A 121,376-nucleotide genomic window follows, 5' to 3' on the forward strand; every position below is an offset into this window, starting at 1 on the left:
AGGCAGGAAAAAGGGAATCAAAATGTCCATTATTCTGATATCACATAGTTCCATGTAATGTATACATGCTTACTACTGACCTCTGTATTTGACTGGTTTGCATAAAGGTGCTGTTCTTAGAATTGATTTTCACAATTTTGTAACTCCCACAGCAAATGATACTTGTACGCATCTTGTATTAAAACGATCCGTTGTGATACTTGCATTTCTACAATGGAAATACTGTCTTTATTTCAATTCTCATGGTACACACAATAACAAAAACACCCAAGGCTGGTCAAATATCTTAGATCTTTGTCGACCAAAATGAGCGATTTCAGGGTGCAATCTGCTAGGTAAATGCCACAGGGGCTGCCATGCTATGTGCCATGGCATGGTATCCGCAGTTTAGGCTAGGGCCACCAGTGTTCTCATTTAAGTGAAATTCTGATTATATGGTTTTTATTGGTCTTTGTAAAAGGCCCTTAGAGGGGTTGTCTAGGATATACAATTTTACACAAGGAGGCCAATGAAGGTTTAAGGAAAAAAACTAACAAACCCATACTCCTCTGTCCCCAGTGCTCTGAAGTCCTCTGCTCCTGTCCAGTCCCACAGTACCCTGGTGCTTCTTCGGGTGGTAGTCTCTGCTTCACGTCACCACTGAGGCTAATCAGTGGCCTAAGGAAAGGAGCATCACTCACATCTCCTGTAATGTCCCAAGTCCTTTCCTTCGGCTGCTGCGGTGAGGATTTCCGCTGGAACAAAGTACCAGGTGCAGCAGAGCCAGACCATGGTGGGAGACATCAGAGCATTGGGGACAGGGGGATAAGGTGTTTTTTTTTTTTTAAAAAAAACCTTCTCTGGTCTGTTTGCAAAAAACATACATCCTGTACAACCCCTTTTAAGTTTATACTACCTAGTAGTGCTAAGCTGCAAGCAGTTGGGGCATACATGTCACATCTTAAGCCATGCCTCCTTGTCAAGCTAGTCTTAACCACTAGACGTTGCAATCTGGCTATTTACGTTGTTGTAGCTGATACCCGGTCAAACAGCTGTGATCTACATCTGCTCCTGTAGGAGTTATAAGAGCCGCATCTTCATACTCCAGTTAATGTCCCAGAGCTGCACTTTGATAAGGGTAGCTCTTAGGTCCTTTTATCATCGCTGTGATCAGTCTTGTACTTTACTAAACTACTGGTTAATTAACACATGGACTAGGAGTCCATAAAATACGGTAAGCCATGCTGAATATGAAGCCATATGATAGCTAATTTTTTGGTTAAAAAAATATATACATTTTTAACAACTTTAATCAGAAGAACTAGAAAATAAGATTTAAGTATGTTTATGTGCAATAGTATATTTAATTAAAAAAAATTTTTTGTAAAAGAAGCAAAATGACATTTTTTCACATTTTATATTTTTCTATTTCCAGCAATAAAACTTCAATTCAACTTACCTACCTACTTATGTATCCTGGAAAAATAACAGTTGAGATTTACAAAGCCATTAAAAGGTATTACTGTGTAAAGCGTGGAATACAAAAGCATTAGATTTGGCCCAAGCATTGGGACATCCAATGACTCTAGGTCCTGAAAAAGTTAAATGGTCTAAAACTACATGTGTCTAAATATGCCTAGTGTGGGCACAACCAGCATAGTAAATACCCCCAGCATTTCCACTTATATTAACAAAATGTAAACCCTTTGTAAACTAAATGCATAGGTTTCATCAAGCAGAAAGAAGTCATGATATTCACACCCCTGCGGCCTTCCTAATAGTAGTGCATAGTAAATCAGCTATCAACCATATTGCACTAAATCCTTTACTGACTGCTAGCTGCGAAGATTAAGATGTAAGGGTGCATTCACACTGAGTAAACGCTAGCTTATTTTGTAGAGTAAAATTACACTTGTAAATTTTGCTATCCCATTGACTTCAATGATATTTTTTTACAAGTGTAAAAATACGCCTGTAAAAAATACGCCTGTAAAAAATACGCCTGTAAAATGTCATTGAAGTCAATGGGATAGCAAAATTTACAAGTGTAATTTTACTCTACAAAATAAGCTAGCGTTTACTCAGTGTGAATGCACCCTTAGGGTGCATTCACACTGAGTAAACGCTAGCTTATTCTGAACGTAAAACACGTTCAGAATAAGCGGCGTCTAAAGCAGCTCCATTCATTTCTATGGGAGCGGGGATACGAGCGCTCCCCATAGAAATGAATGGGCTGCTTCTTTCACTCCGTGCAGTCCCATTGAAGTGAATGGGGAATGCCGGCGTGTACGCTCCGGCATGAGCAGAGCTTGCCGTATACGCCGGCACTCCCCATTCACTTCAATGGGACTGCACGGAGTGAAAGAAGCAGCCCATTCATTTCTATGGGGAGCGCTCGTATCCCCGCTCCCATAGAAATGAATGGAGCTGCTTTAGACGCCGCTTATTCTGAACGTGTAGCTGCGAAGATTAAGATGTAAGGGTGCATTCACACTGAGTAAACGCTAGCTTATTTTGTAGAGTAAAATTACACTTGTAAATTTTGCTATCCCATTGACTTCAATGATATTTTTGTACAAGTGTAAAAATACGCCTGTAAAAAATACGCCTGTAAAAAATACACCTGTAAAAATACGCCTGTAAAATGTCATTGAAGTCAATGGGATAGCAAAATTTACAAGTGTAATTTTACTCTACAGAATAAGCTAGCGTTTACTCAGTGTGAATGCACCCTAAGTCCTCAAAAACAACTGCATAGTAACACTTAAGTCATAGACTGATGTTATGAGAGAATGTCATCATTTTATGCGGTCTGCAGAGTAGGTAACATGACTTTGGTGGATGACAGGTTAAATGCTGCATGTTTTTACATAATACGTAAACTAAAAGTGCTTTAGGTACAAAGGTTAACTAGATCTCTGACCATGTACCTACAAAAAAAAAAAAAAAATACAGGATGAGATTTTGTCTTGGTTGTAGCTATCAGTGCAACTTGTTTACATAGCCGTATTTTTTAGTTGTCAAAAACAGATTTAGATGTGGTGTGAATGCTGCAGAAAAAATGTAGCTTTTTACCGTTCCTATAAAGTGGAGGGGCTTCTAGCAAACCCCATCCACACATTGTGGGAAAATACTGGTGTGACATCTAATGAATGTGTCCCAGCCTGCCATCACCCCTACTGTTCCCATCACCAACTCTTGCCCTTTGAATACTTCAACCACTTCCTGCTGGAGGAATTTTTTTCGATTTTCATTTTTATTCCCTGCCTACCAAACTCCTCACCTTTTTTTTATTTTTTCAGTTCTTTGAGTTATACGGGAGCTTAATATTTGGGGGACAAGTTGTTTGTCATAATGGAACCATTTGTTGTTATGTACAATGTACTGGAAGCTGGAAAAAAAACATCAGAAGTAGAGAAAAAGTGCAATTGTGCAATCTTCTTATGGGCTTTGTTTTTATGCGTTCATTGTGCAGCCAAAATGACATGTCACCTGTATTCTATGTTTTGGTACGATTCCATGGATACCAAATTGTGTATGAGAGTGCAAAAGGCATCGTATTTCGTAGGGCTAGGTGTACTTTTTACTTATACCATTTTGGGGAATGGCTATTGTTTTGATCACTTTTTAGTAAAATTTTTATCAGAGGTGAAACAACAAAAACAGCGATTTGGCACTTTAGATTTTTTTCCCCCATTGCGAGTCATTGTACGGGAAAAAAATATTTTTATAAATTTGTAGACTGGGTGGATACATAGATAGCTAATGTGTATGTGTTTCACAGTAAAATACAGTACCATAACACAAGAAAGCAAGGAAAAGAGTAAAAAAAAAAAAAAAAATTGCCCTGGGTGGGGTTTCAGGAGTCCTCCGACTTTTCCGCCTCTTTTTTCCCTTTCGCCAGTCTCTCCTCCCCCTCCTCCCTTCCCTTCTCCAAGTCTGTCTGTCTCCCCCTTTTCTAGTCTGGTCTTTCCTATGTCTGTCTTGCTATCTCCTACCCCCTTTTCATTGTATGTCTTTAATGTAACGGTTTTAGCTACTTGCTTTGATATTCATATGCTATGTTTTCTTGACGTGTTTTACTGGTCGGGGGTATGCCTTGACCTACCACTACCTTTAGAGGCCTGTGTTCTTCTTTTTCTGTGTGTTAACCATCCCATTTCCCTTTGTTTTTGAAAAAACCCTTAATAAAATTTGATTATACATAAAAAAAAATAAAAAATAAAAAAAAAATTGTGTGACGTACACACCACAGGAAAAAAAAAATGCAGCAATTTACAGTCCCTGTATCGCTGATAGGATTCTAGAGAATTCTAACTATTATGGAAATACGCACAGTAGACATGCTGTTAGTTCCAAAACTGGAACTGCTGGCAGTTTCCCTATAAGTATAATTGAAGTAGAAAGGGCCGCGGGAAAACCAGTGTGATGTGTTGCCACCACAGTTTACACTGCAGTGTTTTGTTTTGTTTTTGTTTTTTTGCTGAGGCCATTTTTTTTGGTGGCCGGCCGCATATGCGCTCATGCGCAGTACGCACCTGTAGGTCTGTTCTAGAGACCTACAGGAGCGTACTTCGCATGCGCGCATATGCTGCCCGCATCTGAAGTCGACTCTGCTAGCGCCCCGAGGGCAGAGCCGACTTGCGCATGCGTTTCACTTTGAACCAGCCGGAAGAAGACGACGTTCCTGATGAAGATGGAGGCGGCGCTGGAGTGAGTTCTCTCGCAGCATTGGGGCCGTCTCCAATGTTGTCTGAGCACGGAGGACCGCCCCCAATGCTGCGAGAGAACTCATTTGCATACCGACAAGAACCGGGATTGTAGGCGAATGGGGGCGCGGAGAAGACTATGAAAGGTAAAAGACGAATAACCTTTCTTAAGGCTATTCCTAAGTGGTACCCAGAAAAAAAATGACTTTTAATGATAGGATCCCTTTAAGTTTATGGTCTCAGGAAGGAGCAGACAACGGGCCTTATTCAGAGTTCTCTGAAGCTGTCCAATGAGAAGCCTACAGTGTCAGAGCTCAAAATCATGTCCCTTATGGCCTGGTTCACATCTGCATTCAGCAAATCCATTCAAAATCAGTATTTGAAATCTTCAAAAACTGATTTAGAACGGTCCGGATTAAAACCCATTGATTTCAATAGGTTTTAAAAGTAATCTGCATGTATCAGTTTGTGCCATTTCCGTCTGATTTTTACTTTTTTGTGCGGAGAAAAAAGTAGAAGTTGTAGGACTTTGTCTCCGTACTAAAAATAAGGATTCCAGATAGACAGCAACCAATCCCTGTTTTGTTTTTTTTAACATTGAGGTCTATGGAAAACGGATAGCTATCAGATTCTGCCCGTTTTGAAATCCATTTTTCCCTCTGCATATGCTCAGAATGAAGAAAAAAAAAACGGAATGGTCAAAAATAGAGACACAAACAGATTACAGACATAAAGAGTCAGGGTTTGTTTTTTTTTTGTAATGGGCACCCATTGACTAATCAGTCTAAAAAAAACCTGATTCCGCTATACGGTTAAGGACTCATTCACATCTGCGCCTGGTCTCCGTTTATACAGGTTTCAGTTTCCTGCCCGAAGCTGGGCAGGAAACGGAAACCTGCAGGCATTTTTCAAACCCATTCATTTGAATGGGTTTGAAAAGTGTCCAGCCGTGAGCGCCGGTGAGCGTTTTATGCTCTCTGTGGCAAGACTGTTTTTTTTCTTTAACCGGACACAAAGTCGGATATGCAGTACTTTGTATCCAGTTTGAAAAAAAAACGGTTTTGCCGGAGAGAATAAAACGCTCACTGTCGCTCACAGCCGGACCCAGTCTCACAGATTTCCGTCTTCTGCCGGCAGAAGAAGGAAACCTGAGTACGGAGACCAAACGCTGGTGTGAACATAATCTTATATGCAACTGCCCCAGAATTGTGAGTGGCACCTATTAACCCCTTAAGCACACAACCAAAAACCGCCTAAGGGTGCGTTCACACGATGTAAAGTGGAGCCTGATCTAGCACGTCTACGCGTGTCAGCAGTTTGCGCGCTCAAAAAGATCCCATTGATTTCAATGGGAGTTACGAGCGTATACGCCGCGTTATTTTGCGCCCATAATTTTGCGGGCGCAGAATAACGCGGCGTATACGCTCGTAAATCCCATTGAAATCAATGGGATCTTTTTGAGCGCGCAAACTGCTGACATGCGTAGACGTGCTAGATCACGCTCCACTTTACATCGTGTGAACGCACCCTTAGGTGGTTTTTGGTTGTGTGCTTAAACTGGCTCACATGAGGACCGCCCCAGGAAAGGAATTCCAAGAGTCACCTCTGCTGCGGAGGATAAGTTCATCCGAGTCACCAGCCTCAGAAATCACAGGTTAACAGCAGCTCAGATTAGAGACCAGGTCAATGCCACACAGAGTTCTAGCAGCAGACACATCTCTACAACAACTGTTAAGAGGAGACTTTGTACAGCAGGCCTTCATGGTAAAATAGCTGCTAGAAAACCACTGCTAATGACAGGTAACAAGCAGAAGAGACTTGTTTGGGCTAAAGAACACAAGGAATGGACATGAGACCAGTGGAGTCCAAATTTGAGATCTTTGGTTCCAACCACCATGTCTTTGGGCGACACCGAAAAGGTGAACATGCCTGGTTCCTACCGTGAAGCATGGAGGAGGAGGTGTGATGGTGTGGTGGTGCTTTGCTGGTGACACTGTTGGGGATTTATTCAAAAAAGAAGGCATACTGAACCAGCATGGCTAGCACAGCATCTTGCAGCGGCATGCTATTCCATCCGGTTTGCGTTTAGTTGGACCATCATTTATTTTTCAACAGGACGACCCCAAACACACCTCCAGGCCGTGTAATGGCTATTTGACCAAAAAGGAGAGGGATGGGGTGTTACACCAGATGACCTGGCCTTCACAGTCACCAGACCTGAACCCAATCAAGATGGTTTGGGGCGAGCTGGACTGCAGAGTGAAGGCAAAAGGGCCAACAAGTGGTAAGCATTTCTGGGAACTCCTTGAAAACTGTTGGAGGACCATTTCCGGTGACTACCTCTTGAATCTCATCAAGAGTATGCAAGGCAGTAATCAAAGCAAAAGGTGGCTACTTTGAAGAACCTAGAATATAAGGCATATTTTCAGTTGTTTCACACTTTTTTGTTAAGTATATAATTCCACGTGTGATAATTCATAGTTTTGATGCCTTCAGTGTGAATCTACAATTTTCATAGTCCTGAAAATACAGAAAACTCTTTGAATGAGAAGGTGTGTCCAAACTTTTGGTCTGTACTGTAACTATGTAAGAAATGGAAAAAATGGAAGCACTCCAACATTTAGAAAAAGTGGGGGTTTATTCCTAGCAGCGACATTTCAGTTCTTATCTGAACCTTATAAGAACCGAAATGTCGCTGCTTGGAATAAACCCACACTTTTTCTAAATGTTGGAGTGCTGCCATTTTTTCCATTTCTTATATAAAGTTGAAGATTAGCCATCTTCTAGTTTGGCTTTGCACCCAGTTTGTATGCTGTGCTGCTTCTGCATTTTTTTCTACTACACATACACTGAATTATTAGGCAAATGAGTATTTTGATCACATCATCCTTGTTATACATGTTATCCTACTCCAAGCTGTATAGGCTTGAAAGTCAACTACCAATTATGTAAATCAGGTGATTTGCATCTCTGTAATGAGGGAGGTGTGGTCTAATGACATCAACACCCTATATAAGGTGTGCTTAATTATTAGGCAACTTCCTTTCCTTTGGCAGAATTAGTCAGAAGAGAGATTTGACGGACTCTGAAAAGTCAAAAATTGTGAGATGTCTTGCAGAGGGATGCAGCAGTCTTGAAATTGCAAAACTTTTGAAGCATGATCACCGAACAATCAAGCGTTTCATGGCAAATAGCCAACAGGGTCGCAAGAAGTGTGTTAAAAAAAGGGCACAATATAACTGCCCATGAATTGAGGAAAATCAAGTGTGAAGCTGCCAAGATGCCACCAGTTTTGCCATATTTCAGAGCTGCAACGTGACTGGAGTATCAAAAAGCACAAGGTGTGCGATACTCAGGGACATGGCCACGGTATGGAAGGCTGAAAAATGACCACCTTTGAACAAGAAACATAAGATAAATCGTCAAGACTGGGCCAAGAAATATCTTAAGACTGATTTTTCTAAGGTTTTATGGACTGATGAAATGAGTGTGATTCTTGATGGGCCAGAGGCTGGATCAGTAAAGGGCAGAGAGCTCCACTCCGACTCAGACACCAGTAAGGTGGAGGTGGGGTACTGGTATGGGCTGGTATCATCAAAGATGAACTTGTGAGACCTTTTCGGGTTGAGGATGGAGTGAAGCTCAACTCTCAGACCTACTGCCAGTTTCTGGAAGACACCTTCTTCAAGCAGTGGTACAGGAAGAAGTCGGTATCGTTCACGTAAAACATGATTTTTTTGCAGGACAATGCTTCCTCACATGAATCCAAATACTCCACAGCGTGGCTGGCCAATACAGGTCTAAAAGAAGAAAAAATAATGACATGGCCGCCTTGTTCACTTGATCTGAACCCCACAGAGAACCTGTGGTCCCTCATAAAAAGTGAGATCTACAGGGAGGGAAAACAGTCCACCTCTCGGAACAGTGTCTGGGAGGCTGTGGTGGCTGCTGCACGCAATGTGGATCGGAAACAGATCAAGCAACTGATAATCTATGGCTGGAAGGCTTTTGAGTGTCATCGTAAAGAAAGGTGGCAATATTGGTCACTGATTTTTTTTGTTTGTTTGTTTTTGAATGTCAGAAATGTTTATTTCTAAATTTTGTGTTATATTGGTTTACTTGGTGAAAATAAACAAGTGAGATGGGGAGAGATTTGGTTTTTATTAAGTAGCCTAATAATTCTGCACAATAATAGTTACCTGCACAAACAGATATCCTCCTAAGATAGCCAAATCTAAAAAACCCACTCCAACTTCCAAAAATATTAAGCTTTGAACAGCCGACCTGTTCCGATGACAGCCGGGAGCCTAATGAAGGCTCCCAGGCCTGTCATAGATATATATTACTATCGCGGCTGGTCTATGACCCTCCGCGATAGTAATGTATAGAATCTCCCATAGATGGCAATACACTTGTATTGCCGTCTATGGGACTTGCAATCAAATGATTGCAGGTTCAAGCCCCCTAGGCGGGGGAAAATAAAATAGTAAAAAAAACAAAAAAACAAAACAAAACACACTTAAAAAAATATAATAAAAAATAAAATAAATAAAAGTTCACCTTCTTTCCCTAGAACACATATAAAAGTATAACAATACTGTGAAACATATACATTAGGTATCCCTGTGTCTGAAAATGCCCGGTCTACTAATATTTTTATGTACAGTGAACGTCAAAATCAAAAGTGCTAAACCGCCGGGTTTTTCTCACTGTTTTGCCTCTGATTTAAATAAAAGGTGATCTAAGCAATAAACATTTCCCAAAATGGTATAACTAAAAAGTACACCTGGCCCCACAAAAAAAATGCCCTATACATCCCCGTACAGCTGCAGGGTCACCTGTCAATGTGGCCTTGCAGCTGTTTCAAAACTACAACTCCCATACATTAAATATTTTATTTTTTGCCTGAAATTTTTTTTCCCCTATTTTTCTCCTCTAAAACCGTCTTATAGGGTGCGTCTTATAGTCCAGTGCGTCTTATAGTCCGAAAAATACAGTATATTTAGCTCTGAGAAGGCAGGGAATAGATCGAGTTGGAATATTGTACGTTTCCTGCTTAATTCCAATGTGTCTCTCTCCTTCACATGAGCAGGTTTTAACTATGCTATACAGTAACATAGAACATGCATGAAGTATCTCACGTTTGAGGACAATTGAAGTCTTGTCCTTCAGATCCACATAGAAGGATTTTAATCTTCAGGATTAAACTTTCAATACCAAGATCAGTGAAGAAATCTTAAAAATAGGACGGCATCATCTGTGACCTCTTATTAAAGTACTGTTGCTTTATTAAAAGGAAGAGAAGTTCCAGAACATGTGCATTAACCATTAAAACAATAACTATGTTACAGATCTCATAACATATAAAAGGCTTACAGAAAGTAAATGTTAGTGCTTATAACCATGCGACCATTTGGCATCCTTCATTTCTATCACATTAAGGCAAAGTATTTTCTATATCAGTAGGCCTTTCATCTGAAGGCAGTTTATCCTCAAAGGCATTATAGAGATGCCATGATAAGAAAACCATAGTAGTCTTCTTCTAAATACAGTGCCAAATTTTGTTACGTAGTATTCATCTTCTATAACACAAGCTGTTATACCACATACAACCTGTAGACAAGTGTGAAAGTATTTCAAATATTGGGCAACCCCTTTAAGTTGGCTATACACAAGATAATGCCAGGTTTGATCACCAGACATCTTTACCAATTTACTAACACAGAACAAGATAGCTAAATTGCTACAGCCCGAGACTGAGATGGCATGGCTCCATTGCTTACAAGAAACTTTTCCACTGCTTTGCTGTCATATCGGTAGCTGAGGAACTGGTGTGAACACACTGTCTAGTAACCCTGCCATACACAAATACTGCATTAAAAAACCTAGATACCTGTATGTGTCCATCCTCTGGAGCAGTTTTAAGGCTTTCCAGCTTTAAAAAAAAAAAAAAAAAAAAAAAACGAAAAGAAAAGAAAAACAACCCACCACACCTGAAAATTCTCTCATTGACTTCATGCAGGTGAGCTAGCCTTTGGGGCTGAAAAAAAGAAGCATCCTGGTTTACTTTAAGCTCAAAAGCATAAAGTATTTGCACATGCAGTCATAACACAAGAATGTATACCATATAGAATGTACATATTCTTCTTTCACGCCCTGCCTTTGTTTTTAGGGCACAATCCTGGCGTTGCAAAATTTTAGCAATTGTACCAAGAACTGGCGGTGTTCATCTGTTCTAAGGTTTATGACCAGCTTTGTCTAAAACTGTGGGGCTGCTGGGTCAATCTACTAAGGGTCTTCGGCATAATATGGGTACATGAAGAGATCGGAACTGTAAACTGTTTTTAGTATGTCAGTACCTGACAACTTCACTTCGACATAAGTGGTCTTCTTACTAGATAATGCCCCCAGTGTAGTTCTCTGAAAGATTTCCTTCTCATTTAGTACAGTCTCCTGGCACATTGTTTTACATTGTACAACTTACATTGTTTTAAACATCCAGTAGTCATTTATTACAGTTATCTGGCTTCTACATGTTACATATGTTCAGTCTTGGCAAATTATTGCTGAGAAAAATTAGAGTCATGAGTTCCTGCTGCCATTGTGGTTTCTTCAGAACGTTCCATCACTGGCCCTGAAGCTGGTTTGTCTTGTTCATTTCCTTGTGGAAGCCAAGTATGTATACCAGAAGAGGGCTACCATGTTTGCAAACAGTACTCGGAACTGAAGAGACAAAACAAAAATAATCATTTTCAACTTTATTTTCCTTTTTTGTAATACAAATATAATAACATGGAGCATTATGTCCAGAGGACATAACGTAGAGCATAGGGATAAAAACCATGGTGGAAGGGCTGAAGTATAAATAGAATGACTTTTTAAAAAAAATTACAGTGAATTCACTTCAATGTGTAAACACGCTATTGTATACAAGAGGGCAACCTTCCTCAACCTTTACTGCAACTCTTGGTCAAATTAGTCACTCTTGGAACAAGCACTGTTTGCTTTGGTGCCCAATATGCTATCTCAGCTCTGTAATGTCAGAGGGGCAGTGTCAGGCAAGGGGTGTGACTCAGAGCTCCAATCATAAGCAGCCAGTGTCAGAGCTCATTCACTCCCCTTGTCTGCTCCTGCCTGACACTGTCCTCCTGATAGTACAAAGCCTAAATAGCATATCAGGCACCAAAACGAACAGCAACAATTGTTCAGGAATGGTGGGGGCTAAAGAAAAAATTCTAACTGTGCTGGAATCCGTGGAGCAGCACCTATTAATTAATGGAAAGATCCAGACTTGTTGGAGGTGGTGAAAGGTCCTCTTTAAAGAACTCAGTCCAGTCATAGTTGTGCCTCGGTTCTTAATTTTTTAGGAATTCTCTAGTGACTTATACAGTGCCAAAAAAGGGCTCTTGGTCTTCCCCAGGAAATTACAGATCAGTAAGCTTAACATCCATTGTGGGGAAGCTATATGGCTCTTAAGGACTATATACAGGACTATTTGACTGTAATATCATAAAGGACAGACAACATAATTTTACTAAGGACAGAAAACTGACTAAAGCATCACATCCAGAGAGTTGTGGTCAATGATTGCAGCTCAGACTGGTCCTCTGTTATAAGTGGTGCACCTCAGGGTTCAGTACAGGGTCTGCTGTTATTTAAAGGGATCCTATTAGAGATGAGCGAACACTGTTCGGATCAGTCGATCCAAACAGCACGCTCCCATAGAAATGAACAGAAGCACCTGGCACGTACGCTTTGCCAGCGGCCAGTCGCTTAACCCCCCCCGCGTGCCGGCAGCTTCCATTCATTTCTATGGGAGCGTGCTGTTCGGAACGGCTGTTCCAAACAGTGTTCGCTCATCTCTAGATCCTATCTTTGAAACACATTATTTTCTCCCTAACATGTCGGCATAGCCTAAAGAAAGGCTATTCATCCCCTACCTTGGCCGGAGGCACGGTATCAGGAACACCCTGCGCAGTCAGCTCTGCCAGTAAGACACTAGTAGAGCCGACTGCGCAGGCGTCGGAGCTGACCCAGACGGAAGACAACGAGAGAAGGGGAGGATACAGCTGAAGATGGAGGCATCGCTGGAGAGAGTTCTCTGGCAGCAGTGGGGATTCCCCCCATCGCCGTTTGAGCGCTGGGGACCACCTCCATTGCTGCAAGAGCACTCATTTGCATACCGGTAAAAACCGGTCTAAGGAACGGCGGCGCGGAGACCACGTCTAAAGGTAAGAGACGAATAGCCTTTCTAAAGGCTATTCCGACGTTTAAAGCACAAAAAAAATACATATTTAGTGGTAGAATCCCTTTAAAAATAAAAAGGCTTAGATGCCTTTTAACAGAAAATAGCATTGATGGTTATGTGTATAAAATGCTCATTCCCTTCACTTGCCCATTCAGTCATGCCCTTTCCAATCCCTTGGTTGAACTTCATGGACATGTGTCTTTTTACAACTGTACTGGCTATGTAACAAAACCTCTTAAGGCCACGGCCCTATGTGGTGTAACCACTGCAGTTTGGCCAAGGTGGAAACGTTGCAGCAGAAAAAGTGGCCTTTTACAGTCTTTGCAAGGTGGATGGGATTCTAGTCAATCCAATCCCCACCTTTTGTAAAAATACATGCATGTATTTTTACCTATGGAAACACTGCAAAGTAAAACTGCAAACTTTCAGTGAAAAGCACTGCGGGAAAAACTGTGAAGCATTGCTGCAGGAGTTTTTTCCCACAGCCCTTTTTTGCTGTGAGATGCTACATGACATGACTGAATTTTATAAGTTTAAGTAAGGTCCAGCAAGGAAGTGTTTTCAATAAGAGAATACACACAAGAACAATGTTAGCATATGATATTCTAATCTTAGTAAATCCCTCCCAACTGCTCTTACCTGTACTGGAACATAGTTTACATTGATAAACTGAAATGGCGTCCAAACCTTCCAGTTCATCTTCAGTGATGACCAGTATCTTTCCTTCAGTGTCCGTTTCAGTGAGGTTAGGTTTTTACCCTAATAGGCAAAGTACATAGAGAGTGAATATAAAACATAAAAGCACACTATACAACAGAATGCAAATATCAGAACAGCAGCATATTTTCTTACATAGTTTGATCCTTTCTGCTTCTATGCCAGTATGTATCCACGATGGCATCCATTTTTCATGAATATTATAGAGAAGGCTTTGGTTCTTTCATTTACTGAATCTATTGCACTACAGACTACAGCTCCTAAAGAAGAGATATTTCCATCTCAGTGCTTCAAGGCTTAGATAAGAATCCAGCTCGTTGACGTGGACATTGCGGTAATAGCCTAATGCAGCTGTTCTACATGGTTTCCATAGCTCTCAGTATTAAGTAAGGCAGCAGAGAAACAGTTCAGCGGAATGAGCTGCATGGTTTCCAGAAACCTGAGGTTAAGGAACAGCATAACTCACAGTGCTATTCCATTTACATAACTCCCATGTACTTCTAGGGAGGAGTGTACAACAGCATTGTTCAGCTGTTGCCATAGTCCACAACCCTGGAGTCAGGAGAAAGTTGTGTGTTCCCATCTTGACTATTTTTGGCTGAAAAAAGAATGGGACTCCCCTTTAGGGCTATGCAATATTTATTTTACCACCTCTCAAGAGAAAACAAAAGAAGAGTTTTCTGTTCTAACTCCACTGCTTTGCCAATGTGTTTATTAGATATTATGGTGCCCATCATCCTGTCGTCTCAACCTGTAAAGTGTTGACGTTGAACTTTAGTGTGCAACAAGCAGTCTTGCAAGGTGAGAGTCCAAACTACATTAGCAGTCAGCTGAATATTCACTAAGCTGAGAGCTATTCCTCCAGGCTTCACCCATATACAGATGTAAGGGGGCATTCACACTTGCACCTGTGTCCGCCCGCCCCCTGTATATTAGACTTGTGTCCATGCAAAAAGAAATCTGGTTTTCAAGCGGAGAGGCTGCATATGGACACCGGCAATTTGCTTTAAAAGCCCATTCATATGAATGGGTTTTAAAGTTGACCACCGGAAGCTGTCCCCTATGCAGTTTCCCTGGGCTATAGGACAGTGACCCCAGCGGACGGACACGGGCGCAAGTGTGAACGCCCCCTAACAGAGTTAACCTGAAGTTCTAAAACAGGTTACTGCTACAGTGTAATATCTTATCACAAAAGACAACAAAAACCAATATATAGTCATTAAAAACATCTCAAAATGATTAGATATCGCACTGCAGCAGTTTAACCCATTGCAGAAGTTAAGGTTAACTCTTAAATATCAGTATATATATGTACACGTATGTGTTTTTAAATAGGAGACAGTACTAAGCTGTTGCTAGACACAATGGAGGCCGAGTTCCTTTAACATAACTAAACTTTCAAACAACTTTTGATTTTCTGGCACTATGTATACCATTGATGTATATCATTGATAAATTTTGTAATATACTTTATTAACACATATTGGCTCTTTTCTGTGAAATCATGCAATTCTTTACCATTTCCCTTGTCTATTAAGATCTATACTCTGCTTCTTACCTGGTACAGTATACGGGCTTGTGTGTAACGCAGGGACAATAAGGGAGGTGGTGGGTTGTCTCCTATTTCAAGGTACTCTAAGTTTACAATTCTAACTATTATTTCCAGAGATATCTCTGGTTGAAAAAACAGTCAGGATTGGGAGCAGCTGCATATAACTATATATAAAATGTATTATGACACAAAAGCTGCCAGAATATAAAAAGTTGTTTGGAAATTTAGTTACGCCAAAATCTGCAGGTTTGGCACACTTTACATATAAAAAACAAAAAAACACCCCAAAAAATAGCAGTAGAAAATCTCACTTCAAGAAAATTTATCACAACGAAGAAGAGAAGCAAGAAAGCAGGAGCAATAATTAATCGGTCAAGGAGGAGGCGACGTAGTCCTGCCAGTGGAGTAGAGGAAGGGATCCATTGTTCCAGAAACAAATAGAAGTAATGAGACAGCGGCCCAGTGAAGAAAAGCCTGTGAAAGAGAATAACCGAAGTGATTTTCCCAGCATACAACTCACAGCCTGCCAACTCTTCCAAGATCTAAACCCCTATAGTCCCAATACATTTTCATCCTACAATGGCCAGATTGGACAATCCTTATTAGTAAGCATGAAGACTACATATGCCAGGTGTATTCTGCCCTGTAAACTTCCTAAAATAAACCCTTTTTGTATCAATTTTTTACCCCCCATCGCCACTCTCCATGACCCATAACTTGAAGAGGTGTCCAGGATAAATATTTATTTAAAAAAAAAAAAAAAGGCCTTCAAAAAAATAAATAAATTAAAAAAATACACCACACACACCATACTCACCTGTCCTTGGTTCTCCTGTGTTTCTCAGCGTGGTCCAGTCCTGACGCGCTGATGTCTTCTTGTGGCAGAAGTCCTTACAAGCCTTTAACTTTACAGGAAATTATCACAAAAACAGTTTGGCATTATAAGTAACCAGTGAATTTACAGTTTCCAAAACAAATGGGACTGAACAGCAACTGTGCCAATGCAATGGTAAGCCTTCGTTCACTTCTGTGTCGGCGGAATCTGTGACAGTCGGCAGAGAGTCCTGCAACTGATAAATTTTTTTTCCCCACCAGTTTTAGTATAAAACTGGCAGAAACCCACTGGACACTTGGCAGACCTCATTATAGACTATGCGTCTGTGGGAAACCGCTGTTTTAGAGGGCGAATAAGAACAATGGACAGCACGGTGCAAGGGTGAAATTTTTAATAACTTGCATCAATAAATACTGAAAAAAATGTAAGCCATTTTGTTACAGGTCTTGAAATAACTTAATCAAATTAATCAAGTTCCTGACGAGAAAGAAAGAAAGAAAGAAAGAAAGAAAGAAAGAAAGAAAGAAAGAAAGAAAGAAAGAAAGAAAGAAAGAAAGAAAGAAAGAAAAAGATTCACTTATTTTTTTTCTTTTTTGCATTGAGTATTCCTTATCATGTGTTCAGCAACCTTTATTTCCAATTTATAATCTCTTCTATATTCAGACTTTTGGCACTGGTCACATCATCTCTTCTGTGTTTTCATTTCACCTGAAAAATTTTAGCCCTGCTCTCCTCCTCCCTTCTCACTGTCTAGTTTGCACAGCCATGTGCACATTGCCCTATGCGACAGCGTAAAGCTCTGTTCACAACCTCAATGGCATTCTTGATTCTACATGTGGATTTCCCATCAGGGACCTGAATGTTCTGTTTCTGCACAGTGATAGCATGGCAAGCTGCTGCACAAAGCACAGTATACCAAGCAGAGGCTTCTTTACATAAGGGAAGGTCCTGTCTGTCTCAGGTCTTTTCTGCTGGATTCTGCTGATAACAGGACACAGCAGCTTGCAGTAAATAATATCACATGAAAACTGCAAAAAACAATCTGAAAATTGATATTTATGAAAAGATATATGCAAAGGGAAAATAGAAAAAAAAGCTGTACATAGCCCTTAAATAGCATTAAAGTCATGCAACAAAAATTTCAATGTATCTCTATGATGACTGCAACATAAAAAGAGAAGACTCACTAATTTACCCAGCAGTTCACATTGCACTTGGCTTAAATTTAACTAGAGGCATCGTGAAACCTCCGACCTAGAAATACAAGCAAACTAATCGACCTGTAAAAGGTCAACTAAAGAGTGTATAAATAACTGAACAGCACACTCAGACAGAAGATTTAACTTTGTATATTACGTTTTAAAAATGAGGACAGGGTAACAAAAAAAAAAAAAAAAAAAAAAGTACCGGTAGTTCATGAATACTGTAGGTATACACAAATCACATGTTATAGCCCTCCCCCCAAAAACTGCACCGAAGTCTCTGCTACAGAAACTGGCAGAAATCGGTGGAGAAAAAAGTCCTGCACAGATCCTGAAAGCAGCAGACACCCAGAGGTAACCTCTGTTTTAGTGGTTCAGCTTTCCATCACTCAGGTTCCCTGGCAAACCTGAGTGACGGAAGGCCCATTGCAGGTGTGAAAGTAGCCTAAAGGCTAAAGGCCCCACTGGGCGGAAATGCAGAAAAAAAACGCAACGTAATAATCCGCAGAGAAAATGCTGCGTTTTCTGTTGCGGAAAAAAACCCGCATGTACATGCGTTTTTCAGTTTTGTGCTGTAGAAATTCATATGAGTTTTCTGTTGAGTTTTTAATCGCGTATTTGCTCAAGTTTCTCATGTGCAATAAAGGTAATTGAAAGGCTATTTTGAAAATCCTAAGGAATTATGGTCCTCTGCTATTTAGGCTGGGGTCCCACGGGCTGAAAACGTTGCGATTTTGCTGCGGCAGAAACGCCACGGGAAAAAAAATCGCAGCATTTTACAGTACTTGCAAAGTGGATGGAATTCATGAGAATCCCATGCCCACCTTGTGGGGGGGGGGGGGAATAAATCACAGCACGGACACGCTGCGATTTCCAAAACCGTTGCAGTTTTGAAAATCGCAGCATGTCAATTATATCTACGGAAACGCCGGCAGCTTTCCCATAGATATAATTGTAACAAAAAAATCAAAAACAAGCGTTTCCGCAACTATAATTGACATGCTGCGTTATTCAAAAACACGGCTTTTCCGCACCGTTTTTTAACCGCAGTGTGGGGCTAGGATTAGACAAAATTGCATTCACTATGCCACAATGCCCAAAAAAGCTACATTTCCGCCCAGTGGGGCCTTAGCCTAAAAAAATATATATATACACACACACTGGAAAAATATGCTCTGGATTGTCTCTAAATTGTGTTTACATTAGTGGCAAATAGATTTTAAAAAATCTCTTCTACACAATACAAAGAAAAAAATAAAAAATCTCAAACTGCAACACAGATTTCAATTTAAAAAAAAAAAAAAAAAAAAAAAAAAAAAAAAAAAAAGAGATATGTTGCAGTTTTTACCCTTGCTGATTATGGGACACATACTACATGACCCAGCAGAATAATTAAAGAGGTGGTTAGTAATCATAAACCAAGTTTCTGATGAAAAGAGTTGTCTGATATTAGAAAAACATGGCTACTTTTTTTTTTTTTCCAGAAACCGCACCACTCTTGTCGACACACTATGTCTGGGATAGCAGCTCAGTTCTACATCCTATTAGTAACATAACCAAATTGGTTACCATATTAAAGAACTGTAAAGAACTTTCCTTAACTCAGTTTATTGTAAGTTAAAGTGGCATTTCCACAGCAATCCTATTTCATATAAAAGTACTCTGAATATTATCACTGTTGCCCTTTGAAAGCAGTAATATGGAATTAGAAAACAGCCCAATGAAACCCCCCTATTCCCTACCACTGAGCACTTTTGGTAATGGCTACGTCCTATAGTCCATCTTCATTCAGGACGAGCGTGCCCAGTTTGTGTTTCACGTCCCTATAACTGCTTATTAGATCAGGGCTACGTAACCATGCATGTGCCGTACTAACAGATGGAGCATGTGCACTGCATGAATAATTTCTGTTAGGAAGAATGGACAGTTAGAAAGCTCACAGAGCACGGTGCACCTGGGAAATGTAATTTTCACTAATAAGCTGGTAGTCGCATGCTGCATAGTAAGGACCCCAGAAGAAAAACATATCATAACTTACCCATACGCAGCAAATCGAAGTGGTGAAACCAAGTCTACATGTTTCAATGCCGATTTACTTTGGCGCTTCCTTTCTATGCACTGTGATAATAAATTCCCCAATGCAGACAGGATCGCACTATGAAAAAAAACAAAAACAGTTTTATCATTTAAGTGTACTCAAGAAAGTGGCTGTGTCCACACTTTATTCTGTCTAAAGGCTATGTAAGACAAAGGTCAAGAACTTTAAAGATGAGGCCACATGGTGCGGATATTATTGTTTTTTTTCAGGCAAAACCAAGATTCAGGGGTGTGATGCAGCCAATTCTCCATGGTTCTAATGATCCGGTTGTTAAAATTGGAGCTGAGAAGAGGAGTTCTCACCTGGTTTTGAAACTGATATACAAGTCAGTTTACATGATCACATTAGGTTGCCTTTAAAAACTTAAAAAATTTGTTACCCTTTAGGCCGGGGCCAAACGTTGTAAAAAGGCTACGATTTGGCCGGAGCAGAAACACTGCAGCCTTTTACACACTGCAGAAAACTATCCATAGTGAAAATGCTGGTTTGTGTAGCCTTTCAATTATACCCACAGAAATGCTGGCGATGCGTTTCCAACACTGTCTTTAAACGCAGAGCTTTTAGGCATTAAAAAGTGATGGGCAATGAAATCACAAGGACCCCATAGACTACAGTGGGGTCTGTGTGCTTTCCACATTAATCATGCGGAGAGAAAAGTAGCGCTTGAAGTACTTTTCTCTCTGTGTGACTCGTGCAGACACCACACAGAAAACAAAAGGACCCCATTATAGTCTATGGGTCAGTGTGCCTTCATTGCTCACCACTTTTTGATGTGTTCGGTATTCTATTTGGGTCCCCAAGCGGACTCCCCGAACTCAGATGTGAACCAGGCCTGATGCTGTTCGTTCGGCCCCCAACGTCAAATCATTGGAGAAGTCCTGCACATGCGCAATATACTCTTGTAGTTCTATAGGACTATAATCATACTGTGCATACGTGTGACTCTCTGGCTAATTCACGTACGTACAGTACGAACAGTAAGCTTTTCTACAATGATGAAAATGACTAACACAGATAAGAAATGCATGTGTTAAAGGGGTTGTTCAGTTTGTCTCTATCCGGCAGATAGATCATTAATAAAACATCAGTGAAGGTCTGACATCCCAGACCCACGCTGATCAGCTGTTTAAAGTGGCTGCAGCACACATGTAAGTGCCATGACCCCGTCACACTGCATTGTATCTGCAACTGTGTGATGTAATTACAGCATCCTCTCATTCACTTATATAGGATGAGGATGTAAAAAATTGATACTGGACACTTTACTAGTGATTGATCACAGTAGTCATGTAAGGGTGCATGCACACTACGTAACGCCGGGCGTGTATGAGAGCCGTACACGCCGGCGTTACAGCAGGGCTGCCGAACACTTCCCATTCACTTCAATGGGAGCGCTCGTAAACGCCGCTGTTACGAGCGCTCCCATTGAAGTGAATGGGAAGTGTTCGGCAGTCTGCTGTAATGCCGGCGTGTACGGCTCTCATACACGCCCGGCGTTACGTAGTGTGCATGCACCCTAAGCCTCATCACTTCAAGCTGGGCCAGACCTGCCACTGCAGTGAATGGGAACACTCCACCAGAACTGGGGCTATGAGAGGTATAACATTCTAAGGCCCATTTCACATCTGTGTTCGGGGAGTCCACTTGGGGACCCCCGCATGGAAACCTATCCACATAAAAAAGTGGTTACCTGGGAAAAGCCACAACCCCATAGACAATAATGGGGACTGTATGGTTTTTGCACGAAAAATGCGAAGAAAAAAGTGCTGCTTGCAGGTGTTTTCTCTCTGCATATTTCATGCGGATATGGGAACGGAATGGTCCGAACAGATGTTAACCGGACCTCATGCTTACTGCCACCCCTGGGGTTTCAGTTTATCCCAGAAAACCCCTTGAAGCTTTGCAATACCAATAGGGAATTTCAGGCAAATCCGCAGTGAAATCTGAGACAATCTGCACATTATCAGATTTTGTTGGGGATTTGCATCAAAATCCGGCACAGAAATCTGATTGTGTGTTTAGGCTCAGAAGTGACCAGGAATGGGGGAATCCCTCGCTTCCCTACTCATTGGAACGATCATAGATTTGTTTTTTGGGGGTCTCATCTAGTAATATTTGGTGACAAACATCCATAAAACTGGGGGGGGGGGGGGTTAGCAAGGATGGAGCCGACCACTTACTAAGGGGATGGAGCCGACCACTTACTAAGGGGATGGAGCCGACCACTTACTAAGGGGATGGAGCCGACCACTTACTAAGGGGATGGAGCCGACCACTTACTAAGGGGATGGAGCCGACCACTTACTAAGGGGATGGAACCGACCACTATTAAGGGGATGGAGTCGACCACAACTACATTAACCCACATGTGCTGACACATCTACGATGTAGGCAGGATCCAAGTTACCTGGTCAGTGCTTTGGTAAGTATAGGGCGGCTGTGAAGGAGCTGCAGGTAGGTCCGCAGTAGGGCAGTGTGCAGGGGCGCACGGTCCGGGATTGGTTTGGAGGCTAGCGGCATAGTTGCACCTGCTGTCAGGTAGGTTTACACGAGCAAGCCTCTAACTCCACCTATATAGCTATGGCAGCTGCCGGCACTGCTTATATGAACGAGCGCGGCATTAGATGGAAGGTGAAGCGCCTTGTACCGAGCACTGACCGTACAGCTAGAGCTAACACACACCTCACCTACTGTATCTCTACGGATCTATCAGACTGTGACAGTTTAGTGTCGGCCCCTAACATAATACTGCCATGATTGGCTCCATGTAGAGTAACTAAGCTCTGATTGGTAGACTGCTATGCGACGGTCATTGGTGTGCGGCAGAGTGAGATCGCCTCTGATTGGTTGGTTCTGATTAAGGGTTCGAGAGGTGACGTCCCGATTGGGGGCGGAGTTATACTCTGCTGCTGGCGGGAGTTGCTTGGCGCGGGAAGTCCGGACTTGGTGCTGGAATGGTGCTGCAGAACAGCGGAAAGCGGAGAGAGGAACCTCGGGGAGACGGGGAAGGCCAGCAGTGAGTAATACGGATAGGGTGCTGTTCACATGACCGCTACATTCAATGCCAGTATCTTACATATATATATTTAGGTAGACTGGGTAAGAAGACACTTACCAATGATTCCCCCCTGTTGGCCGGCTCTGGGTTTATATTTGGCCATATTTTCATGTTCCACTTGTGATATGTCTGTGTTCACATTCACAGTTTAGGGTAGGTTGACACTATGCCCTCATCCCCCTGTTACTGTCCATTGCCGTCATTCTACGACGGATGACCACAGCAGACATTAATAACAGTAGTGTGAACACAGTCATACTTGTGTTTTCACAATGCCACCTTTTGATTTTGGTGTCCAGGGATAGTGCTGGCAATCATGTCCTGTGAAATAGTGGCATATAATCATTTAGACATCATTTGTACTGAAAATCCGGTGTAAATGATGGTTGAGGACAGCCACCCCATCCACAGGCTTATACCATTAATGGCATGTCCAGTACTGCACCTACTGAGGGCTGCTACATTAGCCTCTGCAGATCTCTTGTGAATGTTATAGAAGAGCTTGATGTCCAATAAAAACCGCAGAATGAAAAGTTCTCTGCACATTGCTGGCGCCAGATATGCCATATCATAAGTCACATCCATGCAGGCCAAGGCCAATATGATCACATTAGATCCCTAATATTGAACAAACACTGAATATCAACTGCTTCTTCCACTCTCTAAGAATGTGGGTTTGATCTTCATGATGAGATTGCCTTTTGTAAGAATTATAGCTGGCATTTTTCTGCATGTAAAAGTAGGGTGACGTTACACTCCTCAGTCCGCTTGGCATATTTAAAGAGGACCTTTTATATCCTCACAGATGTGCAGTATTACATTCTGCTAGGTAGCCAACAGTACACTGAAGTCAGCTTTTCCTCTATGCACCCCAGTGCTGGAAATATTGGCGCCACTGTCAGAAAGGCGGGCCGTATAGCCTAGGGTCATCACCAGGCTGTGAGGTACACCTCCACACAGTATTCTTCCATAGCGTTATAATGTTAGGGGGTGTTCCTCACAGCCCATCAATGACGCTAGGTTGTAAGGCCTGTCTTTCTCACAGTGGAGAGATATCGGTGCCAAAACTCACAGCACCAATATCTCCAGCTCCCAGGCTCCTACCAGGAAAGCGAACGGAACAAAAAAGGGGAAAAATGGGAAAGTAGCACTCAGTATAATTAAACATATGAACTGAACACCGGTATGTAAATATAAAATTTTTTTGAGATATTATTTAAAAAAAAACATATAGGCCTAGACAACAATAGAAAATGAAACAAACAATATACCGGTAAACAAGCTGGCATATTAAACCACAAAAGAAAAGGTTATTGCTATAGAATTGTCTACGTGACATCCCAAAACAGAGTATAGAAAAAGTATAGCATAGGATTGTGTGGTCTTTACATACGTATAAATACTAAGTAGTGCATAGGACAAGACTCCTCCTGTTAAGTTAGTATAGAAACACCAAAGAAGGTGGGGATGCACATACCCATGTAAGAAGGATCCAGACCTCCACCTGCTGACGCCATCTGACATGTTTTGTTGCTATGCCTTCGTCAATTTGCTTCTTGATATACATATGTGTGTGTGTGTGTGTATATGTGTATATATATATATATATATATATATAATTTTTTTTTACTTTGGCATTTAGGGATGACTTTTCATCAGGTTCAGCTGCTAAGAGACTGGAACGCAGCCAGTGGACTGATAAAATTGATGCTCAGTATGGCTTTGAGAGGATTAAGGAACCTGGGGAGAAAACAGGATGGCTGCTTAACATGCATCCGGTAAGTTTGGCCATTTATCATGCTTCAAACCACATAGCTGCTGCATCTGCTATATAGCCTTTCTGACCCACGTCTATGACCTCTCACTTTAGCCAGCCTATACCCTGCCTTATCCAAAAAAGAAATTATCTACTGCACACTCTTGATTCAGTGATGAATAAACAAATACATTTATTGTGAAGTTAACAGAGGTTGATGCGCCATGGAAAAAACAGTATTCAGGTATAAATCAAATATTGAACCAATGTTAAGCAGGGATATTTCAGTCTAATGACCTTCATCATGCCAGATCCGAGTTGTCGAAAAACTTTTCATCTCGTCAATGTGTGAAGTACAACGCCATAGAGGCTCTTTGTACGTCACACGTTGACGAGATCTGGCATGATGAAGGTCATTAGACCGAAACGTCCCTGCTTAACATTGGATCCATTTTTCATTTATACCTAAATGCCATTTTTTCATGGCGCATCAACCTATGTTACCTTCACAATAAATGTATTTGTTTATTCATCACTGAATCAAGAGTGTGCAGCAGATAATGTCTTTTTTGGATACTGACATTGTCAGAGGACCCATTTTTTGCTTGCACCTCTAACCAACATATGAGTGTGCGGTTCCACTGCTTCTTACATTAGGTATACCCTGCTTTACACTGTTGAGAGCAATAGTCAATAAATAAATCTGTGAATTGGTCTATTCCTTTTGGAGGAGGTGTTCTGTCTGAAAATCTGCCTTATGTTCATCAAAAACCATGAGAAGCCCCCAAACGGACACTTAAGGACAGGCACGGAGTGCAAAAGAACGCACCCCATCGCCATTTAATTGAATGAAAAGTGTCACGGACACAGCTAGTGTCCGCTTCTAATGTCCGTGCAAGATTTTGAACGGACACTAGCAGCGGACACTACCTGTCGGACAATGATGGTATTGTGAACGCTCCCTAACCTGGCAGAGTTAGAGATGGAGGAACAGCAACAGCAGTCTTATTTGTTTACTTATTTATATATTTATTTATTTTCCTTACGCAATGTGCCATTCATAAGATCATAATTGGGGCATTTTATCTTTACTTGACTGCTGGGTCAGGTTTTATATACATAGTTACATTTATGGGCGACTTTAGATATTAATCTTTAATTTCGTGTTTTTGTTTAAGAAGTGGGGGGAAAAATTAAGTTCAGTAAGCCGACACTGAAGGAGTCAGATCTGTTTGACACAGGCTTCCTTTTGCTATCATCCATCTATTGACCTCAATGAAGAACTGTTGATCATAGCCAGTGGCTGAAGGAGAATGTCTGGCTGGAATAGATCGCAGGCTGAACCACTCTGATAGAGGGTGTGCCGCTGCACATAAAGTGGTCGTATTGTGTATAGGGCATAAATGTCCTTTACAAGACGTGGATAAGTGTCTGGCCAATAGGGGCCCATACACTAGGTCCAACAGAGATCAGAGAATGAAAGTCCCTCTAAAACATACTTATATATGTAGCACCAGTGTGCCAGTATCCCACACTGGCACCACATTCACAAGAAGGCTTCAGAAGGCCTTTTGGTCCCACGTTCAACTGATTTCTGGGACAATTAGCAGTCTTGCCCTCTGTGATCAGATACATCAGTTTATATCCTTCTAGCTGTGCATTTTGTGATTCAGACATAGCTAATTCATTTTTTAATTTTTTTTACTTTTATATGTATTATAGTAAGAGGTAGAGGAGAATTGGCTCTTCACGTTTTATTTTTTTAATATATTTTTAGAAACTTAAATTTTTTATTTATATATTTGTAATCACTTCTACTGTAGACTCCAATACTAGAGTATTGCAGCCTATGGTGAAATTGTTGCATAACTACCAAAGTTTGCGACAGGTAGGGCTCAATAGTTATACATTATGTCAAGTACAAGAGTTATCAAAGAGGTTTGGGGGGAGGGAGCAATGTAAACTCTCACGTTCCGCAATCACGTTAGACCACTGAGGTGTTATGTACCTTCGATCAGACATCAGGCACTACTGCCTGGATTCTCCTGGGTTTAACAGCAGAGACCCCACAACAATGGCACCCGTTCAGCTCGCAGCTCCTGATACAGGTGCCATGTTCAAAGGCCGGCATCCACCATGCAATTACGGTGGATGTCAGATAATTCAAATTAGGATTCTGATGATTAGATAATTTGATTAATCACCCAGTTCTAATGACTTCTGTAGCTGTATACACTATGCCCATTTAGTGCTTTGTACACACTAATTTGGAAGGTAGGGCCCTGTCCTCTCTTGGAAGTCCAGCTGTCACCGATGGCCAACTCCCGCTTCTTCAGCCACACAATCCCATTCAACTGCTAACACCACAAGGACTTCCAGGTATGTCTTTGCAGAGTTACTGAACTGTCACCCAGACTTAAAAAGTCATTGGGGAAATAGTTTAAGGCATTTGGGATTGAATGGGACTGAGCTGCAAATGGGCCACTTGACTGATGAACACATTGACACGTGGCCTGTGAAGCAAAAATCAATATTGATTCCAACAGCTAATTTGTGAGTGTCCCACATGTCCAAATGATGTTATCATTCTTATAAGCACAAAACCCAACTTTAATTTTTCAATTTGATTCATTTATTATTATTTTTTTATTAATTAGACTGAAATTCTTGATGAAGACAAGCGTCTTGTGAGTTCCGTAGACTATTACTTCATACAGGAAGATGGGAGTAGGTTCAAGGTAAGCAATAAAGCCTCTTTGCATAAATTGAAGAACACTGACTATTTCAGGAATAATATTCTGAGCAGCATACAACCCAATTCAGATGAATTGTTACCATGTAGAGATGGTAAGATCACAAGAAGGAGTGGCTAAAACATAACTTTTAATAAATATAATTACCGTATTTTTCGGACTATAAGACGCACCTAGGTTTTAGAGGAGGAAAATAGGGAAAAAAAATTTTGAAGCAAAAACTGGTAAAATATTTAATATATGGGAGTTGTAGTTTTGCAACAGCTGCAAGGCCACATTGACAGGTGACCCTGCAGCTGTACGGGGATGCATAGAGCGTTTTTTTTGCGGGGCCAGAAGTACTTTTTAGTTATACCATTTTGGGGGATATCTATTGCTTAGATCACCTTGTATTGAAAAAAAAAAACAGGAGGTGATTTAGAACTTTTATTTATTTCATATTTTTAAAGCTTTTTTTTTTTTTTTTTACTATTTTATTCCCCCCCGGGGGCTTGAACCTGCGGTCACTTGATCGCAAGTCCCATAGACGGCAATACAACTGTATTGCCGTCTATGGGACATTCTGTGTATTAGTATTACGGCTGGTCATAGACCCAGCCGCAATACTAATATATAGCAGTGACAGGCCCGGGAGCCTCATTAGGCTCCCAGCTGTCACCCGAATAGGTCAGCTCCTGCGATATCGCCGCGCAGGAGCCGGCCTGCAACTTTACAGGTACGGGGCCGGTGGGGACCGGCCCCGGGGGAGAAGGGGCTACGGATACTGACCCGGCATCCGCTGTACTAGAGAGGCGGATGCCGGGGAGGGATAGACGCCGGGGCCTGAGACATCGCTACGATCCTCTGCCCTGCATGAAGCCAGCGGCGGGGGGACAGAGGAGCGGAATAGCATCACTCCTCCCGCTGCTGGCTTCATGCAGGGCAGAGGAACGCAGCGATGTCTCAGGCCCCGGCACCTGTAATGGCGTCTATTACTTGCCGGCTTCCGCCTCTCTATTACAGCGGATGCCAGGCGCCACCTTCAGACTATAAGACGCACCCTTCTTTTCCCCAAAAATTTTTGGGAAAAAAAAGTGCGTCTTATAGTCCGAAAAATACGGTAAAACTGGGTCAAGAATTTATGAATATGTCACTAGGCTCTTATAAATTTCTGGAGCAATGAATAAAACAGAAACTTATCAGAGCCTTGTGACATATTCACCATTATATTTATTAAAAGTTATGTTTAATCATTCCTTTCTGTAATCAGATTTTCTCCTGAGTGACTATCCCACTTGTAGAGATGTCAGTTTTCTCTTGGAGCCATACTTTATTTACTCAACTGACTTCTTTGTAAAAGGGAGGGATTCAAGTCAAAGACCTGTATTATTGTGAAGCGCTTCATTATATGTCATTATGTTATATCTATTTTATTTTTTTACTATATTGAAAAATTTTGCTTTTCAATACAAGGGCATCCTTCCAATGAAAGTGCTCAGTATGAATATTTAATGTCCCAGAGTCTATTTTTTTTTATAATTCTGGCACATGGCTGAGGTTCTTCTTTTGGTTTGTATGCCTGCCTGCTACCTTTTCAGCCGTGCCTTGGTTTACAACTGTAAAGGCAGAATACAAACCTAAGCCTCGGTATAAGTCTATGCCCACACTGATCTTATTAATATCTGTTGCGGTTATCAGTCATAGGATGACCTAAACAGACATTAAAGGGGTTATTCAGCTTCTGAAAATTAACTGCGAATACTTCCACAGCAGCAAAATCTGCAAAAAAAAAAAGCAGTAAAATATGCAATGAAAAAAGCTGCATTTCTGTAACGTGCCTTAGGTTAAGGCCCCAAGGGATGTCCCGCAGCAAAAAAGCGCTGCAGGAAAATCCGTAGTGGCAGAAAGTTCACAGAGGTTTCCTCTGCGGTCTGTCTGTTTCAGTTATACCTATTGGGAAAACACCAATGTTTCTGTAGGTATAATTGACATGCTGCGATTTCTAAAAATGCGCCGGTTTTGGAAATCGCGTCGTGTCCGCACCGCGATTTTTACCGCAAAATGGGCATGGGATTTGCTAGAGTCTAGAGATGAGCGATCAGCCGATCCGAACAGCACGCTCCATAGAAATGAATGGATGCACCTGGTACTTCCGCTTTGACGGCGGCCGGCCGCTTAACCCCCCGTGTGCCGGCTACATCCATTCATTTCTATGCGAGCGTGCTGTTCGGATCTGCTGATCCGAACAGTACTCGCTCATCTCTACTAGAGTCCAATCCACTTTGCCCTGACTGTAAAACGCCGCAATTTTTCCTGCAACGTTTACGTCCCGTGGGGCCCCAACCTTAAAATGTGTTTTGAGGCTTGTTTCAACATAAACCTCTAAATAAACTACAATGTGTAAACCCCTCCCAGTTGATTAATCTATGACACCACCTTCAACCATTTTACTTTCTTGTAGGTTGCTCTACCGTATAAGCCGTATTTCTATGTGGCCACAAAAAAGGTAACTTAATTTATTTCTACCATTATATGCTGTTTATGTAAGTTTCTATTTCCCTGTCATGTTGTATGATTTTTCATCTTCTGTCATTCTTTTGTTGTCATTACCTTATTTTTATGTTTTACCAGGGATGTGAGAGGGAAGTCTCTTCTTTTCTTTCTAAGAAGTTTCAAGGAAAGATAGCAAAATTGGAAACTATACCCAAGGAAGATCTTGATCTGGTCAGTAAACTGGAACTGTTTTGTTTGGGTTTTTTTGTAATTGTAATCTGTTTTATTGTCTGCCATTTTAAAGCAAAATGGGGTCTCTAAGCCACTTTGCTAAGGCTGATTTTTACCTGATATTTCATTCCTGTGGAGGAGGCTGCTTTCCTATGACACAGCAGTGATCCTAAGGCCGCGGAATCCACGTGAAAATAGGAGCATGTTGCTTTTTTTTCCCACTAGCTGAAAAAAATCACTAGCAAAAACTGCAAGTGACTCCCTTCGAAATAAATGGGAGGCATTTTTTCAGGCAAATTTTGAGGCGTATTCCACTTCAAAATCCGCCTGCAAAAAAACTCTGTGTAAACATACCCTAAGAATACATCCACATCCAATCTTGCCAATGTTGTTGTTTTTTCTCTATTTGTTTATTCTCATTGGACTTTCTGTTCTGAATTGCTATATTTGTTTTGCAGCCAAACCATCTGGTGGGACTGAAAAGACAGTATATCAAATTATCTTTTCATTCTGTGGATGATCTAGTAAAGGTTAGGAAAGAGATCTCTCCAGCTGTGCGAAAGAACAAGGAGCGGGATAATGCCAGTGATACATACACTGCTATGCTTTCCAGGTATTGACATGTGAGCTAGTTTGAGGTTTTACACACCTATACTGAAGATCTCAAAACGGTTTCCTTTTCTTTTTCATAGAACACATGAAATATCAAGCATAACCTCTTTACATCCTCAAGTATTCCCAGGTTATTTAGCCTATGTTACATGTACCCTGGGAGTATACACTTTGTCTCTAAAAGGCGGTGAAGCTGTATTCTCATCTTAGGGGGCGTTCACACTACCGTCTGTGTCCGATAGATAGTGTCCGCTCCTAGTGTCCGTTCAAAATCTCGCATGGACATTAGGAGCGGACACTAGCTGTGTCCGTGACACTTGTCATTCATTTAAATGGCGATCGGGTGCGTTCTTTTGCACTCCATACCCTCCCTTCACTGTCCGCATGTAAAGATGTAGGTAGGTTTTTTCTGTCCGCTTGAAAAGTCGGACATCTTTACAAGCAGACAGTGAAGGAAGGGCACGGAGTGCAAAAGAACGCACCCGATCGCCATTTAAATGAATGACAAGTGTCACGGACACAGCTAGTGTCCGCTCCTAATGTCCGTGCGAGATTTTGAATGGAAACTAGGAGCGGACACTACCTGTCGGACACTGACGGTAGTGTGAATGCCCCCTTAGTTATGCAGCAGAGCTGTTTGTGCTATTCTGTTTGCATAACTTCTGATTACTTCTAGACTTGTGGAAACTCTGTAGTACTGCAGCATTTGGCTGTTTCTGTAACTTCTGGTCAACTCAGTTGGATTGAGACGTGGGTATTCTCATCTACCCTTGAAAGGCTGAGATAAGAATATGTCTTAAGGCTGAGGCCCCACATTGCGGAAACACAGCTTTTTTTTGTTGCAGGTTTTTGAGCCAAAGCCTGGTATGGCTACAAACGATGCTGGAAATATGCAGGCAGCACTTATACTTCAACTTTTTGCCTAATCTACTCCTAGCTTTGGCTCGAAAAACCGCACCAAAATCTGCAAACAAAAATCTGTGTTTCCGCAATGTTAGGACTTAGCCTTAAGGCTCAGTCTGCGCTTTTTAAAGTGAGTCTATCATTGCTCCCAACTCCCATAGTGCTATATATGTTGTTAGCAGAATAAAAACCATAACTTTCTTAAGTTTCAGAGCTCCAGGGATGCATTGAAAAAAATCACTTTTATTGTTTAGTCTAGTGAGGTTCTTGGAGTACTGGGGGATTTTTCTTCTATTACTGAGCACTGCAGTATCATCGCTAAACACGCCCATCCTGCATTCACCTCCTCCCCCTGGGCAGTGTGAGGACCAACTGACACTGGAAAGATCAACATACCCTTCCCAGGGGGAGGATCTAAATGTAGGATGGGCGTGTTTAGTGATGATACAGCAGTGCTTAGTAATAGGAGAAAACTCCCCCTGTGCGCCAAGATCCTCATTTGAATAAAAGTGATTTTTCTCCGCATCCTTGAGGCTCTGAAATTTAAGAAAGTTATGGTTTTTATTCTGCTAATAGTACTATGGACAGTACTATGGGAGTGTTTTAAAGTATCTGGGGGCAAGGATCTATTCCCTTTAACAGGTGCAGCAAAGTGTATGTTCATAACCTTTTGGGTAACTGGAGGTAGTTTATTTCAGTAAAGGGTTATTGACTTAGAAATATAGAGAAGCTCTTATTTAGATGATGCAAGCAATGAAAAATCTGGGTGTTTATAGTGGGTTTAGTCTCATTATTGTGTTTTGTTGCAGTGCTTTGACTGGAAACCATTTGGCTCCTGAGGAAGAAGGGCCTTCTAAGAAGATATCTGATCAGATGGAGAACTTAATTGATATGAGAGAATATGATGTTCCCTACCATGTGCGGCTTTCCATTGATCTTAAAATCCATGTGGTAAGTACAATGTTATTGTCAGTCCATTTAATTTCTGATTAAAAGTTCCCCAGTGTATAGCTTTGTCATGGACAGATATTGACCTACATAGAAGCAGTGGCTCGTCTGCAAGTATTTAGCAAAGTCTGTACTTTTCAGTCTTTATTCTTTTGCGTCTTGTAATGACCTGTTGTCTGAATACAATGAAATGGAGTGATTTGCAGTTAATATGTATTATTCACATTGCCATACCAGTTTTTAGACAAGAAATTTAAGGGTTTATCCGGTTTCTAATATGGATGGGACGAGCCTTCAATGGGATAACACTGCGATACCTACACACATTGAAACAGTTTGTATGGCAAGTGAACAGCACGGCTCCTGGGATGTATCATTACCGAGAACTGCACTGTCTTTGTGCAGGCCAAACTACACATCAGTTAGCAAAGGCAACTTTGTGGGCATTAAGTGGTGGTGGTTAGCCTAGGAAAGTGAGCCTCATCTTTATTGCTGCATGCTGGCGGACTTTATTTTTTTTTGTTTGTTGGTTTCATATACTCAAGTAGGGAATTGAGTGGCCACAGTGCAATGTAGGTTGTGCCGTCTTCACCTGTATTGTAATTTCAGTTTTGAAATACTTAGCTATGAACACCTTTAAAATATTTTTTTTTTGTGCCATCAGGCTCACTGGTATAACATTCGATATCGTGGAAGCACTTTACCTCCAGAAATCATTAGACGTGATGACCTTGTGGAAAGGCCAGTAAGTTGTTTTTATTTTATTTTTTATTTATTTTTTATGGTTCCTAGCATAAATATGGTTCTACAGCACAAGTTCTGAGCAGAATATTTTATTTATTTATATATTTTCTTAAATGTATACTTTAATAACCTATTTAAGCTCTCTCACGTATGATTAGGATCCGGTGGTTTTAGCTTTTGACATTGAAACCACAAAGCTGCCACTCAAGTTTCCAGATGCTGAAACTGACCAGATTATGATGATCTCCTACATGATTGATGGCCAGGTCAGTTTTATACTGTTCTGAATTCCTTTTCTTTCTGTACATTTTACTCTTCTAAGATATTCAATGATGTAGATCTATTATGAGAACTTGAATTCACTGTCCCTCTCTGAGTGAAAAGCTGACCGTGCTTATGTAGATCTTTGCATTCATTTCTATGAGTCCTGAAAATAGCCGGGCCACATTTACGCTGGGTTCACACCAGCACCTGATCTCCGTTTTTTTTTTTTTTTTTTGTTTTTTTTTAACCAAACACAAAGTTCTGCATGTCCGACTTTGTGTCCGGTTAAAAAAACCTGTTTCTCCGCGGAGAGCACAAAACGTTCATGGCCGGACACTTTCCAAACCCATTCAAATGAATGGGTTTGAAAAATGAGTGCAGGTTTCTGTCTTTGGTCCAGTTTCGGGCAGGAAATGGAAACCTCTAAAACAGGGACCCAGGGCGCAGGTGTGAACCCGCCCTTAGCTGTTTTCAAAACGTCTATAGAGGTGAATGGAGAAAGTTGCACATTCACAGCCTCCTCTCCTCTTATAGTGCCCACAACATCATGTGGGATTTGCACGTATTGGATATTTGACCACATTGTTCCGTGTTTCTTAATAAGTATACTATAAATCATTTCATGTTTTAGGGTTATCTAATCACAAACCGGGAGATTGTGTCTGAAGACATTGAAGATTTTGAATTCACCCCTAAACCAGAATATGAGGGTCCTTTTTGTATTTTCAATGAGCCAGATGAGGTAAATATAATTTACTTCTTGAAACGTATGACATGTTGACATAGGTTTGTGCTGAACCACCAGTGGTTGCTACAATAGAAACGGCGAGACCTTGTTTTGTTTTGTTTAGAAGTCCTTTTTATTTTATTTTTTTTTTTGTTGTTAAATTCTCTGGGTATAGTGTTGTACTTCCCATACACTTGAATGGCTCTGTGTTACACATTGATGAACACATAAATAGAAAAACTATTTAGACACACATTTATTTGGATGCATTACATTTTTTATTGCAATAGTTATCCAATCGTCTATCATGGGAAAAATAAGGTTACATTACCACATTTTCAACATTAGAAGTTTATTGAAAGTTTTACAAATTTTTACAAAACCGGGGAAAAATAAAAAGGTGGGGGGAAGGGGGGGGATAATAAACAAAGGAATCAAATAAAGGCGGAACGTAGGGGTGAAGGGAGGGGGCGGGGGGAAAAAAAAAAAAAAAGGGGGGTTACAAGGTGAAAAACCAATAAAGAAAAACAACAAACCAAAACAGGCAAATGCTCTGGCGCAGCAGAGCTGAAGAACAAAGCACATTCCAAAATTCTCAGAGTAAATGGAAATCAAGTATCATAGGGAGTAGGAACACGTTGAGCAGACAAAACGCACAGGGGGACACTACACAGGGGACACAGAAGGGAAGAGGGAACGGAAGTCGGCAGAATAGTAAAAATGGTTCCAAAGGGCCCAAGTCTGACGATGCTTAGTATCATCCTGTCGGAGCTCAGCAACCAGGGTCTCCATCGTTCGAAGAGCTAGCACTTCATTCAGCCAGCAAATGAGCGAGGGAGGGGTCGTGGACTTCCACAACCTGGGAATGACAGAGCGCGCTGCCACCAACAAAAATCCGAGAAGTCTACGGGTAGGTTTAGAAAACGTCCGGGAGAACAGGGAAAGAAGAAGCGGGGCCGGGTCGTCCTCCAAGTCAATCCCCGTCACCTGCCGAATAACCTGCCTGACCCCAGTCCAAAAAGGGCGTAATAGAGGACACCCCCACCAAACGTGTGCCATCGTGCCGCGGTCGGATAGACATCTCCAGCACCTACCAGAGGTGGAGGGGTAGATATCATGCAAGAGGGCTGGAACTCGATACCATCTGGAAAGTATCTTAAAATTGGTCTCCTGCGCCCTGCATGATATAGAGAAAGTATGACATGCACGGAATGCCGAAGACCACACATCAGGAGGGAATGAGGTCCCCAGTTCTCTCTCCCACCCACCAGTAAATGACGGAAGCGAATCCACATTTTCATGTGCAGTTTTACTGTTTCAGTTTTTCTTAAAGGCTGTTGTTGGAAAGTATGACATTATGAAATAGGCCTTGCTGCTGCTTGAAATAATGAGATAAAATAAATAGCAAAGAATGAAAGGGCACTCCTAAGTGAACAAAAATAATAAACCTTTAAATCGCTAAACATCATGTGCCTTATAACTATGACTGAGAATTTTACTAAGCCACTCAGAAATATCAACATATATGAAAACAAAAACCAAACAAGGTGAGATTAGAGGAAAATATTATGAAAATCACAACTTTATTAGACTATAAAATACTCAGGTTAAAAAAAGATGGTGTTAAAGGGGCTCTATCATTGGGAAAAGTCATTTTTAACTAATCACACCCTTGCATAGGCTTTAGAAAGTCTATTCCACACCTACGTTTAGTATGTAGCTTGCCTCAGTGGTTTCTGAATAATCAGTTTTTATTCATATGCTAATGAGCTTCCAGCCAGCACAGGAAGTTCCCAGCAGCACTCGTCTCTGCTATTATCTACTATGTGTGTGTGCAAACAGGAAGCTGAGTCAGCAGCAGCAGCAGCCTGTGCTGTATACACCCATAGGAAACAATAGCATAGAGGGTGCACGATACATCGTGCACCCAGTCTAATTAGCATATGAATAAAAAACGGACTTATTCAGAAACCGCTGAGGCAATTTACATCACCTCAAAAAAATATACACCCGTCATGCTTCACATGGACTGTAAAGACAATGCAGTATACACAAATATAAAAATATAAACGGGAACATTACCCATGTTGAGCATGCACTCCTCCTGAGATGATGCCCACCCCAAGCCAATTGGTGGAAAATGTAGCATAATGAAACGGGCCTTGCTGCTTGAAATAAACACTTGATGCCTCAAAAACCACACATGTGCATGTGTGGTTTAATTACATTTATAAAGCAATGTATGCTCTTGTAATTGTGTGCTTCTAAGGTTTTAGAATAAAATGCAATTTAAAACACATGAGGAACATGGTGGCCAAGTAACTAAAAAAGTTTCAATTTCCTTTACCTATTTCCAGGCGCATCTGATTCAGCGTTGGTTTGAGCACCTTCAAGAAACCAAGCCAAGTATAATTGTGACATACAATGGAGACTTCTTTGATTGGTAAAATTTCTCTTCCATAGTCTTGTGTTCAAAAGTGGGTCATGTAGATGGACTCTGGTGGTTTATATTTTTGTCATCTGTTCTAGGCCTTTTGTGGAAGCTCGTGCTACAGTTCATGGTATGAACATGTTGCAAGAGATTGGCTTTCAAAAAGATAATCAAGGGGAGTACAAGTCTCCTTCTTGTATTCACATGGATTGTCTCAGGTACGTACCCGAATATCTCTTCATCAGTCAGTGATTTCACTGTGTAAATACTCCCATGATGCCATGTGGTGGTAGATTTGTTTTCTTTTAGTAAATGTTATTGGCTATATAGACTATTTATTTTATTTATTTATTTATTTATTTATTTAGGTGGGTAAAAAGAGATAGTTACCTTCCTGTTGGAAGCCATAACCTAAAGGCAGCTGCCAAGGCTAAACTAGGGTATGACCCAGTAGAACTGGACCCTGAGGAGATGTGTCGTATGGCTACTGAAGAGCCACAGGTAAAACACTAAACTATTAAATAAATCTAATGTTGGTTTTAATTAATAACTAATAATAGATAAGACACCCAGGACCCTTAACAGGCAGCCAATAAAGTATGAAATCTCTTTGACAACCAGTGGGAATGAGGCATAAAAACCCCTCCATAGCTTTAGGCATCATGCATACAACAGCGTGTGCAGGCCGAGGCTAGTCCAATGGGGAGTCTGATGCCCTGTTCTGATGATTATAGGATAGGTCCTATCCTGCTCTAAGACAGCAGAACAGAACCTCCATTGAAGTCAATGGAGGGGGGGGGGGGGGGGGGTTGAAGGTACTTAATGTCATCTAAGTGCATTTCGCTATAAAAATTTTGGCCTGCACACTCATTCTTGTGCATGTGGCCTGAATCTAATTTTATTTCACATGACGTAAGCATGAGGAAATAACTGGCCTGGTATAAAATGGGTCAGTAAAACCTAATGTCATAGTCAGCCAAATAATCTTTTTGGTTGGAAAGGTTAAAGAATCTAAAAGGGATCAATGGTAAAGTTTTAGAATATTTGTGCCACAGTCTAGTTTATTTAGAAATTATCTGTAGTTGTAATGGGGTTTTCTGGGCCTAGAAGATTGATCCATTCTTTGGATCATAGGTGTAGATCTCCGCGACTCAGTAGTTTGAAGTGACAGCAGCAGTCTGTGAGCACCACTTCACAGGCAATGCAATGCACTTTCATTAGTCATATGGCCTGTTGCGGCTGTGTTGCAAAACCAAGCACAGCCACTCTATAGTGTACTGTGCTGGGATTGGAGACGGCAACACTTATCTGAACACTGTGATCTCTATCGATTTGTGGGGGTCCCAGATGTTGACTCCTCACTTAATTTTCAATTGATGACCTATCCAAAGGATAGGTCCTCAGTCATATAAGCTTGAAAACCCCTTTACTTCAGCAGTCTTAAAGTGATTTCTTAATATTTGGTTTAAGAGATTTAACCCCTTAGTGACCAGCCTATTTTAGACCTTAATGACCAAGCCAAATTTTGGAAATTTGCCCTGTGTGACTTTATCAGTGAATAATTCTGTAACAGTATAGCGCATCCAAGCGATTCTGATATTGTTTTTTCGTGACATGTTGTACTTTACTGAGAAGGTAAAATTAGACTGATATAACTTGTGTAAATTTATTAAAAAACTCGCAAATGCTGAAAATTTTGAAATTTTTACAATGTTTTCCATTTTCAGCTGCGATATCTGACATATGCACAATAATACAGGGCAAAAAAGTTACTAGTTATATATTTCCAAATGTTCCTTTTGTGTTTCAAGCATATTTGAAATAATTTTAGCATATTTGAGTAATTTAGACAATTTAGAAGTTTATCAAGTTTATAAGCAAATTTTGGAAATTTTGAGTTTGTGATTTTTTCCTGTACCAAGCTATGTTTGCAGACAAGAATAGGTGACATAATGACAGAACCTTCCATTAAATGACCCAATTTGTAAAACTAGACCCCTTCAGGTATCTTTGAGCGGTTTAGTGAGCATTTTGATCAAACAAATATTGTTTTGCAAGAATTATTACAAATGATGAAAAAAATTACATTTTCATTTTCTTCAAATATGTGTAATTTTAAAACCAGTTTTTTTTGCACACAACACATCAAAAAGAAGAAACACACCCCAAAATATATCACCCCACTTCTCCCATGTTAAAAAATGTACACTTTGTGGCCTTAGTCCTATGTACGCACGTACAGTAGGGCCCAAGAGGTAGGGAGGGCCAAATGGATTTCAAAGCACAAATTTTGCTTGCAGATATTTTAGGCCCATTGCACATTTGAACAAGATTTGAGTTACCAAAGCAATTGAAAACCCCCATAAATGACCCAATTTTATAAACTAGACCCCTTAAGGTATTCATTGAGGGGTATAGTGAGTACTTTGACCCCATATGTTTTTAGAAAATTTGCGTCAAACAAAAAAATGTCATTTTGTTACACAAAAGTGTCATTTTATAGGCAGTTTTTTTGCACCTAACACATGAAAATGAAGAAAAAACACTCCAAAATAGATGACTCCATTTCTCCTGTGTTCAAAAACGTACACTTTGTGGCCTTAATTCTATGTACGGACGCACAGTAGGGCCCAAAAAGAAGGGAGCACCAACTGGATTTCAAGACACAATTTTTGCTTCCAAATGTTTCAGGCCCATTGCGCATTCAAACAAGATTTGAGTTACCAAAACAATTGAAACCCCCCATAAATGACACCATTTTATAAACTAGACCCCTTGAGGTATTCATTGAGGGGTATAGTGAGTATTTTGACCCCATAGGTTTTAAAAGAATTTGTGTCAAACAAAAAATTGTCATATTCTTTACACAAAAGAGTCATTTTAAAGGCAGTTTTTTTTACACACAAGGCATGAAAATAAAGAAAAACACCCCAAAATAGATGGCCCCATTTCTCCCGTGTTCAAAAATGTACACTTTGTGGCTTTAATCCTATGTACGGACGCACAGTAGGGCCCAAAAAGAAGGGAGCACCAACTGGATTTCAAGACACAATTTTTGCTTCCAAATGTTTCAGGCCCATTGCGCATTCAAACAAGATTTGAGTTACCTAAACAATTGAAACCCCCCATAAATGACACCATTTTATAAACTAGACCCCTTGAGGTATTCATTGAGGGGTATAGTGAGTATTTTGACCCTATAGCCGTTTCACAGATTTTACTAACCTTGGGATGTGTAGGTTAAAAATTACTAAATTGTCCCTTTATCCCCAAAGTTTTCATTTTCACAAGGGGTTAAATGAGAAAAAGCCCCCCACATTTTGTTACACAATTTCTCCTGAACACGGCAATACCCCATATGTGGCCATAATCTGCTGTATGGGGACATGGTGGGGCTCAGAATGGAAAGAGTGCTATTTGGGTTTTGGAGGGCAGATTTTCCTGGAATAGTTTTCAGGTTCCATGTCGCATTTGCTGAACCCCTAAAGTACCAATACAATGGAAACCCCTCAAATGTGACCCCATTTTAAAAACTACACCTGTCAAAGAATGTATCAAGGTGTATTATCACTCTGAGCCTAAAAATGCTTCCCAAAAATTAATGTACAAAATGAAAATTGAAATTTTGAAAGAAATCTGCCATTTCGGTGCCCAATACGTTGCACCCACTTTGTGTTATCAGAGACCTGCACTCCTAAAACTATTAAGGGGCCATCCCGGGGGTTGAAAAATTATATATGTGGGTGTAAACTGCTGCTTGGGCACACAGCAGGGCTCAGAAGGGAAGGAGCAGTACGCTTTTTAGCTTTTGGGGTACAGATTTAGAGGGACCCTCTGGGCGCCATGACATTTTTGCAGAGCCCTGGAGGTGACAGTAAACTGGAATTCCCCAAGAAGTGACCCCATTTTGTAGGGGCAATTTTAGGGTCTCGGCAAATGTGACATGGTGTCCAAACACCAACAATCTAAATCTGCACTCCAAAAGCACATAGCGCTCCTTCACATCTGCGCCCTGCTGTGTACCCAAATGGCGGTGTATGCCCACATGTATGACACTGGTGTACCCCGGATAACGGACTTAATGCCATATGTGGGTAGAAATGGCTGTATGGGCACAGCCACGCACAGAAGGGAAGGAGCGCTATTTTTGGTTTTTGGAGCACAGTTTGGTTTTTGGACATCACTTTTGCAAAGACCCTGAATTGCCAATAAAGTGGAATCTGCAGACATGTCACCCTATTTTGGACACTAGCCCACTGATGGGATTTATCAAGTGGCGTAGCAAGCATTTTTAACCCTTGAGTGTTGCATTTATTTGGTTTCCAGAAATGAAATTGCGGCTGATAATGAGAAGTTAAAAATGAAGTTTACCAGAGATTCGCCATTTCAGTATCTGATATGTTGTGCCCAACTTATGTCAGCAGAGATACACACTCCAAAAACTGTTAAGTGGGTATCCCGGGCACAACAGCTTTCAGAGCGTTCATCTCTGATACAAGTCGGACACAACATATTACGCACTGAAATGACGTATTCCTGGAAAAATTGGTATTTTCACTTCTCACAATCAGCTTCGTATTCATTTATGGATAATAAGTTATAGCAACACTTAGGGGTTAAAAATGCTCTCTGTACCCCTGGATAAATCCTTCAGGGGTGTAATTTCCAAAATAAGGTCTCATATCAGGGGATTCCACATTACTGGCGTTTCAGCTCTACAAAAGTGTCGTGGCATCCAAAAACCAAACCGTCTGTGCTCCAAAAACCCAATAACCCTTCTTCCCTTCTGTGTCCAGCTGTGCCCTAATATCAGTTTATACCCACATATGACATTACGTCCGATATAACGGGTACACCAGTGTCATACATGTGTCATACATGTGGCATAAACTGCAGTTTGGGCGCACAGCAGGGCGCAGAAGGGAAGGAGCGCGATGCGGCTTTTGGAGTACAGATTCAGATGTTTGGTATCTGGACGCCATGTCATGTTTGTAGAGCCTGTAAGGTACCAGAAAAGTGGATTCCCCAAAGGAGTGACCCCATTTTGAAAACTGCACCCCTCAAAGAATTTATTAGGGAGTGTAGTGAGTATTAGTATCCCAGACGTGACTGCACAGCGGATGGCGAAGAGGGAATATATAAGCGGTGCGGAGGACATTGCAAACACCAAATTCTCTACTATGTCCCAGTAGCTCCTATGATTGGTCGAGTCACTCTGGGGGTCACTTTGGGGGTCATTTCTGGTGTCTGTTCCTTCATAAGGTGTAAATATGGGGTGTCCCCTGATATACGCTGGCACAGCTTATATATTCCCTACCTGCCGCAGCCAGTTGTAGTCTAATGATTTGGCGATTTTTGCGGGTTTTTGTCTTCACATTGCTAGATGCTATATTTTCTTATTTTTTCTGGTGACGTGGCCATATAAGGGCTTGTTGTTTGCGGTATGAGGTGTATTTTGTAATGACACCATTTTTGGGTGCTTACAATCTATTGAGTACATTTTATTAACTCTTTTTTTGCTGGATTTAAAAAAATAAAATCAATTCTGGCATTGAGTTTTCCCTTTTAAATTTTGCGCCATGCAGCGTACAGTATAAGTAACATGTAGCCTTTATTCTGCGGGTCGGTACGGTTACGGCGATGCCTCATTTATAGTATTTTTTTATGCGATACTAATTCTGCAGAACAAAAACACATTTGGGGACATAAATCAGTGATTTTTGCATCGCCACCTTCTGAGAGGCGTAACATTTTTATTTTTCCGTGGACAGTGTTGGTTGGGGGCTTATTTTTTGCGGGACAACCTGCGCTTTTTATCGGTACTATTGTGGGGTGTATATGACTTTTTGATCACTTTTTATAGCATATTTTCTAAGGTGAGATGGTGAAAAATCACTACTTCCGGCGGGTTTTTTCCGTTTTTTTCCCCCGACGTTTACCGTATACATTAAATAATATTTCAGTTTTATTGTACAGATTGTTACGGACGCGGCGATACCAAATATGTATTGTTTTTATTAATTTTTAGGTTTTTTTTTTACATAACTCATTTTCTATAGAAAAAAGGAGACTTTTGGGGCTTTATAACTTTATTCATTTTTTTCAAAAGCTTTATTTATTTATTTTTCACTTTTTTTCACTTTTTATTTCACTTTTTTATGTGTCCCTCTTAGGACACTTGATTCAGCAATGATTTCATTGCTGAATCAGTATTACAGGCTGGAGACACAGGCTGCACGTGTCTCCAGTCTGTATCAGGAAGCCAAGCGATGTAGACGCATCGCTTGGCTTCCTGAGTACTGGGGGCAGGATCAACCAGGTAATGGAGGCTCAGGCAGTCTGGGGTCACTGGCCAGACCCCAGACTCCATGTTTTGTATATCGGCACCCTCCGATCTCGCCGCGGGGGGTGCCGATACCGCCGGCACCATCACGGAACCGCTTCAGTTCCGTGATCATGTTTGATCACGGAACTGAAGGGGTTAAAACCCCCCCATCGGAGACCCCTCCGATGGGGGGTTATGGAGCAAGGTCTTAGCTGTAAGATACAGCTAAGATCCGCTCCACTTACGTCGGCACTGACAGGGAATCCTTCCCTGACTGCCCGACGTAGTTTTCCTATAGGGCAGTCAGGAAGGACCTGTCAGTGCCGACGTAGATTCCCTATGGGCCGGTCGTTAAGGGGTTAAAGGTTTTTTTGCTAAATTGACAAATTATCACCTCCATTTTTGTGGAAATAGGATAAGTTGTCACACTGTTATAATCTCTTTAAGGATATAATTCTATGTTTCTTCATGAGTGTGCAGTAAGAGCAGTCATAGATATAGGTGAGACTGTTTGAGGCAGTGGTTTAGTTATATATGTGTAGTTTAAGTATTTAAAACTATTCTTCTTCTCCCCTGTGATTACTTTCTAGGTCCTGGCCACATACTCAGTATCTGATGCTGTGGCAACTTATTATATGTACATGAAGTATGTCCATCCATTTATCTTTGCTCTCTGCACGATTATTCCTATGGAGCCAGATGAGGTAAAATAGTTACTTTGCATATTGTAATATTTAAAGGGGTATTCCCATAACCCTTGTTCACCAACCTGCAGGCTCTGTGCTCTCTTTACTTCCTGGTTTTCTCGGCACATTGTTGGGCGGGGTTTCACTTGCTCTGCTATCTGTTATGTTTGTAGTCCGTAATGAGGGATTGGTTGTAAATGCATTACCACAGTATGAAGCTGATGTAGTAGAGCTGGATTTGAGTCAGTTTGTAATACATACAGAGATATCGGACTCCCTATCTCAGCCCTTATCAGCCAAATTCAATTAAACTGGCTGATAAGTGGAGGAGCAGGAGATAAAAAGTTCAAAAATCTCAGAGCTCTCACCTCCCCCTCCCCTATCTGAGGAGCTCGTTGAGACATACGCAGCTCAGAGCTGCTTCCAGCACTCAGAACACCCCCCCACCCCACCCCCCACCCCCCGAGAGCAGGCAGCTACGTCACTGAGGGACTGAGCAGATAAGCCCATGGTGCGGGGGCCCGTGGTCATAGAAACGCATGTAAACCATGAAGTGAATAAATTAAGATAGCGGCCAAACAAAGCAGTTTTGATAAAGCAATGTATTTAGAAAAAGTCTTAAATCCACATAAACTAGCAGTATAGATAGGATCCTTGCTATGGGACAACCCCTTTAATTATTGCTAAAACTTTATGATGATGTACAGTACTGCATTTCACCTTACTGTTTGTTTCATTTACTATTATGTTTGTACTTAGGTTTTAAGGAAAGGATCTGGAACTCTGTGTGAGGCTTTGCTAATGGTGCAGGCATATCATGCAAATATAATCTTCCCTAACAAACAAGAAACCGTGTTCAATAAATTGACGAATGATGGTCATGTGTTGGATTCTGAGACTTATGTGGGTGGACACGTGGAAGCTTTGGAGTCTGGTGTCTTCCGTAGTGATATTCCTTGCCGTTTTAAAATGGTGAGTTCGTTGTGACGGTCAAGGTAATATTTTGTAGTCTTATACAGGGAAATTTGTCTGTACACACAGTTTGTGAATTGCTCAAGCTGTATGCGTGTTAAGCTGATCACTGTGCAGTGTTGATCTAAACTGCTCATTATTCAATGATGATGGGTAGTACATGTGTCGCATACGAACAGCCCTAGGACGTTATATTAGTGCAGCTGTCGGGGTTAATTCACCATATCGCTCGATCTTGTTCTCTCCCCTCTCTCAGGCTGGAAATTGAGCATAAATTACACCCCAACACAGTCCATGCACCTCAGATACACCCTGCCACCACCTATCGCATTTAGATCTTGGAAGAATGATGGCCATCATCCATGTGTTCACAGTCTCCAAAGATGTGACTTTCTTTTGGCTTCAACAGTTTTTGTAGTAAGATAAACCCTGGCTCATACTCAAGCGGCACCCCCTTTTATTCACGATTTGCATCTAGTCTAGTTTGTATTATAGCCCCTTCTATTATGTCTGGGCTGACTTCTTTCGTAATAGCTGTTAGAGCCATAAACCTTATTTGTGTTATAAGTTTGCAATCCTCAAAAGAGAGTGCCGTTAAAAGACCCAAGGTCAGAAGGGACACAACCACAGGGGTTCTCCAGTAAATACAGAAGATTCTCTCTCACTCCTTACTCTTGTGTTAACCCTCTTACTCTTGTACTGTAATAGTACTTTAAGCTAGCTGCTCATCAGCTGAGTGGCTGCCATAGCCGACGGGTATCTGTGGTATAATACAGCGGAGACCTGAAGGCAATGCCTGCGCTGATGACGGGCATTAACCCCCCTCCCCCCCCTTTGCCTTGGTCAAAGCTGACTGAGGTGCAATTTTTCCTATTCTTTAGGGTGCATTCACACGATGTAACGTGCACCGTGATCTGGCATGTATACGGCATGTCAGAGTTTGCGCGCCATAAAAGCTCCCATTCATTTCAATGGGAGTTAGGATCATATACGCCGCGTTATTTTGCGGCCGTGATTTTGCCCTTAGGGTGGATCGCTGGTTCCAAACCATTGCCATGACAGCCAGGAGCTTACCGAAGGCTCCCAGGCTTGTCTACCATACACTTCTATCAGCTACTCTGTGTAGAATGTAATAGAAGTGCCGTGACTTTAAAATGCATTGCAGTGCATTAATGATCAGATCCTCTGGGCTCTAAAATTTACAATTAAAAATTTGATTAAAGCAAAATATTTTCTACAAATTTTTATCGATAACTATTCTCTGTAAAACCCTTTTTTTTGTTGTATTCATTGAGGGACACAGATCCTACCCTTGTTTCCTGTTGTTCCTGACTTGGGCTGTTATTGGTTCGTTATTTTCTTGTTTTTTTTTTTTAAATTCTTTTATTCGTTTCTCTCTCCAACTGCGGTGGTACAAACTGGCTAGCTTACTGTCTTTGGAGATGGTATAGCACAGAGGCAGCGCCAACTTCTTTTGTTATTCCTAGTGTTACCCTCCTAGTCGCAAGGTCTTAGGAAAGGTAATAAAATAAAAAATTCCAACTTTTGGAAGGTCGCAAATGAAAATCAGAAGCCTGCAGCGGGTAGGGAATAAATATCACATTATATACATACATGTACATAAACAATATAACTCACTGATACTGTATATATATAATTAAGGGCTTCGTTATAACATAGTTGAAGACTTTTGTGTCCTACGGTATCTTTCAGAACCCTGCTGCCTTTGACTTTCTTCTGCAGCGTGTAGAAATGACGCTCCGTCATGCTATAGAAGAGGAGGAGAAGGTTCCAATGGATGAAGTCACAAACTTCCAGGAGGTAAGCATGGGCTCTAAAAAATGTGCAATGCATTCGTGCCTATTTCTAAATTTAAAATGATAGATTAACTGAATTTCTACCTAGGTTTGTGATGAGATTAAAAGGAAGTTGAATTCTCTAAAAGAAGTGCCAAATAGAATTGAGTGTCCACTCATTTACCATTTGGATGTGGGTGCCATGTATCCCAATATCATTCTCACAAATCGTTTGCAGGTTAGTAAGAGGTCACGAAAAAGTATGCATTGCAACCTTTTTATTTATTTGTAAACATTTTTGTTTAATTTGCGAAACGTTACATTTCTCCCTTGTCTCTTCAGCCTTCTGCCATGGTTGATGAAGTGACTTGTGCAGCTTGTGACTTCAACAAGCCCGGAGCCACCTGTCAACGCAGAATGACTTGGCAGTGGAGGGGGGAATTCAGTAAGTGGTTATATTCTTCAACAGTATATCTAGATAAATCAATAGCCATATTTGTAAACTGCACATTTTATCAATAGTCAGACCAGATGGGTAGATATCTTTTTATGTATTATATTCGGACATTAAGTGAAAGATGTTACCCTACATTCACACAACCGGTCCGTGTGTTACCCGGACTGTCTCCAGTGTCTTACTGTCCTGTACTGATTATAGTACAGGACAGTATGTCACGAGGAGGCAGGGTCTTCTTGCAGCATATATAACTATTGGTAGGTGTCCCTCTCTTGGCACACTCTTCAGACCATTGAACGTGACTGTGGGGTTAGATTTAACAAATGAGCTCCTGAGCCTTAAGGCCCAAACTAAGCTGGGTCATTTAATGGGTATTCACACGACATGTGCCAACTTACTAGAACATGTGCACTGTATAAATATTTGCTAGGAGGATTGGCCACTGTGACAGTTAGGGTTTTACATCATACAGAGCAAGGTACCTCTGGGGAACATAGTTTTTACTAGTGAAGCACACAGTAACATGCTCCATAGTAAGGCTGAAAATGTGGTGGAATTATGGTGGTACAGATCTTAGAAGAGAATGCACATTGGAGGTGGGTGAAGTACTGTGCAATTGTGTTATCCATAAATCTGCTCAAGTTTCTAAAAAGTATGTTGAAAATACCCTTGTAAGGGGTTACATTTATTTATTTTTTTAAATCTCTAATAAAATGCTTTATTGTGCCCAAAAAGTATAAATCGGTTCTGAAGCAGCTGTAATGACTTGACTTGTATCATTACATTATTTGGAAGGTAAAAATAGATAGATATGTAGATAGATTGATACCCTAAAGAGAGAATAGTTAATCTGTAAGTTATGTGTCCCAATTATTAAGAATTAAGGCTATTAAGAATTACAATTTGTCCTACAAAAACAAGCTTTGTAGACACAAAACTAATTGCTTGGACCTAATATAGTCTGGTTGCTCAGGGGTTAATCTGTGAACTTTACTATGTAAAATCTTTGTATTACACATAATTGTATAATTACAACAGTTGGAAAAACAAAGTATGTTCTATGCAATTACGATCCTAACTTTGTATTATACTTGCACTTTTTCCAGATGTAAACCTCTTAGTAATTTTATTAGTTCCAATTACATTTTTATGTAACTGCCAAGAACATTTTTCTGCTAATGAAGATCAAGTTTTAGTTCTTATTGTCTTCTTTCCTTCAGTGGTGTCTACAGGCAGGAGATGTAAGCGACTAAAATAAACTGGCCATTAGAGACTTGGATTTCTGCGGACTATCGCATTAGATGTCAGAGCTTTCTTGTAAATTTAATTTACGTGGTTCAACTTCCAAGCATAACTGAATTGAAAATTGTCTTAATATTATTATCTTAGAAAACTAGGCTATCCTACAAAATGAGATTTTTTTAACTCTGCCATCACAATAAAATTACTACACCCCTGGTGTAGCCACTTTGTTAGACACTTTTATATTTGATGCTTTAGACAAATTAATTTTTTTTATGGTATGATTTCATTCTCATCCCAACTCCTCATCTATGAGCATTCAATTCTTGACTACTTCCCACTGAAGCCACTTTCCAAATTCCATAACTTTATTTTTCCTTTCACAGAGCTATATGAGGGCTTAATTTTTGCTGGACAAATTGTACTTTGTAATGGTACCATTTATTATTCTGTACAATGTACTGGGAAGCTGGAAAAAAAAATTAGAATGGTGTGGAATTGGAGAAAAACTGTGTTTTTGTGACCTACGGGCTTTGTTTTTACGACATTCACATGCAGCCCAAATGATATGTCGCCTGTACTCTGTGGTTAGTATGATTACAGGGATGCCAATTATTATTTATTTTTTTTAACCTTTTTTTTTTGTTTTTTTTAATGCAAAACTTTGAAATAAAAAAAAAGTTACAGATATCAACATATGGCGACTTCAAGTAATTTTTTTCAGTGTTTTTTTTTCACATTATAATACAAACTAAGTGGACTCTTTGTGTTTTTGCATGGATAACAAACTGGGCTTTGCAAACTATAATGACCTGATTGTTGTCCTTCCCCCAGAGAGCGGTGACTGGCATCATCCATCCTGTCTTATCACATAGATTGTGCTCCATGGAAACCTTGTGTAAATAATGGGAGGGATAATTTCATATAGCAGGAAAGCAAAGCAGCATAGTTAAAGCAATATATTTAGGGAAAGCTTTCCATTTTCACTACCGATACTAAATAAATGTTTCTAATCAATGTGCAAGGTTAAATATACTACTTTTTGTAAGAGACTGACCAGTCCTACCTGAAATTTACTTCAAGAGGGAACCTTTTTTCTGCTGCTGCCCACCAAAGTGAGGGTATATGTTGTTTCTAAGAAGTGCATCCTTGTTGGACCTGTAAGCAAACTAATTACCAGTAATAATACACTTGTCCTTTCATATGTAGTGCCTGCCAGCCGCAGTGAGTATCATCGTATACAGCAACAGCTGGAATCTGAGAAGTTTCCTCCGCTGTTTCCTGGACAGCCCCCAAGAGCATTTCATGAACTGACGAGAGAGGAGCAGGCCAAGTATGAAAAGAAGCGACTGGCAGGTAAGCAAAGCCTTATACTTGTATCCTTTTTTTTTTTTTTTTTTTTTTTTTTTTTTGTATACGTAACATCAGGAGTCAGATAATAGTTGCCAACTCTGTCTTCAAAATAAAATGATCAATTATTTTTAATTATGTTTTGCAATTTCTAATATTGTATAATTGGATGCAAAGTTTGTTACGTATTTACTTTCTTAGGAATTCAGTCACTAGTTTGCTTCTGACTGACTTTGGCTTTTGGCCATTTATGAAGGAGTGTAAAAATAGGAGTCTCAAGTTTGGTGGTTTGGCCTACCGATTCCACAACTCTGCTTAACACTTGACACATTGGAAAAAAGAACTAAAGGACAGTTCATAATTGTTTTTCCTCAGATTATTGCAGAAAAGCTTACAAGAAGATACATGTCACAAGACTGGAAGACCGCGTAACTACCATATGCCAGCGTGAGAATTCTTTCTATGTAGATACAGTGCGAGCGTTCAGAGATCGTAGATATGAGTTCAAAGGACTGCACAAGGTAAGACTTGCTTGTAACCGCTTTTGAGGGGGGCTGGGTTTCCGTTTTTCGAGTCTGCTTGGGGAAACCCAAACGCATGTGTGATCCTAGCGTAAACTTGTTCTGATTTAAAGAAAGTGATGGATTAGTTGCTACCCAATATCTTATTGGTTAATAAATGCTGCTAGATCCTCTTTAGACTCCTCCGTGCTGCACCAAATATTCAATGGTTTTAGGTCTTTTCCCAAAATAGCTTTCTTGTTGTAGTTGTATGATGGCGTACTATTAAAAGGATGTGCGCACTGAGATTGCCAGAGGGTATTGCTGATGTCAGACTCAACAGAATACTTGAATTTACAGATTTGCAAAAGGTGAAATCCCCAAAATGATATGCATGTTGCAGAGTTTTTGTTTTTTTACAGAAACACATAACTTTCAACTGCCCAAAACCCAGGGAGGCCTTGCCAGAGCGAATGCTTTATTTTATTGTGGGTCTGGTGAGATACTTGACATCATGGTTATCTGTAACTCCCCACACTCAAGAAGAGTATCTTTCAGCTGAAGTACTGGGACCTGTGGTCGTTACTAGAGATGAGCGAGTACTGTTCGGATCAGCCAATCCGAACAGCACGCTCGCATACAAATGAATGGACGTAGCCGGCACGCAGGGGGTTAAGCGGCCGGCCGCCATCAAAGCGGAAGTACCAGGTGCATCCATTCATTTCTATGGAGCGTGCTGTTCGGATCGGCTGATCCGAACAGTATTCGCTCATCTCTAGTCGTTACTGGAAGATCCTTTGTTTAGGGACAAGCTGTTAACATTGCATAAGTTGGCTCACCAGGTGTGATGGGCGGCAAAGGTTATACAAGGATTTGGGGACCTGGATGTATTTATTTGATATGGTGCTGTTTTTTTACTCTTGCTACTTATTTTATATCTATCCAGGTTTGGAAAAAAAAATTGTCTGCAGCATGTGAAAGTGGAGATGCTGCTGAGATTAAGAGATGCAAGAATATGGAGATTTTGTATGAATCCCTGCAGCTTGCTCACAAATGCATCCTGAACTCCTTCTATGGATATGTAATGCGCAAGGGGTATGTGGATTGTGTAACCTCAAAAATGTTTGCACTCCGAAAAATATATGTAGAATAAATAAGATGTTCTGTAGCATTTGTCAGACAACACATGAACAAAGAAAAATGTGTATGCATAATTTGTCTGTTATATGGATCTGAGGAAGAAGCCCAGAGTAAGCTTCGAAACGTCATATTCTGTCATCATTATAAGTTAGCCATTAAAAAAGGTATCACCTACTGAAGACTTGCAAGTTTGTTTTTTTGGTTTTTTTTTACATGTTATATGGCTGTAAGGCTTCCATTTCATGCTCCATAGTATAATCGCTCATCAAAACCCTACGTGTTTTTTTTTGTTTGTTTTATAGTCATAGACTTAGTATTTTATGGTGCGATTACTTTAGTAAAACTACATATTTTTTTAACCCTTTATCAACATCCGACATAATAGTATGATGCTGCCGGGAAGAACGGAAACTGTGTGCGCACCATGATTATTGAGTGTCAGCTGTTATATACAGTTGAAACTTCCTGCTGTCAAAGATGAGCTCTGATTACAAGTCTTACCCACTGAGATTCCGTGGTCAAAAGAGGCATCTTATGGGTTATACTATATGAGACCCTGATCCGTCACCTGTTCAGTGACACCTCCCCCTCAGTCTACCCTACAAAATTTGGACAGTTACTACTATCTCTTCTACATGGATAAATGCTGTAGTGCATGTTTTTGTTTGTTCTGTTGCTTGTTTGTCTTGAGAATTAGTTGAATTGTTCTTATTTTGTTTCCAGAGCTCGCTGGTATTCAATGGAGATGGCTGGAATTGTATGTTATACAGGAGCCAACATTATTACTCAGGCACGGGAGCTGATAGAACAGATAGGGTGAGTAATGAAAATGGTTGGTATTCTGTGCCACTTAGGCCATGCTCTTCTTAAGATTGTTGTTATTATTATTTTATTTATTTATTTTATTTGGAGTTGCTAGTGATTCTTTCCAAGCATTAAAGAACCAATGGTGTTCTATGTATTTGGCATATTACACATTTATTTACATCCAGACTGCTGTTCACTTTTTATGTCAGTGTAGTCAACTTTTAATCCTGCAAGGTCATGTGTATACCGTATTTTTCGGACTATAAGACGCACTTTTTTCCCCCCAAATTTCGGAGGAAAATGAGGGTGCGTCTTATAGTCTGAATGTGGGGGAAGGAGCGGATTTGCAGCATGGCCGCGCTACTGCCACCGCTGGTTTTCTTCAGCGGCAGGAGCGTGACAATCTGCAGGCCCCGGCAGCTAAGACACTCCCCGGCATCCGCCGGTCTATTACAGCAGATGCCGGGGACTGTCTTAGCTGCCGGGGCCTGCAGATTGCCACGCTCCTGCCGCTGAAGAAAACCAGCGGTGGCAGTAGCGCGGCCATGCTGCAAATCCGCTCCTCCTCCACAGGTCCCGGCAGTCAGTTAGCCCTGGGGCCGGTCCCCACCGGCCCCATACCTTTAGTGATGCAGGCCGGCTCCTGCACGGCGAGGCCGCAGGAGCCGACCTGTTCCGATGACAGCTGGGAGCCTAATGAAGGCTCCCAGGCTTGTCATAGATATATATTACTATCGCGGCTGGTCTATGACACTCCGCGATAGTAATGTATAGAATCTCCCATAGAAGGCAATACACTTGTATTGCCGTCTATGGGACTTGCAATCAAATGATTGCAGGTTCAAGCCCCCTAGGCGGGGGATAATAAAATAGTTAAAAAAAAAAAAAAAACCCACTTAAAAAAAAAATATAATAAAAAAATAAAATAAATAAAAGTTCACCTCCTTTCTCTAGAATACATATAAAAGTATAACATTACTGTGAAACATACACATTAGGTATCCCTGTGTCTGAAAATGCCCAGTCTACTAATAGTTTTATGTACAGTGAACGTCAAAATCAAAAGTGCTAAACCGCCGGGTTTTTCTCTCTGTTTTGCCTCTGAATTAAATAAAAGGTGATCTAAGCAATAAACATTTCCCAAAATGGTATAACTAAAAAGTACACCTGGCCCCACAAAAAAAAACGCCCTATACATCCCCGTACAGCTGCAGGGTCACCTGTCAATGTGGCCTTGCAGCTGTTCCAAAACTACATCTCCCATACATTAAATATTTTACCATTTTTTGCCTGAAAATTTTTTTTCCCCTATTTTTCTCCTCTAAAACCTGGGTGCGTCTTATAGTCCAGTGTGTCTTATAGTCCGAAAAATACGGTATGTGTGAAGGTCTTGGCTGTTTCAAAGGGAAGCCACAGTTTATTACTGTCCCTTCCTTCCTGATCGCTATGTACACTCAATGAGCTATGGCAGCCGCAATGATGCAATTCCACTTCCTAAAGGACCCAGATCAGGGCTGCAGTAAGACCAAGAAGGGTGCGTTCCTCTTGTAAGAAAAATCAGGGGAAAAAAAGTTGTAATTTACATCCAGGGGTCTATTATGACACCAGGATCACATCACATTACAGGTTCTAGCCCTGTCCTCGAGATAATGATTGTCACCTACATAAAAACTACTGTAATGAAAAAGAAAAACTATTTAAATTTGGTTTTAGTAGCATTTTGTGCTATTAACCCTTGCACTGCCAAAGTTCTCTGGAAATTTTGCACCTCCAGTAGCCAGAGCAATTTTCACAGTTTTGAGATAAACAAATCAAACCTAAATTTGCAACATTAAAAAAATCATCCAAACCCCCCCCCCCCCCCCCCATACCTATATATTTTCTTAAAGTAGACACCTGCAGCATTGTCAGAATGCCATTTAGTACTGTATACGAACAGGCACCTTTATGCAATTTTGATTTAAAGTGAATGTTTTATGAAAAAATGCAAATAAATGTATATTAGTTGTTAAAAGTGGAAACCAAACAATAAATTCTATGCACAAAACCTCCTAAAAATAAGAATTCAACATGTGCAGAGGTCATTCATATCACTATGGCCTACACCCACATGCACGAGTCTTCAGAAAATCGCTAGAACTGGAAGGAACAAAAATCTGCTTTGAAGCTGGAAATGTTAAAATAATATCATCCTATAGAATGTAGGGATTACACACCATGAAAAGCAAGTGAACCCCTAAAACCTATATATTTTTTGAAGGTAGACAACCTGAAGATTACATATGTCTCAATGGGTCATCAATAGCCACATCCACCTTCATGCAACTTTGTGACAAACACAAAACGTTTTTGAAAAAATGCTCTAAAACATATTTGCACCTAAAACTCATGTTCAATCTCACATTCATATACAAAATACATTTAAAATAATAGCTTATAGTGTATACAATATGTGTATATACTATATGTATGGCAAACATCAACTACAACAAGAGCTCAAACTCCCAAAAACCCTAATACAGAAGACAAGCAGGATTTTGCTGTTATTCACTAATATGTTAAAATGCTATACTGCACCTACCAAACTGTGACTGTGATACCAAAATCTAACTCTTTGGAGATTGCACTGCAGTAGGATCTCAATGCCAAATAGCGTTTCCAACAGTGAATCGCTCCAAAAGTATAAATTCTATCATCAAGTGCTTGGTATCATTTTAAAGAGGAGATTCATTTTAAAGCATCAAGATATCTTCATGCAGTCCAAAGATATTGGCATTAGTAGGGAGGACGTAGTAGCTACGTCCTCCGCTACTGTGGTGCCACCCTGGTAGGATGTAGCACTGATGTCCTCAGTGACAAAAGGGTTAAAGAAAAAATTAAAAAATGTAAAAACAGACTTCTCATTTTGGTTTAAATTTTCTCAGATATTAAAATATAGCAGAAGCATGCAAATTTGAGTGTATGTATTTATTTATTTGATTAACCCAAAAGAAATATATTGTTAGCCCTCAAAACCACATGTATGAAAAACCAAAAAATGTGTCCACTACTGAACTAGGGAAAATGGGCTGATCATAGTGATAAAATGTTCGAGGTGATGTCCCACCATAACAGCTTGTCTCCTAGTAATGTAAAACTCTGTACCTTAGTCACAAAGAAAATAAATGTAGCTTCATCACACATGCAAATGACCGATATTGGACCCAGTCAGTGGCGTAACTAGGAATGGCGGGACCCCGTGGCGAACTTTTGACATGGTATCAGGTTCCATTTGTAATTACGTGGTGGTTATACGTGAAGAAATTGCCATCTTTGCTCACACATGACAGGATTGTTAGAGAAATTTTAGTGGCTGAAAATCCGTTATATACATCTGAACTGGATTTCTGCAAACCTTTTTTTTTGTATAAATGGCAAATGTGTATTTGTTATTTTTACAGAAGAAAATTGTTTTTTTTGTTTTTTTTATGAATGCCATAATGTGTGTCTGTTTTTTGTTTTTAGGAGGCCTCTGGAATTGGACACAGATGGAATATGGTGTGTTCTCCCAAACAGTTTCCCTGAGAACTTTGTAATCAAATCCAATAATGCAAAAAAGCCAAAAGTAACCATATCCTATCCAGGTGCTATGCTTAATATCTTGGTCAAGGTAAGAGATTATATTGCTGTGACACATTAAAAGGGCTCTATCACTGGGAAAAGTCATTTTTATCTAAACACATCCTTGCATAGGCTTTAGAAAGTCTTTTCCACACTTACCTTTAGTATGTAAATTGCCTCAGTGGTTTCTGAATAAGTCCGTTTTTATTCATATGCTAATGAGCTTCCAGCCAGCTCAGGAAGTTCCCAGCAGCCTCCTCTCTCCCATTATCTTCTATGTGTGTGAAGCAAACAGGAAGCGAGTCATCAGGCAGCAGCAGTCTCCCATAGAAAACAGCAGAGAGAAGTGTGCACCATCTATCGTGCACTAGTCTAATTAGCATATGAATAAAAACGGACTTATTCAGAAACCACTGAGGCAATCTACATACAAAAGGTAGGTGTGAAATAGACTTTCTAAGGGCTATGCAAGGATGTGATTAGTTAAACATGACTTTTCCTAGTGATAGAGCCCCTTTAATGCAATAAGCGCCTATTAGATGACCCAATGTTGATGGACAACTCAAATCCAATAATTGTCCTGTCTTTGTGCTGCCAACGAGAAAATGTGTTTGTTGGCTTATTGTACCTATTATACAGTATAAACGATGCAACATATCTCTGGAATTGGTGATGTGCTGGCAATAGTGCATGCAGCTGACGGGAGGGTAATGAAAAAGGTTCTTGTAAGAACCGAAATGTCGCTCTGCTTGGAATTAACCCACACTTTGTCTAATTGTTAGACTGCTGCCATTTTTTCCATTTTCCTATCTATCTATCTATCTATCTATCTATCTATCTATATATTAGAGTGGTTTATTTATATAGATATGTCTATTTGTAGGGATGGGTGTGTTTATTGTTTATTAATTAATATATTAATATATTTATAATTTTATGAAGACACCACAAACCATAGAGCCACTATATCTTTCTGGTATCCCCTCACCCCTTCCCAGATCCTAACCAACCTTAAGCCCACCCTTACTACCTTCTAATTGTTCTAGAATACCATTCTGTCAACGTGAATGGATGCGTCGGTATTTGTGAGTAAGTGTAAAATAAATCTCCTCCACTTCCTACTTCTTGGTACACTTCTGGAGAACCCCTTTTAGGCTGAAGTCCTATGTTGGGGAAGAGCAGCTTTTTTTTTTTTTTTTTTGCCAAAGCCATGAGCGGATTCAGCAAAAGGTAGAAATATAAGTATTTCCTATACCTTTTGTAGCAATTCATTAAAAAATTTTGCTACAAATAAAGTGCATTTCTGCAATGATGGGCCTCAGTTTTAAAGTTCATGGCAAAACACGCAGGCCATCCAAAATGATTAATGTTATGACTGTATGACAGCTGTGACTGACCATTTAAATGCATACAAGAAATATGCAAAGTCATCATACATAGTAATTACATGAAAGTGTTATCCTTTATACTTGTGCACCAATTAGAGTACTGAATATCCATCTGATAATTATTTATTTATTTAGTTATTTTTGTTTTTTTAATTCTGAAGGAAGGCTTTACAAACCACCAGTACCAGGAGCTCATTGACCCATCAACACTAACTTACATAACACGCTCTGAAAACAGCATTTTCTTTGAAGTAGATGGGCCATATCTTGCCATGATCCTTCCAGCATCTAAAGAAGAGGGGAAGAAGTTGAAAAAAAGGTTGGTGACCTAATTCGCACATAGTGATCAGTATAACAATGAGCTAAGTAAAACGGGTCTCATAAGTCCAAACATACTTTACATGTGATTGTCTCGTAATGGTGGCAACTTGTGGATGGCTGAAAAAGCTGCATAGGTTAAAAAAAAAAAATCTGTCTAATATCCCAATTGAAAAATATTACCTTTTTATGGATCTGTGGTGAAGTATTTAAATACTATGACAGCACATTTCTCTGGTATAAATTCTGGTATATCTTGTCAAGGACCAGTGGGAAAAAAAAACTCTCACCAAAATGTGTGTTTTAATATCATTTGTGCACCGAGTCACCCTTGAAATGTGCTTCCACTTGTCTTGTGAATGACTACTTGTAATCCTCCATATCCCTAGGTATGCTGTCTTTAATGAAGATGGCTCACTAGCTGAGCTTAAAGGATTTGAAGTGAAGAGAAGAGGGGAACTTCAGCTGATCAAGATATTCCAGTCTTCTGTGTTTGAGGCTTTTCTGAAGGGAAGTACATTAGAGGAGGTCTATGCATCTGTAGCCAAAGTGGCAGATTACTGGCTGGATGTGCTTTACAGCAAGGTGACTATATTACAGATTTGGATAATGTTAAGCGTTTGATTTACCTTAGTAGAAGGTGATACTATTACTTATTAATAATAATAATATTTATATAGCACCATTAATTCCATGGTGCTTTACATTTGAGGGTTTATATACAGTACCCAAAATATACAAACAGATATGATACTAACAATGACCGACTGGCACAGTGGGTTAGAGGGCCCTGCCCGCAAGTGCTTACAATCTATGAGATTGTAATGCTATGATACTAGCACCATTGTGCTTCATTGGCTCAAGTAGGTTTGAATACTGATGGATGAAGCGCCATAAATGGTGTACATTAATACATATTTCATATTTCACAAGTTAAGATTATTTTCAAATTTTTTGTGATGTGTTACGATACCTTACATTTTCAATTTATTTATTTTTTTGCTTTTCAGGCAGCCAATATGCCAGATTCTGAGCTGTTTGAATTGATCTCTGAAAATCGTTCCATGTCTAGAAGACTTGAGGATTATGGAGAGCAAAAATCTACATCTATTAGTACAGCTAAACGCCTAGCTGAGTTTCTTGGAGATCAGATGGTTAAGGATGCTGGACTTAGTTGCCGATATGTTATATCTCGCAAGCCGGAGGGATCCCCAGTTACTGAGCGGTAAGAGTTAGCGAAAAGACAACAAAATAAATGTAACGTACCAAGAGCAGGCAATGGATGGCAAGTTATAGTCCACTTGGCGTTTATTGCATTTTAGGGCAGGTCCTGATTCGATGCTTTAATTTAATTCCAGAGCTATTCCTCTAGCAATTTTTCAAGCAGAGTTGGGAGTAAAGCGACATTACCTGCGAAAGTGGCTGAAAAACCCATCGCTACAGGATTTAGACATCCGCTCGGTTGGTTATCCTGTTGTTATTTTCTATTTGATTGTTTTGTTAGGTTTTTTTTCACATTGTTACTGTTTTGCCTGCTATAATTTTGTGTGTGTTGTAACTTTTTCTGCAGATTCTGGACTGGGATTATTACATAGAGCGTCTGGGTAGTGCCATTCAAAAAATCATTACAATTCCAGCAGCATTACAGCAGGTATGCAAATAGCATTATACCTTGTATGAAGGATAGTTAGCATATTGTTTTCCAAAACTGAGATGGCATCAAAGGTAACGAAGTTGTCGATCCCATGTAAACTAAATCCACCAGAAGCGTTAACCATTCCTGTGATACTTTGTAACTTATGTAGCTCAGTTTAGACAAACTTGTACTCACCTTTCAGTTGCATGCAATAAAAAATCAGAAAGGATTTTCAGCTGTTGCTGTCTGTCTGGGCTCTAGCCCACTCTCATTATCTCCATAGACTTCTGTTGTGAGCTGAAAGACAACACATCTGTGACCTTTTGTCTGTATTGCTATAGCAAAATGGAATAAAGTAATATTTTTGAGTGACTGTCAGCTTAGGGGGGCAAGGAGTGGAATATTTCTCTTATTAGGATAAATAGGATATACTACAGGATTTCTTATATTCATTTGTATTATTGATTGGTGCCAAGTTTGTTGAATAGTTAAATGATCAATTAAGTTTTTTTACTGAAAATATTTTATTTTACAGAAAAACATCCAGAACTTTAAAATTTATTATCTGGTTACCATCACATCTCTTATCTTATGTGTGTTTAGGTGAAGAATCCAGTGCCACGTGTAAGGCACCCAGATTGGCTACATAAGAAGTTGTTAGAAAAGAATGATGTCTACAAACAAAAAAGAATTAACGAACTCTTCACTAGTGAAGGAAAAAAACAAGTGAGTCTTGGGTCGCCATCTAAATTTGGGACTGGGCATATTAGGAAGTTATAGAACTGCTGTTCATATATGGATTAAGACACTATTGAAGTTTGACTGATTCATCCCTCTTGTCTTTGTTATTCCTCATACATCCAGAGGGTGGCACTCTTTGTTTTGTTTGTCTGACTGTTTTACCATGCCTTTGCAGAAGAATCAATAACGTGGCTACATCTCACGTTAATAAAAAGAAAATAGCAGAGGAAAACTGTTTTCTATGTTGAAAGGAGCTCGTATTTTACTGGAAAGTGTAACTAATCCATACTTGGAAGTGGTAAAAGCCTGACTAGCCATCAGCAGTGTGGCCGGATATAGGTCATTAATAATTACTAATTTGCTAGCTGTTTTAGTGTTGCTGATAATTACCTATGTGTGGTATTTAAGCAGACATTTCTAAAGGTTTCATCAAGCTTTTATTATTAATGTGGTCTTGTTTTGGGGAAAACAAGGCGTAGTTTCAATTGATTTTGTATTAACCCTTTCTTCCTTTGCAAAAACAAGTCTAGATTAGTTGGTTGGTTGTTTGTGGAACCACAAGATAAATGCTTATTTCCATTGGTGAGCCCCTGCCAGGAGAATTATAAAGGGGGCTGTATGATAAAAGGGAAAAAAGGGGGTTTGTAATCCTCTATTTCTTATCATTGTTAGAGCTCTCCAGAGCAGTCCACCTTTTAAAGAAAATAAACCTGGTACCAGCTTTGAGGCCTAACCTACCAGCATTTCCATATGGAGCTGGGATTTAGGCTCCCCAACTTGGCAGCCGCCTTCACTTTTTTTTGAGTTCCACAGCTTTTAATTTGCTGGAGAGGAAATCTGGACTCCCTTTCAGTAGTTTGGCGCACATGTGCAGGTGAAGCCAACTTTAGTACACATGTTGGAGTTCCCAGTGCCCACACAGTCATTGTTTACATTTTAAGTTTTGTATCCATGAACATTTCTATTTCATTTTCTATGAACTACTGCTGTTTATAAATGCGCCACATTGCCATAACAACTTTCATCCTGGCACATAGAGGATGCGTACATCCTTAACAATAGTGGTGACCACTTGGAGTAACCATAGAAGGAAAAAAAATATTCTAGTAGGTTCAGTATTAATAGATAGACCATTTTAATAAATAAATGTTACCATCATGTTTTAGGTCACTGCTCAATTGCAGCAGCCAGATTCCTCGCAATCTGCAGATATTGAGGACTTTGGCGTAGCGAAGCGTTTGCAGCCTGCTATTCCTATAAGCACAAAAAGAAAACGTGTACCAGCAGCAGGAGAGAGTCAAGGTGACTCACAAGATGTAGCACTTACACAGTCTTGGAGAGAGGTTTTGGGTGCGCCACCTCCTTTAGGCACCACAAAGGTGAGTTTGACTTTTTAACCTCCAATTTCCATGGTTTAATAATTATTGGCTGTAGTCAGATTCCAAATTTTTTCCCCCCATTAATATTGTATTTATCCTCCATAGGAAGAGAGACTACTCTGGTTGCGTTATCACAAGAAAAAGTGGGAGATACAGGCACGTCAGCGCAAAGAACGACAAAAGAAACGAAGATTAGAAGATGGAGATGCAGTTCCTGGAGCAGGAGGTGTAGTCCGTGAAACCCAAGCAGCTGGGTTAGGCAGTTTCCTGCGTCGAACGGCTCGCAGCATCCTTGACATGCCCTGGCAGATTGTGCAGGTTAGGTTTTATCACTTTTAAATGGAGTCCTACTGGGTCCAAAATGCCTCCAATATCAATAGTGCGATGTGCCGCAAACCTATGAAGTAATTCAGAGATAATAGTCTTTTTATGGATCTGCAGATCTCCCTGTAAACATAAGCTGGGCCTGGTTTACCTACACACACTGTGATAAGTATGTCAATCAGTGCTAAAGGGGTGGTGATTCCAGGTTTCCTCACCTATGAAAGGCCCCTAGACCATTAAACCACTATTACTGGTTTGGGGACCATTTTGAACTCGATAGCATCCCTTTAAAAAGAAAGTGTTCCTATGAGCTGTTTCATTATTAATATTTTCAGATTGGAGAAAGCAGTCAACCAGGGATCTTCCGCCTGTGGGCAGTAATCGGCAGCGACTTGCACTGCATCAAGCTCAGCATTCCTCGTGTTTTCTATGTCAACCAGAGAGTGTCAAAAACAGAGGATGGAGTTGTGTACAGAAAGGTTAGAGCAATCTTATCAGTTTCTTGTTCGATCATGTGTTTTGAGAGGGGTTTGTTTGTTTTTTCAGATTAGTGGGCTCATTTGGAGATTTGTAGTATTAAAACAAACTTTTTGTTTTCTTTTTAATAAATGGATTTTTCCCTTTGCTACAAAGCCTTCGTGTATTGAAAAACAATGTTGTAATTTAAGCCACATACTCTCATTTCTGCAGGTTAATAGGATCTTGCCTCGCTCTAATCCAGTCTATAATTTGTATGAATATTCTGTACCAGAGGACATGTACCAAGAGCACATCAATGAGATTAATGCTGATCTGTCTGCCCCTGACATCGAGGGAGTGTACGAAACACAGGTAATTGGCTAGACATAGCCCTTCTAAGATCACCTCTTGCAGTATCCTATTTAGATACACACACACATACACACACACCTACCTTCATTATACCCAATAAATGTGGATTCCATCTCCAGGATACTCTCATATCAGCAATATTTAGTATCTCTTATTAATATACTTAGGATAATAATATCCATAAAAATGTGAATAAATGAAGCATTGTGTGTGTTTTGTGTTTTGTTTTTTTTTAAAAAAAAAATTCTCTTCTTAGGTCCCTCTTCTGCTGCGGGCAGTAATTCAGCTTGGTTGTGTTTGCATGGTGAACAAACAACTGGTTTGCCACTTGTCAGGTAGAGAAGCTGATATGTTTGAATTGGACCATTTGGACATGAAATCTTTAGCCCAGTACAGCTACTTGGAGCCAGGTATCATGGAGAGAAACGCACACTTTTTTTTTACCATGACAAATTTTTGTACCTAAAGAATAATCTTATTTCTATTAGACTGGCAAAATTGATTTTTCTTTTTATGGCTTCACAGGTAGTATCAGGCACATTTACTTGTATCACAATTGTCAAGGAAACAAAGCTCTCTTTGGGCTGTTTATACCATCACAGAGAAAGGCTGCAGTATTTGTGGTTGACACAGTAAGTTTTTCTTATGCTTTTATTTTAATTTATTGCTAAAGGGGATTTCCAGGCTAAAATTATTGATGACTGATCCTAAGGATAAGTTATCAGTATCAGATTACTACGGAGCCAATACCCATTTACCACCCATCGTTGTTCTCAGCAGCTGATTTTCAGTAAATGGAACAGGAAGCAGATCAGTTCAGCCACTCCATTCCCTGCTCCATTCTCTGCATATCAGCTGCTGAGGACAACTGCTCATTGGGGACGCCATGTGTCAGATCAATACTAGTGACCCCTCTTTAGGGTACAGTAGATCATCAATGTTTTTAGCCTGATAGTTTAAAAATGGTATGTTTACTGTATTTTTAACATGTAATCTTGAAGAATTAATGCATTGCATCATGCCATGTAGGTTCGCAGTAACCAGATGCCAAATCTAAGCAGTATGTATACAAATGAACACACTGCAATGCAGGACAAGGTTGATTCTGAGCTTTTGCCCCCTGAGAAACATGTCTTTGAAGTTCGAGCAGAGACCGACTTAAAAACCGTGTATCGTGCAATTCAAAGGCTACTTCTGAGCTACAAGGTAAATTAGATACATGCCAAACAGCTGACAGAACACAAAAAATCTCATTGAAGGATAACATCTGTACATTCATTGCTTTCTGTAGGATGAGAGACGTGGTCCAACTCTGATTGCATTGCAGTCTAACTGGTCCCCAAAGAGGTTAACAAGTGGTATGCCTGTTCTAGAAGAATTCCCTCTGGTCCCTGTACGTGTCACTGATGATATTAGCTATAATGTCCTGGACTGGCAGCGCCACGGAGCTCGCCGTATGATTCGTCACTACCTTAATTTGGACAGCTGTCTTTCTCAAGCATTTGAGATGGCCAGGTAACTTGTTTATACCATTATGCATGTTAAGTTTTAGACTACATTGTGATTTTAAAGTTCTTCCAAAGCTAGATATAACTGGAAACTATTGTTACGGCTACTTTACTAATACTTTTTTTTTTTTTTTTTCATTCTATACTAAAGTTTATTTGTTTGTCCCAGATTTGTACCTTTTTGGGTACCATGTCAGTTTTTTGATGGGTGGTTGTGGTCTTGACCATCATATGACACTGAGGTTGCCATTCTATCTGTATTGTTACCAAGGATATCACTTGTTGAAAATGTAGTCTGAATTGGTATATTTTTATGGCACGCAGAAGTAAGCTTCTATGTTTTATATTGCCTGACATGTAACCGTTTGACCATTCCTCTTATTCGCTTCATTACATACAAAAGCCCATACACCGCGAGTAGCAGGGGACACCTTTCAGTAGAGAAACAAGGGAAAGAATAACAGGATTTCACAGAAAGGAGCCAAAATTTGTTAATCAAGTATATTGCAGTATTAATGGGACAAATGTCAGAAAATTAAAAGTTGTAAGTTCTAAGCTGACGGTTTAGTTACGCTTTAATGGAGCATTCTTTTTCTATTTTGACCAAAGATTGAAAATCTTTGTTCAGACTTTCTTATTTGCTGCTTGTTTCAGTTTTCTTGGGCTGCTTCTCACCATTTCCTTAGGGTAACTGCACATGGCCAAGTTTCAACTGTGACACTCGGTCCATGTGTTAGCCAGATTTACCGTCTCGAACTTCATGCTGTGAGCGGGATTCGTAGAATTATGGCTGCCTATTATGCTAGGAGACCCTAACTTCCAGCAACATACTGTCCCAATTACAGTACGGGATAGTATGACGCTGGAAGCCAGGGACTCCTAGCATTTGTAAGTAACTAGGATGCTAGGAGTTCCGCTCCCGGCATGAAGTTCAAACCGGTAAATCTGGTTAACACACGGACCGAGTGTCACTGGTGAAACTCGGTCGTGTACAGCTACCCTATGTCTATAAACCTTAATTTCTGAAGGAAATTCTGACAGAAAGTAAGAAGCCGCCCATAAATTTTAAATGTTATGGCAAGTCCCAGAAAAGGTTCAGTTCTGGTCTACATAATAAATATAATGTAATACATATATATATATATATATATATATATATATATATATATATATATATGTGTGTGTGTGTATATGTATGTATATATAATTCTGTAACTTTAGTTTGTTAAGGTTATATTCTATTATTTGTATAACATTTTATGTTAATTTTTTTGTAGGTATTACCATCTTCCTATTGGTAACCTACCAGATGATGTATCCACATTTGGGTCGGACCTGTTCTTCTCAAGGCACCTTCGACGACATAATCACCTCCTTTGGCTGTCTCCAAGCTCCAGACCTGACCTTGGAGGCAAAGAAGCAGATGATAACCGATTAGTTATGGAGTTTGATGAGAGGGCCTCTGTGGAAATCAACAATGCTGGCTGTTACAATACTGGTAAAGTTATTCTTACACTTACGACTTTGTCACTTGCATGTTGTGATAAAAACTTACATTTTGTATGCAATGCAACAATTGACCAGAGTTATGTGTTTTGCATTTAACATAAGCCACAAGATTAACCCACCATCTTGACTCTAATAGAGAACCATTAAAGACAGTTATGCCACAAAACATTTATTACCTGTCCATAGGATAAAGGATAAATTTCTGATTATTGGGAGTCTTGGCAGTCAGATCCCTATGATTAGTAATTGATCCTCTATTCTATGAATAGAGGACAAATACATTTTGTGGCCCCACATAATGAAAAACACAGCATGGTAATCCCATCCACACACTGTAGAAAAATATCCGCAGCAGTAATGCTGCGGTTTCAAAAACCCACACATTTTTGTAAATCGCAGCATGTAAATTATACCTAAGGAAATGCTGGCATTTTCCATATAGTTATAATAGGGACAGAAAGTCTGCAAACTTTGTCAAGAGCGCTTTTTGACTGTGGCTCCCTATGTGGGGCCTTAGCCTTAAGGTTGCATCTGGAGTTTTATGAGAACATCCACTGGATCATGCCTGTAGACTTGACACACTTTTTTCTATTGAGCATTTTTTTTTTTTTTTTAATTGTCTATATCAACAATTTGTGTTTAAATTAGTTATTATAGAAAACTGATTAGTTTTCCTTTTACTTTTATTTCTCTTTGCCTCAGTGTGTGTGGAACTTGATATCCAGAGCCTCGCTGTGAACAGTATCCTGCAATCTCACCACATCAATGATCTGGAAGGAGCTGGCAGCGTTGGCATCAGTTTTGATGTGTTACAGCAGGCATCTCTGGAGGACATGGTTACTGGGAATCAGGCCAGTACTGTGGCCAGTTATGATGAGACTGCCCTTTGCTCTAACACCTTTAGGTATGGTATGAAGTATGGAGTTTTATTATAACAGTACAAAGTACAATAGCAACAACAGAATATAAAACTTTAATATTTGCAGAGAATTAACTGTACAACAGCATTGAGATGTGATGTTTAAGATGATTTGTTTTATTTGTTGTTTTATTTATCACACACCCCTACACACACATTTTAGTCACAGTGCTTTGCAATAGTACTCATACCCCTTGAACTTTTTCACATTTTGTCACCTTAGCAAGAGGAACAAAATGATACATTGATTTCAAAATTTATTCAAATGAAAAGAAGAAAAGTGTGACATGCAACAGAATTCAACCCCTTCCTCATATCAATTATCTGCTATTTTGTGTTGGTCTATCACTTAAAATATCAATAGAGTACTCTTAAGTTTATGACTGAAAGGTGACAATGTGAATCTGAATTCCCCATCAGTATATGTTTTTGGAACATAAATGTGCAGTAGTCTGTGAATGATGCTAAATTCAGATGGTTGTTTTCTACACTTCTAGGATTTTGAAGAGTATGGTGGTAGGCTGGGTGAAGGAAATTACTCAGTATCACAATGTGTATGCAGATAATCAAGTTATGCACTTCTACCGGTGGCTAAGGAGTCCATCCTCACTGCTTTATGACCCTGCCCTTCATCGAACTCTCCACAATATGATGAAAAAGTTGTTCCTACAGTGAGTAAAATAAAGATTTACACTTTCTAATGATGATTATTATGGTACTTCATACTGGAGATGTTCAAACAAAACAGTACAATATTATCTCTCTATTATAAAAATGAATTCTTGTAGTTTATAAAACATTTGACATTAATAAATGTATAAGATGGTGAATGGTGTTGCATGTGTTTGTGTGTCTAGCAGTATTGTCCTGTGGTAGTAATAGTTGGTGTACAGTATGTCTGTATATATTCAATATAACCATATTTAGATTTCCAGAGTTTTTAAGATTTTTTTGCAATCTCGTGGTGACAGTCTGTTGTCTTGTTCAGTTACCAATGATGTGACCATAACTTTGTATGGCCTGGTACTTAGCAGCCACTCAGCGATGATTTTGTTATTGTCGCCTGGTTCTCAGGCGGGGGTGATAATCCAGCTACTATTAAGGATGCCATGGCAAATTTTTATTTTTTTATGTAGATTGTGAGCCCCATATAGGGATCACAATGTACTTTTTTCCCCCCTATCAGTATGTCTTTTGTAGAATGGGAGGAAATCCACGCAAACACGGGGAGAACATACAAACTCCTTGCAGGTGTTGTTCCTGGCAGGATTCGAACCCAGGACTCCAGCGCTGCAAGGCTACAGTGCTAACCACTGAGTCACTGTGTTGCACCCATGGCAAAATTTTTAACATGTGCCAGAACATAGATTCAGTGGTATAACTAAAGTATTGTGGGACCCGGTGGAGTATTTTGTCCCGGGTCCCCTCCCACATCCCTACAGGGAATTCTTGATGGCGAGGATTACGGATACTAAGGAATTTAATCAACCTTAGTGTGGTTAGGATAATCTGTGTATCTCCTTGGTTTATGGGCTAGATGCAAGCTGCAATCTCAATACTGATGCAAGTGCTTATGGGCCCCCTAAAATTCCTTGGCCCCCCGGTGTAACTGCACCTCCTCAAGTTACATCCCTGCAACCAATCAAGACAGCAAACTATCACCAGCGAGATGTATTATATTTGCAGAAATTGTTTTAATTGTCTGCAAATTTAAAATATTGTGGGACTAGTCACTATAAAGACCAGGTCTGTAGCAATTATTAAACATTTATAAACTGATTTTATTTTGATGCATGACCAAATCACAGACTAGTTTTTTTTTACCACAGTAGGACTCCTGCTCCCACTCCCTCTTCCCAATAAAAGCTAGTTATCAGACAGAAGCAGTAAAGCTCTTCTAATTCAGTAAAAGCTAGTGTTTGAATTCCTGTAATTTAAAATCCTTTTATTTTGAAGCAATTGTTAATTATTATTTTTTTATATTATACTCAAAACTTGTCCCGACACAATTTATTAATCTCTAAAATTTCATGCAAGAGTTTTTACTTTGATCTACTTTATGTGTAAAACAAATGTCAAAATTGTTACTGGGAAGGTAGTATATGTATTGGTAAATCACATAGTGATATTGTATTCTCTGACATAGATTGGTAGCGGAGTTTAAACGGCTTGGCTCCTCTGTTGTGTACGCTAACTTTAATCGCATCATCCTCTGCACTAAAAAGCGCCGAGTAGAAGATGCCATTGCTTATGTGGAATACATTACCCAGAGGTAAGTACTTGTCTTATGTCTTGATAATGATTATGGCTATGTTAATGGTGAAGTAATTCCAAAAATGTCTGTTGCAGTATTCACACAAAGGAGATATTTCACTCTCTTACAATCTCCTTTTCTCGCTGTTGGGAGTTTTTGCTTTGGATGGACCCTGCAAACTATGGCGGCATCAAGGGAAAACTTCCTTCCAGTGTGCACTATGGAGAGGTGAGTTTCCATACATTTCTGACTGTTCTTGCCTTCTTTGTGGATGACGATTAATATGGTGTTTCCTTTTTTCAGAATAGTAAGAAGAAGAAATCGGAGGATGATGCAGGGGATGGAAGTGAAGATGAAGAGGATGACACAAATGCTAACTCAGACACTGAAGAGTCAGAGGATCAAGTGGAAGAAAGCTTGGAGAACAACTGGAACATAGTTCAGTATTTACCTCAGGCAGCGTCCTGCCAGAGCTATTTCCTAATGATCGTCTCTGGTTAGTGTTAGAATCTAAGGGCAGTCAGATATATGTTTCCTACTTGCTATTTTTACTCACTCCATATAATTATTTTCGTTTAGCATACATTGTAGCTGTTTATCATAGTATGCGAGAAGAGCTGAGATGTAACGCTCCTGGAAACACTCCAATAAAACGACGGCAGGACAGCCAAGTATCACAAGAGATAGTCGGTGAAGCTGGAGCCATGCCTGGTAAGACACACTGAGACCTAATACCATAAATTCCACACTTCAGCTTTTCAGAAATGATGGAATTGTATTAAGAGTGATCTTTATCACATTGTAGAAGCACATACAGACTTTTTCATGCTCAACATGGATGACATCACTGTGCCTCTACAGCCCCAATCACTGCTCACAGTGAGCTGGGGCTGCAAAACGTGCAAGAATAGGACTTGTCCTGAGTTTTTTTTCCTAGGCTCACAGCCCCATACACAGGCCCAGGATAATACACCATGCACTAAAATAACTCATGATCATGTGCTTGAGTCCTTAGTTTGATGATAAAATATATATATATATGTGTGTGTGTATATATATTTTTATATATATATATTTTTATATATATATATATATATATATATATATATATATATACATACTCACTGGCCACTTTATTAGGTACACCTGTCCAACTGCTCATTAACACTTAATTTCTAATCAGCCAATCACATGGCGGCAACTCAGTGCATTTAGGCATGTAGACATGGTCAAGACAATCTCCTGCAGTTCAAACCGAGCATCAGTATGGGGAAGAAAGGTGATTTGAGTGCCTTTGAACGTGGCATGGTTGTTGGTGCCAGAAGGGCTGGTCTGAGTATTTCAGAAACTGCTGATCTACTGGGATTTTCACGCACAACCATCTCTAGGGTTTACAGAGAATGGTCCGAAAAAGAAAAAACATCCAGTGAGCGGCAGTTCTGTGGGCGGAAATGCGTTGTTGAGGTCAGAGGAGAATGGCCAGACTGGTTTGAGCTGATAGAAAGGCAACAGTGACTCAAATAGCCACCCGTTACAACCAAGGTAGCCACAAGAGCATCTCTGAACGCACAGTACGTCGAACTTTGAGGCAGATGGGCTACAGCAGCAGAAGACCACACCGGGTGCCACTCCTTTCAGCTAAGAACAGGAAACTGAGGCTACAATTTGCACAAGCTCATCGAAATTGGACAATTGAAGATTGAAAAAACGTTGCCTGGTCTGATGAGTCTCGATTTCTGCTGCGACATTCGGATGGTAGGGTCAGAATTTGGCGTCAACAACATGAAAGCATGGATCCATCCTGCCTTGTATCAACGGTTCAGGCTGGTGGTGGTGGTGTCATGGTGTGGGGAATATTTTCTTGGCACTCTTTGGGCCCCATGGTACCAATTGAGCATCGTTGCAACGCCAAAGCCTACCTGAGTATTGTTGCTGACCATGTCCATCCCTTTATGACCACAATGTACCCAACATCTGATGGCTACTTTCAGCAGGATAATGCGCCATGTCATAAAGCTGGAATCATCTCAGACTGGTTTCTTGAACATGACAATGAGTTCACTGTACTCCAATGGCCTCCACAGTCACCAGATCTCAATCCAATAGAGCATCTTTGGGATGTGGTGGAACGGGAGATTCGCATCATGGATGTGCAGCCGACAAATCTGCGGCAACTGTGTGATGCCATCATGTCAATATGGACCAAAATCTCTGAGGAATGCTTCCAGCACCTTGTTGAATCTATGCCACGAAGAATTGAGGCAGTTCTGAAGGCAAAAGGGGGTCCAACCCGTTACTAGCATGGTGTACCTAATAAAGTGGCCGGTGAGTGTATGTGTGTGTGTGTGTGTGTATGTATATATATATATATATATATATATATATATATATATATATATATATATGGGAAGGTAACTTGGTAGCAATGGTGAAACAGTCAGAGACCGGGGCACAAAGTCTGGTGCAAATGGGTTTATTTAGTAAAAACAGCAAAATAAATAAGCTGTCAGTTACAAAAATAAGCAAAAGAAAATGCAACCTTAACTTCAGGCAAAACAAGACTCCTGCTCGTCCAAGTTCTAACTAATACAGAATAAGGCTAACTGTACATGTGGCTTACATCTGGCCACATGATCAAATAAAACAGTTTGGTCTGTTTTGTTTGATCTCACCAAAACTCACTTCTCTAGAACAGACCCAGGTCCTCCACGAACTCCCAGGATCTGCCCTGAAGTGCAGGCTCTGCAGCCTTTTATGGGCCAGTAACAATCCCAGGACCTACACCTGGTCTGAGGCCTACTCAAGACCCGCCCTGGACCACACGTAGGTCAGGAATCTGGGGGATATATATTGTGGCTCCAGCACTCTGCCTGTCACCTTCTCACTACATATATATTATATATATATATATATATATTATACCGTATATACTCGAGTATAAGCCGACCCGAATATAAGCCAACCCCCCTAATTTTACCACAAAAAACTGGGAAAACTTATTGACTCGAGTATAAGCCTAGGGGGGAAATGCAGCAGCTGCTGGAAAATTTGAAAAATTAAAATGGCCGAGTTCTTGGGTGCAGTAGATACTGGGGAAGGGGAGGGGGTGTTTTGGTTGTCTGTCTGCCCCTTCCCTGAGCTTGAGGACTGGGTTTTTTACCCCCAGTTGGAATTCAGCCTGACTGAATATAGGGTATCTGCAGTGCTCCTATTAACCCCTTCCCGACGGAATAGGAGCACTGCAGATACCCTATATTCAGTAGACTGGGCACTTTCAGACACAGGGATATCTAATGTGTATGTGTGTCACAGTCATTTTCTACTTTGAGGGCAGGTTCACACTAGCGCCCAATCTCCGTTATGCATAACGGTTTCGCCATGGGCAGCAGAAGACGCTCACCAACAGACACTGAATGTCGGTTTCTGTCCTCTCCCGACAGAAAACGGAAACCTGCACAACTGAGATCAGGTGCTGCTGTGAACCCGCCTTTATAGGAATTATAGGGAAAGGAGTGATTTAGAACTTTTATTTAATTTTTTATTATATATATTTTTTTAAACTTTTTTTTTTTTTTTTTTTTTGTTACAATTTTTGTAGCCCCCCTTGGGGGATTTGAACCTGCAGTCATTTGATTGCAAGTCTCATAGACGGCAATACAAGTGTATTGCCGTCTATGGGAGATTCTCTACATTACTATTGCGGCTGATCATAGACCAGCTGTAATGGTAATATAGCGATCACAGGCCTGGGAGCCTTCATTAGGCTCCCGGCTGTCGTCGGAACAGGTCAGCTACTGCGAGCTCGCTGAGCAGGCGCCGGCCTGCATCTTTAAAGGTATGGGGCAGGCCTAAGGGGGGAGGACATCTCCGGAGGGCACCTCCGCTGTAACGCTTACAGCGGAGATTCCAAAGCTTATGCCTACAATCAGAGTTCGCAGGCATAAGCTTCAGCATCTCTGTTGTAAGCAATACAGCGGAGGTGCCGGTTTCTATGGCGACCGCTCTGCAGAGCGGCGCCATTACTTTTACAGACTCGGACCCGGCATCCAGACGGGGCGGGTGCCGGGGCCCAAAGCAATGCTGTACATTAAGTACTTGCGGTACTTCTGCTAGCAGGCCAGGAAGCAGCCACACGCCGGGTGCAGGCCTGAGCTTACGTGGCCACGTCACCCGGCGTGTGGGGGGGGGGGGCGGGGTCTGCCATCCTGGCCTGCTAGCAGAAAATTACCGTAATGACCCGAATATAAGCCGAGGAGCACTTTTTCAGCACAAAAACTGTGCTGAAAAACTCGGCTTATACTCGAGTATATACGGTATTTGTAGCTACATCACAGCTCCTGTATGTAGAATAGCTGAGAACTTGTGTGTGTTTCTTCTGACCAGCCTCTTGCCAACCTTTATGCATATCTTCTAGGTTCTTTTTAGATTAGAAGACAGTGGTATGCTCTTTTTAGGGCATGTCCTTGGTGGTGATAATACATCACCGCTATTATGCAATAAATGTTTATTATGCAATAAACAGGGAAAGCTTCTGTCTCATGTACCTGAGATTTCTTCTACATTTATGGGGCCATTTTCAGCCTGCATTTTTAATTTTTTTCTATCATCATCGTTTTTAGTATCTGCAGACCAGCTTGTATTTTTGCACTTGTACAGCTGACATCCCTTTTACAAGCTGTGGTACACTACCTAGAGCAGTGATTTTCAACCTTTTTTGAGTCGCGGCACACTTTTTACACTTAAAAAATCCCGGGGCACACCACCGACCAAAATGGCACAAAATGACACTAAAACAGTACATATTATACATATAGTTAATAATATAGATTCTAAATGTATTTATACTCACTCAGTGTGAAACCTGGGCCTGTTTCGATGTACACAAAATTTCAATATCATTCACTATCTGTCCCCAGATTCATGTCCTCTCCATGTCTGCCCCCAGATTCATGTCCCCTCCATCTCTGTCCCCAGATTCATGTCCCCTCCATCTCTGTCCCCAGATTCATGTCCCCTCCATCTCTGTCCCCAGATTCATGTCCCCTCCATCTCTGTCCCCAGATTCATGTCCCCTCCATCTCTGTCCCCAGATTCATGTCCCCTCCATCTCTGTCCCCAGATTCATGTCCCCTCCATCTCTGCCCCCAAATTCATGTCCCCTCCATCTCTGCCCCCAGATTCATGTCCTCTCCATGTCTGTCCCCAGAATCATGTCCTCTCCATGTCTGCCCCCAGATTCATGTCCCCTCCATCTCTGCCCCCAGATTCATGTCCCCTCCATCTCTGCCCCCAGATTCATGTCCTCTCCATGTCTGTCCCCAGATTCATGTCCTCTCCATGTCTGCCCCCAGATTCATGTCCCCTCCATCTCTGTCCCCAGATTCATGTCCCCTCCATCTCTGCCCCCAGATTCATGTCCTCTCCATGTCTGTCCCCAGAATCATGTCCTCTCCATGTCTGCCCCAGATTCATGTCCTCTCCATGTCTGTCCCCAGATTCATGTCCTCTCCATGTCTGTCCCCAGATTCATGTCCTCTCCATGTCTGTCCCCAGATTCATGTCCTCTCCATGTCTGTCCCCAGAATCATGTCCTCTCCATGTCTGCCCCCAGATTCATGTCCCCTCCATCTCTGCCCCCAGATTCATGTCCCCTCCATCTCTGCCCCCAGAATCATGTCCCCTCCATCTCTGCCCCCAGAATCATGTCCCCTCCATCTCTGCCCCAGATTCATGTCCTCTCCATGTCTGTCCCCAGATTCATGTCCTCTCCATGTCTGTCCCCAGAATCATGTCCTCTCCATGTCTGCCCCCAGATTCATGTCCCCTCCATCTCTGTCCCCAGATTCATGTCCCCTCCATCTCTGCCCCCAGATTCATGTCCTCTCCATGTCTGTCCCCAGAATCATGTCCTCTCCATGTCTGCCCCAGATTCATGTCCTCTCCATGTCTGTCCCCAGATTCATGTCCTCTCCATGTCTGTCCCCAGATTCATGTCCTCTCCATGTCTGTCCCCAGATTCATGTCCCCTCCATCTGTGCAGACAGTGTACACATTACACTTACCTTTCTCCTCGTTCCCTCGCTGGTCTCTCTCTCTCCGCGGTCTTGCTAACAGTTAGAGACGCGATGTGATGACGTAGCCAGACTACGGAGAGAGAGAGAGAGCGGCGAGAAGAATGAAGGGAACGAGGAGAAAGGTAAGTGTAATTGGGGAACTTTCCCCGCGGCACACCCGACCATGTGTCGCGGCACACTAGTGTGCCGCGGCACACTGGTTGAAAATCACTGACCTAGAGAATGTAATAGGCTGACAGTTTTTCTTTTACCTCTAGCTGGCATATTTAATGGTCTATTATCTCATACATAGTGTATAGCCAGAGTCTTTTCTACAATGTTGATATCATTGAACACTGTGTGCAGTGTCCACATTAACTATGGACTTTGTGTAATAGTAATTTACCTTTGGTAGAATCCGTGCATTACCCTCACACACACTTCTTATTGTGGTCTTGGAACCATGGAGACAATCTTAACTCAATAATGTTATTTATGGTTGTCATCCAGTCTTGTCACACAATATCTTTTTTAATATTGCCTAATAAAGTTTACCTTTTAATAATTTTGGTTCATTTTGAGAGTCCTGTCAATTAGTCCTATTTTCTACAGAAGATAAGATAGTGCCCTATAGTGAGAGATTCCCTGTCTCCTCCTGATATATACATCCTGGGACTTGAGTGTTTGATATAAAATAAAATTAAAAATAAATATATATATATATATATATATATTTTCATATTCATTAGATTGCAACTGTATAATTAGTCATTGGGAAGGCTAAATAAATTACTATTTTTACTGATTGATTTTTTTCTTTCTTTCTTTCTTTCTTTCTTTCTTTCTTTCTTTCTTTCTTTCTTTCTTTCTTTCTTTCTTTCTTTCTTTCTTTCTTTCTTTCTTTCTTTTTAATGTTTGTTTTTCTAGGACTCATCACCTTTTCTCAGGATTATGTAGCAAATGAACTTACACAAAACTTCTTCACAATAACACAGAAAATACAGAAAAAAGTGACTGGAGCACGCCATGTAACAGAGCCATCTGAAATGTTCCCTATTTTACCTGGATCCCATCTGCCCCTCAACAATCCAGCCTTAGAGTTCATCAAATATGTTTGTCAGGTGAGATGGTAAAGCTGGATAGTTATAATTTGTTATAATGTGTATTGTATCTATCTTTTTGTATTTGAGCTATTTTTCATTAATAGTGAATCAGACGATCAGAACAACAGACTGTTTCCCTGGTTGACAATGAACCAGGCCTTGCTCTAGTGTAAATGCTTTGTTCTTGCTCTAATGAAAACACATTGTAAGGCATGCAAATTGATATAGTATGATGGAAAGCTTGAGTACTTGTCATGTAAGTCTCTGATTGTTCTGGGCTCAGCAGTCCTGTCGGTGGCAATGCTCAATGATTGACAGTCTCTTATTTATACAGGGATAACTATCATCTAGAGATGAGCGAACACTGTTCGGATCAGCCGATCCGAACAGCACGCACCAGTAGAAATGAATGGAAGCACCTGTGCCGCCGGCAAAGTCAGCATCACAGGTGCTTCCATTCATTTCTATGGGTGCGTGCTGTTCGGATTGGCTGATCCGAACAGTGTTCGCTCATCTCTACTATCATCCCCTGAGTGGGGCTGCTCAGAATAAGCAAATAAAATACACGTTGTACTGAAGCAGTGGATCAACACCTGTGGCCCTGGCAGATTAGCTCTTTGGAACTAGGGTGTCAGAGCACTGCTTTCGATTCACAGGCCTTGTGACATTAAAATTTATTGGTCACATAGCACATTTCAATTGAAAGGGCTTGACTAGCCATACCACGTACAACTACCAGACAATGTACAGTTCTGGGTTTGGTTTTCAAAGAAGAGATTGCACAGGCTCCAGACAGCAGCCAATATGGTTGCCAATGTGATTTAAAAAAAAATTGCAAATGCACGACATTTGCGACTAGTTCTCCTGCAATGTTCCTTCTTTAAGACAAAAGTCAGCAGTCTTGTAACTTAAAATAGCCGAGGTCTATATAATAAAGGATGTGGGCCTCTAGGGATGGCCTAATTCAAGGTTGAGAGCCACTGGTGAGAGCATTATAAAAGATAGGGGGCACTGGGGAAACAATATATGCTGTTGTTGGAGATTATCATACTGTATGCGGGAGTCATTGGGGAGAGCATTATATTGGGTTTGTGGAGCAGTGAGGGAGAGCATTATATTGGGTAGGAGAATCCAGTAGAGAGAGCATTCTACTGCATGGGTGGGCACTGGCGAGCATTACACAGATTGACTAAAAATTGTTTTAGCTTCTTAATTTTGGAGCTGGGTGCAGAGCTCACTCAAATTGTAAAGACACTTCAGAAAGCTGATCTACAGCATCCCTGAGTGTCGGACCCCACTGATCTTCAATTGTTGACCTATGTGAAGGCTAGGTGAGAAAAATACCTCTCCATGTACCCTGAACTTGAGTGTTGATTCACTTCAGCATGCACAGCCGACCAATGACAGCTGCAGTAGCTGTATTTTGTTGGGTCATTATTTATTTATTTTTTTTAAATCACGGTTTTGCTTTTTTAGGTTCTCTCTCTAGATTCAAACATAACCAACCAGGTTAACAAATTAAAGAGGGATCTCTTGCGTCTAATTGATGTTGGGGAATTTTCAGAAGATGCACAATTTCAGGATCCATGTCGTTCCTATATACTTCCGGAAATCATCTGCAGAAACTGTAATTTCTGCCGAGATCTTGACTTGTGCAAGGATCCTTCTCTCAGCCAGGTTTGTCTGATTATATATCTGCATCTGTCTTGGTTGTCTTTATAATATACAACAGTTTTTTATATTTTAATTGCCATTTAACACCATTATAGGATGGCTCTGTGTTGCCACAATGGGTTTGCTCCAACTGCCAGGCTGAATATGACACTGACAACATAGAAATGTCATTAGTGGAAGCACTGCAGAAGAAAATGATGGCTTTTATGCTACAGGATTTGGTGAGTCTTTTTATTTTGCTGGTTAAGCATGATTGCGATTATTTTTTTTTTTTTCTTATCTGTATTTTTTTTTTCTTGCTTATTTCCAGATATGTTTGAAATGTAAAGGCGTGAAGGAAGCCAACATGCCAGTGTACTGCAGCTGTGCAGGCGATTTCAACCTGACTATTTCAGTGAAGGTACTTTAGTTATAAGTGTTTAATAAAGTGCATGGAACCTTATGAATACTTCATGATGGCTTGACTATATTCCTGAATTACAGGTCCTCATGGAGCAGATAGACGCCTTCCGGAATATTGCTCAACATTACCAGATGCCTCATCTCATGGAGACAATCAACTGGCTTGTCCAACAAAATTCTCACCTGACCTCGTGACTCCATGCAGTGTTGCGGCTTCACTAGACCTACTCTGTTACAGAGAAGTTTGGTCAGAATCTGACGCCGCTGCTTCATTGCTTTGTATAAATTGTAACTTTATAATAAATTTTGTATGACAATAGATTTATCTTTTTTTTTCTCAACTAGAAGTACTTCAGAAAGATGTAATGGCAAATAACGGGGGTACACAAAACTCATAGCCATGCACACAAATAATGTATTTCAGGCTAAGGTCCCACGCAGTGAATTGCTGCAAAAGAATTGCTGCAGAAAAGACTGGCAGAAACTCTTCGCATTTTTTTTTCTGCAGCATTTTTTCACAGAAAGTCCTCAGTTTTCTTCTGTGGACTTTTTGCTTCTATGATACCTATACAGAAAACACCAATGTTTCTGTAGGTGTAATTCACATGCTGCAATTTGCAAAAACACTCGTTTTTGAAATACCAGCATTTCCACTGTGGATTTTTTTCTGAAATGTGTAGATGGCATTAGCCACTTTACAGGCCAAACCGCTGTGTTTATGCAACGTGGGGCCTTGACCTTAATATGGTGTGGTTGGATGTGGCCTTGGCTTTTGTCATTTATATAATAATGGAGATTAACAAATTATTGTGATTTGGTTGCACACTGTCAAGATGGATCAGGGAGGCCATCGCTTGCTCTCTTCGCGCTCAAGACCTACCAGTACCGGAATTCGTGCGTGCCCACGCAACCAGAGCTGGATCAACTTCCTGGGTAGAGAGACACTTGCTCTCCTTAGAGCAGATATGTTCCACTGCTTCCTGGAGTTCTCATCTGACGTTCGCCAGACACTACAGATTGGACTGGCGCAGCTCAGAGGCCGCAGCGTTCAGACATTCTGTCTTGGCACTGTCTCAAGCCGTTCTGAAGACTCTTGCAAGCGCCAGAGCTGGGCCTACTAATAACAACTATAGAAGAATTGGTAAAATCTTCAATGCCTGGTGTCTTGAACATGAAGTGGACTCCTCCGATCCCCCAGTGAGGGCGATCCTGTATTTTCTTCAGAACGAACTAGACAGAGGGCTTGCTGCTGCCACCCTAAAGGTACTTGTAGCCGCTCTGTCCTCCTATCTGGGGAGGCGTTTGTCTCAAGATCCTCTAGTAAGCACCTTTATGAAAGGGGCAACTAGGCTGAGACCTGTGGTTACCACACTTGTCCACCAGTGGGACCTTAATACGGTCCTTTCGGCACTACTCACAAAGCCTTTTGAGCCGCTGGAAGAGGTCGAACTAAAGTTCCTGACCTACAAAACAGCAGTTCTTCTGGCTATAGCATCAGCCAAAAGGGTCAGTGAACTGCAAGCTCTGTCTTCGGAGAAGCCATATACCTCCTCTTTCCGGATCGGGTTCCGCTTAGGTTCCTTCCGGGCTTCAGACCCAAAATTCCTTCCACCATAAATATAAACCAGCTGATCACCTTACCAGTTTTTTTCCATCTCCTTCCTCTGCTGACAAAGAAAAGTCCCATACACTGGACCTCATGAGATGCCTGAGGATCTACCTCCAGCGTACACGTTCCTTCAGAAAGCCAGGAAAACCTCCTCATCAACTTCTTGGGGAGACACAAAGGGCTTAAGGCTTCCAAAGCCTTAATTTCACGCTGGGTCAGGGAGACAATTAAGTTCTCTTATTCAAGGGCCCATTCCACGAGGTTGGTTACCACCTCCTGGGCAGAGACAAAAGCCTTGTCTCTAAGTCAAATTTGCTGCTGCATTTTGGTCCTCGGAGGCAACCCTTGTGTCCCACTACTGCCTGGGCACTCGGGCTTCAGACGCTACTGCTTTTGGTCATGGTGTAAGTGGAGTTGGTGGTGAGGACCCACCCTAGGGGATTACTTGCTAACTCCCCATATTGTGCCGCTGGTGGGATGACAGGGAACGAAGGATTATGAATATAATCTTATTTCCCTTAGTCCTAACAGCGGCACAAGACTTCCCGCCCAGAAGAATTTTGTCATTATTCTAAATATATTATGTTACCTATGTATAATTAGGTTACTCTTGTATATACACGTAGGGGGGAGGTTCTTGTGCCCTCTTATAGGGCAAGCCATGATTAATTAATTGGCTAATTAAAAATCCGCCTGTCCTACCAGCACACAGGGGCAGAAATACCCCATATTGTGCCGCTGTTAGGACTAAGGGAAACAAGATTATATTCATAATCCTTCGTTATGGCTGTAGGTATTGATGAGCAGGTTCTTCGAAAGGAAGCTGTACGATCCAAATATATGCGCAATTCTTTTACCAAGTCCAACTTGTGCTTCCTCTCTTCCAACTCAGAAGTGAGAAAGGGAAAAAAGGCCGGCAGGGATAGCAGTTGATTTATATTAACAAAGGTAGGGACCTTAGGTAAAAATCCCTGGATGAACCTGAGTTGAACCCTATCAGGGAAAAAAGTAATGAATGGCTCCGAGGCAGAGCCAAACAAAGAACAAAGCCCCTGAAGAACCGCAGCCAAGTCCCATTGCGGGACAGGGGGCTGTACATGAGGGAGGAGCCTAGAGGCCCCTTTAAGGGATTGCTTTATTAGAGGATCTTGTGATAACCGGGTCCCTAGAAGAGCAGAAAGTGCTGAAACATGAACCTTCAGGGTAGCTGGAGTCAGCCCCTTATCCAGGCCACTCTGTAGGAACTCCAAGACTGATTCGATAGCAGAGTTGTTAAGCTGCCTATCCACACACCAATCTTGAAATATCCGTGAGATCCTTTGGTAACTCCTGTTAGTCGAATCCTTTCTTGAATGGGCCGACATTCAGAACGGCCTGGGACAATCCTCTATCTCCGCATACGGCACAGTCAACCTCCAGGCAGTGAGGTTGAACCTGTCCAGGTCCTGGCAGAGCTGTCTGTTTAGAGATACCAGGTTTTGGACTTGTGGAAGCCTCCAGTAGTTCCCTCGGCTTATCAGAATGAGGTGGGTATACCATGCCTTCTTTGGCCAGAACGGCGTGATCACTATTGCCAAAGTCTGGTCGTTCCTGAGTTTCACCAATACCTTCAGAATCATGGGAATCAGAGGAAAAACGTATGCCAGTTTGAACCTCCAAGGTATTGACAGGGCATCTACCGCCAAAGGATTGTCTTCCCGATAGAGGGAGCAAAACTTCCTCACTTTGGCGCTGTACTGGGTGGCCATCAGATCCACCTTGGGGAGACCCCAATCTCGGTGAGATGATGAAAGATTTCCGGATTTAGGAACCATTCGCCTGTCGTCACCAGGCCTCTGCTTAGCTGACCCGCAAGGATATTCAGCCGACCTCAAATATGAACCACTGATAGTTGTGAAAGATTCCTCTCCGCCCAGGAGAATATTAGATTCGTCACCTGCAGAAGCGAGGGGGATCTGGTTCCCCCCTTGTTTGTTGATATATCGGACTGCTGTTAAGTTGTCTGTTCTCACTCTCATAGCTTTTCCTTGCAGGTGGGGTGCAAACATTAGAAGTGCACGGTGCACCGCAGTGAGCTCTCGCCAGTTGGATGAATGAGCCTTCTCTAGCTGGTTCCAGGTCCCACGTACCGGGGTCTCCCCCAGATGCGCTCCCCATCCTGTGAGGAAGGCATCTGTGGTCAACAGAGTCCAGGATGTCTGGACCGTGGACTTCCCGTCTCTGAGCTGGGACCACCAAGCCAGTGATCGACTGGTTCTGATGGATAACTGGATAGGCTTCTGTAGCCCCGAAGGACTGTGGTTCCAGACTCTCAGAATCTCGCACTGTAAGGGGCGCATGTGCCATAGGGCCCACGGAACTGCCTCGTTGGCTGCGGACATGAGACCTAGGACCTTCATGGCGGTCCTGATAGTAACCTTCCAGGCTATGGACAGGTGATGAGCCGCTTGACCAATCTTCTCCTTCTGAGGAGGAGGCAGGGAGATCGTCATGCTGAGAGAATCCAGGATAAACCGCAGAAATTGAATCCGGGTAGATGGAACCACTATTGACTTCTGCCAGTTTATTAGCCAGCCCAACTCGTTTAGGAAAGCCGCAGTGGATTCCAACTGTATGGTAAGAACCTCCTTTGACCGGGCTTTTAGGAGCCATTTGCCTAGATATGGGACAATAAAGATCCTTTGGAGGCGCAGGGCGGCTACGACCGGGCCACTACCTTTGTGAAGGTGTGGGGGGCCGAGGATATGCCGAATGGGAGAGCCGTAAACTGGAAATGAAGCAATCTTTCGTTTAGATACACCGCAATTCTTAGAAACCTCCTGTGAGGAGGATAAATGGGTACGTGGAGGTATGCGTCCCTTAAGGCTAGGGTAACAAAGTGATCTCCGGATTGTAGGAAGGGAAGGATCGATCTGATGGTCTCCTTGCGGAACTGTACCCTGTGAATAAATCGATTCAGGTATCTGAGATCGATGATCATACGCCATCCGCCTGATGACTTTGGTACTAAAAATACCGGAGAGTAGATGCCTTGACCTCGTTCTGCAAAGGGAACTGGTTCCAATGCGGCTTTGTCCACGTACTCCTGAACGGATCTCTCTAGATAAAGTTGCTTGATGCCCTGAAGAGGGCGGGTCCTTATGTATTTGTCTGGTGAAAGAGAGGAGAAGCTTATTCTGTAGCCGGCTTGAACAAGTTGAAGGATCCATGGATCTTGGATAAGCCGTGACCAGGCGGACATATGATGAGAGAGGCGACCGCCTACCACCGCAATGTCGCGGGGGGGAGGATCGAAATAGTCAGAAGGGCCTTTTCTTTTCAGGGTCACGGGAGGACCCGCGACCCCCCACCCCTGGACTGTGCGCCAGGGCGCCTTTGCCCTACTCTTGCAAACCCCCGGCCACGAAAGGACAACCTCTGTCTCCCACTGGAAGACTGGGGGAGGTTCTCCCAAATAGCCTACCCGGCTCATCTAGATGTGCTCTCCTCAGAGAGGGAGGCATAGGTAGTCAACAGGGTCTGCAGTTCGTTGGACCATGGCCACTCCCCACCAGAGAGGGGTGCATCAGTGGTCAGCAGGGTCCAGGTAAACTGGACCGTGAACTCTACATTCAATTTCCTGCTCCTCCTATGGAACGCTTCTCTAGATGTGCTCTCTACCAGGGAGGGAGGCATAGGTAGTCAACAGGTTCCGGCCTTAGGTGGACCGTAGACACTCTCCACCAGAGAGGGATGCATCAGTGGTCAGCAGGGTCCAGGTCCCCGCTTAGGAATTAAATGCACATTGAAAAACCACAAGACATAAAAAAATTTGGTTGGATCTTACCATAATGGCGGTGAATCAACTTCCATGTTGTGAAGTTGACAGAGTGCCCATAGCAATGGAAATTAGTGCTTTTAGTCTCTGCAGTGAACACAGAGGGAAAGCTGAAAGAGGACACGGCTTACCTTACTGCAGGGCAGTAAATGAACTGCAGCTGAAAAAATAAAAGTCAGTAACAAACTGCACAAGGCAGGCAAGACAAAAGACTGCAGTATAAACATAGATCTTTCTCTCAGAAAGAAAGGGAAAGAGAAAAAAAGGATCTGACACCTTATTCTAAACCACAGAGGAGGTCACAGCCTCCTCCACCTGTCCAGTCACACAGGACAGAAAAGAACACAGGGGGAGGAGGTCTCTCCGGCCTCTTATAGGGGGAAAAACTGTTAGCTAATTAAAAGTTCCACCTGTCCTAACAGCTCACAGGGGCAGGAATACCCCATCTTGTGCTGCTGTTGGGTGTAGGGGGAAATAAAAAATACTGAGGCTGAGTAGGGCGGGGGCCTTAATTGTTTAATAAATGACTATTGCTTGTTAACCTGTCTCTTCTAATTGTATCTAGGGGGATAATATCCCATGTGTACTGCCAATGGGCGAACAGGAAAAGGATATTGTCTCATAATGTGCAAATATGCTGTGTATTTTACTTTTTCCTGTCCCACCAAGACTGTTTTGAGTGGTGTAGTGTTTTACTGTAATTATTGTATACTTTCTGAAAATCCAACAAAATATTATTGGAAAAAAACCACCCCACTAACATATGAAGGTATAATAAGCGCATAACCAGAGATACTTCTTTGACATATGGAGGTATAGTAAAATTTCATAGCCAGACGCACCTATACACAAAGACACCCCACTGTATATAGAAGTAAAATAAAGCAAACACAACCAGAAACACTTCTCTGGTAACTGGAGGTGACATAAAAACTCATAAGGATAATGACAAAAGAAGTAGCTAATACAAACCATGTGCTATACAGATGCATACTAGCCCAGCAGTTATCCCAAAATTTTCAAAAACCTATAAGGCCAGGGCATAAACGCTGCAATTTTGCAAAACTTCAGTGTTTTATAGTACCTGCAAAGTGGATGAGATTCTTGCTAATCCCATCCACAAATTGCAGAAAAATATCCACAGCGGAAATGCTGCGATATAAAAAAAACCATTGTGTTTTTGTAAATCGCAGCATGTAAATTATACCTATGGAAATGCTGTAGTTTTCCATATAGGTGTAATTGAAGCGGAAAGTCCGCGGAGGAAATCCTGCAGCTTTTTTGTAAAAAGTGCTGCAGGTAAAACTGCGATGCATCACCACCGCAGTTTTTCCTACAGCGTTTTTGTTTTTTCTGCTGTGGCTGTCTATGTGGGGTTTTCGTCTTAAGGGGTAGTTAATCCTTATGTCTATAATTATTTATGCTAATTATTTAAAAAAAAATGTGGTGGTGTCCCACGCGGGATAGTCCTAGAGCAGAGTCTACAGTAAATCATACAATACAATCTATAGAGAGCTGTGGAACTTCGCTCAGCCTTGCCCAACAGGAAATGCCAGTAACATAGAGCAATAGATTGCTTTGATCTGCACAGTAAATGTGGATTTTAAGCAGACTCCCTTTGAAAGCTCATTGCATTGTGACAGGTAAGGTATGACTGGTTACTTGGTTACATACAATGTACACTGTGTTTGATACATGGTCTCATGTTACCCAGTGAATTCTATAAATATACCGCTGATGTCAGTTGACTCATTGTATACAGAATATACAGCAGATGCTTTCGGTGTTTCCACCTTCACCAGGGTGCTAGATTTACTATGGGGGTTCTAGGGAGTACAATGAGAAGGCAGAAGAGAGACACTGGACCTGAGAGTATAAAGGTAAAGTAATTTATGTGTATTACACAGATCCCATTGTTGTATTATGAGCAGTGTATATGCAGGGGGGCCAGAGCAGGATGGCTCTCATGTCCAGCTAGTAGCTGCAGTAAAGACAAATGATGTCACAGAAAGGGGGCTCTATTTTTTTTCAACATACAGAAGTGCTTTATTATTGACCCATACTGGAATAATTAAGAGGAATTTCCCGCCTCATCAACATATCCACTATGAATAAGATAGGAGATATATTATAGATAAATTGGGGTCTGACTAGTGTACTGGACTTCAGCTTTGAAATGAATGGATCAGAAGTGTTCCTTTCTGACCATTACACCATTCAGAGAGTGGAGAAAAACACCCCTATCTTGTGATCAGTGGAGATTCCTGTGGTCAAATTTGCCAATCTGAAACTTATTCCCTATCCACAAAATAGGAGATAAATTGCTGAGGTTGAAAAACCCAAACTACTAAGCAAGAACTAGTCCCGATAACTGCTGCATCAAAGGAAGCAATGGTTAATATGCATGGAAATGGTGTGTGTCAGACAGGGGCTGTGATTCTGAGCCCCAATCAGAAACTGCCAGTGTCAGAATTACATCCTCGCCTGCTCCTGCCTGACAGCACAGAACCTAACTAGTATATCATGCACCAAAACCAACAGCACTGATTGCTCAGAAACGTTGATGGCTAGAGAAAAAATTTCAACTGTGCTAGAATCAGTGGAGGGACAGCTATTATATGATGTAAAGAGCTGGACTTGGAGGTAACCTTAAATGTGAGTGAATTAGAAGCAAGAATTTTCTTATTTTAAAAGGATTTTATTTACAATTTAAAGAAGGCCATACATTAGTACCGTATTTTTCGGACTATAAGACGCACCCAGGTTTTAGAGGAGAAAAATAGGGGAAAAAAATTTTCAGGCAAAAAATGGTAAAATATTTAATATATGGGAGTTGTAGTTTTGGAACAGCTGCAAGGCCACATTGACAGGTGACCCTGCAGCTGTACGGGGATGTATAGGGCGTTTTTTTTGTGGGGCCAGGTGTACTTTTTAGATATACCATTTTGGGAAATGTTTATTGCTTAGATCACCTTTTATTTAATTCAGAGGCAAAACAGAGAGAAAAACCCAGCGGTTTAGCACTTTTGATTTTGACGTTCACTGTACATAAAAATATTAGTAGACCGGGCATTTTCAGACACAGGGATACCTAATGTGTATGTTTCACAGTAATGTTATACTTTTATATGTATTCTAGGGAAAGGAGGTGAACTTTTATTTATTTTATTTTTTATTATATTTTTTTTGAGTTTTTTTTTTTTTTTTTTTTTTTTTTAACTATTTTAATATCCCCCGCCTAGGGGGCTTGAACCTGCAATCATTTGATTGCAAGTCCCATAGACGGCAATACAAGTGTATTGCCGTCTATGGGAGATTCTATACATTACTATCGCGGAGGGTCATAGACCAGCCGCGATAGTAATATATATCTGAGACAGGCCTCGGAGCCTTCATTAGGCTCCCGGCTGTCATCGGAACAGGTCGGCTCCTGCGGCCTCGCCGTGCAGGAGCCGGCCTGCATCACTAAAGGTATGGGGCCGGTGGGGGGGGGCTAACTGACTGCCGGGACCTGTGGAGAAGGAGTGGATTTGCAGCATGGCCGCGCTACTGCCACCGCTGGTTTTCTTCAGCGGCAGTAGCGCGGCCCCGGCAGCTAAGACAGTCCCCGGCATCTGCTGTAATAGACCGGCGGATGCCGGGGAGTGTCTTAGCTGCCGGGGCCTGCAGTATTGTCACGCTCCTGCCGCTGAAGAAAACCAGCGTTGGCAGTAGCGCGGCAATCTGCAGGCCCCGGCAGCTAAGACACTCCCCGGCATCCGCCGGTCTATTACAGCAGATGCCGGGGACTGTCTTAGCTGCCGGGGCCTGCAGATTGCCGCGCTCCTGCCGCTGAAGAAAACCAGCGTTGGCAGTAGCGCGGCAATCTGCAGGCCCCGGCAGCTAAGACACTCCCCGGCATCCGCCGGTCTATTACAGCAGATGTCGGGGACTGTCTTAGCTGCCGGGGCCTGCAGATTGCCGCGCTACTGCCGCTGAAGAAAACTAGCGGTGGCAGTAGCGCGGCCATGCTGCAAACCCACTCCTCCACCCACATTCAGACTATAAGACGCACCCTCATTTTCCTCCGAAATTTTGGGGGGAAAAAGTGCGTCTTATACCGTATTTTTCGGACTATATCAGATTTTTTTTTTTTTTGTTGTATTATGTCTTAGCTGTGTAGTATAGGGCATACTGATACCAAGTGAATGATGCAATAGTTCACTTAATTTATCCACCACCATCCACTATTGTCATCTCACCCTCTTTGCATTCTCCGTCCACAGGTACGTGTATAGCCCATGGAAATATACTCCTGTGCCCATGAAAATATAGTCCTGTATCCTGCTTAACTGCTTCCTTGCCTGCTATTCTCATTCAATCTCTCTGTTGGTACGTGATATGCATAGCACTTTGTAGCCATTATATCAGTGTGACACCTGTTGGTTAACTCTACTGTGTTCTTTCCTGTCTCATTTCCTTCTTTGATTCTGGCCTGATTGCCTCTGCTTATATGCCCACCCATATTCACACCTGATAGACATCTTACACACCTAGGCTTGTATAAATGTAATAGCTTAGGTCATTCTGGCCTTGGTCATTCTGCAATCCAGCATGCAAGCCAAGTGCATCTAAGTGTAGACTTCAGAATTATGCCAGAATTAAACCAGAAGGGAACAGAAGGTAACATAATCCAACTGCTGTAAACTGCTCACTTGTCTACCAGAAATGTTTCTCATTTCAATCACTGTTGTTCTCCCAATCCTTGTGAAAACCACCTTTCCACCCCAAACCAGCCTGGTCAGTAAAGAAATCCTCATCTCTCCTTCTCTCCTACCCCACCATATAACTTTCTCTGCACAGCTCCTCACAAACCTGCAGGCTTTCCGCCCCAGACACATACACCCCCCCCCCCCCCCCCCCGCAGCCTCTCCTACCTATACCTGCTGTCCCTCTCCCTGCTCCTCCTTACTTCTGGTGACATATCTCCTAACCCTGGACCTCCACAGCAAATCTCCACTGTCAGCCGTTTCCCCACAACTGGCGCTAGAGCACAGAACCCCCGAAATCTCAAACCACTCACACTCACCCCTACCCCTCCCCCTGCCCTCCCCGGTGCACTATGGAATGCCCGCTCCGTATGTAATAAACTTACCTACATCCACGACCTTTTCATTCTCAATGATCTTACATTTCTTGGTCTCACTGAAACATGGCTGACACCCTCAGACACAGCCTCCCCCGCTGCAGTCACCTATGGAGGTCTGCAATTCTCACATACTCCCCGCCCCAACAACAAACCTGGCGGAGGCGTAGGCATCCTCCTGTCAGACAAGTGTTCATTTGCCCCTATCCAGGCGCTACCTGCCCTTAGCCCCCCCTCCTTTGAAGTGCATTCTGTTCGTATCCACTCACCCGCCAACCTCCGACTGGCCGTCATATACCGACCGCCAGGACCTACCGCTGCCTTTATCGACCACTTCACCACCTGGCTCACACACTTCCTATCTACAGACACCCCCACCATCATCATGGGGGATTTCAACATCCCCATTAACACAGACCACCCTTCCGCCTCCAGTCTTTTGTCCCTCACCACCTCCTTTGGTTTCTCCCTCTGGTCCTCTTCTGCCACCCACACAAAGGGGGGCACACTAGACCTAATATTCACCCGCCTCTGCTCCATATGCAACCTCTCTAACTCTCCATCCACGCTCTCTGAGCACAACCTGCTGACGTTCTCTGCCCTCTCTTCTCCAATGGACCCCCCACTCTCTAAACCACCACGCCCCCGCAGGAACCTCAACCGCCTTGACACCTGCACCCTCTCAGACTCTCTCCTACCACTCGCTGACATATCCTCAATCCAGGACACAGATGTCGCTGCTGCCTTCTATAATACCACCATTACCTCAGCCCTTGATTCTGTAGCCCCCTACACAAACTCCAGAGCCCGACCAACCAATAGACAACCCTGGCACACCGACCAGACTAAAAAACTGAGACGTGCCTCGCGGGTTGCAGAGCGCCTCTGGAAGAAAAGCCACTCCCAGGAGGACTTCCTCAGGTACAAAGAGGCAGTTCTCACATTTAAGAACGCACTCACCGCCGCCAAGCAGGTCTACTTCACCACACTCATATCCGCACTCTCTCGCAACCCCAAACAACTATTCTCCACCTTCAACTCCCTCCTCCGTCCTCCCGCCCCCCCTCCGACATCACTTATCTCAGCTGACGACTTCGCCTCCTACTTTAAAACTAAAATTGACACCATCAGAGACGGCCTCACCCTACTCCCCCGACAATCCATCCAACTACTCGCTGCTCCCCATTCCTGACCTGTTTCTCCTCCATCACTGATGAAAAACTCTCCTCCCTAATCTCCAAATCCCACCTCACCTCCTGCGCGCTCGACCCGATTCAATCACATCTCATCCCCAAGCTCACTGAAGTTATCACTCCAGCCCTAATCCATCTCTTCAATCTATCCCTAACCAATGGATCCTTCCCCTCTGCCTTCAAACACGCCTCTGTCACTCCTATACTTAAGAAACCGTCCCTCGACCCGTCCTCTCCTGCCAACTATCGTCCCATCTCACTACTCCCGTACGCCTCAAAACTTCTTGAGCAACACGTCCACTCAGAACTCTCCTCCTATCTCTCGTCCAACCTGCTCTTTGACAGACTTCAGTCAGGCTTCAGACCCCGGCACTCCACTGAAACTGCCCTAACAAAAGTCACGACCTGCTAACCGCCAAAGCCAAGCGCCATTACTCTGTCCTCCTCCTCCTCGACCTCTCCTCTGCCTTTGATACAGTTGACCACTCCCTCCTGTTAGAAATTCTCTCATCCCTTGGTATCTCAGACTTGGCCCTTTCGTGGATCTCCTCATACCTCACCGACCGCACATTCAGCGTCTCCCACTCGCACACCACCTCCTCACCTCACCCTCTCTCTGTAGGTGTCCCCCAAGGCTCCGTCCTAGGACCCCTCCTGTTCTCCATCTACACCCTTGGCCTGGGCCAACTCATAGAATCTCATGGCTTTCAGTACCATTGCTATGCCGACGACACCCAAATATATATCTCTGGACCAGACATGACCTCCCTGCTGGCCAGAATTCCCGATTGTCTAGCGGCCGTAGCCTCCTTCCTCTCCTCCCGCTTTCTCAAACTCAACATGGAGAAAACAGAGTTTATCATCTTCAGCCCATCCTGTATGGCCCTTCCACCTGACCCATCTATCAAAGTTAATGGAACCCCACTTGCCCCTGTCCCACAGGCCCGATGCCTTGGGGTAACCCTGGACTCCGACTTATCCTTCAAACCACATATTCAAACCCTCAACACCTCTTGTCGCCTCCAGCTCAAGAACATCCACCGAATCCTCTCCTTCCTCACCCCAGAAACTACCAAGATGCTCGTCCAGGCCCTCATAATCTCCCGCTTAGACTACTGCAACACCCTTCTGCATGGACTCCCGGCTAACACCCTCTCCCCCCTCCAGTCCACCTTAAACTGTACTGCTCGCTTAATCCACCTCACCCCCCGATCTTCATCAGCTGCTCCCCTCTGCCAGTCCCTCCACTGGTTACCCATAGCCCAGCGAATTGAGTTCAAGCTACTAACGCTAACATACAAAGCCATCCACAACCTGTCCCCTCCGTATATCTCTGAACTTATCTCCCGCTACCTGCCCACACGTAACCTCAGATCCTCCAACGACCTCCTACTCCGCTCTGCCCTCATCCGCTCCTCACACAACCGTCTCCAAGACTTCTCCCATGCATCCCCCATACTCTGGAACTCCTTACCACGACACATAAGACTGACCCCCACAATCACAGGATTCAAGAAGGCCCTGAAGACTCACCTATTCAGGAAGGCCTACAACCTCCAATAACACTATCACCGCACTGCCATCTGTACAGTCTCCCCCTCTCCTTCTGTCTCTACCCCCCTTCCCTCATAGATTGTAAACCCTCGCGGGCAGGGCCCTCTACCCCACTGTGCCAGCCGATCACTGTTAGTATGATATGTACCTGTATACTTTGTGTATTGTATGTAACCCCCAAATGTAAAGCACCATGGAATTAATGGTGCTATATAAATAAACAATAATAATAAACAATAATAATAAATAGTGACCCGGCTGGTCATGTGATCGGCAGAAAGACCTGCCAGTTCACACAAAAGCTGGAAGTTACTGATTTCTGGGTAAGTAGATGAGAGTGTAAGATTCAGGCTCTTACACACTTACATAGAAAATTGACTTCCAGATGAGTTTTAGTATGCCATGTACTGCACGACTAAGGCCGGTAGAGGGACTACTAGCTTAATAGTTATCTATGCTAGAAGTTGTAGATAACATATGGGACATTGCTAGGAGTCCCTTTTCCGGCATACTGCTCAAGCCAACACACATGGGAGGTAAAACTTGGTTGTGTGAACGCAAGATAATTGTAGGTTCAAACTAACATTTAAGTTTCCGTTCTTTGGATCCTCAAGCAGACCAGAAACCCCATCTGCTTAAAAAGCGGTTACCTGGTTAATTTCAGTATAAAATTGTCGGAGAGAAAAGTCCTGACTATTTTAAGTGGAATGGAGGACTGAGTCCCCGAATACCTAGTGTGAACCTAGCTTAACCCTTAAGTACTATCATGGTGTCTGTCATACACCACTATCATACACATATCATTATGACAGACACCATGATAGTACTTAAGAGTTAAGACCTTAAAACATTTTTAAAGAGGGCTTATTTTTTCTAACCTGTAAAAGAAAAAGTTCGAGACCAATCCTGGACTAAATATTAATTTGCATTTCTGTTGCCTAAATCTATATAAGTACATATAAGTATTCCCTTGAGGGTAGAGCTAGAACTAGTAACTAGAATTCAAAGGGCTTAAAACTTGACAGCAAACTAAACTGTAGCAAAGCAAACAGCACCCTAACTAATATTAGGCATATTTATTGTGCTTAGTGCCATATATTCTACACAAACTGTGCACATATTCACATGACCCAGTTGCTGACCAAGTTTTAATGACTGAGGAATGCAAGTGCAACAGGAGGGGGCTAGGACTAGTAGTCACAGCGGTTACGGTGTTAAAGCATCTTCACCAGATCCTCCAGCTATCCTTCTAGGCTAGTGCAGGGCTAAGGGGGACTGTAGATTGTCTAATGATGGTAACAATGGTTTACATAGGGTGCATCCCAACAGTCATAGGCCTAGCCGAGCCTGATGGTGGTTGGAGTGACCATCATGGTCATGCAGGAATAACAATCGGGATTCGGAAGTTTGCAGGACAAAGTATCCCATGGTGATTACTTAAGGTAGACCAGGCTTCAAGAGATTCCAAATACTGGAGATACAGTCCTTAAAAACCATCCATTGAAGGCTGAGGATGAGCTTCCTGTTGACAATTTACATCTTCCTTGCTGTGGCAGTTTTCCATGTTAATAATGAGGTATGTCCACTAAATCCAAAACATTTCTACAGTACTAGACTGCAGGTGTAGATTTTCAGGCTTTATTCTGTCTGACCTGATGCTAAAGGCAGGGTTATAGCTATGAGGGCCATATGACTTTATCCTCATATACTGATCTTGCTTAGGGTGGCCTAACCCAAGACTCTGGCTCAGTCTCCTTGCTTCTCTTTCACCCATAAGCTGCTTTCTCCTTCCAACTGAGCAAAGAGAAGACCAACTGTCTCCTCCCCTTCCTCTGCAGAACTCAGGGTTGTACCGTCAACTCAGCCATTCTCCAGACTGAGACTTTTCTGGAAAGATAAGCATGTGTCCCTTAGAATGGGCTGTATGAGAATACATTGTATATATGCCTGGCAACCTCTTTATTCCATTTTAATCTGGATGCAGTTGGTGTCCTGCTACACCTGTTAACAGTAGGACAGCGGTGGGCCCAAGCCTGTTGATATTTATGGCACATGGATTACCTGTGGTCCACTCAATGTCAGATATTTCAGACAATCTTTGCCTACATAAACTAATGAGATGTGAATCTAGCACTGACTGATGTTATTAAAACCTAGACATTCTCTAATCATGTGATCACAGGTATAATAATCATTCTATATGTTGCCAGAACTCGGCTGTGGATTTATCCCAGATGTGGAATATGATCAATAGCTTGCCGCCTCTTGAAGGACTACAACATGACACTAACCAGTGTGTGCCTTCTGGTTGGATCACCATACGAGTGTTTGTGTCATCCACATTTGATGATTTCCACTCAGAAAGAGAGGTGCTTGTAAAGCAGGTAAATATGTGAATAGTATTGATCCTAGAATAATAAACATTATGACATTGTTCTCAAGTTTGTTCACATTATAGGTATTTCCAGAACTTAGAGAGTGGTGTGAAGCTCGCAGTATGTGGTTGGTTGAATGTGATTTAAGATGGGGAATTCCCAAGGACACACCTTCAGGGAAGATTTTTGCCACCTGTCTTGGTGAACTAGATCGATGTCGCCAGGACACATTTGGAAACCCCTTTATGGTGGTGTTTCTAGGTGATCGGTAAATATGTTTCTCCTTTTTAACGTGTTTCTCCAAGTATTGTGCAACTAATCTTATAATCTCAGCAGCTGATACACAGAGAATGAAACAAGCAGCAGACAGTTCAGTTTTCCATGTAGTGGCCAGACCAGGTTACTGCAGCTTAGCGCACATTCAAGATTAGGAGCTGATCTATAGTGGCCTGTTCTGGCCACTGTACTGTATGGAGAACAACAAAGTGACTTTTAGGGAAAGGAACGTATTCAGCCTCCTCTAAAAGTTCAGTTAGACGACCTTTCAAGGCAACAGACAAATCCCACTGATGTTTGGTCCTATTCACTGTGAGTTATGCTGTAGTAACCTGATCTGGCCACAACACACAGAATCACTGATAAATGGGGGTAATAATAATAATACATTTTATTTATATAGCGCTAACATTCCGCAGCGCTGTACAATTTGTAGGGTTCAAATACAGACAGAAAGATACATAACAAAGAACTTCATTTCACACACTCGGACTGAGGGCCCTGCTCGCAAGAGCTTACAATCTTTGAGGTAGAGGGGGTGACACAAGAGGTAGCAGGGGCAGCATTGCTTATACAGAGGTCAGACAATGTTGTAATAGAGGTGACTGTCATTACACAAACATAAAACTTTATGAGCCAACACTAGTCGTGTCCTTTAACATGTGGATGGAGCTTGGACAGATAAAGTTAGCCTGAAATGGCATCATATCATGTGGGGTAATGTGGGAGCTGGAACAGAGGAGGTGTAAATTTTGGGGATTCTAATTATAGTATGGAAGGGTTTACATTAGAAATTGTGATAGGCCTGTCTGAAAAGATGTGTCTTTAGTTTGCGTTTGAAACTGTAGAAATTGGAAGTTAATCTGATTGTCCGGGGTAGAGCATTCCAGAGAAGTGGTGCAACTCGGGAGAAGTCTTGTATACGAGCATGGGATACTGAGTGTTGGATGCCCACCAATCTGATAATGAAAGCTTACCCTTGGGATAGGTCGGCAATTTTTTTTTTAGCCTGGAAAACCCCTTTAAGACTAAAAATGATTATTTTCTTCAAGTGCTGGCTGGATACCAGATGCAGCTGAGGTACCAGAAGAAATTGTTGATGTCTATCATTGGATCAATGGCATGTCTGTCACAGGAACAGAAATAATGCATGGAGCTTACAGAAACCACAATCCTAATGCTGTGTTTTGCCTTCGAGATCCATCTTTTTTGCTCCAATTGCCTGAGGAGCATCTTCCAAAATATCAAGACCAAGGTCATAAAGCTTTATTTATGCAGTTTCTCAAGGAACAAGTGTCTCACCACTTTCCAGAAGATCAAATTCTACACTATGGGTGCCAAATACTTAACACTGACACCACAGCTGGAAAGGTAAGCAAAGAAACTGCTCATTCTTTCATTTTGCAATAGGTTTTGTAAATGTACCACAAGAAAATGGCTGCTTACAATACTGTGTAAGCAGCCATTTTCTTGTGGCCGGGGGGCATGCACAGTCGGCTTTGTCCTATGCCCAAGGCCTAGAAGTTTGAAGCCACCGCCGGAAGAAAATGCGAAGAAGACCCGTTCCTGAAGAAGATGGAGGCGGTGCTGGAGAGTTCTCTCACAGCATTGGGGATGCCCCCAGTGCTGTTTGAGCGCTGGGGCCCGCCCCCAGTGCTGCGAGAGAACTCATTTGCATACCAGCAAAAAACGGATTATGTACCGAACGGCGGCGTGGAGAAGACATCCAAAGGTAGGAGAATAGCCTTTTTTAAGGCTATTCCTATGTGGTAGGCAGAAAAAATTGAGTTTTAATGATAGGATCCCTTTAAATCTCTAAGCATTTGTTGTCTGGTCTGATGATTTGAGTATGGGGATTGTGGTGTTTATGCGAGGCACTGTACAGTAAGGAAATGTAGGTCAGTAAATTGCCCTGCGGCATTATAGGCACTCAGCTAAATTGTTAGAAGTATGTCATCTATAAGGATGTGGATTGTTTCCAATAACTACAAGCAGATCTATAACTACTGCTCTGGCCTACCATAAAGAGTAAGTTCAAGATCTCTAGTATATATACAAATTTGTTTCATATGCATGTATATTCTATATATAAAATTTACAATGATGTTTAAATCTGGTCGTACATATCCCTTTAAAGGGGTTGGCCACTTTCAGACCAATTTGACAAACAAATGTACAATAAAAAGATATACAATTTTCCAATATACTTTCTGTATCAATTCCTCACGGTTTTCTAGATTTTGGCTTGCTATCATTCATTTTGTTACCTCTAGAGATAAAAGTCTGACCATGGTCATGTGATTTACGGTCCATAGTCATGTGATATACGGTCCATGGTCATGTGATGAGCACACAGGTGCACGGCTGATTACCAGGCAGATTTCTGATTATTGTGCTGTGACTATAACGAGCGGCACCTGTGTGCTCATCACATGACCATGGACCGTAAATCACATGACCATGGTCAGAGTTTTATCTCTAGAGGTAACAAAATGAATGATAGCAAGCAGAGATCTAGAAAACCGTGAGGAATTGATACAGAAAGTATATTGGAAAATTGTATATCTTTTTATTGTACATTTGTTTGTCAATATTGGTCTGAAAGTGGCCAACCCCTTTAAGCCCACTGGCAGGTGTCTCATGGCATAAGTTTCTTCACGACATAGCTGTGAAAAGTTTTCTTACTGTGTAACTACAATTGACTGAGGAATAAGCACTGTGCCTTTATTTTACGCTTTTAGGTGAAGTTGGGTTTTTCCTCTGAATTCTCCTCCAGGATTCTAGAATTTCTTAAAAATAGAATTCTTCTAACATTCCCAGAGCGTTCAGAAGCTATCTCACAGAAGGGGCAGATGTCCTGGTAAGATGTTTGAGCATGAATATATATACCTGAGATTCTTTTGATAAGATTTCATTACTTGTCAATTGCGGTATTGCTCATATTGTCTGTATTTTTCTGTAGGGAAGAGTCAGAGTTAGCTCAGCATGACCTCTTTCTCCATCAAAAGCAGCAGTTATTTCTCGGCCGGGATCTTGAGTTACAGATGATCCTAGAATTCCTAAACAGGCATCAAGTTGATCACACCATGGTTGAAAATAAAGATTGGAGTTTCCCTATATATTTGGTAGTTTCAGAGCCTGGAAGAGGCAAGTCGTCTTTATTGGCTACTTGCCTATCTAGAGTACACCAGGTGAGAAATTTTATTTTGCACACATAGGAAAACTGCTTTTAAATCTAAGATATTTATGTCCATCTATCTGCTTTTGGTGGCTTGCACAGATTCCCCACAGTAGGATATTTTACCATTTTGTTGGCTGTTGTCCTTCATCTGTTCAACTATCCAATATAGTGATGCGTCTTTGCTGCTACCTCTTTCCAAGTGGACCAGGTATGTTTTTTTTATATGGACACAAACATGTCTTTAAATCAGAAACGGAAGCAAATATGTTTTATTTTTATCTATTTTATTAACTTATATAGCAACGTATTGTACGTATTGTGCATTCTCACGCTATCCTGGTTAGAAAATACACACTGCATGCAGATATTGTCCCTGGTCAGACTCAGATCCAGACCCAGACCCCAGTACTGCACGGCAACAGTTCAGTGCCCTCAATGCAGTTAAAAATGACAGAGAGTCTGATAAAAATGAAAATTTGACTGTTGACTGCAAACCTTAAGTGCAGTGACTATGTACAGTCTTTCTCTTGAGAACTCTGCAGATTTAGACTTACAACCATCCAGCTTTTTGTCTGGGAAAGCAGGTGCCAGACATAGGGCTGTCATTGCACTGCTGTCATCCAGAAAGTCCTGATCACTGATCTCTAGTATCTTACTTTTGTGCTTGGATAAGATCCCTTTAAGTTATAGGCCTAAAGCCTGAGGCTTCACTATGCCGATAACATTTTATCACCTTTATATAAATTAAAATCACCAAAATATATCTGTATTGATCGTTATCCAAGCTAATGTGGATTTCTATATAACAACAAAAGAAAGATTGCATGAAAATAGTGCACCAGACAGAAACTGAATTCTGGAAATATTGGAGCATATTTATCATACAAGACACTTTTCTGTCTACATTTGCTCCAAAATTTATGGTGCACATCATTTACAACATATTTATGAGTGGTGTGCGCCTGAAAGAACAGAAAAATATGACAGACTCGACAATTTATAAAAACGTGCACCAGGATGGGCGAGGTTTAGAAGTGTCTCGCTTTATGATACATTTATGAAACAGAAAATATCCTGTGCAAAGAAGACCAAGTTACCAAATGGTGTAATAAATGTATGACAATTTACTTTTTGCACCCTATATTCCCATTGTGCACCACATATGTCTCCTCAATAAGCGAGAGATAATTTATGTCTACTTATGTTTGTAGTGTTTTTGATGCATGCGACAAATATTTGCTGCTTACATTCTGCAAGTTAAGATTTTTGTCTTCAGGCTTTGCGCCAAATAGTTGTCTTATTCAGAATTCTAGAAATACTCCATTTTTATGAAGCTCTGTATGACAGATTTATAAATATGTCTAAAACTGTGAACGGGATCGACAGTATTGATAAATGTGCCCCATTGTATGTAACATCTCTCAGTAGTGCAGCCTCTGTACGATGATTGTCTTCCTTTTGGGATTTCAGAGCGAGAAGATGCGCTTATGAAGCTGAGAAATTGTTATAGAAATGAAGAGATGAAAGAAATACTACAGCATGCCCTGCAAACGTCTGCCAAACTCCGTCACATGCCAACTTACATATTTATTGATGCCATAAATCAGGTGACATAAATGTGCTAATGGAGTGCTCCCACCAATACTGTACACCTTTACATCATTATACGCCTGGTATGCCGATATGTTTTTACGACACGGGTTTTTTAAAACCAAAATTGTAACCGTTTTAGATTGGGGGAATAAAAATTGTTCACTCTTTCATTCAATATGCTTTGAAAAGGCTACATGTGTTTTTGCCTCTAAAGACACAATACACAAATACAACATACTAGTGTTATGTAGATCTGCTCATGGTCCTCATGAGGATAAATATTAGTAATGATGAACACTAGAGATGAGCGAGTAGTATTCGATCGAATATCGAATAACATTATAGTCTATGGGAAAAAACAGGAATGTTGTTCCGATTTCCATGAAAACCAAAGTTTGACACATTGGATCCTCCAAGTTCCGGAAGTAGCAGGACGAGGAGCACGAGGAGGTTTTTGCATTGAATTCAATGGAATTTTCCCGTGTGGTATTCGACCGATACGAGTATTCGATCGAATAGTCGTATTCAATCGAATGCTACTCGCTCATCTCTAATGAACTCTGTTATCTACAAATGTGTAAATCTTTTTTTTTTTTTTTTTCTTTTAGCTTTCATTTCCATCTGACATGACTGACCTGTTCTCTTGGCTGAGCACCGAAGGATTTCTTCCTCTTTCTTATAAATGCATCATCAGCTGTACCCCTGTCCCTGCACTCAACGTACCATCATCTAACTGTCTAGATTTGGATCTTCTGTCTCTGGAAGCAGCGCAGAGCCTGGTGGTCTTATACCTGTCTCGCTATTGCAAGGTGACAGCACTAGTGTAATATATAGGCAGTCCATGCCAGCGGGATCGTGAAAAACACCAATGTTTCAGGGTTTGTTTGTTTTTTACCAGTGACCATTAGACACAAATATGCTTATTGATATTTATTGCAATTAGTAATATCCAAATATACATTATCATAACAAAATAATTTATCAGTAACATATCATAAAAATAACAAAATATTCATATATATGAATATATACAATATATTCATTATATGAATGAGGACATATGAATGTTGGACTAGTAGGAAGAAAGAATTTCTAGGTGTTGAAGGGAAAGTGTATGTGAAATGCCATCTTTAGATATTAGAAGCTTAGTATTGCCATTGCTCATGTGTTTTTATTGCACATTAGTTATTCATACTGAAACTTTGTGCTTTTTGCCTTAGTCTTTTGCTCTTGTGCCTCACACAGATATTGAGTACTGAACAACTTCATGAACTTCTCCAAAAATCCTCCTCCACAAACCCTTTGTGGATATCGCTGGCCTGCGAGGAGCTCCGTGTGTATGGAGTGTTTGAGACACTCACAAAAAAGATTATAGAATTACCTGACTCTTTGCAAGGTCTGTTGAAAAGTATCATTCAGAGACTGGTGCTGGAAGATGACAATAATCGAGTGAAAAAGGTGACAAGGTTAAGTAGTAGCTGTAGGAACCAATATGCTTTGGACATTTTCTGATCTGTTGTATGACAAACCAAAACAGAATCTTATGTTATCTTTCTTTTTATTTCAGTTAGTTTGTCTGCTGCATTGCTGTCAGGAGGGTGTAGCAGAGCAAGACTTGCAGGGAGCCATGTCCACTCTAGAAGGTGTCTCAGAAATACCCACCATGCATTGGGCCTCACTTCGTAGAACTTTGAGCTGTCTCCTTCGAGTAGGCCGGGACCATAAAGGGAGAGATATGTTGAATTTCTTTCATGGCACTGTAGCAAAGGTAACCTTAGCTATGTGTGAAGTTTAATGCAAGATATTTTATGATATTTTCATCCAAAGTTTTTGAAATTGTGTGTTTTTAGGCAGACCCCTTCATATATATGAATAATGTTTGACTACATATAGCAACAATACAATTTACAAAGTTACCTGCTCTGCTTTTTCTGAGGCAGACGAGTGTCCCTTTAATGAAGTAGAATAATTTTTGTGTGTTGTAGTCTATAGTGCAAAATTTGCTGCTGTAACCCTGAGAGAATTCTTCTAGTGGACGGATGCAACACACCTGATCAGCTACCCCTCCCCATCAACCCATAAAGTAGGAGGAGGAAACACTTGTGCTACTGTCATGCCACTACAAGTACTAATACTAACTACAAAAATGTGTGTGGCAACAGTAACACTACTTCTAATCTTGGCAGACCCGCCAGTGATTGCAATGTTGTTGTGCTTACTGGGAATAGAGATGATGTTTTTGAAAGTAGTGAAACACAAATGTTGAGTAAGGGTTCTGTGTATTTCTCCTCTTCTTCTTCTGTTATAACACGTAATTACCCATGCTGTATTTCTGACTGTCAAGCATGTCCATGTTCCATTCCATAGTAGTCAAGTAACATCTGTTGAGAAAGATATTTCTTGTTGCCAAGACTTTGTCTTCTTCCTCTTCTTGATCAATTGGATGCAAACAGACAATGTTTTTGGATGTAGAGGAGGTAGATGTTGAAGACATTACTGTTGGTGGTGGTAGAGGTAGTAGTGGCAGGGGTGTGATGGCGGTAGTCTAGGGGTAACTGGGGTGAAATCTGGAATATTGAGGGTTTAGAGAAATCCCATTGCTATGAAAAGTAAAGAAGATGACTTACTGAATTACTGGTCTAAGATCAAGTCAGAAACACAGTGCTGCAAGAGGCAGAAGAAATAGTAATCATGGGAAAAGGACAAGAAAGGGACACAGAGGATCAGGGAGCCACAATTGATGCTATTAGCCTATGCAGCTTACAGGGTCCCTATTACCACCAGATTAGACCTTATAGCCTGTTTCCTGGTGATAAGCTTTTAGTTAGGAGAACAGTTTCTGCTTTTGTTGTTCAGTAAATTAGATATCAAGATCAAGTTCCCAATTTCACAGATAGGACGGGCCACACAGCTCTTGGGGGGCAACCCCCAAAAAACACACATAATATAAAAATTCAAATAACCCTCCTTTTCCTAGAAAACATATAAAAATAAACAAAAGTAACTATAAACATTTTAGGTCTCCCCATTCTCAAAAATGCACAAACTATTAAAATATAAAAATATTTATCACATATAGTGAACACTGTAGAGGAAAAAAAATGTGAATGCCCAAATAGCTGTTTTTTCAACACTTTCCCTCCTACAAAAATTAAATAAAAGAAATCAAAACATAAGACTTTCCCCAAAATGGTATCAATGAAAACAACATCTTGTCATGCATAAAAAGACGCCATAACCAAGAGGACTAATGAAGTCAGGCTCCATTGGTTCATATTCTCCTAAGCAGTCAAAACCAAAATATAAACTATTACCTGAGCATCCGCATCCATTTTCCTAAGGATTGATGTATTCTAAAATTACAAAGTGGGGGTACAACCTCAGCTGACCTTAAATGCTTCAGAAAATATAGTCCAAAACTGATTTGTAATTGGAAGATGTTTTATGTATGTAATATGAAACAAACAGGATTGTATGTTTGTCTAGATTATAATTTTTTTCCTGCTTCCGTTTTGCTAGAAATGTCCAATTTTGATCATTCTAGGCAGTGGATCAGTGTTTGCACACACCTGACAACTCTCGCCATATATATTTATCAAGCTTGGCTGACTACTATGAGTACAAGTGCACTGACCATGCCACAGTGGTATACCAGCTGCCAAGACTACTGCAGGAAGCCACAATGAACAGTCGACTGGTGAATTTCCTAAGAAAAGATCGCCGTGCTCGCTCCATACAAGCTCACACTAGAGCACAATACCTAAAGGTAACTTTCAGTACACATTATGGCAGGATTATTACAATGGTCTAAAAACAAAACGGTCATAGTTATCCATAGCAACCAATCACAGCACAGCTTTCATGCTATTCTGCTCCTGAAAGTACATGGGCAACCAAGACAGTTTTGCTTATAGACCATTTTACTAAATCCGCCCCATTGAAAATCTTGATTACTTTTAGTGGTAAAATCTGAATCTTATACAATTACTTGTCTTATGGGCTACATGTGTATTCTTCCATGTGTGCTTTGTAGGGTGTACGTTGTACAAATGTATGCAGGGATGGCTTCCTCAGGTCTCAAGCTATGATCTGTGGCATGTGTTCAATGAAAACTGGAGCATTTGGTCAGGTGACTACAATTTTAACTAATTTTGTACGTACTGTATATCATTTTAGAATTTACAATAAACATTACATGAAACCATTCGTATAAGGTGTAGTTTTTAATTCTATAAGGATTGTTCACCACTTGGTATTTTTTGCCAGATTATTTTTTTGCCTATGTCCCTGATCTGCCATTTCAGTCTGAGTGTGTAGTTCCAGCAGGAAAGCAAATGAAACATATCAAAATCAGTCTCTCTGTCTGTACTCTCTCTATGTACAGTATATATATAAAAGAATCTTTGTACCGTGTTAGCCAGTGGATATGAAATATAAAAAAAAAATTGAGAGTCTTCAGTAGTTGATACCTTTTTTAATGGCTTACTAAAATGATGACAGATTGCAAGCTTTCGAGGCTCTAGGCCTGAGGAAGAGGTCTAGAGCCTCGAAAGCTTGCAATCTGTCATCATTTTAGTTAGCCATTAAAAAAGGTATCAACTACTGAAGACTCTTTTTTTTTTTTTTTTTTTTTGTATATTACGGTATGTAAAACAATTGTATCTTCCCTTCTAATGAACAGACATTTTTGAACAGTCAGAGCTGTGTTCTATGTGGAATGCATGTCACCATCATGGGGAAAGAGGCCTTCTTGTGTCCTCGGCATCACAGGTACTTAGTCAATAGCTATCATTAATATACTTTGCATGTGTCTAAGATACTTACCTAGCTTCTATTATTTCAGGGTTGGCACAACTGAATGTCTAATTTGCAAATCCCTTAACCTGAGGCATCCACCACCATCTCCTGCTCTTCTGTGTCACATGTGCGGCTTCCATGAAACTTGTGTTGCCTTAAAATAGTAATTTAATTGAAGGAACATTTACTGCATGTTGTTAGTGTTGTCTAGTGGCTTATTATTATATATATGTGTGTGTGTGTGTGTGTGTGTGTATTAAGAGTACAGCAGGCCTCTATGTGTTTGGTAAGCAGCTTTAACTATCCAAGCTGATGTCTTAAAGGAGTCATGTAGACCCTTCTGTGTGTTTATCGAACATCATTCAAGTTTCATGTCTATTAGAGTTTTCCAGCCATGAAAGAAGCTATTTAGTTTGTTCTGTAACTCATTCTTATGGTAATTAAACATTAAAAAATAAATTATTAATATTTTTCAATTTAGAAGCCTTTCAGTAAATGAGCTCAGTCTGTCTACAGTCTGTACTAGGAATATATATCAATACAGGAGGAATGTGCGAATGAATATCAATGATAAATAAATTATCTTATTCCATAGACAGTATTTCCAGGATATTGCCACATTTGCTGGATCTCTTTTTTAGAAGAATATGACATCATCACGCTATTAATAGCTCAAAATATATTATCTTCTAAACAGATGAGATCATAACACTGTCATGGAGTTTAAGTGATACGTCTATTGTATTATTTTTTACATTTCAATCTCCAAGGAATTTAGACATTTCAGTTTTACTCAGTGAGTCAATATTCTGTAAATATATCTTATAATTATACTAAGGAAGGGCTGAACATTTGGAGGTCGCTTTCTGGAATTACTCTTTAACAACAGATGGTTGTGTACATTTACTGATCAGTATATTCTGACTAGTAGGGAATATTATGTAAAGTAGTTTAAATATATATGTATATATTACTAGCAGGATATCAGTGAAAAACCTGTGATCAGTTGTTATGGATACCTGGAGTAAAGCTTTATCTAATCCTTCCCCGTGTAATACTGTGTTTAGATGCAAGTATCTAATCTTTGTTGGAGTGGTACTGTGTGCAGATGCGCGTATATAATCCTCCCCCGTGTGGTATTGTGTGAAGAGGCGCGTATCTAATCCTCCGGCAAGTGAAACTGTGTGCAGATGTGCGTATGTAATCTTACGGCATGTGGTATTGTGTGCAGATGCGCGTATCTAATCCTCTGGCATGTGCTGAGATGGGTATGTAATTTTCTGGCATGTGGTATTTTGTGCAGAGGCATGTATCTAATCCTGTCCCATGTGGTACTGTGTGCAGATGCAGGTATCTAATCCTCACCTATGTGGTATTGTGTGCAGTGGCGCATATCTAATCCTCCGGCATGTGGTATTGTGTGGAGAGGCGCATATCTAATCCTCTGGCATGTGGTACTGTGTGCAGAGGCACACATTTAATCCTCCCCCGTGTGGTATTGTATGCAATTGTGTGTATCTAATCCTCCAGTGTGTGGTATTTGTGTGAAGATGCATGTATCTAATCCTCTGGCATGTAGAACTGTGTGCAGATGAGCGTATCTAATCCTCTGGCGTGTGGTACTGTGTGCTGAGACGCATATCTAATTCTCTGGCGTGTGGTACTGTGTGCAGATTCACGTAATCCTCCCCTGTGTAGTATTGTGTGAAGAGGTGCGTATCTAATCCTACGGCGTGTGGAACTGTGTATAGACGCGCATATCTAATCCTAAGGCATGTGGTACTGTGGGCAGACCCGTGTATCTAATCCTATGGCATGTAAAACTGTGTGCAGACACACGTATCTAATCCTCTGGCGTGTGGAACTGTAAGCAGACACGCGTATCTAATCCTACGGCATGTGGTACTGTGTGCAGACGTGCTTATCTAATCCTCTGGTGTGTGGAACTGTGTGCAGATGCGCGTATCCAATCCTCTGGCATGTGGTACTGTGTGCAGATGTGCATTTCTAATCCTCTGGCGTGTGGAATTGTGTGCAGATGTGCATATCCAATCCTCTGGCGTGTGGTACTGTGTGCAGATGCGTGTATCTAATCCTCCCCCATGTGGTACTGTATGTAGATGCACGTATCTAATCCTCTGGCGGTGGTACTATGTGAAGACATGCGTATCTAATCCTCTGGCATGTTGAACTGTGCGTAGATGTGCGTATCTAATCCTTCCCTGTGTGGTACTGTGTGCAGACGCGCGTATCTAATCCTACGGCATGTGGTACTGTGTGCAGATGTGTGTATCTAATCCTATGGCGTGTACAACTGTGTGCAGACGCACGTATTTAATCCTCTGGAGTGTGGAACTGTGTGTAGACGCGCGTATCTATTCCTACGACATGTGGTACTGTGTGCAGACGTGCTTATCTTATGCTCTGCTGTGTGGAACTGTGTGCAGATGCGTGTATCTAATCCTCACCCATATAGTACTGTGTGTAGATGCGCGTATCTAATCCTCTGGCGGTGGTACTATGTGAAGACATGCGTATCTAATCCTCTGGCATGTTGAACTGTGTGCAGATGCACGTATCTAATCCTTTGGCATGTGATACTGTGTGCAGACGCACATATCTAATCCTTCAGTGTGTGGAACTGTGTGCAGAAGCACGTATTTAATCCTTTGGCGTGTGATACGGTGTGCTGATCTGTGCATCTAATCCTCTGATGCGTGTATCTCAGTTTGGATATCAGTGTTGGATTGTACATGTGGAGTGACCGTGTGTATTGCAGTTGTAGTATGAGTGAAAGACTTGCAGGTTTGTATTGGCTAAGGGGGAGGGGGGCATTGTGTTTGGAATGCTGTATCTCAGTAATGATACGTCTGAGCGAGTTGGAGTCCCGTCTTAAACCTTCCCGGATACCTGAAGTATCTCTGTACCAAATTTGGTGAAGATCGGTATAGTCATTCGGTTTGCAATATCGAACAGACAGAAATTCATTTTTATAATATAGAGAGATAATCGGAACACTGGCTTTTTCTTTAAAATTTACTGATCCTTCTTAAATATAACATAAATCTAAAATTTTCTCAAAACCCCCCAAATGTCGCAAACTCCTGAGAAAAAAGTTTTCTTTTTGCTGTTTTAAATTAAGGCCCAAAGAAAGCTTCTAACCATATTAACAATACTGTATATGAGAATCTAACCCAAATACCAACATAACCTGACCATTTCTTCTTCCTTTAGGCTAAGGCCCCGTATTGCGTAAACGCAGCAGAAAAAAAACGCTACATTTTTACAGTACCTGAAAGTGAATGAGATTCTGGCTAATCCCATCCACATATTGCAGGGAAAAAAATGCTGCAGAAAAATTGCATTTTTTTTTAAAGAATGTAGCATGTCAATTTTATCGGCAGAAACGCTCACAAAAATACCAAGTAGAAATGGATTAAAGTGGCATTACTAGCAGTTACCTGAATCCCTTAACCCCATGAGAGGGTAAGCTCTTAGGCGAATCGGGGATTAACTATAAACCACTGTGGTATATGATGTGAGTAGCCCCAAGATAGTTTCACAATTTACTTACAAATACAATGTAGTTTCAAGGTAGGCTCTCCCCATTCCCTAAAGCCTCTTCCCACTTTGCACATATAGGCAGCTTTGCCCATTCTGTGAATGATTTCAACAATCTTTTATAAAGGTTGCAAATTAGACCTTCTTTTTTGTTCCCACAGTCATTCACACAATCTGCAAAATCCCAGTTTACCACTCTTAGGCCGGGGCCCCACAAGCCGGAAATGCCGCGATTTGGCCGTGGCAGAAATGCTGCGGGAAAAATTGCGTCGTTATACAGTACAGGCAAAGATTCATGCGAATCCCATGCCCATTTTGCATTTAAAACCGCAGTGAGGACACACTGCGATTTCCAAACTGGCGCGGTTATCAATTATATCTATGGAAATGCCAGCAGTTTCCCCATAGATATAATTGTAACAGAAAGTCTGTGGAGGAAAACTCTGTGAACTCAGCGCTTTAGAGATGCGTATCGTCCCGTAGGGGCCTTAGCCTTATTGGGATTTTGTTCTCACTACCATTATTTTTATAAATCATATAGACATAGAAAAGGGATATGTACTGCTTGATGTAAAGTATCATGAAGCTGTGCAGGGTCCGGAAGACCGTAGCATAAGAAAGTGTAACAAACTTACAACACAAGTATAAAACTAATGGTGCTATGGAAGGGCTACCACAGCAAACTATATTGGTGTTCATAGGAGAGTCAGGTTGCAGTCCTTAAGTAAAGCAGTAAAGCCTATAGAAATCCTGGGACGAGAGGCCATCTCTCCAGCCTGACAGCAAAGCAGGCACATAAAAAAACCCACATCTTTAAATTAGAACTCAAGAATTCAGCAGTAAGAGCCGTACCATCAAGTGCAATCATGCCCTTCCCCCACCCAGGACTCAGTCAAATCCACTTACAAACCAATGCAACCAGTATATGCATAAGTAGTGAAACAACCCTTTAGTGAGGGGTCTCATTATAATCTGGGCATCTGGAATGCAGTGTATATGAAGACTCCATCCATCTATCCCGTATATTACCTATACCGCCCTCCAGGACCGCACCATAACCCGATGCGCGTTTCGCCCGACCAGGGCTTTGTCAAGGGACAAAGCCCTGGTCGGGCGAAACGCGCGTCGGGTTATGGTGCGGTCCTGGAGGGCGGTATAGGTAATGTTTTCATGGGTCTCTGTGCATGATTCATATGCTGTTCTTTATGTGGGGGACTCCATTGGCGTTTTCATGCCTTTTGCATCATTTATATGCTTGGTGTTTTGATATTTCCCCTGCAGGCTTATGGTATACTTGTATTATGGAGCACATGTGACCCTATCAACATTTAATATGTATTTACACACATATACCTCCCCTTCACCGCACCTTTTGGGTTTATTTTGCTCCCCTAAATATATTGTTCGTTATTTTGTCTAGTTTGTACAATTTTATATTAATAAAATTTATATTTTGATTATATATATTTTTTCTGGTGTTTTTCTTGTTTACTATATTTAATTATACACCAGGACATTATTTATTTTTGATTATATTATCATAATATTAGAGACCATAGAGAGACAGTGACTGGTGTTCTGTATGAGTGCAGGGGTGATGTCATGGGATGACGTATACTTCCCCTACTTACGATTTACAAATCAGAAAGTTAGTTTTGCGCTCTCTTTCTCTTAAAATGTTGTCACCCCTTTGGTTTGCTGATTCTTACCTTACTGATTCCTCTGATGCAGCAATATTTTTCTCTTCAAACCATCAGACACCTTACCTGATGGACCCCATGATAAATCATTGCTGTCTCTGTTTCTTCTTATCTGATTCATTTTCCCTTTTCCATCCCATAACAATGACTGACGCTCAGTGATTTCTCCTAATTTAGGATGTAACATCAATTGTCCATGTAACAAGAGTATAATTAAATAAGAGCAATTACAGCTATCAGAAAGAAAAAGCACCGCACCAGGACAAATGTGGAAACTGACTAGTTAAATGAAATTACAGAAGAAAAGGGAGACTTAGAACAACCAGTAAAATAATGGATTCTGACAATGACCCATTTATAACGAATAAATCAGAGAGATTAGATGATATATCTATGTAATAATGCAAATCTGTCCGTCTTGGGAGCTGTATAGTAGAGAGAACCCTTCAAACCTCTCTTTAAAGCATAAAGCAATGTCACACTCTTCTGCTCTGTCACAGAAACTGCTGAAGCAGATGTGCAATCCTGGCCAAGGTAGCACCTTGCTGAAGGACACCTGCTGGAGAGTTCCCAGTGCAATTATATACAGTTTAAGGACTCGCAGGAAACCAACTAAAAGTTCCTATTGAATGTATAACAATTCAAATACAGTTACTAAGACAGTTTGGCCACTAGGTGGCAGCATAGCAACAGACATAATGGGGCATCCGTTTTCTTGCTTACAACGGATCAAAAGTTGCAATTTTTGTGCAAGTCAGGGTTTTTACATAATAATTTGCAACTTTTTTTTTAAAAACTCTTTTACGTCACCCTTGCTACTTTCCATACAGCAGCTATGGATTCATTGCAGGTGCACAGCCCCAGCTGATTTATGAAGAGTCGCACCCTCCTCCAATGAAGGAGATATGAATACCAGCATAGAAAAAATACAACATATTTCATATAACTTACTCTCCAAATATTTGTATTTTTTTGCTACATGGAATATGTGACGCATGAAATAAACAAAGTCCACAATTAACAAGGCACTTTGCGTCAGAGTCATATAATATGCACCATTGCAGTCGTGATTATATACTGTCAAGGTCTGGGGTTGCTAGGTGGGGTGGCATAGACACACAAGTCCAGTTTCTTTAGTCCAAAACAAAGGTAGAATTTTATTTTCACTGAAAAATATAGTGCAGCAACAAAAGGAAACAATACAAAAATAAATACCTGCTCAGCTAGGCTCTAACTAAACATAGAATAGGTTACCTCACCTAGAATAACAGAAATCCAAAAGCCAATAAAATCATTCAGGACACAGCTCCAAAAAATATGGCTCTCCAGCTAAGCTCTGCCCAAAGTCTGCTGCTGGAGCTGGCTTCTTAAGCTCCCTTGATGAGCAGACTCTCTGCAGCTGAGTCGCTGCTGGAACATCCCTAAAGTGTGGACTGAAGGGGGGTGGAATGACAGGTCCCACTACCAACCTGCCTGCATACCTCCCAACTTTTGATGAACCGAAAGAGGGAGAAAATGTGTGGCGCGCTATGCGCGCCAAATTTAGCACCGCCCACTTTTGTGTTGGCTCCGCCCACTCGTTAATTTTTCATGTGCCCGCACACAGTATAATCCTCCTACAGTCACCTGTAAATTATATGTCCCCCCTCTATCTCTCCCCCAGTTTCATGTCCCCCTTCCATCTCTGCCCCCAGATTAATGTCCCCTCCATCTCTGCCCCCAGATTAATGTCCCCTCCATCTCTGCCCCCAGATTCATGTCCCCCTTCATCTCTACCCCCTGATTCATGTCCCCCATCTCTGCCCTCAGATTCATGTCCCCCCATCTCTGCCCTCAGATTCATGTCCCCTCCATCTCTGCCCCCAGATTCATGTCCCCCATCTCTACCCCAGATTCATGATTCCACATCTCTGCCCCCAGTGTCATGCCGTCCTCTCATCTCTGCCCCCAGTGTCATGCCGTCCTCTCATCTCTGCCCCCAGTGTCATGCCGTCCTCTCCTTCATCTGCCCCCAGATTCACGTTCCACCTCCACATTACACTTACCTTCTCCTCCGCTCCCTCGCCGCTTTCTGCGCGCCTCTCTTGCTGACACATATGCGGTTGAAGGAAGGAGCTGACACATGTCAGCTCCTCGCTTCGCTGCTGCGCGCCTCTCTCGCTGACACATATGCGGCTGAAGCGAGGAGCTGACCTGTGTGAGCTCCTCGCTTCGCCGCTGCCGCCGGCTACTGGCTTGCAGACGCGATGTGTCACATGACACATCACATGTGTCACATCGCGTCTGCAAGCCAGTAGCCGGCGGTGAAGCGAGGAGCTCACACAGGTCAGCTCCTCGCTTCAGCCGCATATGTGTCAGCGAGAGAGGCGCGCAGCGGCGAAGCGAGGAGCTGACGTGTCAGCTCCTTCCTTCAACCGCATATGTGTTCAACTCAGATCTGCGTCCTCTGGACGCAGATCTGAGTTGAAATCGGGACATACCTCCCTCCAACCGGGACCGCGGGACATGTCACCCAAATCGTGACTGTCCCGCGGAAATCGGGACGGTTGGGAGGTATGTGCCTGCCATTCCTAAAAATCCAGCCCAATACTGAGCATGTACCAAAATGCTCAGCAGACGAAAGTTGTCTGCTGAGAACAAACATTCCTTCTGGAGTTTTCTCATCTCACCCACCTTAGTAGTCTGGGTGAGATGTACATCCCCTCCATTACCTGACCAGCCATCGGCTTACAATACGTATATCAGGAGGGATTGTTCACGTTTTTACAGGTGAAAGAAATTTTCTGAGACAAGTCCTCAGTAGTTGATACCTTTTTTAATGGCTAACTCAAAAAGTTTTTGATGACATATTTCGAGCTTTCGGGACCACTATAAAGGTCCCTTCATCAGGATGGTACAGGTGTGTGAGAGGGAATGTTAGTCTCAATCCCTGAAGAGTTTCCCTTCCTTTAGTGACAATGTTGTGGTACATATAGAGAGCAGTTTCTCTTGCCGTATTCCTCCTCTACATAAAACTTGAGGACATTAAAATGAGACAATAATTGCATTGGTTACCTTTATTGTATATATCTTTATATCTACATGTATTGGTTAGATGATTGTGGCTCCTGCTGGTCACCATAAGGCCTTCTGCATGTGGAAATACTCTGCGCATGGACCCATGTTGTCAAAACAGTAGTTTGTAGTGAGACCAGGCCTACCTGAATTGTCCTGAGTCTCTACAGATGGAGTGATCGGTGCTCCTAACCTAAGGGAAGTAAGTAATTGCCCTTCCAGGACAAAGCCAATTTTCGCTTTTTGGCATCTCTGTTTTTACCTCCCCACATTCCAAGAGCCATAATTTTTCATTTCAGTCACATGATGGCTCATCGTTAGCAAATCGAATAGTTCTTTTTCATGGCATCATTCAGTATCCTCTGCTATCCTATGTACTAGGGAAGCTGGAAAAAAATTCTGAATGAGGTGGAATTGTAAAAAAAACACATTTGCGACAATTTCTTATGGGTTTAATTTTTGTGTCATATACTATGTGGTAAAAATGACATATTACCTGTACTCTGCAGGGCGGTACAATCATGTCAATACCAAATTTATATAGTATTTTTAATGTTTTGATACCCTTTAAAAAAAATGTAAAAAATTAGCTAAATATGTATCGCCATATTGTGATTTAGCAGTCACTGTTTTGGAAAAATATTTTTACATGTTTATCATTTACCTAATGTATTTATTTTGTTGTGAAGATTGCGAATTGCGGCGTGTCTTTAGTATGAAACCCGCTCAGGAGAAGAATGAAGGCAATAGCTGCTAGGTCTCTTCTGTGCTGCACAGCAAAGATCCGACAATAATGCCCCAGGTCAGAGTTCCCTGCCTATATGGCTGCTGATAGTCCCACTGTACTGCCTTTCCCTTTCGCCCCCCCTTTTGTTCGTGACGCGGCTACTGCATGACCAGTCCATGGGAGCCATACAATTAGTATAGTAGCTTGGACCCTTCTGATGGCTCCCAGGGCTGTCAATGTAACATAACTATTGAGGACTGCGTTTGGCAAGCCTCAGTAGTTATACACTAGCTTATAGTCTGCAATACAGTTGTAATGCAGCCTGTGGTCCAAGCACTCTTATAATTGCAGGTTCTAGACCCCTGAAGAGTTCTTAAAAATATTACCCTATATCCTAGCGGATAAATTGCTGACCCTGGAAACCGGGGAGTGTTTTATGCACACTATGAATGTAGCTGTGGTGAACACAGACGCGCTACTGTTCCCACACTTTGCAATTGCAGCACAAAGAACTAACACTTCTTCAAAGTGAAAGGCACCCTCTCTTCTCGGGATCAGTGGTGGTCTTTGCAGTTGGACCCCCAAAACTAGCCTCCATTTTTCATGGCAAAATCTTGATCACCAAGAAAAAATATCTAAAAATTTCCCCATATTGTAACTCTGCTACCTGTGGAATAATTCCTCAGTGTTGCTCCACTAAGTGGAAACTTTTTCCCTCTGGCAGATTAGATTTTAATTGACAGGGAGAAGAGTTACAAGATGAGGAATTGTTTCTCCCTATAGTGCATCCTGGTGCCATCTCTTCCCCAGGTAGGTGACAGACATACCCTTGGCCATGTGTGTGGTATAAAAGAGAACATGATTCATCAGACTAGGTGACTATAATGTCCCAAAGTGGCCCTTGCACACAGTATAATGTTCCATAGTATAATATATATATATATATATATATATATATATATATATATACTATTAATATTATAAATGTGAAAGTTTGTGGGTTTGTGTGTTTGGATGTTTGCATGTTCGGATGTTTGTTCCTCAATCACGGAAAAAACGCTCCACCGATTTGGCTGAAATTTTCCACAAACATAGTTAATACACCCGATTAAACAATAGGCTACTTTTCGTCACAATAGCGCACATACGTTTGTGCTAGGACCCCCACAAAACCCAAACTCACACCACCATCTCTGCAATCTCACACACTTTGGACCATAGCAAGCCCCAAAATTCATATTGCCCTCTACAGCCTCGCCCCTAACCCCACACAATCTCATATACATATACTTTACCACTTTGCCCCTCACCTTAACGATACTCCAGGAGGCTCTCTTTAACGCTCCGGAGCAGCCATGTTTGCCGACCCCCACCGCTCTGACAATCCGCGACACCGCCCACCCATGTCAATACTCCTAGGCAGTCTAATAAATGCAAAAAAAAAAGGTGAAAAAAAGTAAAAAATAAATAAATAAAAAGGATTACAAATTCAAATCTCCCCCCTTTCCCTAGAACACATATAAAAGTAGTTAAATACTGTGAAACATATACATATTAGGTATCCCCACGTCCGAAATCGCCCGCTCTTCAAAGCTATACAAATATTTTTCCTGTTCGGTAAACACCGTAGTGGGAAAAATGGTCCAAAGTGCCAAACCGCCATTTTTTCACTGTTTTGATTCTGATAAAAATTTGAATAAAAAGTGATCAAAGCAATAACATTTCCCGAAAATGGTAGAACTACAAAGTACACCCAGTCCCGCAAAAAAAGACACCCTATACATCCCCGTACACGCACATATAAAAAAGTTACGGCTGTCGGAATATGGCGACTTTTCAAAAAATAATTTTTTGATTTGGATTTTTTTAAGGGGTCAAAATGTAAATAAAACCATAGAAATTTGGTATCCCCGGAATCGTAACGAAACACAGAATACAGGGGACATGTCATTTTGGTTGCACAGTGAACGCCGTAAAACCAAAGCCCGTAAGAAAGTCGCAGAAATGCATTTTTTCTTCAAATCCACCCAATTCTGAATTTTTTTCCTGCTTCCCAGTACATTATATAGAATAAATAATGGCGGCATCATGAAGAAAAAATTGTCCCAGGAAAAATTAAGACCTCATATGGCTCTGGGAGCGGAGAAATAAAAAAGTTATGGGGTTTAGAAGGAGGGGAGTCAAAAACGAAAAACGAAAATAAAAAAATGCCATCGGCGGGAAAGGGTTAACTTCAAATACTTCTGTCCCAAAGTCACTATGTAAAGTTTCTCACAACACCGTATATATAGCAGCTCAAATACAAATTAACTTCAACCCAAAAGTCTCCCGTATTCTCTGAATTAGAGCAAAAACAAGATACAAACTTACATTTCATATCCCATACCTTATACATAGAGATGAGCGAACAGTGTTCTATCGAACACATGTTCGATCGGATATCAGGGTGTTCGCCATGTTCGAATCGAATCGAACACCGCGTGGTAAAGTGCGCCAAAATTCGATTCCCCTCCCACCTTCCCTGGCGCCTTTTTTGCACCAATAACAGCGCAGGGGAGGTGGGACAGGAACTACGACACTGGGGGCATTGAAAAAAATTGGAAAAAGTCATTGGCTGCCGAAATCAGGTGACCTCCATTTTAGACGAATAGTGGATTTCAAATCCGGGTCATATGAGAATGTGAACTTTGTGACTATGAGACAGGGATAGCTGTACAGGCAGGGATAGCTAGGGAGAACCTTTATTTAGGGGGGAATGTTATTAAAAATAACTTTTTGGGGCTCTATCGGGTGTGTAATTGTGATTTTTGTGAGATAAACTTTTTCCCATAGGGATGCATTGGCCAGCGCTGATTGGCCGAATTCCGTACTCTGGCCAATCAGTGCTGGCCAATGCATTCTATTAGCTTGATGAAGCAGAGTGTGCACAAGGGTTCAAGCGCACCCTCGGCTCTGATGTAGCAGAGCTGAGGCTGCACAAGGGTTCAAGCGCACCCTCGGCTCTGATGTAGGAGAGCCGAGGGTGCACTTGAACCCTTGTGCACCCTCGGCTCTGCTACATCAGAGCCGAGGGTGCGCTTGAACCCTTGTGCACACTCTGCTTCATCAAGCTAATAGAATGCATTGGCCAGCGCTGATTGGCCAATGCATTCTATTAGCCCGATGAAGTAGAGCTGAATGTGTGTGCTAAGCACACACATTCAGCTCTACTTCATCGGGCTAATAGAATGCATTGGCCAGCGCTGATTGGCCAGAGTACGGAATTCGGCCAATCAGCGCTGGCTCTGCTGGAGGAGGCGGAGTCTAAGATCGCTCCACACCAGTCTCCATTCAGGTCCGACCTTAGACTCCGCCTCCTCCAGCAGAGCCAGCGCTGATTGGCCGAATTCCGTACTCTGGCCAATCAGCACTGGCTAATGCATTGTATTGGCGTGATGAAGCAGTGCTGAATGTGTGTGCTTAGCACACACATTCAGCTCTACTTCATCGGGCTAATAGAATGCATTGGCCAGCGCTGATTGGCCAGAGTACGGAATTCGGCCAATCAGCGCTGGCTCTGCTGGAGGAGGCAGAGTCTAAGATCGCTCCACACCAGTCTCCATTCAGGTCCGACCTTAGACTCCGCCTCCTCCAGCAGAGCCAGCGCTGATTGGCCGAATTCCGTACTCTGGCCAATCAGCACTGGCTAATGCATTGTATTGGTGTGATGAAGCAGTGCTGAATGTGTGTGCTTAACACACACATTCAGCTCTACTTCATCGGGCTAATAGAATGCATTGGCCAATCAGCGCTGGCCAATGCATTCTATTAGCGTGAACTGAGTTTGCACAGGGGTTCTAGTGCACCCTCGGCTCTGCTACATCAGATTGCTACATCTGATGTAGCAGTGCCGAGTGTGCATCAGATGTGTAGTTGAGCAAAACTGACTCAGCACTGCTAAGTCTCTGCATTCGCATAGGAATGCATTGGCCAGCCTTCGGCCAATCAGCGCTGGCTCTGCCGGAGGAGGCGGAGTCTAAGGTCGGACCTGAATGGAGACTGGTGTGGAGCGATCTTAGACTCCGCCTCCTCCAGCAGAGCCAGCGCTGATTGGTCGAGTTCCGTACTCTGGCCAATCAGCACTGGCCAATGCATTTCTATGGGGAAAAGTTAGCTTGCGAAAATCGCAAACTGACAGGGATTTCCATGAAATAAAGTGACTTTTATGCCCCCAGACATGCTTCCCCTGCTGTCCCAGTGTCATTCCAGGGTGTTGGCATCATTTCCTGTGGTGTCATAGTGGACTTGGTGACCCTCCAGACACGAATTTGGGTTTCCCCCTTAACGAGTTTATGTTCCCCATAGACTATAATGGGGTTCGAAACCCATTCGAACACTCGAACAGTGAGCGGCTGTTCGAATCGAATTTCGAACCTCGAACATTTTAGTGTTCGCTCATCTCTACTTATACACACTACGAAAACCTTACCCGCGCCTGTATATACCCACTGCTACAATCACCGCAGACGAAGTCGCGGGTACCAGCTAGTATATATATATATACGGTATATATATCATATAATGTTCCACACAATATTATGTCCCATAGTGGACCGTGCACACAGGATAATGTTCCATTGCAGCCTCCATACAGTATAATGTCTCACTGTGGCCGCTCCACACAGTATTATGTTCCATCATGACTCGAACAGTGTCCGTGGCAAATATTGCAAAAATTTTGGATTCAGCAATTTTTGGGGAACACCACTCATGAACTATTGTTATACTCTGGGGTCTGAATTAACCCTAGAATATAATGATTGGAGGCCCAGGGGAGGTGACAAACATGAAAACCAGTGGTAATTACTAGAGATTAGCGAATATACTCGATCTAATACCTCGGCCGCATAGCTCCTAGCGGCAGTGAAGGTGGGAAGGGCAGTAAAAATTTGAAGCCCCAGAAGTGTTGTTTCTCCTGGAGCTATGCGATCGAGTATATTCGCTCATCTCTAGTAATTACCACTCCTGGGCTCTGCCACAACTCCCTACTTTTTTGGTTGTGTCAGAATGGAGTTACTCCTGGTAGGTCCTACCCCCAGCAACTCCAATCTAGTGACCTCACTAGTGAATGGTATAGAATGGAGTTGCTGGGGGTAGGATTTGCTACAACCAACTCCAATGTAGACTGTTCATTACTGAAATGACTAGAATGGAGTTGCTTACAGGGGCTGGTCCCAAAATTCCAATCTAGTCACCTCACTGCAGGACGAACTAGAGTGGAGTTTCTATAGGGAGAATCCTGGAGTATGGTCATAACTGGCCAAGAGGGACATTAATATGTTTTGGGTTTTGGAATTATTATCAATAGGAATAGAGGACATATAGTATACCGTATATTATTTATATATGTATAATATATATTTACATATAATTTGAGTGCTATATGATATATATTGATTGATATATATTCGTTTTTATATATTATTTATTTTTTTTATTTATTATAAGTCACGCCAGTTTCTTGATGTGAGTTATAATGCAAATCTATACCAGTTCCTAACTGGCATAGATTTAAATTCTGACGTATGATTTATGAAGAGGCTGGAGTCACACTGCTTTCTGTAGTTACTATAGGTAGGTCCTCCATACAGCTGTAGGTAGGTAGGTTCATGGTCTCTTTTTAGATGTCTGAAGCACCCCAGGGACCCCTAAGGTCATGGGCTCTGTGGCAACCTCTACGGCTTCTACTGCGGTACTTATGCCAGTTCACAGGTTGTCCTTCCTTGAACTACTTTTGGTAAATACTTGTCACTGCATACCCACAAGACCTGCCATTAATTGTAGATCAGTCATTTAGCCATCACAGTTGTTAAAGTTGCTTAAAATCTCACACATTCCCATTTACCTTTTTCCACATTCTAAATTTAGGAACTGTTCACTTACTCATTAAAATATCCCACATCTTGAGCAGTGCCACTGTAATGAGATAATAGAGAACCTTTCACCACCTCCATCAATTCCTGTATCTGATAACCCCTTCACAACTTCCACATTCTAGTACTGTGGATGTCGGGCATTTAGCCTCTTCCAGACCGCCAATAGAGTATATATATATCCGGGTGGTCCCTCTCTTGTTCTACCAGGACATACTAGTACGTCAAATAAATACAGTATTTTAGAAATATATATAAAGAATTTAAAAATTTTAATCACCTTCCTTTTCCTAGAATACATAAAAAAGTAAAAAACTGTGAAACATTCACATTTAACCTGTATCCAATAACGCTCGGTCTACAAACTTATAAAAATATTTTTCCTGTACGGTGAAACATGGGAACTGCTGGGTTTTTTTTGCTGTTTCGCCTCTAATAAATATTTGAATAAAAAGCAATCACAGCAATAGACACTCCCCAAACAAGCATAACTAAAAACTACACCTCACTCTGCTCCCCCCAAAAAATGGCCTATGTATCCCATACACGGAAATATAAAAAAGTTACAGAAGTCAGAACATGACGACTGTAAAAAAAAAAAAAAAAAAAAAAAAAAAAATTATTTTTTATTTTTTGCAAGTTTTTGGATTTGTGTTAACATGTAAATAAAGCTATATAAATTTGGTATCCCTGGAATTGCACAGAATCATAGAATACAGGTGACATGTAATTTTGACTGCACAGTAAATGCTGTAAAAGCGAAGCCCGTAAGAAAGTCACACAAATGCACTTTTTCTCCAATTCCACCCCATTCTGAATTTTTTTTCCAGATTCCCTATACGTTTTACTGAATAATAAATGGTACCATTATGAAGAATAATTTGTCCCACAAACATTAAGCCCTCGTATGGCTCTGTTAACCCTTTCACTGCCAAGCACGTAGCTCTACGTCCTCCCAGGTTGTCACTTGCCTAGCTGAGAACGTAGCTGGTATGTCCTTAATTCTAATGCCCATATCTCTGGTCTCATTTGGGCTATGAAGATCATTTTAGATTCATTTTAAAGATGAGAATCTCATCTTTACAATGATAGCAAGTTCTTCATGTTACTTTACCCTTACTTTAACAAAGCGATTCACTGTTGAAAACGCTATTGAGGATTGAGATCTCATTGAATATCTCAATTCCCAACAGCATTTTTAACAGCAATTCGCTAAAGATCTTGGTCAATCAGAGCGCATACTATACTTTTGCGGTCTGATTGTCACATACAAAAAGACGCGCGTTATACAAACATGCCATTGAAGTCAATGGCTAACTACATTTTACACGTGTATTTTTACACGTGTAAAAGGAGCAAGCATCTACAGAATACACGGAGCGTAAACTCTGTGTGAAGGGGCCCTTAGTGTTTTTGGGAGTCCGAGCTCTTGTTGTAGTTGATGTTTGCGGTACATATAGTATATATACACATTGTATACACCATAAGCTATTATTTTAAATGTATTTTGTGTATGAATGTGAGAATGAACATGAGTTTTAGATGCAAATATGTGTTTTAGTGCATTTTTTCAAAAAATGTTTTGTTTTTGTCACAAAGTTGCATGAAGTTGGATGTGGCTATTGATGACCCATTGAGACATATGTAATCTTCAGGTTGTCCACTTTCAAAAAAATATATAGGGTTTAGGGGTTCACTTACTTTTCATGGTGTGTAATCCCTACATTTTATAGGATGATACTTTTTTAACATTTCCAGCTTCAAAGCAGATTTTTGTTCCTTCCAGTTCTGGTGATTTTCTGAAGACATGTGTATGCGGGTGTAGGCCATAGTGATATGAATGAACTCTGCACATGTTGAACTCTTATTTTTAGGAGGTTTTGTGCATATAATTTATTGTTTGGTTTCCACTTTTAACAACTAATATACATTTATTTGCATTTTTTCATAAAACATTCACTTTAAATCAAAACTGCATGAAGGTGCCTGTTCGTATACAGTACCAAGTGGAATTGAGACAATGCTGCAGGTGTATACTTTAAGAAAATATGTAGGTAGGGAAGGGTTGGATGCTTTTTTAATGTTGCAATTTAGCTTTGATTTATCCATCTCAAAACTGAAAATTGCTCTAGCTACTGGAGGTGCAAAATTTCCAGAGACCCTTGGCAGTGAAAGGGTTAACAGAAAAATACAAAAGTTGTGGGGTTTGGAAGGTGGGAAGCCAAACCGGCAGGAAGGGGTTAATAGACGTCGCTCTACTGATTCCAATGCAGTTGGAATTTTCTGAGCAAAAAATGCAGTTAATTTTGGTGCCTGATGTGCTATTTAAGTGCGTAATGTCAGAAGACCAGTGTCAAGCGGGAGGCATGAATCAGAGGCAGTCAGTGTCACTCCCCCTGTCTGCTCCTGCCTGACACTGCCCCTTAATAGTATATCAGGCACAGCGCCGCACCTCCCATGAGGCAACCTGAAGCGAGCGCTTCAGGCGGGGCTATGTCAGGACCCCAGGGAGGGCGGCATTTTTGATTACCTAAGCCAGTCCAGGACAAGCTGTCCTGGACTGGCTTAGCACCGAGCGGTGGTTTGGGGAGGCCACTGGAGCAGCGCTGCTCCAGCAGCCTCCCCTCACGTTCAGGCAGAGAGCAGGTCATCTCCGCGCCTGCTCTCTGCCTGCGAACGGCGCTAAGCCCCGCCCCCTTCGCTTGGTCATGCCCCTTCGCTCTGCCCCCTCCTCCCGGGGGGGGGGAAGGCGGCTTTCTGTAGTTCGCCTCAGGCGGCAAAAGGGGTAGGTTCACCCCTGATCAGGCACTATAAATAATAGGATTGATTTCTTTTGGAAATGGTAGGGAGGGGAGTAGCTGGACTTGTTGGAGGTGGTGAAAGGACCTTTTTACATAGGCACTGTCATTTGAACAAAGTTTGCATAAATGAATAATACAGATACTTTGTAATATGTCTTATCACAGGAAAGTGCCTCTTTCTGCTCTTATCAGGCTGTGCTCCTTTTCCCTCTGCTAAAATGGCTTCTTGTAGAAATAGAAGGATCTGGGAGCCACCTCTGTTTGTCCATGGACCAGGAGAATGTGTCTCACTCTAGGAAGGACTAAGTGAGCTTATCCTGATGCTAAATTCACACTAGCATTCGGCTTTCTGTTTTTCGGTTCCGCTTGGGGACCTGAAAAATGGAAACCGAATCCGCTTTGATTACAACCAAACCTCTTTACTGACGTAACTACAGGTCAGTACTTCTTTATATATGTATATATATGTACTTCTCTATATATATTCAGACAGTTTCTTCTCCGACAGGTGATTTAGGCTTGTTGAAAAGGAGGTAGAGCTTAATATGCAAAACAATGTGTGAAAAATGTGCCAGATTTCTGTGAGAAACTGAGACAAATAATACGCGGTGTAACGTTAGACCAGACAGTATAAGTTTCTCTGCCCTGCTGTGTGCAGTTTATGGCAAGAAATCTCTGCCTATCAGCACAGACAGGACTGCAAATTCTAAATGGCATGCAAAGGGGAAAACTGCTAAATATTCATAATAATAATAATAATAATAATAACAATAATAATACTAATAATAATAAATCACCTGAAACGACAGGAATGTTTTACTGTTATGGCTGATATATAATGTTACACATCATCTTTATAGATCATTATGTCATTTCATTTTGTCTCTAAAAATTTTTGGCTGCATGTGTTTTTTTTTTTTTATATATATATATATATATATATATATA

At 41.5% G+C, this 121,376-nt stretch overlaps 2 protein-coding genes across 2 annotated transcripts; one reads left to right on the forward strand and one right to left on the reverse strand.

Moving 5' to 3' along the window:
- Positions 1-9,953: 9,953 nt before the first annotated feature.
- PXMP2 (peroxisomal membrane protein 2) lies at positions 9,954-22,062 on the reverse strand. The gene is made up of 5 exons (XM_075276670.1): positions 21,748-22,062; positions 19,281-19,397; positions 15,517-15,679; positions 13,576-13,695; positions 9,954-11,411 (listed from the first exon to the last, which is right to left on the reverse strand). Exons 1-5 carry the CDS (start codon positions 21,858-21,860, stop codon positions 11,343-11,345), a joined length of 582 nt encoding a protein of 193 aa, XP_075132771.1. The 5' UTR covers positions 21,861-22,062; the 3' UTR covers positions 9,954-11,342.
- A 213-nt stretch (positions 22,063-22,275) lies between these two features.
- Positions 22,276-77,407, forward strand: POLE (DNA polymerase epsilon, catalytic subunit). Its single transcript, XM_075276674.1, has 49 exons — positions 22,276-22,356; positions 24,041-24,176; positions 26,812-26,892; positions 29,348-29,392; positions 29,518-29,610; positions 30,069-30,223; positions 31,935-32,076; positions 32,738-32,818; positions 32,976-33,083; positions 33,713-33,823; positions 36,166-36,251; positions 36,338-36,457; positions 36,608-36,740; positions 43,155-43,268; positions 44,010-44,222; positions 45,936-46,043; positions 46,128-46,256; positions 46,361-46,463; positions 48,927-49,073; positions 49,443-49,588; positions 50,514-50,662; positions 51,431-51,523; positions 55,019-55,163; positions 56,664-56,821; positions 57,210-57,405; positions 57,831-58,045; positions 58,179-58,281; positions 58,391-58,471; positions 59,060-59,182; positions 60,364-60,576; positions 60,682-60,894; positions 61,236-61,379; positions 61,591-61,731; positions 61,988-62,141; positions 62,257-62,363; positions 62,761-62,937; positions 63,023-63,246; positions 64,517-64,737; positions 65,451-65,652; positions 66,165-66,338; positions 67,814-67,939; positions 68,017-68,149; positions 68,225-68,417; positions 68,501-68,632; positions 74,902-75,095; positions 76,554-76,754; positions 76,847-76,972; positions 77,062-77,151; positions 77,235-77,407. The coding sequence occupies exons 1-49, from the start codon at positions 22,295-22,297 to the stop codon at positions 77,346-77,348; spliced, it is 6,855 nt and encodes a 2,284-aa protein (XP_075132775.1). The 5' UTR covers positions 22,276-22,294; the 3' UTR covers positions 77,349-77,407.
- The last annotated feature ends 43,969 nt before the right edge of the window (positions 77,408-121,376 follow it).

This window comes from Leptodactylus fuscus, chromosome 1, assembly GCF_031893055.1.
Source record: "Leptodactylus fuscus isolate aLepFus1 chromosome 1, aLepFus1.hap2, whole genome shotgun sequence".
Taxonomy (NCBI): Eukaryota; Metazoa; Chordata; class Amphibia; order Anura; family Leptodactylidae; genus Leptodactylus; species Leptodactylus fuscus.

Bases quoted from the DNA above. Each gene is read 5' to 3' on its own strand.
- PXMP2 (XM_075276670.1), bottom strand. From the start codon at position 21,860: ATGCCGCTAGCCTCCAAACCAATCCCGGACCGTGCGCCCCTGCACACT. The intron at 13,696-15,516 runs GTGAGATTTTCT...TTTGCCTATTAG, and splicing joins TTGTGATAAATTTTCTTGAA to GGTAAAAACCTAACCTCACT. The intron at 11,412-13,575 runs GTAAGAGCAGTT...TTGTCTCTTCAG, and splicing joins TAAACTATGTTCCAGTACAG to TTCCGAGTACTGTTTGCAAA.
- POLE (XM_075276674.1), top strand. From the start codon at position 22,295: ATGGTGCTGCAGAACAGCGGAAAGCGGAGAGAGGAACCTCGGGGAGAC. The intron at 36,252-36,337 runs GTAAAATTTCTC...CATCTGTTCTAG, and splicing joins AATGGAGACTTCTTTGATTG to GCCTTTTGTGGAAGCTCGTG. The intron at 58,046-58,178 runs GTAAGAGTTAGC...ATTTAATTCCAG, and splicing joins GGATCCCCAGTTACTGAGCG to AGCTATTCCTCTAGCAATTT.